The sequence below is a fragment of the Leptonotus elevatus genome, chromosome 3 (assembly GCF_054856555.1).
Source record: "Leptonotus elevatus isolate MCC_2025b chromosome 3, RoL_Lele_1.0, whole genome shotgun sequence".
NCBI lineage: Eukaryota > Metazoa > Chordata > Actinopteri > Syngnathiformes > Syngnathidae > Leptonotus > Leptonotus elevatus.
Window position 1 is genome coordinate 6112837 of NC_141241.1, and position 144179 is coordinate 6257015.

The 144179-nt window shown below is 39.0% G+C and overlaps 1 protein-coding gene across 3 annotated transcripts; it reads left to right on the plus strand.

The window, feature by feature from the left end:
- The first annotated feature begins 60444 nt into the window (after positions 1-60444).
- On the plus strand, positions 60445-115776 carry pcdh17 (protocadherin 17). 3 transcript variants are annotated; one of them, XM_086071895.1, is made up of 5 exons: positions 60445-61051; positions 61770-64568; positions 82407-82465; positions 82675-82847; positions 111321-115776. In XM_086071895.1, exons 2-5 carry the CDS (start codon positions 62073-62075, stop codon positions 112004-112006), a joined length of 3414 nt encoding a protein of 1137 aa, XP_085928021.1. In that variant the 5' UTR covers positions 60445-61051; positions 61770-62072; the 3' UTR covers positions 112007-115776. The 3 variants fall into 3 exon arrangements, with proteins under 3 accessions (XP_085928021.1, XP_085928022.1, XP_085928023.1); XM_086071896.1 differs by having other exon boundaries at positions 82678-82847; XM_086071897.1 differs by having other exon boundaries at positions 61770-64358.
- The last annotated feature ends 28403 nt before the right edge of the window (positions 115777-144179 follow it).

Consider the following 144179-nt stretch of genomic DNA (forward strand, 5'->3'; position numbering starts at 1 on the left):
GGTGGATCGCGGGTGAGCTGGAGCCTACCTCAGCTGACATTGCGTAAGAGGCCGGGTACACCCTAGACTGTTTGCCAGCCAAATGCCAGCATTCTAGTCTTTGCAGTATCTGTGTTTACTATATAATCGGTTGCCTCTTTTATTGACCCGAGTCATAGTTATGCCCCCCCCCCCCCCAAAAAAAAACAACCCTCCCATTTTAATGTAGTCACCTGAAAGCCTCCTTAAGCCGCTCTTCCCTTTCTCTTAGTATTCATCACCATGTGACATCACTGACCTTCACTGGATGCTGTTTCCATTAGTTTGACAAATTTGGTGTGTCAAAGCAGCTTTGTTGACATGCAGGTGTAGAATCACCACTGAATGGATTCCACGTAATGAAAATGCCAGAAGAAGTGATGGTGTCTGTTCAGGTTGGCAATTAGGTTCAGCCAAGGGTCACTGCAGTTTTGAGGACTGCATATTCAGGTACCAGACAATACTTGTACATTACCTGCCTTTGCCAACATCCCTGTAGTGGTCCTTGTAAAGTGAAAAGGAATAGGCCTATGTCTTGTAACACACCACAAAGAGGAGGGGTTACCAATTCTGCCAAATTTGAATGATTAAAAAAATATCAATAAAAAAGAGGTTTAAAAACCGGGAAAAATCAAGCTACAGTCTCAAGAAACCTCTTGAATGCTATGGGCAAGTCCGCAAAATGGGGGTGGAGTAACTCATGTCAGAAAGACCAAGTGTGTCACTAAGCATGGTTTTAGCCTCTCAAACAAAAGAAAAAAACATCAGGAAAACTGAAATGGTGGTGAGCAGTTTCCACAATTCAATATGTAATACACTTATCATTCTTTTCATAATATGATTTCAGCAAATTTCTTGAAAAACATGTATAACATATGTTTTGTGATTGGAGTTACTGTGCTATGATTCAATTCAGTTCTACAGAAAAATTCAACTTCATTTGCCTTTGATCAATGTGTGGTGATGGCATTTACTTGAGGCAAGGCCCTCTTCTATATGCTGGTGTCGCCCTCGTGAAGAAGAAATCTTCTAAATCTAGATAAAAGAAAAACACACTTTACATTTCAAACTACACTCTTCTGACCCTGCCCTCATTACAGTATAAGGGAACAGAAAGACTAAGCTGTTAATATAGAAAAGTGTGGTTGATAAGTGAGAAAAAAAAAAAAGTTATTTATTAACTGCAAGGTCATTGAAGTGGCAACATTTAATTTATATACTAGCTACCCATGCAATAGCAAATAAAAGAGAATGGAAAATATAGCATTTGAGCCTGGATAGCCTTTAAATACATTTGGAGTGAGTGAAAAAAAACTTGGGTCTCTTTAGCGCAAGCATGTTAGACTCTATTAGCCAAAGGCAAAGTGGAAATCCAATAGTGGCCATAAAGACGACATTAAATGTAATCATTATTTTTTTCTACCCAAGAGTTGGCTACTGATTTGAGATATTTTAATAAAGTAAAATGTTCACTTGTTCATTCCATTTAACTGTGCTGTAACGTTATTTTGTTTCACATCAAACCAAATATAATTTCTGCTGGAAAGATAAATTTGTGTCTTGAAGTAGACAGCATTAATAAATTATGAGTGAAAATATCCAGCAGGATTTTTATTTTTAAAATTTTTGTCATTAGATTGCTGACAAGTGTTTTCCAATATGTCCATCAATGATGTCCATCTGTCTCAAAGTTACTAGTGAAGACATTCCCCACAGTCAGTCGATAGACAGCAAAGGGCAAGGTCGCGTCTTCAATATTCCAGTGCCTCTTCTTCCTCCAAGCACACTCTTGATCTAAACTCAGAAAGACAGTGCAAACAGCTTCCTCAGATTTTAGCCTGAATGTGCAAGTAAGCTTGCCCTTTCTCCGTTGTTTCCAAATATGTAATTTGATATTTTTGTGAAGTCTGCTCAGCCCAGAGCCAGCAAAATAAATTCTGTATTCTTGAAGGACAAGGCCCATTTTGTATATCAAAACAGCAGTCAGCGGAACAACAGTGAAAAATGCCCTTTTCATGACAGAAAACTCATCCATCATGAAGACATGCCTCCCCAGTTTATTTCCACCTTGGTTCTTTATGAGAGAAGATTGCACCTTCAAGTACCCCCTATAAACATTCGCAAAATCTATGTAGTTTTTATTCTGTCACGCTTACAGCCTGTAGCTGCCAAAAAGTAAATCTTTATTGACACAAATGTACATTTCCAAAGAAACATGCCAAGTGTTTTCTAAAAGCTTTTTTGCAGCTACAACAGCTATAAACACATCAAACAGCACATTATATTTTTTCAGTTTTAACTAGTTGTTTGACAAGATACAGCCAACGTTTGCGAACGTCTTTCTGCATCAGCTTGTAGTCTCCCAGGTTAGAATTCTACACAGCCTCCTTTATGGCTAAATACATTGGAAAGTGGTCTTAAATCTCATAATGTTTGAAGTCGAGAAGCAATACATCAGCCCACTTCACCAGACCTCATTTCACCCAGCATCAAATCCATTCCTATGTCTTATTGCAACAATTTTAAACACACACTATTAGATAGATGCTATATAAATACTTTATTTAAGACCCTATAAAGGTGAAAATCAAACTGTACTATGAATTTGGCAAACCACAAAGAACAAGAGTGTTATGAACATCAAATATATGAAATCAGGCTTCAAGCTTGTGACAAATTGAGATTCTCCCTAGTGTTCAAGTGCTGTAGACGTGTCACCTGAAAATGTTGGAAACATGCCCTGTCACTCTAACCTGTTACTCAAAAGCCCCTTTTGTATTGTACCGGTTCTACCCCAAAACAGTCTGGTTCTACCCTGTGTGGTCACATTACACATTTTCGGGTCCGTGTGGTTGCAATGAAACCTCTTCCAACCTGTTTTTAGAACGCAGACTAAGAAGGACCATGACGTCACTTACATCTGATTGACTGACAGATGCAACTGTTTCTTTAAACCATAGGTGTCAGGTTTTGGATGTTTCCCTTCTCCAACACAGCTGATATATTATCAGCTCATCAGCAAGCTCCGCATAAGCCTGATGACGATCCTGCCGATTGGAATCAGCTTGTGTTGGAAGAGGGAAACCTCTTGGGGTTGGTGAAGGACTCTGGTTGGTGGCCCGGTGGGTGGCGTCTGGTCGGTGCTGGATTTCACTTTCCTTTCTTTTCTCTGGTCCTTCCTCGGGTCTCCTGACGGCCTCACGGCTCTGGCTGGATTCTGAAGTGTTCGGTTTAGGTGAACGGTATGGGATTTTTTAATAGGTTTTAGGTGAACTAATGAATACACACTCACACACACGCACACACACACACGCACATGCACATACACACCCACATAAAAAAAAAGAAAAGAAAAAGAGAGCAATGATTATGACATGTCAAATCGGTAAAATTACCGAATGAACTGAGCTCTCCAGAAAAAAAATAAATATATATATATATTTTTTTAAAAGTTAGAGGGAAACCTCCAAAACATGCAGGACTACGGCTCTCGAGGACCGGAGTTTGACATCTATGCTTTAAACGAAGCAGCCAAAAATACCACTGCACATACCATTTCTTGGTTTTAAGTGAAAAAGATAGGGCTGCCTCTCACCAAGTCAAAATTAATGATAATGGAACTAGCAACGTACGCACGATTCGCAAAAATGTTTACCACGAGGCTAGCTTTTTCTGGCTTTAACCGGACTGTTGCAGATTTACGTCCGTCGATCCAGGTCAGTTCATATTTTTACGAGGCTTCATATAGCACTCGCCAAAAATGTGGACGCACTTGCCGAAAGGTAACGACGGTTTAGCACAGCTCCGCTTAATACCCCGCGAGCTAGCCACCGGATAGTGTTGCCTTGTCTTGCCTTGCCATGTCCTTGCTTATTATCTCGTACCTTGTACCAATGTCCCCTCGTGCATATATGATAAAAGCAAAACTTTCCAAATAAAAGCCTGCATAATTTACATTTTACGTTGACGTCATGGTCCAGTTATTGATTGTGGGTGGGCCAGATGTGGCCCCTGGGCTGTCCTTTGCCAAGGTCTGCCCTAGGATCGTCGGGACTCACAGACCTCTCCACCATCATGAGCTGGCGGCACACAGAGGAGGTTTTGAACCTAAATTCATATAATATAATAATTGCTTGTGATCCCAACCACTGAATTATATCCAATGACATTTGATTTAGTTTGAAGTTTTACACTGTTTTTCATCTAAACTGTTCATAATGAGTCATTTGCGAAAAAAATCCTACTGTATTTTACCAAGGTCTAATGTTCATCCTCGGTTGGTGGAAAATGTGACGGATTCAAAGGTGTGCATACACACATGCCATTATCATCAACATCACATCCAATTGATGTAAGCTTTATAGGCTAGCAGCAACTGTTTACTGTCTCAGAGCGTGTGTAGCTGATAGATGACAACAAGCGGAAAATGGTGATTGTTCATGGCATATTGCAGAGCCAGGTATCAGCAAACGCGCGGGTGCTGTTATTATCTAAAACAACAGATTTTGCTCTGACGTAAGATTCCCATTTAGATGTAATTTCACCCGTCTCGCTCATGCATGCACACGCATGTGCCTCCGCGCCTGCACACGGTCTTATTCCACAAACAAAAAAATCCTTTTGGTGAAACACTGATGCATTATTTGTTAAGCTATGTGTGTTCTCTACTCAATGAACAGTGTGTTTCACAAACCTTGGGGACCTTGTTTATCTGTGTAGAGGTAAGGTTATTATAAACTCAAAGGCCAGGGTATGTGTTCTTGTGTAACAATGCACAGTTGTGTGTGTCTAGATAAATGTGTCTACTGTTTTTCAGGTATTTGTTGGTCTTTTTGTAGATGCTTTTGACTAAAATGTGGACTTACGCGATAAAACAGCTGCCACTGAGTATTTAATAAAAGGTAATACGCCATATTGATAGCGGTGGTAAGTGCAGATATTTTCTGTTTGCAATATGCTTTTATTTAGGACGCTGTTCGTCTTTCCCCCTTGTATCCCTCTCTCATCTTTTCCTCCGTGATCCATATCATTGCTCCCCAGAGAAGGAGGAAAGGTGACAAACAAACCTATTCATCATCAGCAGGTTCTTCCGGCTAAACTGTTATCCAAGCTGAACTCTCTAAACTTTTCCCTGTGGCCCATTGTTTACGGCTGCATACTCTAAATTTACACCCGCTGTTTGTTTTATGAAGTGTCCACAGAGGGCAAGAAAAGGGAGGCAGAGGCCTGGTGTCAGCATATTTCCCTGCACTGCCTCTATAGTGTATTGTATAGCCAAACAGGGCCTCTATTTGGGCCTTCCATCTCTATTTTTCATGTGCTATTGTTTTATACTACCCAGTTTTAGAAATACAGCATGATCATATTACTTAGATCTCCGCGGGGGACTTATTGTAAATGATTGGATGTTATTTACAAAGGCCATGAGGGAGGGAGTGGAATTGGATGACTTGGAGAAGGGAGCAGCTTGAGTAAACTGTGGCATTACCAGAGAGCAGTGCCTCAAAGTTCTGCATTTAATGTAATGAACTCAAGCGGCTGTGTAATAGCTTCAATTTAAGGTGAGTTCATTATGTGTAATTGTTCCATTTATTTGCTGGGGTTCATTTTTTTAGGCGCACTAATAGCAAATGCAGATCATTTTGAATGGTTTGTATTCCACTAACATTCAACTCACAGCGCGACAGCAGCATAAGTGGCCATTGTTGTTTACTCAAAAGTCATGCACGGAATTTTCATCAGATTTGTCGAACTTAGTCAGTGAACTTGGGCAGATCCATTTTAAACTTGCAGCCAAACCATTACCCATGAGTCATTTTCAATTCATGTTCAGATTGTCCTTGTGACAAATTGAATGAAATTCAAATTTGACTCTCACTGAGTGACACGATTCTAATATGCTCGTATAATTATTTTCTGACCTGATGTCTCCATATGTTGAGGTATTGATGTTCTCATATTTCTAATTAGAAATTAAAAACCTCACTGAGGGAAGAACGTTTGTGACGCTAGCAAATATTCTTAATGGTCTTTCTTGTTTTGTTGAACAGGTTCACTTGTATTACCTCACATGTCATATTGTGCTGAAATTTGGTGTAATGTTTATAAAACAAATATAGACCCAATTGTTAAATTACAGAAAAAAGCAATTAGAATAATAAATAAGGTCAGTTATTTATAGGATCGGGTATCTTGAAATTTATGGATATTGTGTACTTAAAAACAATGGAAGTGTGTGTGTTTGAGAAATAAAATTAATTAATTAATTCATTCAAATGTCCTAGTGACCATTAAGAAAGACCATTAAGACTGTTAAGAGAACCATTTAGACTGTTTTTGCAGAATGTTTAGGAAAAACTTCGACCTTGAACAAACCCTGACATGAAATTAACATTTGTTAGCGTCGCAAATGTTCGGGAACCATTCTCTGGACTTTTTGATAAACAGTCATAATGTCAATACCTGCATTATTGTACAGAGCAGCATTACTGTATGTCGACTGGATTTTAATCTTGGGTGACATGAACGTTCATGTCCGTTGTCTTGACAAACCGCAGAGATATTTTAAAAGTCATTGATTCTTATAAGTTTGTGTAGTTTTTGTCTTGTCCAGCACATGAACGTGGACACTCTGTTGACCTTGTCTAATCTTATGGATGGTTTACCTGTCTGTAATGTCATAATGTGATGTAATCAGACCACATGCCTGTTTTTTGTTGTTTTGTTTTCACCCCCAAAGCAGTTTCTTCCAGTAAATGTCGAGAAACAATGTGTTCCCACAGGTATTGGTCATATGGTTAAACCGTCCACTGTTTCTCAGTCCTCAGCTGCTTTTAATATAATTATTGTGACTGACACAGCATCCGCCTTCTGTGTTGATGCAGAGGAGATAACCTCTCTTATTCCTCCCCTTTTTGTCAAAACATTCTGGAAACTGCCACTTAAAGGTGAAATTTGCAGTTTGGAAAAGCAAACAGGTTTTGCATGTATTAACAGTGTCTGTATAACCTGGCAGTAGAATATTAACATGTTCAATTCACAACAATTCATCCCTTTCTGCCATCATCTTATGCCTCTGTGTTAAATTCTTATTACTTTAAAACTTGTCACACAATGACAAGAATAGCCAATAAGAGGTTGTAGAGACAGAAGGTGTGACCTTTATATAGCACATTTTATACACAAGTTAACGCAATGTGCTTTAACAGGTACATTTAAAAACATTTGATAACAAAGTACATATATTTAAAAGACAGTTTACTAAAAGAACATACAGTGCAAGAATTCTTTTTTTTTTTTTTAAGATTTTAAAAATGCATTGAAAGAGCTACATCATAAGCATAAAAGAATAGTTTTTAACCTGGATTTAAAAACATTCTCTTCACTTAGGGCAGACTTTTCCACCTTACAAGGCCCTCAAAGTGCTTTACATTTGGACTACTCATTCATCTCTGCTACTCATTCAGCGGCTCAGTATACTTGGACGTGGTAACAATGGCATGGGATTGAACCCACAAACCCTGGGTTAAGGAAACGGTTGCCAAATGAACAATACTGAGCAATCTCTCTCTCAAAAAAAAAGGAAACGGCTGGGTTGAACTGGTTACTTACTGGTCACCGATCAGAACATAACACATAATTCCGCTTCAAGTTTTAGGGTGCTAGTCAGCTAGTCCTTCTCGCAAGTGTTATTGGGCGAGATGTTGGGCACACCCTGACTGGTCAATCGCAGGGCACAAAAAGACAAGCAACAATTTACACCTGTGGATAATTTGGAACGTGGATGGCAGCCTCAATTCCCGGTGATATTCCATGCAAATCAAAAACACACCCACACACACACAGGAGGGTGTGAGCTGACATTTGAACACAGCATCTCTCTTGACTGTGATTCATGATCACACAAGATATAAGCTAAAATTCTATCAAGTCAGTTTTGTTATGTTTGAGGTTGACTGTGCATGTATAATCTTCTTAATGCTTACCACAAACGTGTTACTTTCTAATCCCTTATTAAATGTGCTGAACCAATGGATGCCCTTACCTATCAAAACATGTCAAGCTGTGTTTTCATCCAAACTGTATTACGCTCTTCTTTTTTTAAACCAATTTACTTGTTTGTTCGAAACAGAGGAAGCAGATTTAAAATGACCCTTTACTCCAATTCGAGTATAGTAGACACCGTATAAAACTTATACTGTACAATATTTGCTATAAAAATGCTTTTCTGGATTATACCTAGTGGCAAGCTTCCAGCTTTTGTTGTTGTATTGCAGACAGATGCTGGGGTAATGATTCTCAAACAGGGTCAACGTCTCCCTTGTGGTGCTTTAGTGCTCAGCTACCTACTAGACAAAAGGGGAAGAATACAATAGATTACAAGGGTCTTTCTGTATGCACACCATATTAGTGAAATACAATATACAATTTGTATACTGTATTTTTGTGTTCCATGATGACTGTATTAAAATCATTATTCACCTCACCACATTGTACTTACTGTAAGAAACAAAGTGCAAATGTCCCTTATGTGAGCGTGCTCTGGTTAGTGTTGTGGAACCCTCCTGACCTTTTGCTGACAGGGTAGGAGAAAAACATGTGTAGTTCCCAGCTGCCACGACACACTGATGTCCACAGGCGAGGGCAATTCGGCCTGTGGGAACCAGCGGGGGGCAGGGCGAAGGGGTCCAGATGTGTGAACACCTCGGAGCCATGCGTCAACTGTGGCCTTGGTTGACGTGACCTTCCCCTGGGGCAGGACACTGGTTCAGTGCAGTACATTGTTGCATGGAGCACACTGGTGGCTTGAAATACTGAATGTGTGCGATCCAAAACAAAACTTAGTTCATCACTAAGGCCGGGGAGTAGATTTTGAGTCTACTGTACCTCCTGAACTCCGGGATGCCATTAGAAAAAGAGATTGCTTTTTAAGTGCCATCAGCACAGAGTACACTATTTAATCTGAGGAGATTTATGGAAAGCAATCACCCAAGTAAAAATTGTAGATGCCATTTATCAGGCAGAATGGAAATCACAACCGTAATTGTCACAACCGTACGCAGATGAGACCTTATAACCATATAAAACCCTCACAAGGTCCCACGGATCGTATTTAATGTCCCTTCTTTGTTAGTGTGACCTGGAGGACTGACTGGATGACTGGCTCTCCACATTCCCCTTGGGTCGCCTCATTACTCGGACTTCGCTTCAGGGTGTCACAACATAAGAGGGACTAGTTTATGACCAACGTAGTGAGGCCGAGGCTGGCTTGCCCATAATTGAATCAACATTTTCCCTGGCTTTTGATTCTTGAATTTTGTCTAAATTGTTATCTTCTTGGCAAACTCATCTACTTCCACTTTGAGCCATCTGCAAGGTCAAGAATGGAGAATGCCAGGTGCAAGTTTTGAGATTTGGAACATATTGAGGGGGATAAACAACAATGAAACCAGGGAGAGGACGATGTATTAGGACTACAATTTCCTGGAAGCCCATGTGTCTTTCAGCCACCTCGCTGATGAATAACTAAGTCGCAAAAAACGTATGGTTCACGTAAAAGCGCCCTAAAAATACAGTTTAGAAGAGCACTGCAGATGAAATGGGCTGTAAAATGGACCATCTATCATAGAGTCTTAGAGAAAGTGAAGGTATGGGGGAAAGGGTTTAGAGCACTTTTCATTAAGGCTTCTGCAGCTACAGGGATCATGAGTCTAAACAATAGCCTCTGCACCAAAAGTGTTTTCATGAGGAATAGGAAGACACACTCTACTCCATGTTTGTTCTCTCTTGGATACTTTCATTTGCCATGCAAGATATAAAATGTCATTTACTTTATCTGTTTACCTGCTTGTCATTCAAGCCCTTGCTCTCGGGCCAAAGACATTGAATGAAATAGAATGTTCTTGAAAATGTAGAGTGCTGCTACACGGTGTGTGCCCTCAACTTTGAATCTTTTGGAAAGTTTCAGGAAATTATTGTCTCAGTTCCCATGGAATAACACTTTGTCAGATAAATTATGAAGCTATCTTGATGTATGCATGAGGATAAGAGGTTCAAATAATGGATAGATGTCTTCCTTTAAAATGATCTGTCTTTTTTTATGTATCAAAAGTACTAAGTGAGATCAGTACTGAACAGTTGAGTACTCGTACTGGTATCTGTTTAAAAATGTGGTAATGAACATCCCTAATTCTAATGTGTGTAGGTAATGTACTATACAAACCACAATATGCAAGTTTTAAAAGATACTGCAAATGATTTACACTTTAACGAGCCTTATGCAAAGCAACATATGCAAAGTTTTTCTGGTGCAGAGGTCAGATGGCATAACAAGATTCCGCTGTCAGTATATTACAAGCTACTTGGATTCTATCTGACTGAAAAATTAACCTCTGTGTGATTACCCGGAGTTGTGTAATAGGTATATTCAATAGTTAAGTGTCTATATTTTTTCAGGTCATCGCAATGGCATCGCAAGTTTTTACTCTTCAAAGGCGCGGATGAGAAAGCACCAAAAGTCAACACTGCAGTGTTACCACTATGTTCAACGTCAATTTGGTTTGAACACATTACCCGTGTTGCCACGCTGTTTACATGTCAACCGGGAGCCAACGTGCTACTTGGAGTGTTAAATATTCTTTGGGTGTTATTTGGTGTTAAAAGTTTGACAACCACTGTTGTTTCCCAAATCAGAACATGACAAAAATATAAATGGTTATTGTTTTACAGAAACTAAAATGTCTGTAATTTCTTCAACAAACTCAACCACAGATCAGGTTTGAATGACTTTTTACTTCCAATACGTTTAGAGCAGTGGCTCTCGATCTTGTTGATGGTACTGAACCCCACCAGTTTTCTATGTGCATTCACCAAAACCTTTTTTTATTGAAATATATAAGATTTTTTTTTCCAAACTCAAGAGATAGGTATAGGGAGAGTAGCCTTTTCATCCCCATCTCCATGCGGCTTCAGGAAATGTTCCTTAAGGTTTTGCTAGATAGCTAGTTGTACTGGACTAGAATTGCTCCACTTGGCATTACAAATCATGCACTTAGGACGCCCTAACTCCAATCAGTCAACTCAACTATACATTTATAGTACTTAAGACAACCACTGCTTATTTTTTTAAGAAGGAACCCAGGGGCAGCAGACACAATGAAAACAACAGAGGCACCAGAATTGAACCCTGTGGAATGCCATACGTTCTGTTATATATGTTAATTTCATTACTACTACTACTGAGCACGCCGAATTTCCTACAGCACAGATATGTATGTAGCGTGATCACCTGCAGCCAATGATGGCTAATTGGGACGTATCATCACAAATCATTTAAGTCGGGTGTGTGTCTTCACCTCCATCGAACCCCTAAGGCTGACTCACCAAAACCTTGAGGTTCGATCTGACCCAGGTTAAGAACCACTGGTTTAGAGTATTACAAATTGGTGCTTGGTAAAACTTTTGATGTTAAACAAAATGCGATTTGAATCCAGGAAATATTTTAACGTAATGATTTTAAATGTCATAAAGCTTTTGTTTCTGTGACATAATGAGTTGATTACGCCAAAGAGCAGCTGAAGATATTTTCCTCAATGAATCATGAAACAAACGTTGACTAATAACATCCATACTGGAGAAATGAACCGTGGAAGAACGATAACATTTGCATTTCGTATTTTGTGTGTGTCACTGCACGAAAATGTGCATGCTACTTGTGTCCTCTGCGTCTCACCCTGATCCATTTCAGGTCCATTGTATTGTCAGTTTGATTTATGTGGCGCCACACTCGCATCTCCCTACAATGTCAAGCCAATGAAAAATATATGCAGCTGCTCATATAATGTGTGATGATATCGCTGCTCTGCTGAATGCTTTAAGTTTGATCTGCCTAAATAAGATGACTTCCATCCAATCCATAGAAGCAGCCATTAGTGAGACACTTTGCATGCTTGGACTGTTAATAGAATTAGTATTAGCATTTTATAGCAGCCTGTGTAGCACTAAAGAGGGGGCAACCACATTTCTTGGCTTATGCAGAGGACAATGTTAAAATGTAACAGTTACATTTATGTGGAAAAAAAAGAAGACTCTTGATGAGTGGGTGAATAAAGGTTGAAAGTGTACATCAGGTATTCGTTTCTTCAGGCAAACGAGACGCACATGCACACGCACATGCACGCACCTCCGCATTATCTCGTTTTCTTTACAGTGGATAAAAGCTATTATGGCAAGGAGACGTTTGCTTTGAAGTTACACTAAGAGGCAAAACACACACAGAAGTACCATCAACTCCTGAAAAGCCCGACGGTCCTTTCATGTCATCTAAATCCGATTTTGATGTTCTGAATATAATAACTACAATTTGCATGTACATTTTGGAGAAAAAAAGCAAATGCTGTTTTAATGGAGATATTTTATCCATCCCGTAAGAGATATGAATATATACTCCATAACTGCCACTACATTTAAGTCACTGTGCTTTTCAAATATTAGTTGAGCCGGATCACCGAATGTCCTCTTTTGCCCGGTCATGTCCACTTTTTTACATCCTGTCTGGGTGCGGATTTCTAAATTCATTAATATGTACGGTTTTCATTTTTTTTCACTCGCCCAATTAGCATGTGTTGAATTTGATTGATGCTTTGCGTGACAAATGGGGGGCGGAGTGCAGTGTTGTTGACTGGTAGACCGCAGACTGATCTCAAAATGATTGCGAGGGTGTAGGGGGGGAAATAGGCGGGGTGTTGTGTGTGAGTGTTATTATTGTTAAAAATAAATTTGGTAAATTTTTTAAAAAGAAAAAGGTAGGCCTGCTTTTGATGTAACTCCCAACTTGAGCTGTATCGTTGGCTCTGTGCTCTTTTAAACTGGAGGTCGTGGGCTAAATCCCCCCTTCCCCGCCCCATCTTGGGGCAAAAAAGGTGGGAATTAGAACAATATGTCATAAAGTAATTTATAAGAGTTTTATTTTGTACCCATTCAGAGGAGGCATACATCGTTGAGTACCGGTAAGATGAGTATTATTTTAGTATTTCAAGATGCCCTCTTTTTTTGGAAAAAAAAAAAAAAAAAAAGTCAAGCTATTGGACTGGAAATGCTATATGTCTTTACCCGCGTCAAAAACATACAAAAACTATTTGACATTGTAGAAATTAATTCATCATTTGTACAACCAGTCAAGAATTGCCAGTGACTCCTCGACAAGACTTGAAATCTTGCATGATTCTGAAGTGACTCAGCTGACTCGGAATATGGTTTGAAACTTGTTTAATTCACAGTTGATGCCCAAGTACTTTGATCTTGCTCTGACAAACTGTAATGGCTTTTCAGTCTGTGATCTTGCCTTCAATCTTCTTGCAGAAAAACTCCTATAGTTCCGATTTTTTGGAAATGATGTGTTTGGACTGAGAAAAATAACTGCTTTCCCATATCAGAGAAATGCATTTTCAGTCTTTGATTGAATTTGAATCCTTTGATGAATGACAATGGATGTTGTTTTTTCCAGCGTATAAGTACATTGTGTGAAAGCTTAATTTTCTCGGCTGTCATACAACAAAGACACATTTAACATAAAAGCATTAATGTGAATTATTTTATCTCTGAATTCACACTATAATCATAAAAAGTAGGACCTGCCATTCCCTCAAATGGTTTGTGAGCGAGAACCTGCCACTAAACTGAAATACCAGAAAAAGAAATAAATAAAAGGCTATTGTTACTACGATATGTATTTATTTGAATTACAGCATATAATATAATCCCTTTGAAATCAGGCATTTATGCTTTTTTAACAAGCAGAAGAAGAATGTAATTGGAGGTTTACAAAGTGTTTCGACGTTTGGAGGCAATCAAAACACTCCCAATATTTGACAAGTATTAAGTGTTGGGAAAGAGAATAGTAAAAGCCCAGTTGGATTTACGTCGGTCTGCATGTTAATGCTTTCTTCTAGAAGCTATGTGGGGACTTCAGTCATTAAATGCCTTCCTCTGCCAATCCACTTAGCTGAAGAGAAATTCAGTCTGCCCAAGTGGTTCCCAAGGGTTGTTAAGACAAACAGCTTGAGGCTCTTGAAACTTGTGTACAGTATTTCTTGTCAGGGATTCTTCAGTAGCCTGATTGGATCCCCTATCCGTGTTTAAACAGGGAAAGGTGAGCAGACAAAAGGTGACTTTTGTCAAATGGAAAGAATGTAAAAATAGATTAGGATTATTGACTTATTGACGGAGGGTAACTTGTGTTAAATGACAATGAGCTAAAAACTCAGCTTGTGCCAGTGTTCACAAACTACAGAGTGCAAATAAATTCAAATAAATGTAAACAATGAGAACTGATCCAATATGATTGGTATGTGACTGATTTGTAATTTAGTACACACTCTGGTTTTATACCGTGTGTATGCATGGGCATTTTTTTATGCAACAAATGACACCTAACCGCTGACACGTCTGCAATTTGCCCTTCTGGCTTTAAGTGTTAATTTCACGACCAATGAATGAGTTTTAGTTGAGAAAAACCGGTATGCTAACGAAGCCTTTCTTTTCTAATGGGATGCAGATGGGTGACGAGTGAAAGAACAACCCTGAATAAATGGATGATTAGGAAAACATTTTTGAAAGCTGGTATTGCCGCACAGGTGCACTGCATGCTAACATTTTGGAGTTAATGTCTTATAACTCTACTCATATCACAGCTGCTAAAAGAGGACATACTGTATATAACATTTAACACAAATTTGAGCTTCAGTCATAAAATCTGCTCAATTTGCAAATGTTTCAATGCTAGCTTGGTTTTGTTCCATCTTGGTCCAGCAGAGGGTTGGCTCACTGCTAAGCAATATAAAGTAGTTGTGAGAGCCCCCTTCATCTTTGAGTGTGTTGACAGTGGCTCTTATGGTCAAGATTTGCTATGCAATGCATCTTAAATGTTAAAAGACTGCACATCCGAAGCATGTGATTGTAATGCAGCTCTGACTCCCTATCATTACAAAGTAAAGAAGAGCTATAATTCTATTCATACATTTTATGTCATGTGTAAATAATGGCAAAATATGCAGTGCATTGAGAGTATTTGGAACCTTTTTACACCCACTATACTATAATGGAGAGAAAAAAAGTTTTCAGGAATATGTCGGGTGTGTGATGCTGTCCTTTAATTTCTCTTGACCATCTTTAAAATCTTTATCCACTATGATTCGAGTTCACCTGTGTTCAATACAAATGATTACCCATGACTTGCTCTGTCTATAGATGGTATTCACATGACGTTATGTGCCCCACATTGTGTGCCGTTCACGAGCCCATGGAATGTCGAATGGGAACGGACAAAGAAGGGCCCGGAATTGAAAAGATGAAATGGAAAGGATTTCCAACCGACAAAGTCTACCAAAGTGTGTTCTGACCATTTTGATTAAGGTAAATGTCATTGGAAGATGGTAAAAATGTTTTTACCATAATGCGATCATGATATATGTGAGCCTGCTAGCCATGGCTAGATCTGGCTAAAAACAGATCTGGTGGTCAAGATGTTCGATTTTGAGATCTCTCCAAATACCCTCCATTAAGGTAAGGTCACTTATTTTCCTTTACCAGTAGCCCAAATGTTGAAATTATTGTTAGTGTACAAAAATAAGTGATGAATCAACAATGTTGCTGCTGTTTTTGCTGTAACATGCTAGCGCTACTAGCTAGCGCAGTCGGGAAATTAGTTAACTTGGTTTAAAAATAACCCGAGATTCTTCACCTCGAATTCACAAATGATAAATGCACATAGCAACCAACAAAAGCCGAAAGTGCAGAAGACGCAAAAATGTCCGTGCTTTGGGATCGAGCCAACCTACCATACGTGGTGTTGCCATTTAGTCCGGTCCGGGCAGTTACATCGGCCAATTTTTGTAATCCAATCGATTCCACAAATCAAACGATTCAACGTGTACCATTGCAAAGACTAACTAAATTTTTTGCATATATCTTGCTTACAACAAGTAACGTTAGAGGAAGCTCGGAGTGACATTCACCAATAACAAAAGAACATTTGGTGTAAACACAATAGAAACACAGCTGAGTCCGTTGGAAAGTTGACCCACCATGAGAGGTCGACTCGCAATCTCGTGATGTCAATGAGTACTATCTATAGAAGTCCTCATAAAAGGCAAAGTTATCAGAGCAAAAATCAATCACTGTGGTTGTTTTTGTACATAACATTTAATATTGTAAGCTTAATCCCTTTCGTTAGATGTGGCCACAAATGGACAGCATTTTGCATAACTGTGAAGGTTGTTTTCCCCAATAATAACTACTATAAATCTCCATGAAAACACAGAGGTTAAGCTGTGTGACAACCTCAATTATTCTGCTGTTGCCTCTGAAATCAGGCCCTCTAACGCCTCCTCTACCTCCATTCACACACACTCGTCTAGTCTCAGCCCAGTCTCATTCCATTTTCTCACTTTTAATGCCTGCTGATGAGGGTTAGGGAGGACCATGGGAGGGTTGGGGCGTTAGGTTGATTTGACCTGCAGGGGTTTCCCCGTGAGCACAAAGACCTCTCCACAGGTCGATAATGCACACACTAATGGCTGTGGAGCGACTGGCCGGGAATGAGAAATAGCCCTCATCAGTTAGGGTAATGGTGTCCCTGGGCCCTCGGCCCGTTCAAGGGGAATACTGTCAGATCCGCAGGTTTTCTGTATGTACCCTTTTGTGTTAATTACAAATGGTGACAGACAATATCGTCATATCATCTGACCAACTGCACAATGGTAGTCTACTGTAGGAAAAAAGTTTCTGTAGCCACACAACAAAATACCGTTTCCGATTAAAAACACGAATTCCACAGCTGTGAAGTCAAATCTAGTGAACCGTGTACATGAAATGAAAAATGTCTTATGATCTTTAATCTTCTAATATTGCAGTTTTTTATTAAACATGCTCATTACCATATTTGCTGAGTTTACACCACAATTTTTGGTTTGCTCCATATGACCCAATTCTGGTATCATACATGCATATGGAAAAAAAGAACACTGTAGAATTGGATATCATCATAATGGAATCAGGTCTCTCCAATGTGGATAATAATCAGATATGTGCTAATCAGGGATCGCAGCAGGCAGTTTAAAAAAAAAAGAAAAAGAAAAAAAGGTTGGAGAGCATTTCTCTTGGTAGAGATGGAAAAAAAGAAAAAAAAGAATGTTGATATAATAATAATAATATTTTTTTCAATTAAGTTGCAGGTCACAATAATGGAAAAAGTTTTGAAATTATTTATCTTGGTCTCATTTTTGAAGTCACAACAACCTTCAATTTGAACTGAGGTATGTACTTTTTATATCCACCGTATGTAGCAAGTTAAAACATAAGAAATGAATTTGAGACAGATTACCCAATAACACATCTTCTGCTATCATTAAATATCTCATTTGTATTGCAATCTCCTAACTGTGTGCAGTGATGAAGTACGGATGGGTGTGCGAGCCATTTTAGCCTCAATGTGTCAGTTTATCAATTTGATGAGAATTTTTCCAAGATGGGAAGAAAACAGAGTAGACTCACATACGCTAGAAAATAATTCCTCCCAAATCCAGAAACTTTTAGCTTGTGAGACAGATGTGCATTCATTGGTTTTATTGTTTGGTCCTCACATTTATTTTGTGACCAAGCTCAGAGAATGGCCAAAAAATAAAAAAGGAGGAATGCATAAATGATTAAACACTTATTTTACTTTGAAGCAAACATTAATACAATCAGTACCTTTAAACATATTAGAAGGGAAAGAACATTTTGTACACCAGAGTGCAAATTGGTGGAAACAATGTCCCCGACCACCAATTCTTTTTTTCCTGAGTAATAAGATTAAAATTAAGGTCAGTGCATTAAATTATTTGGATTGATGGCACTTATTTAACTTGCATTCATTTTATTAGAGTTTGTGCCTTTAATTACTCCCCCAGCGTTCAATACACATTTAAATGCAATTAGTAAATAGTCTTATGTTAAATACATGGGCATTCTATTGCAAAACAAAAACATTACAACAAAATAAAATGGGCTTTTGGAGTAACGAATGACCATCAGCGTAGTGCAAAGAAAAACAAAGGTCAACTGACAAAAGAATAAAACAACTTGATTAGAAGACTGGTTTTAAGCAACGTGGATACTTTGAGAGAAACATTTATCAGAGTGGTTTTCCCTTAACAGCATCTATCATGCGTTTCTAATGAGTATGCTGGGGTAGCAGAGCCATTTTCAGAAAAAAAAAGTGAGCAGCAACCAAAACTTGCATGTCGGCAACAGTGCAAATTAATGTATCTGTATTGGAATGTGTGGGAGAGAGGTCAGTTTCATATCAAACAAATAAAATATTAACCAAGCTTATCCTAGAATTGGGAAAATGCTTTTGGCACTCTTTGATGCCCACTGAGTCAGAGCTGCTGATATGTTTTTCAGTGTTTTAAAACCCAGTTTGTGAATTTAAGGAAGAGTACACATCTGTGCGATAGTTGTTTTAGTGTGCGTTCTATAATGCGTTCTATAATGTATAATAGTTTTTAAATACTTTTGTTGTCTTTGCACCGAATGGCCTACACTTGACTGTTTCGTTGCACTTGTTGACAATAAATAAATATATATGAAAAATTGTGTGGCTACTATCATGGTAATTTTAATTTTAACAAGTCCATCTAAAAACTGGCGACAAGAACCACAAATGAAGCAACTGACAAAATGTTTTTTTGTTTTTAAATCTGCATCAGGTTTACAAATTATTATTATTATTTTTTTACTGCCAGCTGATCCTTTGTATACTTTAAGCTAGGTTCCTCTGCCTAGCATTTAGTAGTAAAAAATAGATTTATTTTTGGCTTGGTGTCAGCCAAAACAACTAGAAATGTCACTTGGTATTCTAAAATAAAACATTAATTAAACAGATAAGCAGTCCAGTTCTTAGTCTCTGATGCAGCCCATATGCAGTACCATAGAGATCTAAACCCCCCAACCGGGCGAGGAAAAAGTCAAAACCCCATTTGGTGGAAAAAGAACCCTTGAGAAGGGACCACAGATGGAGGGATCCTCTTCCAGACTAACCAGGCTCCAATGGAAGAGGAGTGGGCAACATTTAACACATAATGTGACGCTATACAATGTTAACTAGGACAACGTGGGAGTCCATTCAATAAGATGAAGCGCCGCAGAGAGACGGCACCAGGCAAGTGGTTCCTCCTCAGGACCTGCCCCAGTCGGTCGATGCAAAATCCTCCATAAACAACGCCTCGGGGAAGTGGTCCGCCTCAGATCTTGTCCTGGTCAGTCGATGCAAAATCCATGCAGCAAAAGCGTCAGATTCAGTCACTCCCACCTTGCCTCCTCTTCAAGCAGTAGAGGGGATGGGTCTTAAATCAAGGTTTGAACAATTTCGTCATGGGTATTCTAGAGTGCTGGAGCCGAATAGAGAGTGCTCTAGGACCTGCATCCTTCATTTTAGCTCTAGTGACCAAAAGATCAAACAAAGGTTTCAGAAGGGAACCACTAAATCGGCAAGGTAGGTAGATGTAATATTTTATAAGTAACAAAGCTTTAAAATTGCCTTAAAATTTTTAACTTAAAATAGCCTTAAAATTGTAACGCAAGAGGACAGACCAATGTAAGTTACATCAACTGTTTTGAACCAGAGAATGTGGACTGCAGTACAGATTGTATAGATGTGGAAGCAATCCAAATTCAAAAGCTCAAATAATCTTTACTTTCTACTCAACATCTGCCCTTGAAAAGTCAAAAACCAAAACGCACGAAAACAATGAATGAATAAAATCTGCTTGCCGTCACTGTGGTACTGTAAACAAACTGATGCAGTGAGTAATCAAGTTTTTGTGTAAAACTGAATGAAGCCATCCAGTTAAAGTGCATCTACCTTGAAAAGATTACGAATGTTCTCGGATCTCAATGGCTATACCAAAATGGTGGGAATGTTGTCATTTAAAGGGGAAAACCACATACATGGTGCCTTTCAAAGTGTCCTAATTATTTGGTACCACAAAGTGCTCGAACCACTGCGCAGAGCATTCACGAGCAAAACAATGATTGACTTTGGACTTGGTGTCAACCAAAGCAACTATGCGAATATGACTTGGCATTCTAAAGTAGAGCAATAATTAAACAAAGAATCTATTCGACCTTAGTCTGCCACAGCCGGCATACGAGCACGAGTTGATGGGCTTTGTATGGAGCTCCTTTGCATTCCGTGATGCAGCTTGTTGCGCGGTAGCACAAAAACATTAGCAAGAGAAGTGACAACTGGCAGGAGGAAGCGAGGCGTTATTGATAAGCTCCCACCATACATTTAATAGTGTGTAAGAGGACACCAGAAGCAGAACAAAACTTGGCTTATTATATCTGAGATAGCAAATACTTTTCATTCCTCATATGTGCCCAGACGGAGAGAATATTTTCTTCCAGTGTTACATTTGTTGGCATTCACAGACCACTCACACAGTAATACACATTTCAAGCATCCATAGAAATACTTATTCAATGCACCAAAAAGCAACGATTTGTATGTGAGCACATTGCATGGGGTACGTGGAAACATTTTATAATTGATTTGATGCACCAGATATTAAAAATGGATTCCAGCAATTCAGGGTACCATATTAGACACGGGTACAGAGAAAAAAAAAAACTTTTAAAGGTTGATATTGGGGTGTGGGGGCGTATTATACACGGAGGTGTATTATACACAGGATTTTACAGTAATAATTTTCTTGGGTCACAATTCCTTTTACAGTACAATTATAAAAAATCATATTTTACATAGTTTGGAATAATGAATACGTTCAGGGCACACAGTATCTTACAATAAAGTCAATCATGGAGCTCAATTAGACAGAGTAAATTATTCCCGTGGGCTTTTGAATGATTTGGTAATATAAATCTTTTAATCCATGAAACACTCTGATGGCGAAGTGGGTCCATTCGCCTGACTTCACTTTAGGTGGGTGGGTTCAGTTTCCATTAAGTGAAATTGCAAATGTGGGAGTGAATGGTTATCTGTAGGTTCTTTCGAATTCATAATCCACAGAAATATACAAATGAATTAATGAATTCTGTATTTCAAATGTGTGAAACTGACTTTAGGAACTACTTATAACCTTCCAATTATGTCCCAAACACTGCATTTATAACTTAATTCAATCAATTACAATAAAATATACCTACATCTGCTAAGCATGATCAAATGTTATTGTTATTATCTTCTCAAAAATATTTTTTAAGCTTAATTTGAAATTCAAGTCCATCTCACGAACAAATGCCAAAGCACTTCACGTACTTGGCAGTGACAGCAGATTTCCCATGGCAGATAGATGCTCATTATAAACATCTGGAGTCTCGTCACACAAGAAACTTCAATAAAATGGTGTCTTCTCGTATTTGCATTATTTATCCATGGTCTGTCTGCTCGGAGGTCCTGATTGTTTTTCAGGTCCTGAGGCTGAAGTAAAGCTATTCCGTTCGTTTTATCCCAAGGTGCAGCAGAGATCAAATTCCTTTTCTCACCAGTATTTCCAACACGTATCACTACTGCAATGCTTAACCAACGTTAAGAATCATCAATATAAAAGCAACAAAACACTTCATCTTTGACAATGGCCTATGTGTTGACAGTAGAGTCTTACTGTTACAGTAAGAATACTGCTTTTATTTTTAAGCTGGGCCAGGCTCCAATTTACCCTTGAACCGTTGCCTTGTCAGATTTGATCAAAAGTTAGAATAGGCTACCTCGAGAACACATTACTAAGATATATGTACATTAAAATGCTAATATATATATACATATATATATATAAAATTAATAATTGTATTATCATATAAGTATTCATTATTTTACATGTATTAGAGTTTTATTGTACATATATATTGGGAATGTGTTTTAGAGGTAGCCTATTGTAACTTTTGACCAAATCTGACAATGCAGCAGGTCAAGGGTAATTTGGAGCCTGGCCCAGCTGGGGGGAAAAAAAAGAAGAAAAAACCCCCCCCCGCTAATGCCCAAAGCCAGATGGGATAGGCTCCAGCACACCCGCGACGACCCTTGTGAGGAATAAGCGGTTAAGAGAATGAATGGGTGGATATATGCTAATAATGATGTTGTATGTAACTTTTCTATGAAAGTTCTTTTTCTTCAAAAGATTTGGTGTAACTCAGTGGTGTTTGACTTTAGAGGTGAAATACATTTACAAAAGTGGTTTCAAGATTCCTGCAAAAGGGCACCTATTTAATCCCATTGTAAATGATGTGCTCCCTTTTACAGTATGCTGCTCGTTCTGAATACCACAGCTACCTGAATGTATTGTCAAGTAGGGTCATGTCAAATTGGTGTGTTTCAATGTGTGTTTGTTTGTGTGAAGAAAATAGCTTCACCTAAGACGCATAAGATGCAGTTCGCACCATGGACAGTATTGTACAATACTGTAAACACTCAGTTCCAGCTTGAAGTTGGAAAAGGATCAGTCATGCTTTTTTTGATGCAATAAAACTGCCCTGAGGATCAACTGTATGTTTTTCTTCCAAAAACATATTTCTGTCACAATATACTTAAAGTGATTTCAACTAGGCATCCTACTGTGTGCACAGAATGTGTGTGTATTTGAGCATACTTGTATTGTGTGCTCTATTTCTTTCTTTCAAATGCTGCCAGCCTAAAAACATGAGCAAGAAGTCAAACAAAGTAATCAGGTTACACACACTGGAGAGGAGTGATATAAGAGCAGCTTGAAGTACAAACTCCCTCACTCGCAAGGTTATGGAAAGAAACACACTATTTCCAAAACACTAGCAGTAAGACTGAGTTCCCCAATTCATTTTTTTTTTCTTGTTAAAGAAAACAACATTGGAGAAGTTTCAGTACAAGTCTTGAGAATGGAGGCCATATTGCATTTCTGCTACAAAGCCAATGGCGTCTCCATAGACACCATCGATGACCCTTCTTTTTTTTTTTCAAACCAAGCTATTAAAAATGATCTGCTTTCATTATCATCTAATTGACGTGACAGGATCTGCAATAAAAATCAAAATTTATTGAAGCACTTGGGTGTCATCATACGCAAAATAAAATGCTGAACTAATACAACCCCTTTGTTTAATGTAACCGTATTTCTGTCTACTAAATAAACTGATGTTTGATCTACTCAATTTGCTTGATTCCTCGTCTTCTTGTCATTTTTACTGTGGTGATTGACTTGGGGGGGGGGGACATGTTATACAAACACTCGGCTTAAATAGCTGCTCTTCCATCTTTAAAGTGCAGCACTAGCACACGCTTCAGATTGCTTTCCTGGTCGGCTATCGTTTCATTTCAAGTCACAATGAGAAAGTCTGCGGACTGACTCTCCTTATCTTTACTGCATGTTCCATGTACAGCACTTTGTATACAGCAATGCTAGTTTTAAAATGCTTTATAAAAAAAAGTTGAGTTGAGTAAGCCCTCCCCAGTCTCATTAACACATTCGCCAATTCAAACATTATAGATTCCTTGGTAAATTTTATTTCAACCTATTTCGTTTTTTTATAAGACTGATCAATTTCTCAGTGCTCCGTTTATCTATTGCCAGCATTGGTTCTATTCCAATCAATTTTTTTGTGACATTGGCTTCATTTGCATTGTTTTCTGCTTTTCCAAGCAGAGTCACAGTGATTTTTTTTTATTTTTTTTATTGGGTTCCGATTGCTGCCAAGATTGAGATTAGTCACAGTATGCGTAGTGCTGAACGAAACAGGTGCTTTCTGGTGCTGCTTTGTGAAGATTGTTTTTACCCAAACACAAACTGTCCCTGTAAACCTGACATATTGTTATTGCAGACTTTTTTTTCTTTCTTTCTCGTATTTCATTGAGTGTTCATTAATCGATAGTACTGAATTAAAAATGTTTGATTTTGCCAGCAGCGGGCGATGAGCTTCAGACCCGGCCTTCAGTGGGTATTTGAGTGACATTAGATATAACACAGGGTGTTCGGTTTAGGTGAACGGTATGAGATTTTTTCTAATAGATTTTTTGGTGAGCTAACAAATACACGCACGCACGCACGCACGCACGCACATACACATTCTCACCCACACACACACACACAAAAAAAAAAAAAATATATATATATATATATATAAAATAAAGAGCAATGATGATGACATTTCCGAATGAACAATACTGAGCTCTTAATAAGAAGAAGAAAAAAAAAAAAAGATATAACACAGGGAGAGAAAAAAAACAATCACGCTGCTAAATAATATACGAAAATGCTATATGATACTATAGAAGAACATTTGGAAATAGCATACCTGCTCGTAATATGTTCCAATTACATAATCTCAAATTAAATGTGTAGGTTAAAAATATCCATTTTCATTTCGATATAGTTACATGGTAAATGTCCTTGGGATCATAGTACAAAAATGTTCCATTCCTTGAAACAGCACAATGTGCTCCGGCCCTTGCAGAGGTGAGGAGGCAGCAATCCTTTAGCTTCATTATGGGACACATGCGATGATGAAGTGTTTGTCTTGGAGGCAAGTCATTAAATGTCCTCTGACCCAGTCGTGCCATGGCAACACCAGAGAGGACGCTTTGAAGGATGAATGGCACATGACAATGGATGGAAAGGAATTAAGATGGCAGGTTGAGACAAATTCTCTACTGTAGAGACTGCGATTAGAAAGCATTATGAAACCGCATGGCCGCAGGGGACTTAATCACATGAAAGGAAATGATGATAAAGCTCCTCGGGAGTGAAAAGAAAGAAAAATTACACATGGGTTTACAAATATTATTCCTCGCTCATAGTGACACAGAATATACATCGCTTCAGGGTGGATTCAGCAATCCAAAATAGGAATTAAGTAATCCAAAAGGATTTTTTTGTGCAAACACTTTCCCACAATCATTATTACAGCATCTTAACTCTGATGTAAAATGGGGGATTAAAAAAAAAAATTCTTTATACAGAGGTACATAAAATTTAATAGCACTTTTAGGACTCCACATAGTGTGTGCTCCGATGTCGTTGCGTCCTCTCAAAAAAAATGTGCAGTGATGACAATTATAATCTGTTGCTAACCTCTCATTAAAACTTAAATTAGACAAAACCGGCCAAGACCCATAACGGCGCAAGTCAGTGGCTTAATGTGCCGTCGCACATTTCACACTGCGCTTGGATCACGGCGGCCAGCACAAGCGTGTCCATTTTTGGCACTGGTTGCTAAGCTACCGGACAAGGGAGTGGCCTCATGCCCTTTCCCCCTGGTTTGGCAATAAAATAGTTGTAACGGAAAGCCTTGGTTTTGCTTAAAATGAGGAAAAGGAGATCTGGTTCAAGTGGATAATGTGTGGTTATGACTTTTTTTTTTTTTTTTTTTTTTTTTTTTAACCTAACATTTGTATTGTTAAAATGCTACAATCACTCACCCAGCCTGGTATATTCAACTATCCATCGCTGGGCCTTCTTTTCCACATTAGAATATCGTGTAATTTACCTTATGTTCCAAAGCATAGGCACTGCATTTATTATTTCCTCCATTTTCTTCATATCATGTTCTCTACGACTCCACCTTAATCTCCTGTTCTGGCCACTGTTGGACAACAAGAAGAAGAAACCGTTGTATAATGCACATGGTCAAAGTTGAGTCCAAATTCCAAAAGTCTAATCAGACAAAACCCGTTCAAGTGATGCGGTTTAGCTTCCTTCAGGAACACCTGCCCAGAGGGCAGTCGAAGGAGAACGGAAACTTTTTGAACAACTATGAGGAACCATCCAGAGACGAGCCCAAGGCAGACATGGCAAATGACAATTGAACCTCATTTTCTGTCAATTTCCACGTTGGGGAATTGTAACATGGGTGCGAGCTTTTGTCTTAGCGCTTTTACAGTATGTTAGCAGCACAAGAAAGTCTATACGAGCTATTAGCGGGCAGTTTCCCTCCCACAAGCCCATCAATTTGAGTAAGACTTAAGACACGTGTTCAAATCACCTGTTGAAATATGACATGGCGTCGGGTCAAAGGCGTAATTGCCTCCTTAAACTATGCACATCGTTATGCGGTATTGTACATATGCAATAAGAAATGCGACTGTGTCGTCAACTTGTAAGAAGTCAAGGGTGATCACGTTGATTAGATTTGATGAAAAATTGTTGGATTGCCGGTCCTAATGCTGCAAACAAGGTCAACTGTTTGATTAGGAGATTGAGCCCCCCCCAATCTTCTACCTGAGAGAACCCAACTGTGTCTAATAATGAAGTGAATGATGAGCCTTGGCTATCATTTTAAACGTCTAAATTAATGTTAAAATCACCCGCTGTATTTTATCGTTACCAATTACCAAGCTTGATGAGAATTATGAGAATTGAATAAAAAGGACCAGGAGGCCTGTACACAATAACAAGATTTATTTTTGCGTCCTTTGGGCAGGATGTGAGATTTAATCAATCTCACATTCACACATATGGACAATTTGGAGTCTTCAACTAACCTAATGCATGTTTTGGGGATATGGGAGGAAGAGAGTGTTGCTGGAGGAAATCAAAATCAAAATCACAGGATGAACAGGAAATCTCAAATCTGGAACCGATGACTATAGATATGGATATCATTTCTATACATACTGTATTTGCAATTGTGATGAAACTAGCAACTCTTTGCATTGGAGTGGCAACTATAGATGAATAAATAATGCACATGCATATTTTTATAATATGAAAAGGTTCATACGTACAAGTACACTCAGAAGCATAAACACATTCATCTTTACTCACTTAGTATTAATTCCCTGCAACATGTAGGCATCATTAGTATGAGTGGGAGGGAGTATTCTCAAAAGATGACAGGTTCTACTATAATTGACCACTGAGGAGATTTTGTAAATGGTTAAGCTTTTGTCAAATTGTTTATTATTTATTTATTTTTTTAAATCAAGCGATGTGAAAGAAAAAGTGACCTATGTAGAGTTTTGAATTATTCACTACGGTAATAATGATGCTAGAGAATTCCCCGTTTGAAGAAAACTATCATGCCAGAAATGAAATGGAACGTGTAAATAAGGCAAAGGGAAAGCAAAGCTATGATTAATTCTAAATATTCTTTAACTTGCAGAGTGGTTATAAGGTCTAGGTACTCGGAGCACTTCATTCATAATGATGCAGTATCAGAAGCAACGAGGGGTTCACATTTCTTGCTCAAGGACACTTCGTCAGAGTCACAAGGGCGCAGGGTTGAACGCACAATCTTCAGATTGGGAGACGACCACACCTCCACATGAGCCATGCCATTCACAAATTTACACAGTGAAATTATATTTAAATGTGGGAAGTAACTGTCTAAGTAGCACATTTTCTTTCATCCTAAATTGAACTTTAAAGTAATATTTAATTGAGTGTGTGATACACTGGGCATATTTTTTTTAGCTTTGCATTTGTGCACGACTTGTTTGTGTTTTTCACATTCATGTAACCGAGGGCTGGAAGCAGCATTTTAACATTATTAAAATATTCTGCTGTTATGCTACAGTTAAAACAAAGTTTAAAGCATGAGGCTCTCATATGAAATTAAATGACTAAAATAAAATAAAATAATAATTCCTGCTATTTCTTTTCAGGCTTGGGTCATTAATTAATTTCTTAATTTAATTAGTATTTTAACAGCCTTTGTGAAACAATTCTATCAACATCATTTATGACTAATTATCATGATAACACTACGCACAATGGAATGTTAGTAGCAACTCTCAATGTTCATTTTCTTATGAATGAATAATGACGATCAATGGAGTTAGCGCTTCCGCCTCACAGCTCCGGGGTTGGATTTGGGCTGTTGTGCTTTTCTATGTGGCGTTTGCATGTTCTCCCCATGTTTGGTAATCCCAGCTACCTTCCACATTCCTGATTACAATCTGCTTTGTTTGGTATTTAGGTGCAGCTTCAGTAGAAGGAAGGTTTTTTATTATGAAAGTCTCCTGGGTTTGGCTCAACCGCGACCCTAATGAGGTTTGAATGGTCTGGAAAATGAATGGATGGCGGGTCAACAGTTTTTTTTTTTAAAACCAATAGAGCAATGATGTGGTCTCTTGTAGTGATTTGTATTGAAAAAGATACCATGTAGCTCACTAGTGTAAGTGGTATAGACTATATAAAAGCTTTTAATTAGAAAATCAGTTTTGATTTGAAAGATTTGAGCGCATCAAATAGAATCGTCCCACTTTTAAATATATTACAGTACGTATCGAGTCGTCTTTTATTGGAGAGATATATCTTTGAAAGGAATTCCGCATTTACAGTGCTGACAAGAAGTTTCATATGCATGTAAAATGGCAACAACAAAAAAAAGAACTCATCCCATCATACTCCTGAAAAGAACTTTACCATATGGAATCAAATCTTAACCTCACAGAATAAAACCGAATGAAATCGTTCCACTTTAAAATTGAACCCGTCCTTAAGTCGTTCACACCCCATGTATCGATGTGTATGTATATATATATATATATATATATATAGATATAGATATATATAGATATAGATATAGATATAGAGAGAGAGAGAGAGCCCGGTAGCCCGGTAGCAAATGTCAAACAGTTCATGGACTGCTGGTTGTGGATCCCCGCTATAATTTACCTTTTTATCATAAACTCCTGACACCCTCCTTGCGCTCACATTTTTTTCCCCCTGTTGGTGAAAGAGCGCATGTAGGTTTAGCCGGATTTTTGGATGTGCCATGGTTTATCTAGTCAGCAACTCAAACGGAGAAAAAGACTGCCCTTAATCGATCTCAAGCTGAGTTTTATGCCTTCCTCCCGGCATTTCAGTCGTAGAAAGTATAAGTCTAGGAGGAGCTCCATTGAAAAAATCTCAGGATGAATAGTTGAATGAAAAATTGTTTACATCATAAATAAATAAATAAATAAAAATAAAATAAAAATAAATAAATAAAAGACTGTTAATGAAATATTCTAGTGAAATATGTGTTATACTGTAGTAGTATAGTAGCCACTATAATTCACTCTGCCAGAGCTCTCCCAGCAAAGCTCACCGTGGCCCCAGGATACCATTTCAACATTTATTGTGTCATTAAAATTTATTTGCTGGGGGAAGGTCACATTTTTTTCCTTTCTTTTTTTTACTATTCTTGAGGAAGTGTTCATTAAAACACTGTAGAGTTATTTAAATTTAATCATGGCTCAATTACAACAGGTATCACAGCCAGTGGCAGGATGCAGTGTTTATATATATATATATATATGCTTGAAATAAGCAGTTTCACATCACAATTTGCAGGGCAGCATTTGCATTTTGTGCATTAGTAAAACACATTGAATACCAAAACCGAATATCCATCCTCAAGACGTCCCAAAAAGCTACGCTGAGCTTTGTTGCTCACGTCACCCACCGCAGGTGGTCGGAGGTTGAGGCACAATCCGCTCTATTAACGTTGCACCAGCTAGCTAGCAACGAACTTCGGCTGGCGACTGCTGTGGCTAAACATGTTGTGGAGTCACTCTGAAGTCAGTAATCATCGCATGGCGGCGAATACGCTTCTTTTCTGACATGTATCGTTCTGACAATACGAATTGCTAAGCTAACCTAAGACTGAGAAACTGATTTGCTTAACTGCTCTGCAAAGCAAAAAATAACAATTCGAGCGTCTCCTGCCAGGATGGGCACTGACCATCGTACGGCCACAGCTCCAGTCAACCACCTCAACAAGGAGGCGCCAAACATTGTCCATTTCAGACTTCCTTGTGTATAAAGGCAAAGTTCTGCCAGATTTGGTGCTTGGAACTCCTTCTAACTGATGACGTTCCCATGTTTGTGTGTTTGAGTTTCATTCATTCCATGACCTCACTCCTAACCTAAAACACTCGTATCTTAAATCATTTCTCAGTGTTGAAACGAGTGGAAACACAAACGAAGAACAGTTTCACAACCAAGTCGCTCATGAAGCTGCAGTAATATTATTTGACAGTCGTTTTTCACAGAGAATAAAGAATCGATGCCGAATATCTAATGCTAAAAGGGTAATAGCACCGTTCTAAGTAATTAGTTTGTTTGTTTTGCATTTTGTAGCATTAAGCTAGCGGACTTTTTTTTAAAGCAGTTACTGTATGTGGTTGTTTTAAATTCACGTGAACTTTTCACGCCTTTGTTTTTTGTTTAGTTTGACAGTACACATCTAAGTTAGCTTGGCAGTTAAAAGCTAAAAGCCACTTATTTTTTTAAAGAATTGTGATATATCTGCCAAACTGCTGCACATTGTTAAATAAGTGGAGCTGATTTCTTTGCCACATCAAGCCTTAATGTCAATTTTTGTTGCTTGTCAAAGTCAAAGCTAAATCAGCCAAACTGAGTTATTAAGACCCACAACACTGCTAAAAATTATAATTATACAGGACTCTACACAAGTTGCCATGCTTAGGGGGGGGGGGGGGGGGTGGAGGATATTATTTATAAGCATGGAGCTTAGCCTTGCGGATTTACTATTGATCCCCTCCACCCTGCCGAATGGGGACGAGATGAAAGACGGTCATCAAGCAAAAGAACTGAGACCGCAACAGAAGGGGTAGGATGTGATGAGTTTGGGAGGGTAATGCCATGGGAGAAAAAAAAGCAACAGCTGTGTGCTGTCTGTGAAAGACCGAAACGTAAAATTGAACAATCTTCGCCTATAGTAAAAAAAAAAAATAATAATAATAATAATAAAAATGTGATAAAGTATCATTTGTTTTAGAATCTAACAGAGCCAAATGAATGAAAAAACATGTCTTCAATGGGATTTCCATGATAAACATTTCCATTATGAAATAAGCAATAGGCGAAAAGGGTGTTTGTATACTTGTACACTCACCCCATCATCCGCCTTTGTCAACAAAACTGCATTTATTGATGGTAAACGCTCCTCCCCGCACTCAAGTGTCAGGCCATCAATGAAAATCCATCCCACCAAGGTAGCAGTCTTCAGCCTCACGACTGACAATAAATCTGAGGGAGCGAGAGCCTTAAAACGCATGTGAGGAGGAAAAGCGTCGCTGATGAGAAAGCGACGTGACGCAAAAGGGACACTCCATTTTGAATGGGCTTTCTAGCAGCACAGAAATTGAAGACTTGAGCTTCAGTCAGTTGCAAGGACAATGAGTTGTGGATATGACAAGGGCAGAATCGAATTTTCTTTACCTATCAAGAAGATACTTAGAAAATGCAATTTTATAACATCTGAGGTATTAAAATAGTAGCTAAGGGGACAACTGAGAAACGCAAAAGCGGGGCAAAAATGCTGTGGGGGAAAAAAAGGTGTTGCGGGAGAAACACAGTAACTGCTGCAAGTCATGACTCAGAGCAAATTGGAGCTCTGATAGTGGTCAAGAGGAGGAATTTATGTTAGCCTTGAGTTCTGAAGCAATCACACATTCCCTGACCTTTGCGTATCACAGGATGTTGCTACTTTTCATGTTTGTGGAAGTTTAAAGGTGTTTTTTTTTTTCTTTCGCCCCCATTTGGGCAGATTCAACTGCTCCACATTGAAATAAATTTAAAAAAATAATGCCTTTAGGGAAAACGGACAGCTCTTCAGTTCTCTTGGAACTGCATGATTAAAATTCCAATCATTGCAGTAAAAATGCATAAAAGGAGGTGACAGACTAAAAAGAGGAGTCTTTTCGGTTTTACGCTGAACCACTGAGTTCCCTGGTCTTAATTAAGAAATGGACTTAATTACTTTTCTTTAAGGTCTCTTTTGTAAGGAGATATTGTAAATAATTGTATATATAATTGTTAACTGTATTTAATTTTTAGTAGTGACTTTTACAAAACTGCTGATTGCATGTTTTGTACCAGCTGAGTGTGTTTGTCTAGCCCATATGGAGCATTTGACCTACCTATATAAAAAGACTCCTGACTGTCCACTTGACAAAGACCTAAAATGGCCGAAACGTGTAGGATTTTTTTATTTTTAATCAACTGGCCATGTTAAAATAAAGATATTTTATTCACAACTACTTTGAGAGCCTCAGCCAGGCTCCAGTTTTTTATTTTTTTTTTTTATTTTTATTTTTTATAATCACTTTGACCTTTATTGAACTCTTGCAAAACGAAAGAACCACTGAAGAAGATTATTCATTGTTTAAAATTTAAATCTGCCATTTTCTTACTTGCTACTAATTATTTCTTGAATTTTTTTTCCGTTTCTTCTTTACAAGGCTGCTTGGCTTCGTGGTAACTTATCTGAGTGACTGTCACATTCGATAAGTAAGCTCAAAATAAATCTTCTGAAATGCTTCCGATGAACGCGTGGGATGAGGCACGGTGTCGCTCACCCAATGAGGAGGGTTCTGCACCTGTAACATAGCGACATCTCCAAAAACACTGTAATTTATCTGACAAAATATGATGTTAACAGACAATACAGAGTAAACAACATGACAGAAAGTCTGACTGGTAAACATGATTGCTACTAAAAACAAAAACAAAAAAAACATTCAATCAAGTTAAGTAACTGCATTCATTGCTATGTTTGAGTGCTAGATTCCAGGAAATAAGTGACCAAGACACGGGAGGACGGGCAGAGGCAGGTGGATGAATTTGTTATGGACAATTTTTGACTGGCCAAAACCCAAGTGGACGTATGAAAGACTAGTTTTGGTCATAACAATCAAAGAAAAATCCATTGTATGAAAACTAAAAGTTAGAGTAAAAAAAAGGGTGTGTTACAAATTCAAAACTCTAATATGAAATACGACCCCACTCAGAAATGTCTGTATTGGGGGACCTTGAAACTGAAATGGACTAACTATGTCACCGACTTGCCTTGAAACACGGCGGTTTGTAATTCGTAGTTACAAGGATTGATTAAAATGACCTTTCTGAGATGCACTTTACTGGAAAGAGAATCCAGTTATGAGGCCATTAAGCTTTTGGGCTTGACAGACTTTGGTGCAAATTTGAAAAGACACGCAGCCATCGCTTTTCTGGGTCGCAGGTTATGACAATGCTGTCAGATATCAGTAAGATAATTGTCGTCTTCATCTGTTGTACATTTGTGTGTGTGAGTCATGTTGTGGTGGCCCTGGCAGAACTGGTATCATCATCATCATCATTATTATTATTATTATTATGGATTCGATTTTTTTCTTTAAAAAAAATTAAATACCCAAAGCTTATTTAAGATGAGAGAATATTCAACATTCGTGCCACAGCAAAAGCTCTGTGGACACATACCAGGTCACTGCAAGAGATAATGACTGAAAGTAATATTTAAAGAAAAGAATCAAGTCAAAAGGGCAAAGCTAAGAGATAAAGATGTTGTTTGAAGCAGAGAAAAGAGCAAGCATTTAATATCGAGGACCAATGATCTAATCTCCTTAGAAGATAAAGAAGAATGGGGATTGGACTACTTCTGTTAGCCAAGCTTTGGGTTTTGTGAAAGTTATGCAAGACATCTCCGTTTCACAGTTGGCTGCCAAAACAATCTATCTTCCAGCATTGGACAATCCATCTTGACTTCTCATTAAGTTCTGTACACATAAGAAGAAAGTGTTTGGCGTGTGCGTGCTTATCAATGTCATCCGTGCCAGTGCGTGAATGTGCACGCAACTCGGTTTGGGGGGTGGAGGGGGGCACATGAGGAGATTAAAAAGTTGTTATCATCACTTGTGCTATCCAACTATTAATCAATGATTCATTCTCCCCCTTCATCATCAAGCTTGCTAATTCCTTTAGGAGACGAGAGCATTACTACTCCTTAAGCATTCATTTGTGCAGATTTAGGAGCATCGCGTTAGGGCTCGCAACAGACCGCCAGCTCCACTTTTATGCTTAAAAGCATTAGTTTTTTAATCTCTTCATTTCTTTTTCTTTTTTCTGTTGTTGTTGGCAACGGGAGTGGTGCAACTAAGCCACATGTACTTGCATAGCGAAGATGGCAAATACATCAATTCTGTTCAAGTTCTTTTTCTGCTTGTTTATCAAGTCTGCGTCTCGCCGGGGGTTTTTGTTTTATTGATATTGTATTTGTTTTGTTAAACTATTGCTAACTCTTGTCGGTGTTGACGAATACATACCCTTCTTGCGAGATGGTTTCAATATGTAAAAATAAATAATGAAATAAATATTAATATTTATGGATCTTGTATATTTGAAGACACTGTAAATGTTTTTTTTATGTAATGAATAATAGCCTACCTAGGTTTATTTATGTTTGAAACATGTACAGTGAGGAGATCTGTTTCAGTTTTGGGTGTAAAATTGTCTAATGGGGTGATGATGCATTGAAACTGTGTACTTCTCTGTTGGAGTTTAAGATTTTTTTTTAATGTAAAATAGTTCATGCTCATAGTCCCATTAATAAAATGTAAAATAATTATAATGTGAGTGTTAGTTATTTATTTATTTTTATCTGTTGCAATTAGTGATGCACCGAATATTCGGCCTCCGAAAATTAAACATGAAAGAATATGGCCGAAATAAAAAAAAACACTGCAAGCAAGCCTCTGTTTGAATTAAAAGGCGAACACGGGGATGAGTGTCCGCCTTTTCTTCTCGCTGTTTTTTTTGAGTTTGAGTGAGTTTGCACCGGTCGGTCGCAGCACTCCCCGGGGTCATTGCGCACACCGGAGGAGAGGGGCGTGGCTTGGTGTACAACATTTAAGTGGGTCAAAAAAAAGACAGTACTGCCGTGTACTGCAGTACAGGTGAACCACTCTTTTTCCTGCAGCGCCTTCCCTTTTTTAAATTTATTATTATTATTTTTTTATTTTTATAATCGAACGCTTCTACTTTTTCACCGGCATCCCGGTGGCCGTGCTAAATACTTTAGCTAATGTTAGCACTATTGCTATCAAGAGTTTTAAACACGGAAACACCTAGCGCTATCTCCGGGTGGCGGCAGACCTGTACAGGACGCTGTGTGCGACTTTGCAGTCCGTTCCCAAAGCAGATCAGCTGGTGCGAACAAAAGTATTCATTTATTTTTAAGCGTTGGTGAATATGTGAATCTTCTAGAGGAAGACCAAAGAGGAGGTTAACGGATGTAGTTAAGGAGGACATGAAGGTCGTCGGTATGAGAGCAGGGGATGCAGAGGTCAGGGTGAGATGGAGGCAACTGATTCGCTGTGGCGACCCCTGGAGGGAAAAGCCAAAAGGAAAAGAAGAAATGCAATGATAGTAAAAATTGGCCTAATTTTCGGTTTTGGTTTACGGCCAAGCATTTTTCATTTTCAGTTTTCGGCCAAACATTTTCATTTCGGTGCATCCCTAGTTGCAATTTTAGGTGATTCATTGGGCAGTGTTGGATAGGCAATATTAAACATGGTGGTTCAGCCTATTCCTTTTCGATTATTCATTGATTTGTTCAAAATGATGTTTGTGTTTATTTTCTGTACTTTTCTATAGAATTGAAATAAACCATTCATTTACAAATTCATTCATTCAAGATAAACCCATTGCAGATGCAAAACAACAGGTGACACTTTTTAAGTAAAAATAAAATAAAAAATGTTCTATTGATATGTTGATGGTTTAATCTTTTTGAGTTGTTTATGAATCACTACGTTAATATGTGCACAATTTTCTGTGCTCAAAAGTTGTGGGGAAATTGTAGCTCAATACGCCATAGAATTGATTGTTTTGAAACAATGTGTGATTTGACTGTTAACATGTCATTGGTGTACACAAATGAGGACAAGGACAATTATTTCTATTGGCTACGGGCATATGGGGTAGTTAGCCAACCAATTACAAGCAGGTGCCTCTGTCCTAGATCTTGAAGGATAATAGAGGCAGTAATTATTATGTGTTCATTTTAATGGGGTTTTATTGACAAGCATCATTGCAGCTTGCAGCCTTGCAACTGCTTGTGCAAACAGCTTTGCAACTCAATTAGGTTTGACATTGCGTTGACTTCATCGCTACGTAAAAAGCAAACTGAGTTATGCTGCAATTATTCCGCAATTCGACTATTTAAACTAGATAAGAGCAGAACAATGCTTGTTAATTGCAAGATTTATATACAATGAATTAATTGGTTTCACAGTCCATTTTCGAATGGAAAAAATATCAGGAAAGATAAGAACAAGTTCTGAACTCCTTTTAGCGCTAACTCACTTAACATTTTTATTTCAAGGCAAACTAGTAACAACGTAAACATTGTGTGAATTATTTACAGTTAAAACTAGAAGTTCTAGAGCTTTATAACGAGGCATATTGAAGATATTTATGGCATTTATGATAAAAAAATTAACTTGTGGGTGAGGAATAAAAAGCTTTAAAACTGAAGCTACTTATTATTGCCATTCCTTCCACACGCCTTGAAGTTTTACAAACCAGTATGACCCTTTATATCGTTTCTATGATAAAACAAGAAAAAACTTTTGTTATTATTGTAATAAACATATCCATTACATGACCCTCTCACTGACCTTTATTCCCTTTGAGACTTTTAGGTCAAGGATGATGGCAGATGGTATGAAGCGTATGTACTTGACCCTTCGTGTTGCAGCTACAGTACACAATGCACAATAGAGCTCAACGGGTGGTACAATTCAATTCACATCTCAAAAAACAGATGGCAAATCTGAATTTTTGGATTCCAGTGGGAATGAAATATAGCATATTGTCGTATGTACTGTACCAGTGTAACAGGAATGTTAATGTATGTGGGTGGTGTGGTTGTGTGGAGCACACGCTTTGAGAGCGACATCCGCTAGTGTTTGCGCGTGTATGGGAATGTCGAGCCGAGCAATGAGAATTAAAGTAAACTGTTAAGCAATCAGTCAATAAAGCTCATCTAGGCAGCTTTTGTCGTTTGCTTCACCCGTCTCGGAGAGACAAACCCTCCCAGGTTAGCTTAGCGCTTGCTAGTTGGTGCGACGAACACGGATGGATTTGAAACCTCTACGAAAAAGCGGGGGGGGGGGGGGACACACTTCTGGGTTCTGCCGTTGGCGAGTGCACGACGAGGAATCTTGGAAGTAAATTATATTAAACTAAAAAGAAAAACCATTCCGTAGGTTTGCGCGACTGCATTAGCGCATCAATGTGCACTCCGATATATTTTCATTAAAGTGAATATAAGGCTTGGTAAAGCACTTGCGATAACATATAGTGTAAATAAAGCGCTTTAAAGTTGCACTTCATTTACCGTTATAATCAAATAACTTATTAATTTTTTCGGTACTATGACGTGTTTTTCGGCAAAAGAATCATGACTACCCCATTCGAGTTGATTCGGGACACAGATTGTGAGTCCAAGTTCGAATAGACAATATTATTCTTGTCTATATAGCTCTTTCAATTTGATCATCTCTGTTTTCGACAGTGTACCGTCAGGTACACTACAGGAGAACGCTGACTAATTGAGACAGCAGCGGCTGCTCACATGATTCAGTTAGCGGCGCAAATCTTGTGTGCCGCCTGTCCAAGGACACTGACGTAATGGGCGGAAGCAGAACTTGAGCGATGACTGTGTCAATGTCACCTTAGGTTCTGCTTAGCTGTTAGCAATGTGTGCTGAGTGTCCCGGCCTGCCATCCTTGAGTGTAACGTAGGGCAGGCGGCAGCCCAGTGAATGACAGTGCCACTTTAAAACCTGCTGTGGCTAACGATGTGTACCTAAAGGTTGCAAGAGCCTGCAAGTCCAGTGCATCTGGGGGTGTTGTTTTTCATTGTATTCATTTAGTTTAGCAATAAAGACATCGTCCATTAACTTCCTAATATGATTTTAATCTATTTCAACCCCTCTGGAAAAAGGTTAAAATAAGAATAGCAAGCATTCACAATAACTGAATGTTTGCGCCTCTGACACATTTTGATAAATGACATTTGATTGTAAAAAACAAAACAAATGTAATGGTCGAATGGTTCATTTGCATTCCCTGGTGTATGTTAGGAATGCCAACTTGGCAGCCTGTGGGCAGCATGTAGCCGGCATTCTCACTCAGTGTGGCTCACGAGTTAAGTGGATGCCATGTGACTCGGGTCCAACTTGTAATGATTCAAATCACCGATAGCCAGAGATCCAAAAGCTGGACATGCTCAGCAGCTGACTCAACCGTTTGATGGTCGGTAGGTCAGCCAGGCCGCTGTTATGTGGATCACGTGCCTTCTCGTAGACCTCTCTGGAGTCGGTGTCTGTCAGATTTAGCTGATCTGCACCAGCTGGTACTGTTAATGTGCGGTGGCTGATCGACCATGGATGGCGCAGGGGGAACAGCAAAAACGGGCGAGCCACTGGAAGTCCACAGGTTCACGTTTATTAAAAAGAAACACACAAAAAACAGTAGGCTAGGCGCCACCGCGCGTTATACTAATCGTGCCTCCCCGGCGTCACAAATATTCACAGCCAAAAATGAAAAAGCGTTGGACAAGCCCACAAAAACAAAGAGGCGCCACCCCACGGCGCAGTGCCACACTGCGGATTGTTACAGTACACATATTTTGATTGATTGCTTTTCAGATAATCTCCACATACATAAGATTCTCCACCGGTCGAGAAAGAGACCGAAATATTGCGTTATCACACGTGATCTCACAAAAATCAAGAACAAGAATATACGGCAATGTTACCCGAGTGTTTCCAAAATAGCCGTCTTGCCATCTGGGAAACCTACTTTTATACCAAAAAGGACATAATTTATTTACTGACGCTTTTGTTCATCAGTCAGACCTTTCTTTAATTGGCTACACTCCATTCACATCACAGTTCACTGACACATTGACTAGCGGAGACGTCAGCCTTCCACACACACCTAAAGATTTTTGGTTGTAAATATTGAATACCTTTAATGATTAAGATTGTCAGCGTGACCCGTTTTGGATTCTCTAGTATTGGGACTTTTAATTCACCCCTGAAAGAAAGATAATTTTCTAGGACAACTTTACAATACAGAAGGTAGTCGAGTGTTGAGCGTCCTTGATTGGGAAGGTGCAAAATTGGAACAGAAACATTCCGATTGTCTTGATATAACTAATGTAGCAACTGGCTGGAGTCATGAAAAGGACGTTGCTGCTTTCAACAAAACTCTTAGTCCCTATAAAGTGAAAATGAATTTGATGCCACACAGGGAAGAGCGTTTAGAACAAACTTGCCAAATTTGAAAAATCTGCAAGTAAATAAAATGAGGCTTTAAAACTGTGAAAAATTAAGTCTCCCTCTCTCTGACCGGAAATGAAAAATTTTACCATCGCTGAGCTGCCAGTATCCGGAGGCAGCCTTGGTGGCCGCGTGCAGTGAGGATAGCGATGAAGTCCGTAAGCCCTCCGCCAAAACCAGGAGCAAAAAGAATGGAAGACAGTTGTGCAAGATCCAGCTGTGTGTGACCAGTGAGGATTTATGGCACAAAGTCCAACCCGGGTTCTACTTTTAGCCACAGTGCAGTGGTGAATCCTGGTTAAAGCAAGCTATTTAAAAATATAAAAAGTTATACACGAATGCTTCTTTAACCTCAGCAGAAAGCATCTCGTTGTAGCCTGCTTGTCAATGACTCCATTTGAAAACAAGAAACATTTCCTCCAGGAGTCCGTGCATTCGTGTGTGTATTCGGAAAAGAGAAACCAACAAAAAATAACTACAAGCCGGACATAAGCATGCATGTGTATGAGTTGGGCATACAAAACACGCTAAGTGTAGTGAAAAGCCCTGCGGCCACTGTCAAAATGATCTCCCCGTAGCACCGGGGTGAGATGGACCCACCATAGCGGCTCTGCTCGCAATATGGGCCAACCACCAATCTGCAAACAACTTAGCATTCATTCAGCTCATTATAAAGCAAACAACTAGAATTAAATAAATACTTTTAACAGCCAACAACATCAAATCGTGGATAAACTTCCACGGTTTGCCAATTTGTGGGATCCCGAAACTTCCCTCCTTGACAATTCAGCGTTGCCATATCCAGTTGCCAGGATACCACTTCTCTAACGCCGAGTCCTAATTGTTTTGACTGAGTTACAAGCTGTTTAATAAAAGGCACCTTGTACAGTGTTGTGATTCAAGTCATGCACAAGCTCAGCCAACCAATTTGACTTGGGCGGGGTGGGGGGGTTGGGGGGTATTGGCTGTGCAAATGCTGCCAGATTAATCTCTTAAATCCAAACAGTTGCACATACAGTTAAGAGGGTATTTCAAGTATTATAAACACATTTCTAATAAAATCCAGTTTCGTCCGGATCGGTTTCTGTAACTAAATGCTGTGGTACCTCCTTTGTATTGTCAGCAGAGCATATAAAGCTGCACACCGAGGACTCTGAATACTCTCACAATCTGTGACTGAACCGAACAATTGCAAATCAATTACATTCCGCAACTCACCACTAACTGTTTCTGAAATGTTAAAACAGTGAGCCCCAGTGTTCTTATCGGTATATTTGATAAGTATCTTGATTCACGGGTATGATACGATACAAGAATTTTGGTGGACTACGATTCAGTATGTAAAATATCTCCAAAGCCCAAACTATTTAAGTTGATTAATTAAATTGGAGCGATTTATAACTGACGTGTCTCTCTAATACAAGAGGATTCGATACGTAGCGACTCAGTTTGATTAAACCACAACTGGTTTTACAATTAGAATCAGTTTAAAGGACAACAAAGGCAGACAGAAAATATTGTATTTTTTTTAATTGCAAAGTGGATAGATTGGTTTGAGAGTGTTTTTTTTCTTGTCAGACAATTTATAAACATACGTGACAACCAAGATGGTTGGTCTTATCCTTGGCAAATGGAAATAATTGCATTCAGTTTCCTGGATGGATTTTGTACTATGCCAGAACCGCAGTAGCGTGATTTCTCTCATATGAATAAGAAGCTGAAACAAAAAAAAAAATCAATATTAAGTGATGGTGGTTAGTGTTATATTGATTCATGAAATCGTGGTCTATCAGTTATAAAAACATTTTAATCTCAAATATTGATGTGTCCACTGCCCACCAACAATTTGAATAGTTATTGATGATGATTATGTTGATGGCACGATAATGTCCACTTGCTCAACCACTTGTCTGGCGATTCATTCTTGAAGTCAAAGCACACTAGTATGTTGTCGCCTCGTGTCGACAGAGCAGGTTCCATTTCCAGGCAACTGCCATTAAAGAATGGGTGGATTGTGTCGGAAAAGGCTTTTGGCATAAAACTGTCCCAAACAAATAATGCGAGTGAATTGTTGTGGTGTTCCCTTTTGTGACAAGTCGAAAGTCGCATACAGTTTGTCCATGTCAAAACAAGAACTCTACCAATTCTGACTGATATCCAACATAACGAGAATGGTCGCTGAGATACAGCTCGCCCGGAACTTATTTACAGCGCTTCACTTTCTGCGATTATGCAGCGCTCATTCATTTAATTTTTGAAATGAGGCTGTACGTAAAATGTGGAAATATTGAAGAGCCGTGAAATACTTAAAAAAAAAAAATTATGTCTGACTAACGTGCACGTTATAGAAATGACAGTTTCTATAACCTATAGAATAGACAGTCTCACTAATGGCAGCAAGGACTCATTGCAGATATTCATTGCATGGATTTAAAATAAAACAATATATTTTTTCACCAGTAAAATTTTGCTTTTAATTAAAATGTTAGTAATCAGTTAAGCATTGGGATGCAAGAATGTGTGCTGCATGCAAATCAACAGGATGCCCAAGATCAAGAAAATGGTTATGTGTATGTTATTTCGAATGCAATTCCGATTTGGGTGAATCCCACACAAACATGAACTCACATCTGGTGAGGTGAGGGCTGTCATTCAGATGCGGCGACAGCAAACCGATCTGCATGTGGCATGATACCGAGCTTTGACCTTGCTAAGTCAGGCTTCCGTGTCTCGCAGGTAGATTTGACAACGTGTTCTATAATGCCCTGAGAGACAGCTCATCGGGCAGATCATTTTAATAATTGCTCATAGTTTTCCTTCAAACCATCCATAAATGATACCATATTGAACCTGCCATATGTAAATTAAACATATATTTTCAAACGCTTCCATCTCGAGGTTTGAGAGGCAGTGTACACCCTTAACACCCTTGGCAAGGTTCCGTCCGTAATGCAAAATATTCAATATGATGTTGAATATACTTTTATGTTTATTAAATGGCTGGGTTGTTATATATATATATATATATATATATATATAATTATTTAATTATTAAAATGGAGTAAACACAATAAAAAAAAAACCTCATCTGCTGTACAAATTATCTGACCATTTTAACAACAAAATGTGGTCCTTCAGCACTAAAATTTGGCAACCCCTTCCTGAGTGATCACCAACTCAATTATGAGTTCAAAAATTAGCTGATTTTAGGTTTTACTATTAAAAGCAGTTCCATTTGTTAAAAACTGTGAATACAGCACAGGTGAACAAAACCAAACCAAATACACAGACTGGGCATCAACTGAAGCAGGTTTACGTCCGTCGATTCGAGTCAGTACAGACGGTCCTTCTTAGTCCGTGTATTTTTACGAGGTTTTGCATCATAAAGCACTGCCGAAAATGCGGAAGCACTCACCGAAAGGTGGGCATCCGTCAACAACGGGCCTGTTTAATGACGGTTTTGCCCAGCTCAGGAATACAGTGTGCCCCAGGCCACTTGACGGTTTGGTTATTGCAGAGTCGTTGTGGCAATTGTAGCCCAGTTTCTGGTTAAGTTAAGCCATTTAATATTAAAAACAAAACATGAATGTAGTTTATAAGATGACATTTCATCATTATTGTCCTCATGTGCTGCTAGGATGCGGAGTGTGCATCCACTAACAATTTTTGATCGCAGCCTATAATCAGCAGCTCGGTATTTTTCATACATTTTAAAAATTACATTTATTAAGTGTAACAAGTTTTAGAAGGGTATAGGCTGTTTGGGAGGGTTCATAGAGACGTAAATGCCCCCCCCCCCCTCAATAAAATAAATACATAAATAGATACATAAGGCCTAGACGCAGTTGTACCACGTGCAGAATGTGGCTTGGTATTATCGTCCAGAAATAAGCAGCGACGTCCCTGAAAAAGTTGTTGCTTAGATGCCAGCATACATTTTTCCAAAACCTGATTTGTATCTTCAGCATTATTGTTGTCTTCACAGATGTGCAAGTTACACATGCATATATGGGCACTAACACACCATCATACCGCCACAGATGCTGGATTTTCAACTTTCCACTGATAACAGCCTGGATGGTCCTTTTCCTTCATAAACAATTTGAAAGGTGGCCTCATCAGACCACAGCACACTTTTCCGGAATGCGTCAGTCCATCTCAGATGCGGTTGTGCCCAAAGAAGTCGGCGATGTTTCTGGGTGTTGTTGATATACGGCTCTCGCTTTGCATAGTCGTGTTTCAACTTGCTTTTGTAGATGTAGTTACAAACTTTAAGTGTTCATGAGCCCACAAGGCACTATAATTTCCACAAATCCCAATTTTTAATGCAGTTTAGGGTTAGGGTATTCAGCCATGCCACTTACTAGATTCCTCCAGATTCTCTGAATCATTTGATGATATAATTGACTGTAGCTGATGAAATCCCAAAATTTCTTTCAGTTACATGCTGTGTTGGACTATTTGTTCACAAAGTGGTGAACCTCGCTCCATCCTTGCGTGTGAGCCGAGCTTTTTGGGGATGCTCCTTTTACGCTCAATCATGACACTCACCTTTCTTCCATTTAACCCGTTCACCTGTGAAATATTCCAAACAGGAGATACTGAGGCCACATTTTATGAGGCAGTTCTGAGGAGCATTTCAATTTGGCCTGCCTGACCATCACCGTCACTTGCGATGTAGTGCCGAAACACTTAACAGTACTGTGACATGAAGTATTTTTACATGCCAGGATGTAAAGTGCTACAGTGCCCCGCAACTATTCAAACTATTAAAAGGTTGTACAGTTGACATTGACTTTTTTTGCTCACCAGCCCTGTGGCAAGTGGAGTTAATAGCCACTCTTATTCTGCATCAAATTTTGTGTTCACTTAAATAGGTCAGATATAAAGACAAAAGAGAATACAAATTAAAAAAAACAGTGTTGATGGTTTGCATGCAGTCACATTACTTCCTGTCAAAGTACTGTACATGCCTTTTCTGACTGCTTATAAATTAAGCCTACACAGCCTTATGCGATAATTCATATTCATGGATTCATGGATTAAACATGTTGACTTCACATAAACACACGCTTTGTTTTTCCCCCCTCCTACCAATCTATAGACTACATGCATGCCAATCCCGTGCATAGAGCGTAGATCAAAGATGATCAGAACATGACTCCCCCATTTTTCTTCATTAATCTAAAGGCAGCGTTCAAAGAGTGTTATGTTTTAACATTTTGATAGTCACTTTGGTTATTTTATTTATCTATTTATTTTGTTATTTTGTACACATTATGACAGTTAAGAATGTTACAATAGAAAGCGGAACTGGTTTGAGCAAGTACCTTTGATATGCTGGGGAAAAAAAACACGTATTAAATGTAAGATACCTGAATAAAAGCATCATCTCTCATATTTTTTTTTTTTTTTTTTTTGCTGTTGGCTTCTAAACACGGGATGTTTTACTTGTTGCCATGCTTGCTACATAAATGGGAAATGCGCGGTATGGCCGGGATATACACGAGGATTTCAGCTGCTGCGGGCGGACTGGATTTCAAGGAGTGGTAAGAGGAAAAGAGTGGGGGTTGGCTGTGTTTGTGAATGATAAGTGGTATGACTCCAGGCACATCATCCTCGAAGAAAAGCTTTGCTGGAGGGACATTTGAGCTTCTGGCTCTAAGGGGCTGTACTATCCAACAGAAAGCTATTCAAATGTTGACCCTCGTATTTTTTTCCCCTCTGCAAATGGCGAAACAGCAAGTGATGTTCTGAACTTCACCATTAGCAGGATACAAGCACAGAACACAAACATCTTCTTCCTCATCTCTGGGGATTGAAATCATGTTTCTCTTTTATCTACTCTTTGAAATATTCACTTAGTATGCAAGCTGCCACAAAACACTTTTTTTATATGCCGACATTGAGGGAGTATACAGCTCAGTCACCATTTGTAAAAAAAAAATGGATCTTAGACCAGCTCACAGACTGTCCACAGCTGGCACGAGCGATGTTTCAGACATGGTGCTCCAGTCTCTGGGAACCATGCTAGGGACGGTCCTGGCACCATTCGTCTTCACACTGACTGTACATGGCAGACTCTATGTGGCCTTGTAGAATAGTGGTTCTTCTCAACCGCGTTCCTCAAGTACCCCTATCCAGCCTGTTTTCCATGTCTCCCACAGCCAACACAGGTGTTTCAAATGATTAGCTAATCAGCCAGCTCTGCATGAAGCCTAATGACGATCCTCGGGTGTGTTGGTTGAGAGAGACATGGAAAACAGGCTGGATAGGGGTACTCGAGGACCGGGGTAGAGAACCAGTGTTGTAGAGCAGTGGTCCTCAACCTTGGTCCTCGGGGACCGGTATCCAGCCTGTTTTCCATGTCTCCCGCAGCCAACACAGGTGATTCATATCATCAACTAATTAGCAAGCTCTGGAGAAGCCTGATAACGATTCCCACCTGTGTTGGCTGTAGGAGACATGGAAAACAGGCTGGATACCGGTCCCCGAAGACCAGGATTGAGGACCACTGTTGTAGAGGATAGTAACGGCAGGGAGTACACAGAACAAACTGAAGACTTTGTGGACTGGTGCCAGTTGAACAACATCTGTTGCCTCTTTTTTTTTTATTGTTGCACTTTGGATATTGTTGGGTAAGGAAAGTAGTGAAACTGAAGTGTCATTGACTACTGGAAGGTAAGAGAAAATAATCAAGGTTGCCAATTAGACGCTATGAACCTGAATAGTCTGCCATTTAGAGAAATTATTGTGTTACTAGTGGCGAATTTAAAATCCCATTTTTTTCCTCTCTCATGTAACAGTTAGTATAGAATTCCCTTTCTTCTGGCTTTTATTTCAATAATGCATGCAAATGACTACCAGAGAGACATTTATCGTCTTTGCATGTTGACTTGCAACCCTGCAAGACGATTGCAGCATTTAGAGCAACCCTCAGGAGAAACCTTTATGCACTGTCTGCTTGTTATTTAAGTCTTTTACTCATCCTAGTGGAAGAGTAGACGAGGACAGAATAATAAAGAACAACAACAAATGTTCAAGATCATGTCAGTTTTGCTGTGACTGTATATGTACCATACATCGTCAAGTCATTTTGGTAAAGCTCAAATCCTAAAGATTTGTTATGGTTGTGCTTTCATTGCGTTTTTTGTTTTTGTCTTTTTTCAGTCTCTGATGGAGTAGAGGGGCGTGTCCTCCTGCGCCGCACCTGTTTCTCATTCACAAATCAACGCTTTATAAGGACTGGAACTGCCGACACACCTCGTCAGAGTATTGACCTTGCTACGTCCTCGCCCAAGAGCTTTATTCTGACTTTGTCTTCCAAATTCCTATCTCTAGCTTTGTTTCTTGTTTCCAGTTTCTCACGTGAGTCTTTTGACACGTAGTTTTATGTTGTTGTTTTCTCGGCTTATTGCCTGAGTGCTTGTTAACCACGCGTTTTCTTTTTTGCTCCGTAGTTTTGTGTTTCCTCAGCTTTACGCTTGAGTGATTGGTATCCACGTGTTGTTTTTCCCACGTCGCGTTTAGTTTATCAGCTTTGTATAGCTCGTTTTGTATTTAGTTTTTTCTTATATATATATATATATATATATATATATCTATTGTTGCCAGCTGCGTAGTTAATGAGACTGTAAACTCATTAGTAACACATTTTAAACACAGCAATCTATTGCACCACTCTGGGTTCACTTCCTGAGTCCCTGACTCCTACTTTGATGGTCACCTGAAATAATATAATCTACGATGTTGTTAAAATGACTCGAAAGGACTTGAAACTCAAAGTGTAGGACTTGTGACTGACGCTTGAGACTTGTCAGTCTTGACTTTGGACTTGACTCGAGACTTTAGGGCAAAGAATTGAAACTTACTTGTTACTTGCAAAACAAGGACTTACTCCTTCCTACCTCTGGTATATGCTAGTATTTGCTCAAGCATCCCTAATACGGGTCTAAGAAGATCCATGTTCCTGACAGTTACTTAGCAACAGAAAACACGCATTATAACGAAACATCTTCGCATTTTACCACCTGTGCCACACCAACTTGCTCATGCATCACCTTAGTAGCTTTGTTTCCTCACATCTCCAGCAAAAGAGAATGAAAAGAATCCATCCCTTTTTGCTCAAGGTATGTGAAAGCTGCACTGAACACTGCACCAATATGGAAATTGAGAACAAAGCCTGCTGGTGTGCCCTTTGACTTGTCAGCGCTGATTCTCTTTCTTAATAGTGCCACCTACAACCACCAGGACTTATTAAAAGCAACATGTGAAAAGCTCTTTTCGAAACTCTTGATAAAAGACACATTTCTCACATAATACTCAGGTGAGCCTGTAGATGAACCAAAATCAAATCTTAGTGTTTTGACAGCTCTGTGTAAAATGTGTCACTCTGTTATGATGTTTTATTACGGAGATCATTCTAATTTGACACACAGAATGGATTGACTCTTTGTAATTTTAATCTGGGAAAAAAAAGCAACAGAAACTGTTTGGGAAAGAGGATTTAAAAAAAAAAAAGAAACTGGGTGGTCAGGGGACATGATCTGTCTGTTACATCTTGAGCAAGTCAAGAAGCGAATTCAGTTAATGTGAGTGGTACACAGAATAGGCACAAGAGAATTTGATGATAGATCTCATATTTTACCACTCTTTTTAGTACAGTATTTATGACATATTTTTTAATATTTCTGTTCACAATTCCAGACTCAGAACACTGGTGCTTGTGCTTACCGTATCATCTGACAAAACTCACCACTCTGGTACTTCTTATATTGACAGTTGGCAAGCATAGCCTTTGATCATATTCAAACACTAAAAGCATCTTTCCCAGTGCCAATCATCTTTCTCTTTAAGGCATTAACACTGTGTTTTTTGTTTTATCCCAGCTCTAGCTATGCTCTTGTTAGCTTAGTGAGAGCATGTAATGGATATACACGACAAAAACTGAACACACGCGCACACACAAAAGTCTCAATATGAACGTATTAGATCCAAAAGAGGAATAAACCCAAGGTGCCAATTTTTGAAGGGGGGAAGCAACAAATTCCTTAATTTTTGTTGTAGCTATGGACTATATGCCACGGAGGAGGCGGGACTTCCGGGGTTTCACCCATCAACTTTGTTTACGTTTCCGGTTTGCGACGCGTGCCCCTCGGATGCGCGTTCCCGTCAACGGGTGCGAGGCTGCGAGTGTGTAGTGTCTGTCTGAATGTCCGAAGCATTTCAGATAGCCGAGACGCCCCGCCTGCCCATGAGCGGGGGAGGTGGGGGTGCGAGTGTTGGAACGCGGCCAGCAGTGGCCAGAAACGGCGCTGATGTGTAAAACCCGTAAATCCGTGGCATCTATCCCATACTGAAGACATTTGGATTTCAGCTCAAAAGATGACAACAGTCCAGAATTCCAGATTTTTGTTTTATGGTAGGCCTATTTACTTTTAGATGTGTTAATGTGTAGTGAGCGAAAGTATTAGAACTTTAAGCGAATAACATTTAATATTTGGTAACGTAAAATACATCAAACTGTGACTAACCAACTTCACCAGACTCTTGCTTGCTTCATTTGAAATGCTTTTCTAGGCTTTTACTGCAGACTCTCAGTTTTTGATTGTTTCTGAGCAGTTCTTCTATCACTGCCAGCAGTCTCCTCTTCAGCAGGTAAAATGCATGCTCTATTGGGTTAAGGTCTGGTGATTGAGTTGGCCAGTCTACGACCTTCCACTTTTTCTCCCTGATGAAGTACTAGCGTTGCGTTTTGGGTCACTATCGTTGTACGATGTAGCTTCTCCGGATTAGTTTGGATGCATTTTTCTTGTAAATTGTCAAACAAAATAGTTTTGTAGACTTCAGAATTCATTCTTCTGCAACCATCTCCATAGCCTAATAGAGTAAAAGATGTTCAGAGCGAATTTCCTTTCACAAAATACTTCATACTTTACATTAATTCCAGATCTGCCCCAACCCAATGTAGCACCTTGTACACGTATAAAAGTTGGGAAGTATACACTTGAACAATGGACTGTATTGGACCACCAACATGGACGCTGATTTCAAGAAAGCTTGGAGCAGACTGTGTTCCCTGAGGAAGCTCAGATCCTTCAGTGTGTGCAGCGAGATGTTGGAGATGTTCTACCATTCTGTGGCAGCAAGTGCCATGCACTTAGCAGCTGTCTTCTGGGGGAGCAGCATCAGTGCCAGGGACGCAAAAAAAAATCAATGAACTCATCAAGAATGCTGGTGACATCATTGGACGAGATGGGAGACGTTTGCAATTGAATGAGTGAGGGACAAAAGATCACTGAGCAAACTTTTCTCTATCTTGGACAATCATTCACATTCTCTCCACGGCATTCTGCAGCAGCAAAAGAACTCTTTCTCAAATAGATGCACTCAGCTACGCTGCCGGAATAAAACGGTTCAAATAATCTACCGTTCTGTATTTACTTATTGAACAATTCCCCGCTGTTGTGAGGGGAATACTCTTGGACAATAATCAATATTATTCAATCATGCATAAAACCAATGCATATTAACAGTTTATTTGCATACTGAATACAGTACATACCATGTGTATCAACATGAATATATATTCACTGTCATTACAATAATTTCCTTCCTGATCCTGATCACCATCAAGTGTGTTGGAGAAGGGAAACATCTAAAACAGGCAGAGCAGCGGCTCGAGGACCAGATTTGCCTACGCTTGCCTTAAAATCTCGGTCACCTTTTTTTCCGGCTTACGTTTGATGTTAATTTTCCTTTGTGCTGCTTTTGTATTTCGCTGGTGACATGCGGAATCCTCACATCTCCAAAAACAATGGCAACTTGCGGAGTTCTGTCTGTTTTTCCATTTTAAAGGGGAAGTCAACGTTAAACATTTCTTGACAATAATATGTTATATGTGACCTCACTTCTCTAAACATGATATTCTGATTAATATTACATTTGTGGAATATTAGTTATGCAGCAAAATCCAGCCGTTTTTATCCATCTCAGAGGGCGGCCATTTTGCCACTTGCTGTCTACTGAATATGACATTAAAGTTGCTTCGGGTTCAGGCAACGACAAATCACAGCTCACCTGTTTTCTGAAACTGAGCTATGATTGGTGGTTACTCGACACCTGTGCAACTGTGATGTCATTTTCACTCTACAGCAAGTGGCAAAATAGCCCCCTTCTGATATTGATTAAAAACTGCTGGATTTTGCTGCTTAACTCTTTGACCGCCAAAAACGTTTAATAACGTTTAGTAAAATCCAAATGAGGGCCGCCAAAGACGTTAAAAGACGTTCACTATGTTTGTTTTTGTTTTTTTGAAAACGGGTGGAGGAAAGCCTTGGCAAGCTGTGCTGAAAGTATCAAGCAGGTCGAGTTAGTATAATGACTATTTTTGGGCACTAGATGGCAGCGATGACTCTCTTTGGACAAGATCGGGTAGGAATAAGGTAGAAAATAAGGTAGAAACAAACTTTTTTTTCTGATGAAAAATGAGAGTTCAATCTTTCATTTGGTAGTATCTGTGTTTCCATAGTCCAAACACAAATTTTTCTGTGGACCTTGAAAGATCAGTCAAAATGCTTAAATCAGCTGGCACCCACACATCCTCTTTTCTGAAAATGCTTGGCAGTCAAAGAGTTAACTCGTATTTCACTAACACAACATTAACCAAAATACCGTATTTAGACTAATGGGACTGCATAAAACATATTATTGTCAAGATTTTTTTTGTTGGAGTTGACTTCCCCCTTAAGATAACTACTTTGAATATATGTATATCATTGATTTTGTTCCGTATTTCAGATTTTGTGGCACCGCTAGAAGGTTGCCCATATCGCTTAATGCAAGACAGCCATTTTACATATAAAAAAAAAACTCACTGTACCCCACCAAACAAAAATAACGAAACAATGAAGTATTTTCAGTTTGCTCACAAGTTGATCCGCTCAGTGTGAAATCTGGGCCGGTTTAATTAAAGCACAAAGCTGATAAACCAACAGGAGGGCCAGGACAAATTCTGCTGTGTGAATGGCAACATACATTTGGTGTATCTTCTGCCCTCTAACGGATGAGTGTTTAACTGCCTGTCGTTTACTATATGTCACTGGCATAGATAGATGAAAAAACATATTTTGTAACTAATTATTAGATAATTTTCAGACAAACTCATTCAAATTAGGTGGGTTGGAATGTTGACGACACACTAAGGTGCCACGGCGGCAAATCACTGGCCTGTTCCAATCTGTTACTCTCTGGCGATGATTTGTCTCCCCCTCTTCACAATCCAAGCTGATAGAGAGCATTCAAATATTTGTATTATAACTTTCAATTCATAGTTTAATTATCACATATTTGTAACGACCCCCAACCAAAAAAAAAAAAAAAAACTATGTGCACATATGCACACACATACAGATTGAACACCACTAGATGGTGTTCATGTTTTATCCCCTCAGCTGTATTAAAATTCTGTATCCATCTAAGATCATTAGAGAATGCAACAGATTTATTGTAAAAGACAAAAACAGCTCCATTTGATCTCATATCAACATGCTCTCTATATATAAAAATGTGATACATTTCTGAGTTCTTGTCTCACATACAGTGACTTTAGACACCTCAGACGCTATGTGTCATGTACAACCAAATGTTGCGATATAGGCGACCACATTAGATCAAGAGTAGGCTTTTTTTAGGCAATGATTGTCCCTGTGGAGATGCACCAACACTGTGTAGATAAATGCAACATGTCATTTACATATTCCTTAAAATAACCAACTACATCTCAGCTGCTCGTAATAATGATACCAATAAGATAGAAATACAAATATGAGTCTGGGAAATGCGTGGAATAAAAGAAGCATGAATGTTGTTTGTCATGTGAAAAACATTGCAACACCATCATGCACATCGATACCGTTGTTGTGCACACCTGCAAGTCATACAGTATGCATACTCGCCTCTGACAACCTACAAACATGATTGCAGCTGTGATGGATTCAATGTCCATCTCCGCTGATTCTGATTCGCCACAGAGGGAGGGCATGGCACCATTCTTGTGAAATAGAAAAAAAAAAGATGGTTGCAGTGTTTATTTTGCTTTCAGCTGCTTTGATATCATCTGGAGGTATTGTTTGTTTGTAGGCTTGGGGCATAATTTTCAAGTGGAAGACTGAAAATAAATTCTGCAAGGGCAAAAAAAAAAGAGAGTAAATAAGACACGGTGAATTGAGGGTAAGTTCATTTCTTGTTTGATGGGAAGCAAAAATTGACCTTCCATTTGCATCGTCTCTGAAATCCTTTGGTGATGGATGTGTGCTAGTGGTCCACATGGGGGATACACTTTATTTCATGACAGCATCACAAATTGAATTAATCCATCAACGTACACATATTTTAAAAACAATTCTAGAGGGCGCTATTGAGCCATATATTGAAAATTGCACAGAAAATCTCAAGCTTATTGATGTTCATGACAAGTCTGACGTGTGTGCAAAGTTTCATTAGTTTTTACCCATGTTTAGACCCTCAAAAAACAGCATAATTTTTTTCTTTACAAACAGTGCATCGCCATGGTAACAGCGTGCGACAAAATAGAAAGCTTTTGTTACACATCTTAAGATGAAAACGCGGCAAGATTGATGACGATTGGCTAAATTCTTTAGGAGAAGTTCTTTAAAATATGACCTCTACAATAGGACCAAGAAATGGCAACAAATTCCAAAGGAAATCAAATTAGGGGACTTCCCGTATACGGCTGCAAAAATACTTTTTTCGTAAATAAATAAATAAAATTGCAATTGCCCAGTTATCCATCTCTATTCTAACAGTACTCTTATTGGAGTACATTTTTGGCTACTCTACCCACTTCTTGCAAATTGCCAGTCATCTATTTAAAAGGTTAATGACAAGGATATAATTGGTATGGATGCCGGTTTTGGTGTGCATTGTTTTCATAGTACCAACCGGGGTGAAAGGAGCCAGAAAAGATGCCAATGTTCCGTTCTGCAGTTCTAACTGTCCGTCAATCCCACTGTGTTTGGAAAAAAACAACTGTGGTTAATAAAGCAAGTTCATGTCAAGCACACGCGGAAAAGAGTTGCCAGGTCTGAAAATCCAGTGCCAGAACACCGTCCTTTGCCTCACCTTTTAGTCGGCGCGTGTGAGTGCAGCAGTGGAGGACATGAGAGGTTCATTCCAAGATCTTTCCGTCGCCATGACATCCAGGCAGGCCAGAGTGAGTACTGACCAGATGTGGATGGTTTGATCAAGTGGTGCGCGCTGTCAGACCACCCACTTGGGCTGACATAAGCTGTAAGGCCTAAGCGTATTAGGAGGCGGGGGGTCCACTGGGGCCATGGAGACACTTCAGAGTAATAAACTCATCAGGGGAGAGACAGATACACCTGTTCTCTGTAGGGGTGACTGTGATGGAGGGCGCAGAGAAGGATGGGTGGAAGAAATAGGCAGGGGAGGACTGGTTGCGATATGAGAAGTAAGATAAGAATCAAAATGAGGAAACGACTGAATTACTACCTACACGTATAGAAAATAGAAAGAGCTCAAGTCAATTATAGACACTTTACTAGGTCACCTATATAAACTGGTTGATCATTCTCAGCAATCCTGTAACTCTTGTTCTTTCTGAATTACCATTAATAATGCAGTGGCCTATATGATTTAATCGTTTTGGTCTATTTCTATGCAAAGTAGTTCACGTTCTTATTTTTTCTTTTTATCCTAAATGCACAAAGAACAGAAAGTAAGTCAGCATGCATGGCTGGACGGACGATCAGTGGGAAACAATGTAGTGTAGTAACCAAACTGGAAGTATGTAGCTGGCCAACAGAAGCACCACTGACATATGACATGTTTAAAATGGTATGCTGAATGTGAGGTTATGAGCTCAAAAAAAAAAATAGATACACTCATTTGAAGTATTTTTTGTCCAGTGTGCTTGTTCCAGTACAGTACGCAACCTTTCATTTTGACAGCATGTGTAAAGTAGCACTGCACTAAGACCTTGTGCCATTTGCAGTCCACTTTTATTGTTGCTACTTTTAGCGGTTAAATCACTTCCTTCAACATAATTAACATGAGAAAATGGCAATTTAATAGACCAGATAGTTTTATATTGTGATATTAGTATGGGTGAAGACCCGTCGCCAGATCTCAACCTTAAGGGGGTGGATTAAATGCATCTCTTATTTCATGCCTCCCCACAACAAAATACATTAATATAAAAATAATATTCCCAGGACATTATTTCGCTCTACATGGAACAATCAACATAGTGAGTTGAAGAGTTTGTTAACAATGATCATAAACCAACCTATTAAGAGAACAGTAGTGAAAAATGTCATCTCAATCATTGGCAGAGATATCCATCCATCTTGTGCAAGGTTGCAGAGAACCTCTGCCAGCTGAGCTTGGACTTGAAGTTATTGCCCTGAATACAAGTTTTAACTTGCCACAAACATCAACACTGTTGACAGTGTTGTGATAACATTTCAATAAGGAGATAACTGTGTATTTTCTCGGAGCCATATTTTTTTCTTGCAGCTCTCCAAGTAAAAAGTGTCACAAAACGTGTTTTTGAGGAATTTCTAAAATTGCCGTTGGCCAACTTTTAGGAGAAAATACAAAATGGCTCTGGGATTTCCTATTATCAGCTCTTTTTTTTTTTATATCCCTTGCAGAATCCTTTCTTTCTTGTTTTTGCATGTGTACAGACAGTCATTGCTATAAATGACTTTCTGTTAGGTACTGTCTTAAAATATACATAATTTCCACATCTTTAGTTTGTGTCTACAGTCTCTGTTACAGGCACTAATAATTTTTCCTGCTATTTTGAACTAATGTTTTTTAATTTATATATATATATATATATATTTATTTATTTATATATATATATTTATATATATATATATATATATATATTTATTTATATTTATATATATATATATTTATTTATATATATATATATATATATATATATTTATTTATATATATATATATATATATATTTATTTATATATATATATATATATATATATATATATATATATATATATATTTATATATATATATATATATATATATATATATATATATATATATATATATAGCCTGATGCACGTGTACATGGGTGGGCATGCATTTCTGGATTCATAATTTCGTATGCCCGTATTTATTTGTACAAAAACTGACCGAGAAAAGTACCCAGACAGGCATAATGCACCAAAAAATAGGACACAAGTGAGAACGATCAATTCTTCCTTCATGAGCTGTATATCAATGCTCAAACAAAATTGAGGGTTTAAGATGCAAGAGTGTTTTACCTCATCCGACTTATTACTTTTTATTGAACTTTTCTAATCCTCACTGACACAGGAAAATACATCAAGCATGTGTGGAAATGTTATTATTGAGGTTGAAATTTCAATGAACCTCGGAGGCATGTACCTCAAACAAACGCACGTACTTGTCTTTCAAGCTCTATTTATATTCTACATGCAACTACTTTTCGTCCCTATTCCTGTCAATGGTGCAACACAAAAAGTGACTGCGAGTCATAAAGGGAGCACAAAATATTCACACCTCAAGACTTTTATAGCATTTCGAGAACTGAAATTATTTGGTGCCATATTTTACGTGGGTTTTTACCCTTTTTGAAAATGAGCATCACTTTTATCATTAGATGTGTTTTTTTTGCAAGACTATGTTTGGATTTCTCTCAAAGGAGTCTAAAAATGTTACGGCAAGACAGGTGGAGAGCAGATAAAATGGCGAAAATTGCTGTTTTATTCATGCTTCCTCTGCCAATAATTCACACATCCAAAGTATAAGTGTATTTTTCATTTTGCTGCTGTAAATGTCAAATACATGTGATATCACCCTGCCATCCAAACGTTTATCCAAGGAGTCGCTTGTGTTGACACACCGCAAAGAGCAACCGCTTTAAATATCCTCTGTGCCAAACTTTTATCATAACACAGGCAAATAAACACATGTACACTCAAAATATCTTGCAGCTCTAAACACTGCAAAGAGAGAAACAGATTCAGATTGCAACATGGAAAAAAATTAGTGCGAGACAATTGGTGAGTTTATGTCAAACAGGTGACATTTTGCTGCTGAAAAAAACATCCCAATGGAAATGTCAGTTGTGCTGTTTTCTTGTCTGAGGTGGTAAATAAATGAAAAGTTCATAGACAGACTAAACACTGAGCATCTTCACGACTAAAAAGTATCTTAATTATCATATCATATAAAACAGACGGAATGGTGTTAGTGTGGTTATCACAACTGCATCTCAGTTCAGCTTGCCTCTGAACCTAACAATGTTTTGCAGCAGCATAGCAAGGAAGGCTATTTTCCCAGGACTCTACTTGCCAACTAACTCCTACTCAGGGAGGTCATTTGGTGCCCTAGGCGAAAGTGACGGACGGGAAACTTCAAAAAATGGATGAACTTGACGCATGACAGAGGCTGGTTTTCATCCGTCGATGTAATCGTCAATCCATCGATAAATTCGGCAATCCGTCAATGACGGACGTCTCGTTTTGGTGACGGATTGATGATGACGTAACATTGATGGATGCCCAGAAACATTTATGGACGCTCATTTTGATGAGCAATCAACGAATGACGGATTGACGGTTCATCTTGAAATATTGACGATGACGGAAGGGCGTCCTGACTGTTGACGATTGCCGAATGGCGGATGCTCAAAATGTATTGACGCGCCCATCTCTGTATGAATATACAAATTTAGATAAAGTAACACTTTGGTGCAAAAAACTTCAGTATGCCTTTATAATGTATTCATTTACATTAAACCAGCTCAAAATTCTTATCTTGCATAAATTAACGTGGTTATGTAAAACAATGATTCATGCAAATTTATTTGCAGTTATCTGGACTGGACTGACTGCTTTATTTTAAAGCCAGCAAGCTTTGCCCCGCTCTGATGCGCAAAGTAGCAGAGTAAACAAGTTACAAGCAAGCTAAGAAGCTAACGCTATTTTCATGTTTATTTTTATAGACCCTGGGCCTGTTTTTCCCTCCTCTTCCTTTCGCCACTTTCTTAATGCAGCACCTGAGGGACTTGGACCTTTTCATTGTAAAAGTTTTTTGTAAAAGCGTGCCATCCATACATCAATACCGCGAACACGCTGAGATGATGCCCGACCCCTCCACCTACCTTTCACTGTAAACAGCAGCAGCGGGTCAGGTTCAGGGTGCCAGGTCATGATCTCATGGTCATTTATTAGAAGTTATGCTGTATGTGCTTATCTATGTACAACAATTCATTTTTGGAAATGTATCATATTGTGATTAGTTGATTGTATATGTAGGGCTTTATTTTATTGTTTACTTGTTTTAGTGTAAGCAATGCATTTATTTTCCACTATTCGTTTTTTTTTCTTCATTTGCTTTCTTTTCTATTTTAATGATTTATTATTAAATATAATAACTTATTGTACATGATATAAATTAGTGGGGGTAGGATTAGATAAGTTCTTGTACTTCTTCCTACGTTTATATGTTTAATAAACCACACCAAAACAAACCGAAAAACCAATTATTATATAAAATATATATGCTGTAAAACATATTTTATTTTTGAATACCTGAGGGGAAACCTTCACTAGATGGAGCCCTCGACGACTGCCTAGTTCTCCTATGCCCACGGCCGGCCCTGCTCCTACTAACAGAATAATGCATTTGTTATCAAATGCTAAAATTAATACCAACCTCAATTTTCTTGTCAATTTGGTCTGTCCAAACTGGACTAAAGTAAGCTGTGATTGGAATAGAAATATAGTATCTCATAGAATTTTCTGTTATAAGCTAAATATAACCTTAAATAAAATGGCAACAAGAAGCATTGACATTGTACAGAACCCCTAAGGTGAGATGGGGGCGGGGTGTAATATGTTCTCATTAGGACGAGAAAGTTTCTTGTGCATGCAATGGACTACTTTCTCATCCTAACGAGAAACTTTTTTGTTCAAACGAGAATGTTTCTCGTCCTTATTAGAACATTTTTCATGAGAACAAGAAAAGTTTCTCCTTAGAAAGAGATATATATATATATATATAAATATATATATATATATGCATATAATATATATATATATGCATATAATATATATGCATATATATATATATATATATATATATATGCATATAATATATATATATGCATATAATATATATGCATATATATATATATATATATGCATATATATATATATATATGCATATATATATATGCATATATATATATATATGCATATAATATATATATATGCATATATATATATGCATATATATATATATGCATATAATATATATGCATATATATATATATATATGCATATAATATATATGCATATAATATATATATATGCATATAATATATATATATATATATGCATATAATATATATATATGCATATAATATATATGCATATATATATATATATACATGCATATATATATATATGCATATAATATATATATATATATATGCATATAATATATATATATATATGCATATAATATATGCATATATATATGCATATAATATATATATATATGCATATAATATATGCATATATATATGCATATATATATATATGCATATATATATATATATATATATGCATATATATATATATATATGCATATATATATATATGCATATATATATATATATATATATATATATATATGCATATATATATATATATATATATATATATATGCATATATATATATATGCATATATATATATATATATATATATATATATATGCATATATATATATATATATATATATATATATATATATTAGGGGGGTGAATTGCATAGTACCTGGCGATTAGATTCGTTTATTTCTGAGAAAATTGCCAGGACTTTTTCCAGTCATTGTTGAAACTTTCTGCAAAGCATTATATTGAAAAAACACAAAAAAAACTGGAGCACTCCAGCAACGCGATTTAAAGGAAATAGGATTGCTCAAATTAATTCAAGGTTAAATTGACTGATTGCTCCGACAAGATGCGAATCATATTGTAAAACCATGTTGAAGCTTTGCGTCTCATCTCTGCTTATGCTATTCTAGAAATTCCCAAATGACTCTCAGAGGGCATCAGGTACAAACAGTGAACATATCATTATGCATCATGCTTCAACAGACAAGACAGCACGCGCAACTTTATATGCAGATAGGGACACCGTGATGTGACATTTACTTTCATCACTTATCAACAATGTGGCATTTGTACATCAAACACGCTGTTTCATAATGAGTGTTAGTCCCCATCAGACTAATGAATGATTCCGACACTTGTCACTGGCTCATGTCAGACTGAGAGGTCAAAAAGGTTGACATGCATGTATGTGCTCGTAGACTACAAGATTAATGCTGAACATACTTTAGCAATAACAAATGAAGGTTGTTGTTAAACAAAATAAATATATATAGAGTGCTGGGGGGGGGGGTGAAGGGGGGTGAAGCCCCCCTAAAGTAGCTCTAACCATGCTACTGGTCCTTCATATCAATGTATATCACATATTCAGTTGAGTGCATATTTTCCATTACCACAGAAAACGATTGCAAGAGCAGTCTTCTTGAGAGTGTTGCTTTGAAATCTGTTTTTTTTCTTCTTTTTTTTCTTGTGACTGGATGTTTTATGCTCATTTCCAGGGGAGTGATGGATTGATGAATGCTGGCATAATAGTGAGATGAAAATCTCAAGACCCTGTACCATTTCATTGCTTTAAAGAGCTGGTGAAAGTAATTAGATTTCGCGAAGATAAACTGGCTACTGAAGAATTACCAAGACACTCTTTCCATCTCACATCAACATTCAAGTACTGTGTATAGTAAACACACTCATGACTAAAAATGTGTATAACTGAGTTGCTCCTGTGCTATGAATCCATTGATATGTTTAGTTTTTTTTTTTTAAATAAAAGGTTGTGTTTACAAATCTATTCATAGTGAAATAATTGCCTAACGGTTTAACGGACGTTTCTTTTTCGTCCGCACGTAGCATCTGCTGGCTTATTGGATCGTGTCAACAATGACGTTAAATGAGCAGTGAGGTGTTTTTCTTTCTTTCCCTTTTTTGAAAAATAACATGAAGTGCGGGTGGCCAACGAGCAGCCCATCATTTGTAGTCCGGGCTGGTGCTTGCGTTTGAATCCCTCCTTCTTGCCCCGCCCCCTCGACGCGATTGGCTGCCTCATGAGCGCAGGCAACGTTTTAATGCAGCGTGTTCGTGCACGGAGTTCATTCTATGCTCGGAAGCTCTCTTTGTAACTCAGGACCCGTCCAAACGTGCACAACACACTTTGTAACAGCTTGCTTTTGCACAGCCGAGAACTCACCGGTTCTGTTGGAACGGCCCATTGAGTTGATCCAGAATGCGGGCGAACTGTTGCCTCTCCCCTCCTCCGCACTTTGGATGAGGACGCCGGGCAAGGACACCACACCGCCGCTGCTGCTGCCGCCGCTGCTTCTTGCTTGCTGCCGATTCGAACCGGGCACAACCCATTGACCGGTCGCCCTTTTCACTTTGGATCTTACCTTGCCGCGCATCTGGATGCCCGTCGTTTCTTGAACAAAGGTGACTCACTGTTCGCAGAAGGAAGAGCCTCTGCATCCTAATCACACAGCAAGAGAGGACTTGAGCTCATTGACATCACAGTCAGACTTTTCTGAAGCCGTTTTAATTTATTTATTTATTTATTTACACTGCGGTGCATTGTAGCCTGCAACCAAACGGGATACACACTCATTTTAAAGGGGTCAAACTCACCCAAACCCATTTAGGAATTGACTTTTGGATCTTTACTTTTTTTAATTAATTTTTTTTGGTGCTGTTTTGGGGATTATTCTATCAATTTATATGGGTAAGTTACCTTTTGTTTGTGTACATGTGTGTATGTGTCCTTAAATCGTGCTTGTGTGTTCTCTAGCTTTATCCTCATTTTTTTAAGGGAGTATGAGGAGCAACAGCTTTTACAGTTGAGTCTTGCAGAGAAAGACACAGAGCACCAGAGGAGAGAATTACACGGTTCTGCTGATGGCTGGCAGCTCGTTTTTTGAATTTTTATGAGGCTCATTTTAAATATCCGGATTATGCGGATTTGTTAATGCGTGTAAGAGGCTCATTTTATACTCACTTATTCAAATAGCCGTCACAATAGGCCAATCTCCTGTTGTGTTCCCGCATAGTCACCACATCATTAAAGTTAGACTGCATTCATCCAGTGCCCCCCCACACACATATACTGTAGGTGAATGGCCAGGTAGGGCTTAAAGGTTTAGCGATTGACTTCAAAATGCATTCTAAATGTTACGTTTGATGTGATCTAAGTACTAAGTGACATTCAAGGGGGGGATCATTATTTATCAGAGTATCAGAAATGTGCAGTGCCTTTCCAAGGTTAACTAATTGGCACGCTCCCCCCATAATTGTGGAGATGAATTACATATGAGCCTTGTTTCCATTTTGGCTCAATGGTGGATCTTATTTCCCCCGGATAAAATTTCCAATGTTTTCTGTCTACCTTCCACTAACTAACCGACATAAACATAACATCTATTTTTTTTTGTGCTTCCTTCTAGGTGGTATCAAATTTTGTTTACAATGAGTATTAAATTTGGAGAGTGGCTCATGATCATTGCTCAGATGAGTCTGAGTGCTCCGTGGAATATGAATTAGGCGTTCAGCACCACAGATTGCCGGGAGAGGCAGCGGAGGAGCGCAACAGATCACACACAATCTACCAAGACAAATGCCAAGACCTCACATGATGAACTGGACTCTTCATTTGATCCTAAATAATAATACACAGATTTAACAAGATATCGACAGGTCAAAGGCGGAACATAGACAACACAGATTTTTGCCGCGACTACGGAGTGGGGATGTATCTTTCTATTTTCTTTTTCCTCCTCTTATGGGCTCAAGCCCTGACATTGAAAAACTTGAATTACTCTGTCCCAGAGGAACAAGGTCCGGGAACAGTAATTGGAAACATTGCCAAAGATGCCAGACTTGGACTGGAACAGATTGGGCAGGGAGGGCAGGGAAAGAAAGCCAACTTCAGGGTGTTGGAAAATTCAGCACCCCATCTCATGGATGTTGACCCACAGAGTGGACTACTCTATACAAAGCAACGCATTGACAGGGAAATATTGTGCAAGAGAAACCCAAAGTGCCAGCTCTCAATGGAAGTGTTCGCCAATGACAAGGAGATCTGCATGATCAAAATAGACATCCAAGACATTAATGACAACTCGCCCATTTTCCCTTCGGATCAGATTGATATTGACATATCTGAAAATGCAGTTCCAGGGACGCGCTTTCCTTTGACCAGTGCACATGATCCAGATGCAGGCGAAAATGGTCTGAAAACCTATCAGATAACACGCGATGACTACAATCTATTTTCTTTGGAGGTAAAATCCCGCGGGGATGGAACTAAGTTCCCAGAACTGGTTATTCAAAGACCATTGGACCGGGAAGAAAGAAGCCATCACACTCTTATATTGTCAGCCACTGATGGCGGGGAATATCCAAGGTCAGGTACCATGCAGATAAATGTTAAAGTTATTGATTCAAATGACAACAGCCCCGTGTTTGATCAGCCCTCCTATGTTGTTGAAATTCCCGAAAATTCACCTCCTGGTAAAGTCTTGATCAATTTAAACGCCACAGATCCCGATGAAGGCAACAATGGACAAGTAGTCTATTCTTTTAGTGGCTATGCCCCGGAGAGAATCCGGGAGCTGTTCTCAATAGATCCCAGAACAGGGGTCATAAAGATTCAGGGTGAAATAGACTATGAGGAGAGCCCAGTTATTGAGATTGACGTACAGGCAAAGGACCTCGGACCCAATCCGATCCCAGGCCATTGTAAAGTCACTGTTAAAGTGCTGGACAGGAATGATAACTGGCCCTCTATTGGCTTTGTGTCCGTAAGACAGGGAGCTATCAGCGAAGCGGCACCTCCAGGCACTGTCATTGCATTGGTTCGTGTCACAGACAAGGACTCTGGCAGGAATGGGCAGCTTCAATGCAGAGTGCTGGGTAATGTCCCTTTTAAACTAGAGGAGAACTACGATAACTTCTACACAGTTGTGACAGACAGGCCATTGGACAGAGAGACACAAGATGAGTATAATGTCACCATCGTGGCTAAAGACAATGGTATTCCTCCCCTAAACTCCACAAAATCCTTCACTGTAAAGATTCTGGATGAGAATGACAACGTCCCCCGCTTTACCAAGACAGTTTATCTTCTCCAGATACCAGAGAACAACATTCCGGGAGAGTTCTTGGGTAATGTCCTTGCACATGACCCAGATCTAGGCCAGAATGGCACTGTGTACTACAGCATTGTTAACTCCAATGTGAGCGGAGGTGATGTCAATACGTATGTCAATGTGAACGCTGCCAACGGAGCCATATATGCGGTGAGGTCGTTCAACTATGAGCAAATCAAATATTTTGATTTCAAGGTTCTTGCCCGAGATTCTGGATCGCCACACCTAGAGAGCAACGCTACAGTGCGCATCAGCGTTTTGGATGTCAATGACAACATACCTGTCATCGTTCTACCCCTTCTACAAAATGACACCGCTGAAATCCACGTGCCGCGGAATGTTGGTGTTGGCTACATTGTCACCACAGTGAGAGCAGTGGACAATGACTACGGTGAGAGCGGGAGGCTCACCTATGAGATCACGGATGGGAATGAAGAGCACCTTTTTGATATAGATCCAGTGACCGGCGAAGTGCGAACGGCCCAACCATTCTGGGATAATGTAACTCCCATTGTCGAGCTTATTATCCGTGTAGCAGACCACGGCAAGCCAACCCTGACCGCGGCTGCTCGGCTTATCATCAAGGCATCCAATGGACAGCCTGCTGATGGACTCCTGCATGTTGACGACAATCAGAACTGGGACATGTCGCTGCCCCTCATTGTAACCCTCAGTATAATATCAATCATGCTTCTGGCTGCCATGGTCACCATCGCGGTCAAATGCAAGCGGGAAAACAAGGAGATACGAACCTATAACTGTCGCATCGCAGAATATTCCCATCCACAACTGGGGAAAAGCAAGAAAAAGAAAATTAACAAGAACGACATCATGCTGGTGCAAAGCGAGGTGGAGGAGCGGGATGCCATGAATGTGATGAATGTGGTAAGCAGTCCTTCCTTGGCCACCTCTCCCATGTACTTTGACTACCAGACACGCCTGCCACTCAGCTCACCAAGGTCAGAGGTCATGTACCTTAAGCCCACTTCCAATAACCTCAGCGTGCCCCAAGGCCACGTGGGATGCCACACCAGCTTCACAGGCCCAGTCACCAGCACCACAGACACACCTACTAACCGCATGTCCATCATACAGGTAAGGGGAATTGCCCTACTCTCCTACACTGTTATTCCCACTTCCACGTGGCCAACTTCACGAAGCGTCCAGGTCTTGTCAACGTGACTTGTCTTGTACAATGAAAGATAAAGAAACCAAAGGCAGAGAGGAACTAGAGAGAGGGGTAAAATCAAAGCGCATTAGAAGGATTAAATATTGCCGTCCCCTCTCACAGCTGATCTAGTGACATCCGCACAAATTATTTGCGTTTGAAATATGTCACGGCCGGCTTTTCAAATCAGGTTTTTCAACAATCATCAATTTGACTAAGCTGCATTCTCACAAAATCTAACACAATAGCAACATTTTCAACCGTTGCATAATAACCACCTTCCAATGTAAGCGTATTTATTAAATTTTAACGTAACTAGGTCGGTCCCAGCTGACTTGAGCTCGGCACCCTGGTCTTATCGCAGCCCACTTGGGGACTGTTAACCTTTCATGTTATCCATGTTCACATCGATGGGCAATTTAGAGTTTTCAACTAATTTAAGGGGATGTGGAAGGTAAATGAAATACTGTACCGTACACAGAAAAAAGTAATATGTAGGCTACATGGTGTTCTATATTAAAAGTCATCCTGAATGGCGGTCAGAAACTAGTATTTACTACTTGTATTGTAATTTCCATTCATCACAGTTGTTAAGATTTAGAATTAATTCTGTTCGAATTAACTACGAAGAGATTAGCTGATTGAAGATATTTTTACAGCTACTTTAAGCATCTTTGTGTGGCGTATGTAGGTATATAAGTCTCTAATGTGTGAAATTCTCTGAGGCTTTTGGCCTTAAGCTCATTAGAAGTCTGTTGTGTCAGACGGGGATTAAGGCCTGCAGCGCTACGTAATGCTAGGACAATGGTCAGTTTTTAACAGATCAAGTCTTTCGTCGTCGTGTTTTTCTTTTTCTTGTCTAGTATCATTGTTTTGTGTCGTTCACTTGAGGTGTAGTTATCTTAGTATAATGTGAGATTAATTCTAAAGTATTTCATCACAACATTTTCTAACTTTGATTTTTGTTAGCTTAAGTTTCTTGTTGTATTAATTAATGTTTGTAGTGTCCAGTTCGCCAATGTCGTTTGCCTCTTAGTTAAGCTGTCCGTTGTGGTTTGTACCCCCTGTAAGAGCTGGACATTTCTGTGATGTTGACCGCGATCAATTGTGACGTGTTCCCACCAGGGAAGAAAGCCAATGTCTGTTGTTCTCACTCTCAACCATGCTTCTATTGTGAGCCAGCTGCAAAGGGCAAAGGCCAGCGCAAAGAGCGTTAGTCGGACTTCCTCATCAGAGGAAACGGGGTCATTTGTGACTATTTTTATTTTTTTATTTTGTGATGATGAATTATGCTGCATTAGATTTCTGCACACTCACTGCGTGCACTCTTTTCTCATCCTTCTTCCGAATCGTAGTAGAAAAAAACTAGCAGGAGCAGCAACAAAGGCACTCCGTGGTATCTTGTTTTAAGTGGGTCCCCTGAAAGTGTGAACTATGTAGGGTGCTCTATTGTATTATTCAAGAGAAACCAATGTAGAGGGAGTTGCCTTGAGGCATTAAGTTTCTTCAGAGGCTTTACAGAAGCATATCATTTTCATCTCCACCCTGCCACCGTTCTCCCTTTATGTGGACAGTAAGTAACCCGAGTCAGAGCAAAGTGGCAATGGAGAAAGATGTCAGGAAACAAAGACAAAATTCCTTCTTCATCGATCCCCGGGCCTCACAGCCCATCTGTCACTACAGTTGCTCGTGAAGGAAAAAAATAAATGTATGAAGTGGAAGAGCATATCGCCTGCTCATTCAGTTTCACAAGGGCAACTTGGTGTAGCTGGGTTCACATCCACCTGCATGCCTACCGCCGCCATCACCCTGCAAACCTGCAAAGCACTCGCAACACTGCTCCTGGTCTCTCATGATGTTTTAAAGCCGCATACCGGCTTAGAGGCACTGCTTGGCCTATTGCTAGGAGAGAGGAATAACACGAGCATATCGGCAGAGCTTGACATGCCTTATCGTTGTCACAATTGGGCCGGCAACCAGCCCAGTGGAGAGCTTCATTTTATTTGCAAGGAGAATTCCAGGGATAAGTAGATGAATGATACGCACCGTAATGATGCTTAATGCTGCTTAAGGCGTTGAAGGGAATTACTTAGTCCAGGATGAAGGTTAAAACCAATCTGTTGCGAAATTCCTCAAAGCTCTGAAGGTTGGCTGTGACTCAAGAAAGAGCATGCTCTATGTCATGTGATGGGCCTTATGAACAGTACAGGTGGGGATGTTATTTCTCATTACATGGGGAAAAAAAATTGTCATTCCGATTGCTATCATTCCAAATGAAGATCTGTTGTCACCTGTTCACATGTGACATGGATCCATTCCGATCTGACGTTTACATGCTCGACTACGTTAAGCAGATCAGCTGTGTTGCTACATCCGTGGGACACACGGAGATCGATGTGAACGTCACGTTCATTCATCTATTAAAGACAGTAGTTGTGATAGTTAAATATTAAGATATTAAAGCAATATCTTGATAATGAAAAGTTCTAAGTACTTGGTAAGACGCCACCATTTTAAAGTGTTTAAGCGACGACATCACGACGCATTTACGTCAAAACAGAGCACGCATAGACCGGACGCAGTTTAGCTATTCCGATGCTCGTTCAGATTGGCAAAAGAAAAACCTTACATAAAAGACACCCTTGTGAATCCGAATCAAATTCCATTTGGATTCAGCCTTTTCCGATTGAGGTGTTTATACGGAGCGTTTTCATTTCGTGTAGTCATTCGGATTTATTCTAATCATGATACAAGGCCCCATTGTTGAGGTTCAGCACTTCAGCACAGCAGATTCTTTGGGGAAGTTGCACTCATTTTCTCCAAGCTTGTAGAGATGTTTAGCCGTCCATAAATGATCACATCAGCTGTTTGAATAAATTGTAATTTTAATTGAACAGACATTTGCCGCGATGAAAGAGGGGAATTTTATGGTAATAAGGTGCAGGTGGTAGGAAGGCCAAGTGGGAGATTGTGACAGATGCCACATGGAGGAAGTAAACGCTGCCTTTGGGTGGCAGCGTTCTGCTGTGAGTTTAAGTACGTTTTTTCAAGGGGTAAAATAGATTCTCATCCCTCTTTTGGTAAATGTATACCATCAGGAATGTGATTGCATGATTTTTTAAACAATGTTTAAAAGTCACTCCATTTAATTTGAATCATAAACATCCTATAATGAATGATTCAACCTTTTTTCAAATGTATGGTAGCCATAAAATACATTAAACTGTGAGTATATAATAATTTGAACTGCGTGAATTTGTGGTATTGTTTAGCCCCCTTTGAGTTCTTATGGTTGTGTTTATGCATATCAACAATGTTGCTAGAGTGGATCTTTAAAATGAATTCTTCCAGGGATGGTCTGAGTCTGCATAATTCAGGCAGATTTATGTGTGTGGGTGGGTGGGTGTAATTTCATTGTGTATTCCAGGCATAGGATTTAGTCCATTCGAGCCAGAGCCTCTTCTCTTTTGTGAGCGTGACAATCTTGCATTTGTCCAAACCTTGAAACACCCTTCCTCTGAGAAAGACACACACACACACTCAAGCACGCAAACACACTGATGTGCATAACAGGCCCGTGTCTTATCACATCCTCTGCCATATATTATATTGAAATTGCTCCCACACTTGAGAGACCACTGAGGCAATGGATTAGAAAAACACTCTTTATTTAATTTTTCTTTTCCCCTTCATCTTAAGATAGCCGCTCTCTTCTGGAGTCTCCGGTGGGATGGGATAAAATATCATGTGGAGGGGTGTGGGTAGGTTTACCTCGGAAAACTAAGTGTACTTTTAGAACAGACCTGGCAGTTGTTTTAAAGTCACTTGTGTACTCCCACAGTTGAGAAGCACGGGTCTAGTGCGGTTAATTTTGCTTTTCCTCGGTATTCCAAAATCCCTTACAAAAGATGTGAGGCTGCAAAGTGTTTATTTGGGGACACGCGCTAAATTATATCATTGTTAAATAAACAAAAAACAGACTTTTTGTTTTGTTTATTCTATTCCTATCATTGTATTATTATTTTTTTCTGTCACACTACCAGACAAGCTTGTTTTCAATGTAAATTAGGTGGCTACTCTTGACTGTGGGGAAAAAAGTACGAGATATTATTAGTATTTACATTAGCTCGCTGCTCTGTTTTGCTGTCTTTTTTTTTTCATGCGCCCACAACATTTACTGAGCTGATTTATATTCACACATTCCACATTCCCTTGCAACTCAGTGTCTATATCAATGTCTGCCAGGTAACTGATTTTGAAAAGGCATATCCCAAGCTCACAGAAATGCAATCACTGTGAATAAAGTAATCAGATGTAAAAGTGAGGTTTGTTTTGTTAGTAATGTAAATGTAGTATTGACTCAAAAATTCATTGTCACTTATAGGTAACTACAGTCAGATTTGTTTAATATCCTATAATAGAAGATATTTGCTGTCAGATTGCAATTCTTTGAGTAAAATGTGTTTCAAATATTTGCAGAAACCCAAAGGCTCATGATTTTAATGAAACATGATCATTGGCTCTTTGGCGTGTATGTGAGTTTCTTATCTATCAAGAGGTTGGACTTGCCATGCGTTCATTTTGTAATTTCATTAAAATGAAAGACTTCCTGATCTGGCAAAGGTTGAAAACAAAGACTCTTTGTGTTTTACAAGTGTCAAGAAACAGACCGGATATAAGAACACAAGTTGGCCTGTGTGATACTCAAATGGGCCGGACACATTAAAGCAATTAGCTTCGTTCAAAAGGAAGCAGCCCCATTGGAGATGTCATGGCCATGATAATAACTGCAATGGCAGTGTATCCATGGAGGAGGGAAAGCAAATTTTCAGGGGCTCCCTGTCTAATTTATTGACGCCAGAGTTTCAAGTCAATGTCGTTTGCCGTTTTTGGTGTCAGCATGATTTGAATTTCTTTTAACTACTACCTACGAAGACTGCATGACTTTGTTTTACGTCCCGTTATTTTCCTATTTTTGCTGCTTAGTGTGTACTCTCAGACCAGATGTGCCCTACATTTTACCTGCTGATTTTTCACTTTGTCTTCTTATTTAATACAAACACCCCTCAGCCACTGCTGTTTCTGCAATCTCATACAAAAAAATGAATGATTGTGACCAAATGAAATGTTGATATCCCCAGGAGACCTGAGGCATTTACCCTCGCACAGCTGGCATTTTGCTCGAACAAGTCAGCCAAGAAGTCAATAGCGCCAACAAAGGTCACATGAATCACGAGAACAAAACATTCACTGTGCAGGAATCTTGAATTGCGCTGCCAGGTGTGTTGACATGCAACATATGCAATCACACAGGTGATATCGCTAGCAGTGCTAGGTTGAAGGACTAAATCTTGTTGGTTTGTTTAATTGGAATAGCCTTTCCCGGGAATCCTTTGCCCCTTGAGAAATGTTCACTCCTTCTGTAGCCAGATGGTGGAGCTGCATGATTTTACATGGGTATAGACGGTGCTTATTAGGGCTAAATGATATCGGCAAAATTTCGTATTTCCAAATGGCAACAAATTATGAACGATGATGTATTATTTTCAATTAAATCCTTTTAATGTGTAGATTCTCAATCTATAATTTCTCCTGTCTGTATGGCGTGCGTGTTTCCTTCATTCATTACTTTACTTACTCCCTCCCTTGGATATTTGTCATTGGTTTAGCTAACTCTGACCCTGTTTTTCCATGGCAAACATGTAATTTCATTTCCTTTATTCAATGAGGTAAAAAACTCATTGAGATTAAAAATCTCTTTTTCAAGAGTGACCTGGTAATGAGGTTTATGGTTGTCTGGCCTTACCTGTACATTTAAGTATAAAAATGATCTTTGCGACTACAAGAGCTGGACACTAACACAGTGTCCACTTCCATCAGTACTGACGGAAGGTCAGTCTGTCACTAACTGACTCCTGTTTTGCTGGCCGGCTGCCAATTGACGGAATGAGCGCCGATGAAGCGATTTTCGGCAGTCACCTGAGCCGTCACTAACCCGAAAATCAAAGATGAGGAGCAGTTTGGGAAGAAAAAGCAGGATGAGGAACAGTAATAGTATAATTAATTATACTTTTTTTGTGTGCTGTTACCTTTGTAATAATTTTTTTTTTTTTTTTTTTTTACTGGTGGTCCTAAAATAGCGATGACAAGCAAATTAACGATGACAGAAGGGCGGTTAAAATAACAATGATGACGGACTGGGCTAAGCTGAAATAATGACGGACTGGTGAATGGCGAATGCTTACTGTCGTGTGGGAAAAATCTATATTGTAGAAACGGCTGATTTTGCGATATCAAGATCATGAATGCTCCTATCTAGATATTTATACAATAACGATGGGCAATTGAACAAAATTTTGCTGGTCCAACATTTGTCAGCGAATCTAGGCACCCTTGTCGTTATCAGCCCGTCATTTTTTCATACCGAACCAAACTTTAATCGTCAGTCCGTCATTTTATTTGTCACTACTATTTTAGCATCAACAGACAGAGGTGGACTTTCCGTCAGTACGTCATTTGTCAACAGAACGGGCGTCAGCCAGTGACGGACTGGGGGGTCCGACGGTACTCGACTCGGCTTGTGACGATTACACAGTCAGCAAAATGGCGTTTGTCTGTAATGAACTGACAGACAATCCGTCAGTACTGACGGAATGCCCACCTCTGACAGTAACCTTGCATCATTTAGCCCAAATGCTAAACATATAATTGTGCAAAAAAAAAAAGGTGTCCGTCGCACAGAAGGCCAAATATGCAATGCAGACAATGTATTCTTTGAACTGGCAGTAGCGGGGTCTGCGAGCTGTAAATCAAACACTTTCAAAGTCAAACAAAGTGGATCTCACTCCGCAGTGCTTTGGCATGGGTCCAACGTAAGAGAGCTACACTCTGCCCTCTAGACATGTGCTACTGAAACACCATGCAGCTCGACGAAGGAATTATGTGGATCTGTTCTCACCTTCTCTCTCATTAGTTGAAGGGAAATGATTTATCCCTCTCCCCGTCCTTGTCCTTGTCTTTTATTGCTAAGCACTTCTCCCGCTACATCGGTAATGTGATTAATTGATTGAATGGATATCCGGTACCATGAAAACCATCTCATTTGCTCTCATTTTAGCAAAGTACATATCAAAACAAATGGCTGTAAAACAGATGTTTTAACCCACGTAGAACCAGAGGTCTCCATCACGTTTGCCCGATGTTGCCATTAGCAGTGCCATTTGAAGAGTATTTAAATACGGCCGATGTATTTTTTGCACGATTGTTCGTCTGAGGTGTCTCAGAGGGTATGGCTGTAACCGTTTCCACTGTCTGCTGCTTACATGTGGAAGGGAGTCCAATTTGAAATGTGACTCCCACGCCTAAAGCCCTGTGTGTGTCTGAAGGGAAATGACAGCGACTGCGCTTTGTGGTGACTGTCATGTGTTCGCAGCAACAAAGCGGCCTGAGTCGGCAGGCCTGATGCGATATTGCCATAACAAAACTATGGTGGCTAGGCAGAAAATGACAAACTGTTTTTTTCTGCTCTTTAGGGTTGACGCAATGATGGCGAATGCTAATGGAGTATGAAAATGCAATATATGTCTTCTCGTTTTCTGTCGCATTACACTGATTCACTCAATTGGTCCCAAACCGGTGTTATTTCTTACAGAGAATTCTCTTACGGGGCTTTTAACTTTCCGATCAATTCCTAGTATGTTCTTTTTTTTTATTGACTATGCTATATTTTGTAGTGAAATACAACATTTTATCGTCTGAGCTTTAATAAAAAGAAAATAAAGAAACAAGCTCTCTCGTTTCCGAGCTCTTGTTTCAACCTTTCTTTCTCCCAGCACTTGTCATCGCTGATAACCGTTGCAATTGCTCATGTTACTGACGACCCGAGCCAAATTCATAATGATGAGATTATCTTGTCAACAGTACAGTGTATATGTCTGCCATATTGATCTCTGCGCGCAGTCTTAATGAATAAAGTACCACGGAAGAAATACTGGCTCAATGTTAACTCTGAGTAGATCTTACTATTTATACGCTCTCAAGGCTGCAAAGATGATGAATGGAATTGTGGAGTGCTGCGCCTTTCTTTTCTTTCTTCCTTTCCGCGACTCTCCTTCCTTTCCTGTCCAGATTAGTAAACGAAACGGCTCGCTCGCACACTGGCGGAAATGTGTCACACTGACATCTTGAGTCCATGTACTCCCAGGTGGAGAGGCGTGAGTGGTGGTGTGGGTGTGCGGGGTGGGAGACGAATACGAGAGAGCAGCCCGTCGCATGAGTGTCTTTAAATGTCAGTGTTTTGGGCGTATTTGTATGGTTATATAAAGTAATTTCTTGTGGTTACTGGGGCTTTAGAGGCAGAGATTATACTTGATTGTGTCTTTTATGGGCTTGCTGGTTATTTCTAAAGATGGTTTGACAGATTATTAATGCACCATGGACACACTTAAAAGAGTCAGAGGGGAAGAGGCCAACACTAAAGCATTGGCCCCTTGTACCTTCTTTGAGGGAACAGAAGTGTAACCCTGTCTTTCCTGCGTTTCCTATTAGCTGAGAAATCTCATCACCGCTGACCCAATACAAATAGCGAATAGGTCACCTTGAAATGAAACAGGACATGCTGTTAGTACGTGTGTCTTTATAGAGTAGGAAGAAAAGGAATTTGTGTGGATGGTACTTGTAAATATGTGAATTAGTTCATGTATTGATAGAATTTGTGCTCATAGATCTGGCCTTGGTTCTGGGCTTTAGGGAGATATTCTTTTATCCCAGAATGGATCCTTCACAGTCAATTCAAAAGGAATGTTTTTCTTTCTTTCTTGTTAACTTGTCTGCTGTTATGCATTTTGTTAATGATGGGGTTTACCAACTTGTTTATCATTTTATTTCAGTTGTAATATAAAGTCTAGATCGTGGATAGAGGGTGGACAGGTTTGTAGTTAATGAATTCAGCCTGAAAGCGCTGTAAACAGATGCAAATGGCAGTGTTTCATTTTCAAATAACAAAGCCTCAAACAGAATATTTTCATGACAGATTGTTCAAATTCATTATTGAATGCAACGTTTAAAAAGTTTTAGTTTACTGAAATTATTATGTATACTGTATTTGCAAAATTATTCTGTCAAGTAACATCTCATTTCAAAGCTCAATATAACTTTTTTTTTTCTTTAAGAAGCCATTTTGATCATCTGTCAGCATGCCGTCAATATTTGGGTTAAGGTCAAAATTCCGGTTTCTAATAGATTCGTAAATATCCATTTACTACATGCGTGCGTAGACGAGTTTCACATTCAGACAGATGCAAGACAGCGTCATGATGCAAATAAATGTCATTTCCGCTTCTTATTTCTTACCGTCACTCACCACACTAATAAAGTAGTCTGTTTCCCCCTCGCTTCAAAATGGTGTTCTGGCGCTGCGTCCAAGTTTTGCCATTTTTGTTTATCTCTGCTTCTGCATTTCCGGTGGTTAGCATGTGAGACAGCTGTGCATGTAAGTACTTCCTTTATTCAAAAGACCAAGATTCTTTGCGGATAGAGCATGCGCAGAACACAAAACAAAAGCGATAACCCAATCTGCAATTTGAGTGAGGACATTTCATGACTGGACTTCATGCGCAGGTGGCACCTGCTCCTAAGAGCGACCCACTTTTTACACAAATGTTTTGTAGAAACAGTCATCATACCTGGATGCTTGATTTTATACACCTGTGGCCATGGAAGTAATTAAAACACCTGATTCCGATTATTTCGATGGGTGAGCGTGAGTGGATAATTTTGGCAGTATAGCATATAATGTATGTTCAGTATTTAAATTTATACCAAACAAAACACTTAAAATTAGACTCTGTACGTTCATTTGAACGTGTTTCATGAATAGTTATTGATGCATGTGGAACGTGAACTCTTTGTAAAGCAGCTTTTTTTTTTTGGGCTGAGTTAGCAATGGTTTAAATGAGGGTAAAGCAAGGTCGCTGCTGACTCAAGACTTAAGTTAACGGCAAAGACGCACTAAGTATTGATGAGGACGCGCAGAATGATTAGTAGCGTCTACACCAGGATTGCATGCTGTGCCCCTTACTACTTTCTTCACAAGGGCAGTTGAACAATTAAGCATCAAGCAGCATTTTTATTTCCCTCCACAGTATTAATCTTGCACTGTTCTCATTTTTTCAGCAGCCATGAGGCTTGTCCCCGCTATCTATAAACTCCATGGTTGAACATGTCATATGTCAATATGTTTACTTGAACTGTTTGACTGCTATGTTTGATACTTTGATTGTGTTTTAAGTAAATATCTACACAACCAGAAGCAACAATTTTCATTCACTCCTGGGGCTAAACTGCCACAGATGTGGATATTGTTGATAAATATACAGTACACACACACTCACACACTCACGATGTGTTGAGTTGCTGCTCCTGTTTGAAGCAGAATGTTTCCTCTGAGCTAAAATGACTGCTGCGTTCTTGTCATGTCGCGTTGAGACACAATCATGCTTAAATTTGTGCAGAAATTGAATACGGGATCACAGCTTGCCCTACATTTTAGTCAAACAGACTTGTATATGGGTTTAATGAGAATGAAAGTTGTCTATTTGATATGCTTTTTGTCCACATGGAAACTGTTAAACTGGTACTAATCTGAACCTTGTTGGAGGTACTACTTCCTATGCGCATTGACCAAACCCCTCTTTATTGAAAAATAAAATTGGCAGTTTTTTCCCCCTTCCAAATTCAGGACATAGGTATAGGGTTTATGGATTAACAAAATGAACAGGGAGAGAAGCCTATTCATCAAATCTGGCTCTCTTCTCCTTGAGTTCAGAGAGAGCATTGTGTTCTTGGATTCCCCATCTCCATGCAGTTTAAGTGTTCCTTTAGTTTTGCTGGATAGCTAGTTGTGCTGAACTAGAATTGTTCAACCCGTCATTGCAACTAATGCAGGTAGGACACTGACTCTCATCACTTAAATCTATATTTTTAGAGCACTTTAAAACAACCACCGCTGCTTGCTTAAGATGGAACTCAAGGGCAGCAGATAAAATGAAAACAGCATAGGCCCCAGAATTGAACCCTGTGGAACACCATATCATGAATTCATATTGCACATATTTGTCTGGCCACTTTCTTTTTTTGCTCAACATACATAATATGTATGTATGTATGAAGGGAGTAAAATGACAAAGAAATCACACGACGTACCATCACATCAGTCAATTTTGGTCAACCATCTTATTTGCTGGAATGTCACCATACTGAAATACGCCAAAAGACACATGTTGATATATGTTACTGCAACTGTTAAAATGATTGTAGGATAAATTAACTATTGCCGATACTAAAAGCAAATCAAGCATTATTTTCCCTTTTCTTCTGAAAACAGTTTGAAATTAGAAGATCTTGTGACTATAAAAACTTTTATTTAAAAAACACATTATTTACCCCAAAATTGTTTTGGAATACAATCTTTAGTTGAAGATGTGTTGATCAAGCCACTTTTTTGTCTGGCAGATTTGTGTGATTCATTATTTATCCCGTGAATAAATGCAATAGAGTTAAAACTGATTATGCAAATGTATTTTGGCATGTCTGCTAAACAGAATGTTATTAAAAGATTCCTTATTAAACTGAGAATTTTGAGCCACTTTGTTACATGCAAAACTCAGTTTAGCCTCTCATCTGATTTTCATGGAACATAAAATAGCCTCTCTAATATGTTGTTTATGTATGTGTTTATACCACATAAGTGGGAGAGAGACGTATAGAGAAAAAAATGAGTTCAAGGGTATTCACTCTCAAGGGGTTTGCATTTCATTATTTCTACGTGAGTTGATTCTCGAGATAATAATGACAGGCTTTGTTGACCAACTCGAAGGCTCAGTTCTGTTTATCCCTTAAGTGTTTTCTTTTCATATACTTGAAAGGTAATTTAGTTTCCAAAATTAAATGACAAACATTATTACAAAGGATAGACACACTCACACAAAAGCAGTTCAATAATGGTGCCTTTCCTAGCACAAATATACTGGAGCTGTTACTGCCTATTTTGCTTCAAGACGCGGTACCTTAAATGTGACCAAAGTAGTAATTTATCATCACAGAAAAACATTGTCAGATTTTTCGCCATGAGTATTCCTCAAAAGGACGATTTACTCGATGTAGCAGTAAATGGGCTTTGAAGGAAGTCAGCTATAAATTATGTTTTGTCATGTACTTATTAATATTGGTACACACACACAAATTCCATGTGTGGACTTGTGGATAACCTTCAGATTTATAACATAGATGATTTGCGTTGCCAAGTCATTGTGGCAAAGTTTGTCAACTTTAATTTGCATGCAATTTAGAAAGCTTCACAGCCACAGCCTGAAGCCAATTTGTCTGCTATGTTGTATTATGTTAATTAATGCCACATTCAAATAATTCATTTTTGATAGTTTTATAATGCAACATTATGCTTTTATATAATTCAAGGATTCCTACAGGTAATGTGTTTACGTACATAGGATGTTATAAAAAAGAAATAATCATATCTGCAAGGCCATGAATGCTCAAAAGGGTTTCAAAGTTTATACCTTTTTTTGGTCCTTTAAATTACTAAATAAAACAGGAGAAACCACTCACAAAATAAATTTTTGGGCCCGTATCTGTTTTGTGGTCACATTTTTTTGTTTTGTTCGGAAAAACAGACTGTTAGGATAATCAATTAGGTTTGTATAGTTAGCTTGAAAGTGAAAGAATGAACACAAAAAGTATGTTTACAGTATTATCATCATTAATTATTAAACTTTACACAGATCTGATCAGCTGGATTTGGGATTGGACTTTAGTTAGCATTTTATGCAAAGTCGTGATCGGCTGAAATGTCCAAATTTGCCCAGCTGATCAATGACGTCATTGACTAGCTCGACAAAATAAGATATTGCATGTTAGTTTCAACGTTTATCACCTTTAAAAAAAGAAATATATATTTTTTTTTTAATCACTGATTGATTATTGTTGTTTGTTGTTGACACATGTACCGAACAGAAGAATGGTTTTGGTGGTTTTCATAAACTTCTAAATATACTGTATGTGTGCATTATATTAAGACAATAAGTAGAGTAATAGAGTAATTTCATATTGATGGCTATCATTGTTTAATTAACCTGACAGCCTATGATGCACATATTTTCCTTAGATGTGTATAGTATATATTATTTGGCTTGTATAATGAAATATTCATAAGAACAATCAAGGTTTCATCTGGGCTAATAAACTGTTTTCCATTTACCTTTATCAGCAACGTTGGTTAAATCGGTGTGAACTCATTTGGGCCGGACTTCTCTGCGGATATTTGGAAGATAGGCAGACGGTAGACCCTGGCGGCTTTCGGTTCACTTAAGCCCATCGAATAATTTGTCTTTTATCTCCTCGATGTGTACGACCCACTAATTACATTTGATCACTTACAATTGCTCTGAAGTCACCAAGCAATCAATGTAGTCTAATTATTGTCTAGTGTCCCTACCCCCCTTCTTTTTGTATATCCTTTATCATCCTTTAACTTTTTGTTTTCTCTCTGCTCATTTATTCATTTATTTATTTGTTTGTTTGTATATACTGCTTTCCCACCCAACACTGTAGTGATGGTTTCTCTCTGCTGACCTCAATTTCTTTGTGTTTTATCCTTTACCAAGTCTTCCCGTTTTGGCCTGCTTGCTTACTTTGACAGTTTTCCAAAAGGAATAAACAAGGGCTCCCTTGGTAAAAATCTCTCTCTCTCTCTCTCTCTCTCTCTCTCTCTCTCTCTCTCTCTCTCTTGGCTAGCTGACAGTCTTGCGGTTTGACATGAATCCATTTTCAAATGTGCTCATGCAGACAATAAAGAACAAACAAGTGTATCATACCCTATAGAGTAGGTGATGGTCTACCTTTTTTTTTTTCCTTTAAAATGAAGTCCAATCATGTGCAAAAGAGAAGCTACCATTTTCCTCTGTTCACTGACCATTCCTCTGACAGCTTAAACTCACACCACACACCACACACACACTTCTTTATACACTTACTCCGTGAAAACGAACAAAATGCAGCAACATGGCCTGGGAGTGAAATAACACTTTGATGTGCTTGTCCCATTTGTCTCAATCGTTCCTCTGTCTGCTTGGTCAGTCTTAGGGCCTCAATGGGAATAGAGAATGGAGTGCAGCTTTTTACACTTAGTCAGCCTCACTGTATTCGGTATCCTTCTGACCCCCGTGCCCTTGCTGCATACACTAGAAACCACACATCATTCAGGGCAACATGTTTTTGCAATTCACAACCATCGCCGCAAACAAACTAAAACTCCAATCCCATGTGAAGTGCAATGAACGAGAACCACTATTTCTTCAAGGCAGTGGTTCTTAACCTGGGTTCAACTCCAGGGGTTCGGTGAGTCAGTCTCAGGAATTTGGCGGAGGTCAAAACAGCTGACTCGTATGATTTGTGATGACGTGTCCTACTTGGCCATCATTGGCTGCAGGTGATTGTGTGATTTATTTATTATTTTAATACTTTCCTACTAACTATGTCGAGCGAAAAAAATAAAGTGGTCGGACTATTATGTGCAATATGAATTCACGTGTATAACGATATATGTATGTATAACCTATGGTGTTCCACAGGGGTCCATTCTGGGGCCTCTGCTGGTTTTATTGTATCTCCTGCCCCTGCGTTCGCTCTTACGCCCAATTCACACTGACAGCGAAACGGACGCCGCGAGGAGCAGAAAGCATTTGAGTCTGCGTGTCAATTCAGTGCGGTGCGGATCGGGTGCGGTTCGGATGCGGAGCTGCGGAAAGTTTCAGCAAGCTTTCTCTTTTTTCTGGATTCCGCATGCAGATTTTCATGAAGCTGAAGAAATGACACGAGCCGGACAGGAAGTCAGGCGTCGGCATCAAGGTAGATTTGGTATATTTCAAAATAAAACTTAATAAAACGTCTTTCTTTGGGGGGGGACGGAAGCTAGCTAACGAGCTCAGAATAAATTAAACATTACAAAATAACACTATTTAAACACAAAACGTACTCATGGTAGGAGTCTCAGAAATAGTGTCCAAAAAGCATATCGATGTCCGTGAGGATGCCGAACAGAAACTGCTCCGCGTTCACTCCGCAGACAGTGTGAATTGGGCGTTAACAAAACAGTGGCGGTTGTTTTAAAGTTGAGTGATGGGAGTCAGTGTCCTAACTGCATGATTTGCAATGCCAAGTTGAGCAATTCTAGTCCAGCACAACTAGCTATCTAGAAAAACTAAAATAACAGTTCCTTAACGTGCATGGGGACGGTGACTACAAGAACACGACACTTTCTGAATTCAAGGTGAAGAGAGCCAGATTCGATGAAAAGGCGACTCTCTCTGTTCATTTTGTTCATCAGTCATGCCAACACCCAAGTCTTGATTTTGAAAGAAAAAAAATCCATATTACATTTTTTCAATAAATAAGGGTTTGGTGAATGCGCATGGGAAACTGGTGGGCTTCAGTGCCTCCAACAAGGTTAAGAACAACTGCTTTAAGGTATATTGTTTGTGGCAGGTATTCATTATTTGCATGCCATTTATTGTGTAATCATGGCCGTCTTGATCCGTTAATTCAAAAATTTCTCTAGCAGTGAAAGGGTTGGACAGTTTCACATACAGGAAGATGGAGGAATAACATTTACCCAGACTCTTAATTTGCAAGAACAATGTTTCTAAGCACTGTCAGTATGTGCTTTTTATTTGCTCTTGCTACAGTCACAGACGGAAAGCACCCAATTTCTGTAAGCGTCCTTCCATGCTGATCAGATTCAGGTTAAGCCGTGTCACGCTGATTGAAAACCGTGTCCAAGGATGAGTCCCTGGATGACTACGAAAATAATTTCATCTCAATTTTTTCTCTCTCAAAACTTCACACTGTTATCATTTCAATGCCAAACGATGTCAAACAGCCATTCTTCCTTATGTGTCCAACCTTTTGATATATTGTATGGGCGTTTTCTTTGAATCATGCCCGTGGAGGAATGGAGTGTTCAGCGTAGTGCTAAAGGCCTGACAGAAAGCGCGAAAAGTTCAAAGTATTGAGGTTTCCTCTCTGACCTTCAAACGCTCTTTTTCATAGCGAGCTACCACAGAGCACAGACTGAAATAATCTTATCGACTGTGAGCCAAGCTGTGCATATGAAAAACCTTAGCGAGGGAGACGATGCTCACTGATCGTTTCGCTGCTATCAGTTCAAGACAGAGTTGCAGTTATTTGTGTTACTCTGATGAATATCCATTACTGCACTTGGATAATTACACAATTTTTATAAACCCTGGAATCTAATTCTCCCTCTAAGTCTATACCGTGCTTTTAAATCGCTTTTAAACTTTTGTCATTTTCATGCTTTATTTGGGTGACAGGAATTTCTCTAAAGGCCAGTCAGTGCTGCAGGATAACAGTGACCTTTTATATCAATTGCCATCATTAAAAACACTCACATCGCACACTTTGCTGTAATTAATGGTTAAGAGCCGAAGCTGTTCCAAGTACCGCTGAGATGAAGTCCATAGTGCCGGCGAGAAGTCCGTTTAGAGTTAATGTCAGTCACTCACTGGTTTCTAAAAGTGAATTTATCCAGTGCAGTTAGGGTTTCTTTTATGTGTTTTTGGATGTGTTATTTCTATTGGGAATGTGAAAAGTGGCTGCTTTTTTTGTGTAATTTTTACACAAAAAAAAACAACAACATGGAATGAGCATATCAAATGCCTCTAAAATCGACTGCACACACACAAAAAATTGAACAATTGTGTACATGCCCTATTCTACTGCCCACACTGCTTTTCTTACTAATAATCTTCCATCTGCATTAGTTAACTCGAGTTTTTAGAGTAAATGTCGGTGTATGAAACATGACGCTAATTTTTACCCGTTGACGTCTCGGAATTGTGGCCTGCCCAAATAATTTGGGGTTACTTTGAACTGAAACTTGTTAGCCAGTCGGACAACTGGGTTCCCCGAGTAGAAGACAAAACAAAAGTTTACTCTACGTTGGCAGTTCCATGCTTTCGTAAGAAATAATGAAGGTACACAGTTTTTTCCACGCAAGCTCAGGACGCTTCATCCGACTTTGACAATTCTTGCTGCCTCGAAGCGGCATTTCCAACCAGACTTTTCATTTGAACAGATTTTCACTTTTTTTGGGATATCCTTTTACATTGCTATTCTATTGATTCCAGTTGCATTTGCCCGCCCACCCACCACACCTAATGTGCATGATCATATTGCCTTGCACCCCGGCAATTTAAACACTGCATGTATCAATATCTCCACATACGTCACATCTATATAGTGGCAGGCCGTGCATTTGGTACCCAAATCCACCTCTTAATGCAACTAATATCAAATCACATATGGTGTACAGTTTGTCGCTGAGATGGTATAAAAAAATATTGTGTAAATTAGGATTACTGTGTTGCAATATGGTTATTACTGGCGATGACAAAGCTAAATATCCTACCATTTTTTTCACATCATTCTTTCTGCCACATTTGATGTTCCGCACAGTGATGTAGCTTATTGCTAATTTGCCCAATTTACCTGGGTAATAAAAATGTTCGAACCAGAATAAAGAGGAGCTTAAATTCTCATTATTCAATTCAAGCCTTTTACACAGTTTTCCTGTATAATTAATCACCTGGAGATCGTGTTTCACCGTAGGAGTGCTTTCTGTTGTGTCCAGTACAAAGCCTACCTTTTTTTTTTCTCTCTTTCCTCCTCAGACGGACAGCTTCCCCACTGAGCCTAATTACATGGGAAGCAGACAACAGTTTGTTCAAAGGTAGGTTTTGGGATTTGCTACTATTACTGCATCTCAGACCTTATTATTCTTCCTCTGGTCATCCCACCACAGTCCTGCATCAACATAATTTATTGTTAATGAGGCAGAAATGTATTCCATCAATTCTCATTTCTAGCAGACAAGGATGAACATGTCTTATTAATAGATGATTTTGTTCTAAGCATTCATTGTTGTTTGTCTCTCTGTAGTAGTTCCACATTCAAAGACCCCGAGCGAGCGAGTCTCAGAGACAGCGGCCATGGTGACAGCGACCAGGCCGACAGCGACCAAGACACCAACAAAGGCTCTTGCTGTGACATGTCTGCAAAGGAAGCACTTAAATTAAAGGCTACAGGAGTTAGACCGCCTCCGTTGGAGCAAGGTGAGCCAACAAGGTTCCAATTTTTCCGATGCATAAACCACAAGGTTTCCGGAAAACAACGACAAATGACTACCAACCCATCATCTCTGCCTGCCATTGTTATCTGTAATAACTGTTGTGCAACCAGGCTTTCTGATTGTACACGCGACATTATCTGCTTCCTAATTTGACTTTCCCTTTTCTGCACCTTTCCCATTCAATGTGCTCTATACCCATTTTTATTTTATCAAAGGCGACAAGCCCATTACGTTTTTATAAGCCCAACTACTTCAGCCTCTCCATTTAGTCCCTCAACCCTAAACGCACGTCTCTGAAATTTTGATAATGGAACATGGAAAATAACTTAGTGAGCAGCGAGTGATGTGACGCCGTGATGTGGTGATGAAATATGAATAATTATTCTAAGCGCTGCGGGTCGGGCAGATTACACATGACATGTGTTGAACAATAACTCCCTAGATGTGAGTTGTTGCAGCCCTCCTCACTGCAGCCAGCTTTCATGGTTACTGCACGTTTAGAAGCGCCAGAAAAGCTGGCGTAAAAAGGCATAAAGAGCCTTGATAGCACGAGTGGTGTGCTAAAGTCTCAGTATGGCTCCAAACAGCCTTGTACCTCCGTGTAAGTCATTACCTGTTTAGAAAAAATATATGTTCCCAGAGAAGTCCACCCATGTCATTATAGCAAGTAGTAATCTTACTAACGGGATTCTGAAGTACAGTACAGTATATTGAACGTGGATTCTTTGTAATGGCGCAATTAATCCAAGGAACAGAAGGGCCATTTTACTCCTTGTGGAAGGACAATGGCAATTTGTGCAACATTGTATTGCAATATGCATGTCTGACTCGATAGTTATTCTTTGGTTTTACCATTAAAATACAAATATACACATCGGCAGCAGAAATCGGTCAATTTAAAAGCTCTATAAAGTATGTTCAGTATTTTTTTTAATGTGTTAGTGTGTTTAATTGTCTGTGATGAACCAAAAGAATGCGAGCACATATGACAAAAGGAGCGTCTTGGGAAGTACTAGAGTAGCCAATAAAATCCTCCCCAGTGTGCTTGTGTGATATTTCTGCATGCAAGAGCCAACCCCAGCCTGTTCATCCAACTTTCTTTGGATTGTACTGAATACTCTTGGGGTGCTTTAATAAGACATTGCTGCCCCCATGCACCAATCAAACACACGGGTGCTACAAGTCTATAACCTGCCTTCTATATAACCTGCTTTTCACTCTTCACTGCGCTTCCATTTATTCTCCTCTCCTGCTGTGCCTTCACCCCCTCCGCTCTATGACTTTCATTCCTTGTTTAGGGAAATTGCTTGATGTGAGATTAGACAGTTAACTTGCTGCAGCTGTCTCTGTTTAGCCAATAACAAGATCTTATCCAAGAGATGTGTGTGCGCGTGTGCGTATGCTGGGAGGTGCAACCAGGAGTCTTAAGGTGAAGGAGCAGTTTTGAGCAGCAAGGTGTGGAAAATTGAGCACATTGACAACGTTTACATGCAGTCACTAACTTGTTTTAAACCCTATGTAAACACGCAAAAATACGAATATCTCTAAGACCCCTGTGGTACTCCTTTTGTAACCCGAATTCTTGTTTATATAAACATATTCAGACTACCTCAAGTGAAACTTGAATACATTGATGTATTTGTATTTTTGTTTTTATATATATATATATTTTTTTAGTTTATAGTATATATTGGTATATATATATATATATATATATATATATATATATATATATTAGAGCTGTCAAATAATTACATTTACAAATATATATATTTATATATATATATATATGTGTGCGGAATGACGTCCGAGCTTCACATTTTAGTAGCTCTGTCCACTCACACATGTAAACTGGTTGTCCCGACTGTTTCAGAAACTGGAATTTTGACATTAAGCTAAATGTTGACTGCATGTAAACGTTGACATTGTTTCAGTGTAAGCCTACCTTATTTCAGGATTTACCTTCTTCCTAATGAATGTAAATATAATCATCAGAGAGAGCTCCGTCTTCATATTTTACTTCCTGCTGTCAAGGATAAATATCAAAATGATCACCTTGGGCCTGTTCAAGTAAGCTATTTTTTCAAGGAAGCACACTTATGTACAGGGAATATATTATCACACTTGAATAGCAAATTAATGAGGCTTAGTAAAAGAAAAATGACTTGAAGAAATAGTAACATGATCTACCAAAGCAAACATGGTATTGCACGTTCTGCATTCAGCTTCCATAATCATGTGTGCACACGAGCATGCATACCAGCAAACACATGTACATCTACTTTCAGATGGGGAAAACAGAAAGGAGGGCTTTGAATTGGCAATTCCAATAAAAGCTTGTTTGCCATACGTCTTAACATTTTTTACACTTTGTGGAGCAAAATTTGTTGGTCACAAGCACAGTCTGTCAAAATTTTACTTCCAAAAAGAAGCATAAGAAAAATAATATTATATATTATATGTAATTATAATTAGTTATCATATAGTAATTAGGTTTCATATTAATATCCATTTCCAGACAAACAAGCATTTACACTCTCCCTCCCATTTATGGGCAATTTAAAGACTTCAGTTGACCCAAAATTCATGTTATAGGGATTTGGGAGTCTGAGCTGAGATTCAAACCAAGAATCTCTCAACTGTGGGGCAGATATGCTAACCCCTATTCCCCCAGCGTTGCCTCGTGAACATTTCCCCTCTGCGATTTTCCTCCAGCAACCTGGAGATCTTCACATCATGGCTCATTTTCCAAATTGATTAATTAGCCCTGCAAAATTGCAAGCAACTTATTAATTAAGCTTAAGTTTATCAGATGTGTTTTTTTTGCCAGTTATAATTAGTGAATAATTGATGCTCCAACATGATTTCAGCAGACATGGATACGGGCTTGTCTGGCTCCAGCAGTGTTGTGCTTGCCTCTGTAGAAATGACTGGCCGAGACGCTATCGCAAACAGACAGGCAGCAGTGGTTTAGCGAGATGTTACTCACTGATAGCACTCTTCAAGGAAATAATGAGAGCGAGGAGGAGTTAGGAGGGACAGAGGCGGTGTGACTGTACCAGAAGACCTCTCCTAATTAGCCGTGATCCGAGGACGATAATCAAACTGCCTCCGGCTTTGTTTTAAAAGCATGTTTGAGTAGGAGAGAACGGAAGCGGTGAGGTGACAAAACAGGGACTTCCTGGATGCAGTAAAGGGAGATAGTGTGATATGTGTGCCTGTAATAGCTCAGTGGAAGTGCAATGAAATCGACTTTGAAATGTCATGCTTTGCCATTGGCTCTCGCTTGCGTCAATATGCAATCTACGATGTAAAGACAAACGCAGATATTGAATATACCATGTACACAGACGTCTCATTTTAGTCACCTCATATTTATTACGTTATTTGCTGCAAGGGTTTTGTTGACGTGTAATTTGCGATGTGACGTTTTCAAAGGCTTGATGCATGTGTGAAATATTGTGTGTAAAGTATTTGGAATATGTGAATATCATTAGCAGGGGTTCTTAGCCTTGATGGAGATACTGAACCCTTATTTGTTTTCTTAACTCTTTTACTGCCAAACATTATCCCAAAATCAACTTACAATATTGTGACTACATAAACATGATGGATACCATATGAAAGATTGGATTCCATTGTTTTATTAGAAAAAAGTATGTTTCTACCTTATTACGTTCTTTAGTAATCACCCTTTGGAAATAGGTAATTTGAAAATGGAAAAAATAAGGAGAAAACAAGCTTTTTGTGAAAAGATAAATTTTCTGCACAACAGTGACTTCGACACTAATATTAATTGTTTAGTGACGCTCTGTGAATTAGATTTAATGTGACAGACACTTTGATCATTTACGTCACCCTTGAAAACGTTCTATTTCCTAAGATCCGCCACACTCCTGGTAGCCCGCCATTCATTTAAATGGGGGATTTTGACCCCTGGTCACCCGCCATTCATTCCTGTGGGGGAATTTTGACCCCTGGTCGCCCGCCATTCATTTCAATGAGGCTCCCTCTCCGGAATCGAACCCTGATTCCCCGTTACCCGTGGTCACCATGGTAGGCGCAGAAAGTACCATCGAAAGTTGATAGGGCAGACATTCGAATGAGACGTCGCCGCCGCGGAGGGCTGTTCATATGCTACTGGCAGGATCAACCAGGTAACCTCTGCCGCAGCCGGGGCGGCGAGACCTTTTTTTGCGGGTGGGTGGGTTAGCCAGGTCACGGACGCCGCCGGCCAGGTCACGGACGCCGCCGTCCGGGTCGCGCCGCCCAGGGCGGGGAATCAGGCTCACGTACAAAGGGCGTCAGGGGTCTGCGGTGATGTCGGCAGCCCACCCGACCCGTCTTGAAACACGGACCAAAGAGTCTAACGCCCGCGCGAGTCAATTCCCCATAGGAATGAATGGCGGGCGACCAGGGGTCGAAATCCCCCATTGAAATGAGTGCCGGGCTCAAAGATTAAGCCATGCAAGTCTAAGTACACACAGCCCGTACAGTGAAACTGCGAATGGCTCATTAAATCAGTTATGGTTCCTTTGATCGCTCAGCCTGGTTCTCAAATTTTTTCTTAGTCAGACAATCTTCAAAATATTTTCAGAGTGCCACCTCGGGAGCCTCAGCAGGGGGGGTGGGGGGGATGGGGGGCTCTCGCCTGTCATATCTGACATAGGGGCGCTATGGGGCGGCCTCCCTGACCACATTTGCCCCCTCCCTGGCTGGTTCTCAAATTTTTTTTTAGTCAACCAATCTGTAATTTCACACCTCGGAGCCCATTGAAAAGAGATACAATGCTGCCATCTGCTGTTCATAGTTAGTGGGTGTTTTGGGATTTTCACAAAGCAGCCCCGCACAAGACGCGCTGCGCATTGAAAAAAAAAAAAACCGTAGTTGACGTCAATTGACGTTATTGGCGGTATACAGTGGGCATGTCCTAATGTCAATTGACGTTTTTGGCCGTAAAAGGGTTAAGATGGTGTCCCATCTTCTTCCATCAGGGGCAACAGATACAAAGAAAACAGCAGAGGGCCCAGAATTGATCCCTGTGGACCACCATATGTTCCGTTATGCAAGTGAATTCATATTGCACATATTCATCGGACCACTTTCATTTTTTTGTTCGACATAGATAGTATGAAGGGATTACAATAATAAATCACAACGTACCATCACAACAGCCACCTACTGAGTGCACCAAGTTCCCTGCAGTTCTGGCCAAGCAGGTCGTATCATTACAAATCATTTGACTCGGGTGTGACCTCTGCCGAACCCCTGAGACTGACTCACAAACCCGTGGGGTTCAAGAAAACCCAGGTTAAGAACCACCGTCTTAAAGCATGTTGTAGGAAGACGAGTGAGCCTGTGGCGACCATCGTAAACAAATGTATGGTACGGTGTGAGGTTCCAGGTCTAAACATAAAGCAAAGGTGAGGCTCATGGGGAACATCATTAGCATTACAAGAGATGAATGTATTGATTAGCTACATTTAAATTTTGACCTTATGCTGGCACAAGATGAATATTTGCTCAAAATGTCATAGTAATTTATCCAAGAGCTGCTGGGATGCAGCAGACTCCAGACGAGGGGTGCCAAACTCATTTTGTTTGTGAGCCACGTTGGAGTTATGGTTGCCCATAGACGGCCAGTTAAAAATGTGAAATCATATACAGGCATAAACACTTCATCATATTATTATGGTCCTGGCATTATATTATTAGTTTTCACCAACAACTTGATGGATAACTAGTTTCGAAATCTCAAGTCAAGTAAACAGTTATTGTACATTTGGCATTTCAAGAGGGATTCACAGGAGATTGACTTGGAAGGCTCCAGTACTGTAAACGGAAAAATATGTATATAATGTGTGCTCCTCTGATAATCTCATATGAACCAATTCGGGGGTGGGGGTTCAGCTATCAGTGTCTTTTACTGTACATTACCTTATCTTGTATGTCTTGCCTGTCTAACGGCCTTCAAGCATACTTTGACATCATGAATGATGCAGGATGTGTGATGAGCTGAGGGGGATTTTTTTTTACTCGATTGCACAATCTGCTTTCACGATGTTTTGTTTTTACTTTATAGTTTTTGTTGACGAAAAACCCCCAACTCAGGCTTTAGTTAGAATTTCCCGATTTCAAATGTTTTGAGCACGATCAATTGAGCAGAAAGCACATTCAGTAATTGAGTGAGAGACGTAACATGTAAGCTGGAATTGGCATGCGATGAATTTCGCGTGCAATGTTTCAGCAAGTTATTTCCAGCCGACTTATTTTTTGCTTTTTAATCCTATCTGCTCTCCCTGGCACCATTTTCTAGAGAACTCTGATTTGATGTCCATAAAAAATGTGTTGAACGTGCACATCGGTGATTGTTTAAAATAAGGTAAACAAATTATGACATACAGGTTCTGCAGTTACTATTAGCTCTAAAGACCACACTGTCTAGACTATACAGTAATCCTCTCACTCTGTGTGTTTGCCATTGGGACAGCCAGGTAGTGTTTACACAACTTGGCCAAATGAAGGAACCTCCTCGTCCTCGTTCTGGGTGCACCTCAGCAGCAGGTTTCGGCATTGTGGGAATTTGCTGTGTTTGCAAATAATCACAAACCACTTTGTGCTCAGTGGAATAATTCCCTGCTCTCCTTCGACTTTGATTGCACTTGTATTGTGTCTCAAGGGGTTCAAATAGGTGGCCAGGTTTTTTCCACAATGCTTTTATTCACAACCGCAGGCAACATCGGCGTAAACCAGTGATTACCAACCAGTGTGCCGTGGCACATGTCAATCCTATTTTGCAGTAATCTTAAAAAAAAAAAAAATACAATTCAAGTAGATAGACATCGTAAACAAACCAATCTGCCAATAAATGTAACAGCTAGAATCTTGTAGCCGCCAACTCACAGCACCTCTTTAATCAACTCCGTACTGTCTGTGCTGCTATGTATGGTGGTTGGGGACCCTGCTTTCCAGTAGATTATTCAAATCAATTTGATTGTTAACTTTACAGTCAGGCATGGAAGTGATTGGTCTGCCTGGAGAGCTGAGCCACAATGTCATTATACTGCAAGGTGTATGCCAACGATGGCAAATTCATGAAACTGTGATTAAAGGGAAAAAAAAGATGAAAATAAACACAAATAAAATTCTTGCAGCGACAGTTTGAATAAATATGGTGGCTTTTTGGAAAGTGCAATAATAGATTGTTTAACTTGTTTCCGCGGTGCTTCGACCGGAGAATGTGCAAGGCCAAATTTGACAGGGTATGCAATGCTAATACAGTAACTGTCTTTAAGCTCTAGAATGAAGGCACTTATATTGAGTTACAATAATAAATGCAAACAATCATTTTCGTATGGATTCACATGTGTGACAAATGCATATTTTCCCCGCCATTAATCACAGTTTTTTTCCCCTCCCATCTGAAATATCAGCACTTTCGGATTTAGAATGGGACATTGTTAATGCGTGATTCTTGCTGAAGTCATTGTTCTCCATGTTAATGGGTAAACACCTGCTGAGAGAGCATCATAATTAGTCTGTGTACAAACATTGCTTTAAACAGGTAGCATATGGAGGAGTCGAGGTTTTATGAGATTGTATTGCATCTGTCAGGTTAAAATATGATTAATTGAGGGGAGCGTTAACTCTCGCTTTTCAGGCGTACAGATGTTATTGCTGTCATTTAGCACACTGCTGCACCGTCTGCTTCTTTCTTTCTTTCTTAATGGTTCCTTGGCATTTTTTTTTGGGGGGGGGGGTCATTCATGTTTAAATCTCTGCTTGAACAATCAATCGAAAACAGTGCGGAATTGCCAAGTGGAGTAGATAAGAAAAGAAAATCAACTTGTAAAAAACAGCATCCAGCTGCTCATGTTTCTTCCATTGGACAGAGGATTTGTCTGTGAGCCCTTCATCTGTCCCTGTTCTTCATCTTCTCAGCTGTCTGTGGCCTGTCCCTGGCTAGGCCGATAGCTTGATTCATGGCGGCGTCGCCAGCTTCTTCCCTGGTGGTGTGGAAATGGGAGTCATCGGCAATCCTGAATTTTGCCACAATGCATCCCTCATGGTCAAATAGTGCGCCCACACACTTGCCGGATTGTGTGGTCACCCCTCTCTTAGAGGATATGCTGCTATCACACAGCAGTGAGGAGATTTGTGGCTAAGCTAGTCGAATCCCGTGGAAAGCCTAAAATCTTGTGGGGTGAAGGGATGGAAGATATCACAGTCTTAGGATTCCTCCTCTCTCATTATGGAAGATTTAGACGGATTAGTCTACTTTCCTGAAACACACAAAGATGTTTTAAATGCTATTGTTGTGATTGCGGGGCCATGAAGGTTAATGTCCAGTCTTGAGCGTTTTCTTCATGCGCACGTGTTTGGACTTGGCTGGCTGTGGGGGCTGTTTTAACCTTTGAGCCTCAGCCAGCCTGCTCGGAGGCTCACCCCTATGATTCGTATTCGGCCAGCGGAGCCACTCGCAAATACTGTGGCACTGTAGTGTTGGGAACAATTGATGGATCTCTCAGACTCCTTCGACTTGCGCTATAAATCTCTGGCATTATCCTTTCTCTTAGGTCACTGCAGTGAATAATTATAGGGTGTTTATGGAAGCAATGAGTCAAAAATGCATCTTATTTTACTGTGTGGACCATTACAGCTTTATCATTGCATGATTGTAACTATCATCTAAATTATATCGGTGATAAAGCTTAGTGGTGCTGCTTTTTTTCCCTGCACTTTAGACCCTGGTTGTTAATATCTTGTTCCTCACGTACCTTTTTCGCAGTTTTTTGGCCCCCGATAACGATTCCGAAACCCAGCTTTGCCGCATCGGCTGATGCAGATACCTAAAAAAAAAAATCTCAACATGAAAAAGCTGTCCTGCCATTGGTTCAGAGCATTCAAGGGACAATAGGATATCTTAGCTCGGCATGCAGTGAACATGTCACACGTCAGTGAATGTCGTGCGCGTGAGCAAGACACAAAATGCTGCATCCAAAGTCCTCTATTAGCGTCAGAATTAATGGTATTCTCATGTTACTTGTTAATACTCACTGATACTGATACCACTGTTTTAACGCAGTATCGGGGCCTCTGTATCGGAACAACACTAGTAGTAACATTATTGACTATTGTAAATCATAATTTTTTTTGTCTTTCTGTTGACAGTGTTTAGTTACAGTGATTAAAAAAAAAGTGTTTTTAATTGTATATCATTTTAATAGTGTAGTGCCATGCCCAAGGAAAGTGGCAGTATGGAGATGTTAATGTAGTCTGGCAATTGCCAGCATACATAATCAATGTTGTCCATCTTGCGGTTTTTGATAAATTCTTAATCTTAACAGAAAATTCCACCTTACAATCTCTGTAAATAAGTAAAGCCTATTGTGATTTGTCCTTCCCTGTGGAGGTGTGTGTTTTGTACTGTTTGTGAGTGATTGACAGCTGCAGCAGAATATTGTTGGAAATGTTACATTAGTGAATAAGTGTCAGCAAAATACAGCTTTTTTAGCCCAATAAATGTAATATTTTCTGCTCAAGTTCTGTCCTCTTAACATACCTACAACCTGTAAACATTAATGGATCATAGTTTGGTTATTTGGGGGGGGGGGGGGGGTGGTTCAGAAAGCACAAAATACGGAACCAATATCTGATTATATTGTATTTATTAATAATTTCATTTCAGGTAGAATTTAATTATATTTTTAAATAACGTTGTAGCCAATTTTAGGAGAGGTGGCCCACATCCTAAGTATATTTAGGGCAAAAATATATATATATGTGGTCAATTTTTTTAAGAGTAATCATAAAAATCATAAACCTTACAGAGTGGTGTATGAACAATTAATCAGGCTCTTTTTCGTCACTGAACGTCACAGGTTTAAATTTAAGCACAAGCTTTAAAGTAACACTCCCACTTTTTTCATCTGCCATCCACTTAAAAACTGACAGAAGCAGCAATTGTAAGCACGCCAGGATTGATTAGCAAAAGGCTGAGTAGATGGGATTTTAAAACGCATTACTTCTGTGCATTTGCAGTCCTTGTGCATGTTTCTGTCCCACATTATGGAAATTATTGTTGCATTATTCTCTTTGAAATGACCTTTTATTTTCAGCTTTAAAAGGGTTGAATGCCGAAGCATTTATAGAGCTATTTAGCTTGTTGCCGCAGCCCTACGCAAGAGATTGTGTGAGAGAGCAACAGAAGCGCTGCTCTAGTTTCTGCTCTCAGTCGGTGAAACATGTTGTCCAGCACAGCAGTAGGGAGGATACTATGGGGTAGATTATAATGATACACAACGTCGTCACTTCCTGGACCCGGGCCACTCCATTGCCATCTGTCCTCAATCCAAAGACAGCAGGGCATTTTTTGCATGTGCATGTTTGTGTGTGGAATTATTCTCGACATTTACGTCACTCTCTTACATTTCTCTAATAGGCTTTATACAGTGGACTTCCGCATATTCACTCATTCACCAATTGTAACAAAGAAAAATACTGTCTATTTTATGTATGATTATTTCATTTTTTTGCATCTCTTTGACAAAACAAACAGTTACTATTGGCTGTAACGATGCAAAAAAAAAAAATAAAACTAGTTGTCCACTAGAGCTGGGACTCGCACCCTAAATTACCAATCTTTATTCGTGTGCAGCGCATGACTTTGTTTGAATGTTACTCATTGCACTTTTTTGAAAAACATCATAGTCCAACAAATGAAAAATCCAGTTAGATCAAAATGGTAAATGGAGTGAAAGGATATTACACTTTAGCTACATCATACGGTGTCCAAAGCAATTTACAAAGCCTCATAGTCAATTATTTTAAAACTGTGTTGAACTGGAGAATACGCTAGCACATTTTAGCTGTCGCTTCTAACTCGAGAAAAGTGGCTTACTTTGACCAATATCCCTAATGACCGTACCGTGGGCAAAAGTATAACCCGGGTTGGTTATTGCATCTGTTGGTGCTGCAGGCGGATCCTCATTCCGTGGCCCAGCTGCGTGGTTGCTAGCTAGCTGGCTAGCTTAATGTCTCCTTTCAGTTCCGTTGACAATGCTGCGTCTGATTTGTAATTAATATAAGTTAATTGAAATGTGTGAAGTCATGTTTTTTGTACATAGATTGGTTTGGTCGGGTTGTGAGCTCAATTAAACTACAATAAATGGGATAACATGCTTAATTACAAAGACTGATTATTCAATCAATTCGGCGAAGACATTTACAAACTGGCAGGATTGGTCAGCTTGATTATGCAGACGCTGAAAAACAACCTCTAAACTGAATTCAACACTACTTCCACGGAATCATTAAGTTCCGGGTGAAGGGCCCTTTGTCTAGGCTATTTCATTCCAACGGGAATGAATACTTGCGGGTACCCTGGGGCATTTTTTTCCCTTTTTGTTACACTGCAAAGAGATCAATGGCCCTGGTCTGTTAAAATAATCCGTTTTTTTTTTTCTTTTCTTCCTCAACCATAACTAGGAATCTACATTTTGCACTGGTATGGATAATAAAGGAAGCGGCCTTCTAAAGCAGCAAAAAAAACAGTATAACTGGGGTCAGATAATAAACACATGGATACACTGGTGGATGGATGGACACCGGGGCAGGCTTCATGGGGCGATGGTTTAAGAAGCATGGTGCAAGGCTCCCTGCTGTCAGTACCAATTTAAAACAAAAGCCTTCTAACAATAAACACACAGCCTGCTAAGGCACTCTAATGCTCGCACTCTGTTAACTGGTGTTGTTATACATACTGAGGTGGCATAAAAAGACATCAGTTAGCTGCCCCCTGTAGCTAACATTTTAGTGTCTTGTGTGGATTATACATGTCAGATGTTGTCATTTGAATGTTATTAAATATCAGTCGCAAACTCTGTACTACGCATTAGCCCCCGTTCATCAAGGTGATATTACAGTAGGAGAAAAATGTGTGTCGTGTTATGGAGGATGCAGAGATATTAACAGGGAATGTTTTTCTCAGATAACCTCAGTTGGTTACTTTTTGATCCTGCTAAATTAAGATAAGGGGCTTGGTTAATTAAACTGTCACAAGGCAATCCCTTGAGGAATTGCAAGGCCAACACAACTTTAATTGGGTGATTCACATTGTCCCTGTGTTGCCTCCTCTCTCAGGGTCGCAGCCCCCGAGAGAGAAAACGACACCCTCGTTGCTCCTGGCAAATGTTGAAGGGAATGTCAAGTGTGAATATTTGAATATGGAGGGCTCTTGACACCATAGAATTGTTAATGTACTAAAAATAAATAAATAGATATATTTCATCTAAACCCAATCAATAAATTATATTCAAACATGCTGCATGATGTGTGTGGTTCAAATTTATGAGTAGTTTTAATTGGTGTTTCTGTATTCATGAATGAGAGGTTTTTTTTTTCTTCTTTTTTATTTTGTACATTTGACTAATCTCAGTGGTTGCAAGATAGGTCGCCAAAACCCCTTGGACATGTTAGCTAGTTTAAGATGCATCTGTAATTACCAGCAGCCAATTAATACATGACCTCTCTTCCAAGCTCAAACCGCAACTTAGATCTGTTATGAGGATTTGGGATGCTGGCTCCACATGTACGAGCCAGTCTTGGGAAAGCTTCTTTTTTTTTTTTTGCTTCTTTTTTTTTCACGCACACTTGGACAATCATCACAAATGTGCACCTCTGTATTAATAATTTTCAAGTGCATTTAAGTAAAGAAGGTACACAGTAAATGTAGAGTAAATTTGACTCTATTTAGAGCAGGACCTAATAGACTCAGTTTTAGAGTAGGCTAATATTTACACTTGGAATGAAGTAAAAAAAAGAATAAATAAAATAAAATAAAACTTACTCAAGGGTTAAGTAACAAACTCACGTCCTTCAGCTTGGGAGACTGCCTGACTACCTGAGCTATTTATTCCCCTCTTACTGTTTGCTTAAATCCAAGAGGAGACCGATGTTTTTGGTCTCTTGGAATTAACGAAGATTTCAGCTGACACAAGCAGGAGCTGTGTGGCTCATAGATTGGCTGTCCCACACCATGAAGGTCATGAGTTTGTTCCTCAACCTTGAGTGACTTTTATTTAATTTATTTATTTTCAATTCTTTATTTTACTCTCTTCCAAGTGTAAATATTACTCTAAAACTGAGTCTATTTAGTCCCACTATACATAAAGTCAAATTTACTCAACTAAATTTACTGTTTACTTACTTTCAGATGTAAATATTGTAGAAACATTGTATGTTTTGTATTGTGACTCCTCTATTTTTGCTGCACGAGAATGAAGTGTAATTGCACATCCACTATAGTAGGTGGCAGTGGTGCTGTCATTGTCAGAGAGCGTGTGCAGGGATTATTCACAATTGAAGATTATATAACACTGATGAAAAGGAAGGCATAAAGAGACTAAATAATGTTAAGAAAGTTGGTGTTTGTCGTAAAATTTGCTTTCTTTCTTTTTTATCTTCTGTTCTGCAATGTTTGTGTGTTTATAACAATTTTATAAACAAATAAACGGGAAGTTGGTGCAGAGTAATTTATTCTTCCTGTTGGGGGGGGGGGCGTAACAGAAAATAATTGAGAAGTACTATGTAAAAATGATTTATTTTCTTTACTGGTGACACCGTGCATTTTGTTGACTTTCTCCGATATACTTCTCATCATAGCATTCCTGATATGAGAATGTTTCTTAAAAACACAGCGGTGGTGTTGTTGCTGGAGCATGCCTCCTCGAAAGCATCGTCTGTGGTGATGTTTTGAAAACAGCTGTCCATCTGGCACTGAAGGTGATCGAAATCTGTCTTGATTAACAAGTAGGAAATCCGGGTGATGGTGCCCCTGCCTCTTATCAGCTTCCAAAAGGGGATCAACCGGGATGAAGTTTTCATCTGAGGGATAATCTAGTTCCCTGGATTGTGATAATGCTGCTCAGGGTGATCAGGAGGATGAGGTCGGGTTTGGGCGCTGTGGCTGAGACGGTCGCAAATGCCTGTGAAAACATTACCTTCCGTGCCTGTATTTTGGTGAAAAAAACAAATATTAGTATACATGTTGATGGAGAACATTTTCACTGTTGCGGTTGTTGTATCCAGGGAACCACATCAGAATTCAGAATGTATCTAGCAGCAGGTAATTACCACTATCTTCCTACTCACTTTGCACTGCAAAACCTTAACCACTTAGGCCAAAATGTGAATTAATATACATATATCAGTTTAAAGTAGATTTTGAAAAAAAAACCTTGGCTACTCATCAGGTACAACAGTTCAATCATAACATACATTTGCATAATAAAATGTGTATTTATCTTTTTTTCTGATTTTTGGTTTCTGAAATGTTGAATGTCATTCTATAATTGTAAGATCCCTGCTGTTCCGCATGGTCCAGCCACACCCTGATCCCTTTCTGATGTCGGTGTCCAGCTTGTTTCATCAACACGACAAGCGCTTCAGGAAACTCCCTCATTGCTCAGTGACCAATTGCAAACAAACTAGAACGCTGTCAACGGGCGTTTTCCGCCCACTGGCTTGCATTTCTCCACACCCGTGGTTTGGTGAAGGGTATGTAGGGCGCGGTAAGGGTGGCCATTGGGGTGGAAAGGCACTCACTACTTGGGTTTCGGTTGTCTCTCTGTGTTGCGATTTAGTGGAAAATAATTACTGTGACGTTTTAGAATGGCTGAATTTTAAAGGGATAACATTTGCGGTTACCTCAGTCCTTAGCAAATAAAGGGGAGGCGGGGGTGATGCCAGGGGAGGCGCGTGTGACCTCATAGGGAAAAAATTGTATGTGCATATATATATATATATATATAATTATTTTTTATAATAATTATTTATTATCTATTATTATACACGTATCAGTGGTGTAATGAAAGAGAAAAACATCAACAATACTGTTGTTTACCATGACAGACCAGATTGTTGCGGTCGTGTAGTGATTCAAAGAGCTGATTTCCGTGCAGCTGCCACAGTCTTATTACGCCATTTGGGAGAGGTTCCAGCCATCCCACAACCTTATGGAAAGATGACGGAGGCTGCGCTGCGTTTGAGCCAGTCTTAGCGTTTGCCTTGTTTCGAATAAAACACAGCCTCGCTGTATGTGCATTATTATGACAAGTTACATGACATTTAATCTTTGCCAGCCTTGGTTGGGAAATTTATCAGAATTGTGATAGGGCTCCGTGTATGTGCATGCGCGTTTGTTTTCTAGGCCTCTCTGGAATCCATTAATCCCAAATCTAACAGATTTACTGCATAGGCAGTCTTTGATGTGTGCCGAATCCCCTCCCTGGAATACTGGATGCAGTTTCTAGAATATTCACTACCCTTTCTCTTGACAGGAATAGATTGTTTCATATATTTCTTTCTATCCATGATGCTGTGACTGTCCAGGAGAACAACAGCTGCCATGTTATGATTCAAAATCAAGGTGTGCTTTCGCCACTGCGACTGTGATCTGTAATTTTACATCACTGATCTCTTTTAATCCCATTCTTATTTTATGTAAGCCTTATAATCTTTGACCCTAATCTTAAACCATCACATAGAATTGGGCAGCATGAAAAGAAGTCAGTTGTTTTTCTCACCTTCAAATACCATGCATTTATTTGTCGGAGAAAATGACCGTCTTCAAGCCTTTGGGCTTTTTTTTTTTTTTTTTTCACAAGTTCAATCTAAGTTTATTACTGTGTATTTCAATTTATTGGTGTTTTTATAGCAGCAGCCAGGACTTGAACCCTGCTTATTTTAAAGCCATTATTCTCACGCAGCGAGAGATGGAGATGCAAAGAAACTATAGAATAGATAGTGAGATGGAAAATACATTTGTGTTTGAAATGATTATCGCTCTCTCGTGGGAAGACTAATAGACCATTATTGCATTCCTGTGCATTTCTTTTAATCTAATCACACTTCTAAGCAGACGTGTGAGTGTTTTATGTTTATCCATCCAGGGATGCAAGCAACCAGTGTCTAGACAACAAACACCAATTTGGCTGTGGCACAGGGAAATATCAATGCTAAAGCAATGTTGCTAAAACACTAGGCACGATTCTCAGTCTTTTAGAGAGTGGAGAGTGCAATGACAGACAGATGGCGATAGGCGGAGGAGGAGGAGGAGCAGAAAAAGGCAGGTTGGCAGAACTCACTGTGGCTAATACATCCAAAGTGTGTCAGTTAGCTCTCTAAATGTGTTAGGCCCCAGGGTTGAGAAAGCCAACACCATCGACTCAACCTTCCTCCCGCCACCTTTTCACTTAACCTCTCTTGTAATTCAGCCAATATCCTTAAGGGACCTTCAGGTCCTGTTCTTTGGCAAAAATAATCAAATGCCGACATACTAGCCTACTGTTGTCTTATTACTGGTAGTCTCACGAGGATGTGTGCAGAATGTTTGTTATCAGGAATGCCAGTAATGTGATGCAGTTGCTTTAATATAGTAGTAAAGTCACCTAACCCGCCACTATTTCCAGGTTAGATTTGCATTTTTTTTGTATTTAAATGTAAGTTTGAAAAAATTTCAGATAAAACAAATTATTCCGTGAAACTTAATTCATATATATTGTCGTCATTGCTTTCAGTCAATGTTCTGTTAAATGGGGGAATGCTACCATTATGCTCTGTTTTTAAAAGCTATTTGTCACACGGAGACAGTGAACGAGGTGACAGCTACGTTACGTAAGTAGTTACGTTTACTAGCTAATTTAGTAAGTAGTTACTCTACTCATTACTTTATTTTCAAAGTATTTTTTTAACTTTGCGGATTACTTAATTTTTTCAAGTAGTTACTTTTACCAATTACTTTTAAAATCAAGTAATCATCAGTAAAATAACTAGTTAATGATTTAAGTATTGATTAGAAGTAGTTGCTGATTACTGTATTTAAAAAGTAATTTTTACTGTACTGATTATTTTGTTTTAAAAGTAGTTACTTTATCTAGTATTATTTTTTTTAATGATCACAAAAATAATTAGTTACTTAACTGATTATTTTAAAAGTGTCTAAGTTACTATTTTAAGGTAACTGTGCTAACACAGTTTGTGATAGATTGTGTGTTTCTTGTGGCAGGCCATTTTTTGTGTTATGTAAAATGTGATTGATCGTAGATATATCATTTAGATTCACAGCCTGTTCACTGCACTGTTGTACATTAATTCTTAAAATATTACACAATGGAACACATGGTACAATATCATGCCACCATACACCTTTACAAATAAATAAAGCGGTATCTCTCAGGAAGTAGAGTGACCTTCTGGAAATTGAAAGGTTACCAGCTCAAAAATTGGTTGCCCTAATGTTCTTGCGGCTATATTACAATGCATTCTTGTTTTGTTATGGCCTTGTGTGAGGAATGGTGATTGAATGTTGTACCTTATCTTATTCTGTGATTGCGGAGTAAAAAAAAATAAAATAAATCACATTGAATCAGGCTTGCTTTACTGTTTGTGCTTAAATTGGCAGCAATCGCAGCATTTTTATCCTTCTATGCTATCCTAGCTTTATGTATATATTATGCATTTTTTTTTTTTTTTGTAGTTTGACTTCATGTTATGCTTGAATATTGGTTAATTAATTGTTTATGCTCTTAATAAATTGTTCTTCATTCACTTGATGGTTCTAAAAATTTGACACCATAATGCAGAAAACTGTGCATTATATATCTAGTATTATGTTCACTCCTTGTTAAAGGTCATGTATTATACAGAGCAATATTGATAGTTGCCCACTCCATAGTGTACTGCATGCATGTGGTGTTGCATTACAGTGATGATTCTGAGACTGAGAATATGAAGCACTCCTCCTAATCCTGCTAAAGCAGTACACATGGGGATGATTACTTGCACAAAGCCATGGCACCCGGAGATGTTCCAATCCTTTTGTTCAGAAGAGAGCGACAAACAGAGAGGCAGACAGGGAACAAGTATAAAAGAAAATGATTTAATTCACTCAGTGTGACAGGATTGAATGTCGTCTGGTAGAGCTCCGTTTTGTATGGGTTGGCTGAATGAAACCCCATGCGGGGATTGTAAGACAGGCAGATGTGCTGTATAGTTTTCTATTTCATGCTTGGTCCATACTTATCGTGCTCTCTCTCTCTCTCTCTCTCTCTCTCTCTCTCTCTCTCTCTAGTATCTTTTGTCATAGACTAAAATAGTTTTGTGTCTGTGTGGTGTAAAAGGTGGTGACATGACTGACAGCATATTTGATTTTGCTAAATATACCGATATACACTGGGAGGTGTCATGCGGTGACCAAAGCCGATAAAGAAAGTGCTCATCATCTCATTTATGTCTGTAAACAGTAGTAGTGAGGAATAAGTCATGATGCAGGCAAGCTGTGCTGTTTATGTTGCTGATGACTGATCATGCTGAGCTGCACACAATGCAGCCAAGGCACATGGACACGTGCTATATTAAGATGGCAATCTTCAATAAACTTGGACTAAAGGGATGAAAATACACAGAAAAAAAGGGAAAAAAGAGCAAGGCGGTCCAGAAGCATCCCCTGTCACGGTGCAATCCCCCATGTCCTAATTACACAGGCTTACAGGAAGCGACGGATTAACTACTGATTCACCACGCTTCTCGCCTCATATTTTAATAAGTCGCCTTCTTGTCCCCTTGTTGCCGTCCTTAAAGCCACCCTCATGTCTCTCCTCAGGTAAACGTCACGGGTTACAATTAACCGGTGGCTTCACCCTGTTCTGGTGGCTTTGTGTGTTCAATGTTTACACATATCCAGGTCAACAACATACAATGTGGACCTTTGGAGAAAACACAGAAATGGCTTGAAAAAGCTCAAACAAGCAACCACTGTTACTGATCAACTATTTAAGCATTTCATGCAGTCAAAATTTAATTGACAAAGCTGTATATGATTTATATTCCAGCAACAGATACTGTACATACAGTATGACTATGAATGAATGTCGACACCGGATATCGCATCAAGCCGATGCCCGGCCTTATTTCAATGGGGTTATTTCATGGTGCATTTATTTTCAAACGTATAAAAAGAAAGAGCAAAAATAGCAAGAAAAAAAATCTTAACATATCAACAACACATGTTTGGTATAAGTATGAACTTACCTAAAACATACATATACTATAAACTTTAATTTTATGTATCAAAAGTAATAGTCGTATTGGTACTTGTAATCAGTGACTACTCGAGTTGAGTACTTGTACTGGTATCGGTCTGAAAAAAAAATGTATCAAATTTAAATGTGACTGGATTACTTTAAAGGTTAATTACGATGCACCATAAAAAGAATAAAAAGTTTAATTTTGGCTAAAAGCAGTGCTTCTCAATAATTTTTTGTTACACCCCTATTTTGCACCCTCCAATTCTCCGTTCCGACTATAATAATTACTATAATTTATCATAAAATTGCTGCAAGTACAATTTGCAGAGGAGCTAATACTAATAGCGCACTCTCTCACAATGAGAGCTCCATCGCCACCTAATGTAATGGATGAGCAATTACACTTTACTCTAGTAGGGCAATTTAAACAAACTTGTTTTATTGCCAAATGTGTGGATTATTTGAATTTCTGGATTAGTGCACTTTGAGATCACCAATGTATTTGCACTCTGAATCAAAGTTAAACCAAATATAGTTTGATCATGTTTGATGGCAGCAACATGACGCCAGGAGAAACCTTTTGGTCCTCTCTGACATCTACAGCTAATAGCTTGCCTGTGGCTGCTCCTGTGAAATTTCTCCATCATTAAAACACTCAAGGAGTGACAGCAAGAGGAGTTGAAAAGTGAGCCACGGCCCGAGGAAATGCGAATGCAGCAGCCTCTTTTTTTTTTTAATCTAGTGACTTAAAACCTTCTATTGGATTGGCCGAAGAAACAACCTCGCTTGACCCTGCAACTTTCCTTAACTTCGCTTCTGAGAGGAGGTCGATAAAAATCTATCCACCGCAAATTGTGAACACTGCAAAATGCTGGAAGTGCATGAATAGTTCATACTCCTTTTAACAAATGTAATGTGTTATGTTCGTGTTGTGGATGCCACTGCTGCACACAAACTAAAACCAATCAGGTCTTGACATGAACTTTTTTGTTCACCAGCCACTGTCAAAAGTGCTTTCATAGAGTTAATAACTGCTCGGCATCTTTGTCAGCATAACCCTTTTTTTTGACTGTGAGTCACACGCCATTGTTTCCTTCACTGTTTCTGACGTCACGTAAATTAGTCACTTTGAAAACCTTTCCTTTGCGTGGGGCCGCGGTGACTTCATGTGCGGTCAGCTGACTGGCTTCCTCGCTTGAATTGGTGAAATGGAGTTAAATGTCGCTAGGGGTTGGATTGGTAAAATAGTCATTGACAGCAGCTGAGAAAGAAGTCTCTCGAACAAACTAAAACAAATAGGAAGAGCAACATAGACAAAAAAAAAGTCGTAGGTTGAATGTAGTAAAAATAAAAAGTATGTTGCAGTAAAGCTACTCTGAGATATGATCACAATTTATCGAAATAATTCCTTAAGTAAATGTAACAGAGTAAATGTACTCTGGAACGGACTTGATGAGTAAGCCAAAATATGTGCTGTTAGGTAAACAAGTCTCATGCAGAAAAAAAAAAATTGTGGAATATTAAGTCAAGCATACTCTTATGTTTGACTACTTTCAGTTGTGTTTGTTTGTTTGTTTTTAATTCTGTTGGATCACAAAAAAAGCAGTGCATTATTTTAATATTGAACTAGTTTTAATACACAGTATTTAAAAAATGTAATATTAATTTTTCCAGTTTCTAGTTATTTCAGTGACCATGTTCAGGATTTCCTTGTAATGTTCAAAAAGTAGTGTGAATTTTCTGTGTGTTGTCAACACATGACTGATGTCGTTTTCAGATAGTGGGGTAGTTTTCCCTTTCCCAGGCCCTTCAGCCATGGACGCTTTCCCATGGCTAGCAAACCAGTCTGTTAAGATTTTTGTTTTGTTTTTTCCACCTTGGATTGTTAACTGTTAAGAAAATAAACTGACATGACACTAAACGGACAATAGTCAGGATGTGGAGTTGTGAACATGATTTATACTACAGTTTAAAATATATGGATGCTTCTTTTTTTTTTTTCTTCTTCTTAAGCTTATTTTTGTTTTTAACCAGTGTGCAGCAGGATCTGTGCAGCAATTTGTTATATGTATGTCATTATTGTTTTTTTTTTGTTTTTTTCCAGGTTCATACTGTTCCCCCCCTTTAAACCGTACAGATGCGCCTCATTTTCCTCCCTTCCCCCTCATGTTTTTCCTTTTTCCTATACAAGAAACTTGTGGTAGTAGCAAACCACCAGTCTCCCCATTCTGTCTCTCTCTGTGTTTTTACATACTTGGCCAATAAGTCTGTTTCTGATTCTGATTTTAACGTCATATTAACATATGAATATAATCATTCGGTATGGTTTTCTTGAATCGCAACACGGAAACAGAGCGGCTCACTTAACATTCATTCCCTCTTAATTCAGACAGGATTACACAATGTTGGTAACAGAAACCGAATTTGATTTTCATGGACCGCATTGTGCTTTTAATGTTGTCATTTCTGGCTGGTGCAAAACCGAATGGGCTGTTGTGTGGCAATAAGCCCGCCCCCGGCAACTCCCCGCTCCCATCTCCACAACCAACAGACCTTTCCCGCCACCCGCAGCAGACAGCACCGCTTGCTCATCATTGATTAGGCTTTGTGTGTTTGTTTTTGTTTGAATATGAGCTCACGCTCCCTGTCCCGCGCCTCTTGAGTTTGTATCCCTTGCTTTGCTCTGCATAAATGCTTTCTCCTCAGGGTGTTCTTTGAACAACTTAGCCGGGCATTAGCTGATGGAGGGCCCTGTGGTTTGTGAAGGAATGCCTGATGAGAGGACATGTTTGATCCTGAGATATATGTCCTTGGTTGAGTCTCACTATCACCAACTGCCAGGCTCCCCTACTGCTGCTGCCAAGCATTTCCTGCTATGCATTGCCATTCTCTTGCCTCCCACTGTGATAAAAGCTATTATCCCGAAAAAAAAAAGTGCACCTTTCTTCTTAATTCTCCGCTAAACCGCCCACAGTCTCATTCTCTCCATACTTGACCACATTTTCTAGGATTTGAGAATCGGCAATTATAGGTTGTTAACCGGCAATATATAGTAATACATTTCACAACTAGTTTGATCCCAAAAAATAAAAATAAATTAAATCAGAATCTATTAATATGATTTATTATTCCTTTGTCATCGGTCTAACTAGCAAAAGACGGGTCCCAGATGGGACTGTTATGCAAACAAAACTGCAGCTCAGTGTAAATATACTTGTATGACCTCAAACAAAAGAGGAGCACAACCCTTATTTATACTTATGCGGTGAAAAATAAAGCCATTAGCAAAGTGGTAGTACTTAAATACTACTGTAGTAATAGCAAAACGTTCACCTCCATAAAGAACATCAACATAAATTTGAACATTACATCCATCCATTACACACTCATTATTTCAGTTTTGTGTCAGAAGTATAGTTTTTCCTCGTAAAATATATTCCGTCCTGTCTTTGATTTAGTTAAAAAATAAATAAATAAATGCATTACAAATTGAATGTTTTCAAGCTGTGTGATTCATTGGACTCGTAGTCTACTCAGTATGTTAGTGACCATGATCTAATCATTTTATGCAAATTGCTCTCCAAAACGTAATTTGTGATGCACTTTACAATCCCCCTTATTTCATCGACTGGTGAACTGAGACCCGTTATCTATTAAACATTTGCTTTAGACTTTTTTCCGTCTGTGCAGTTAAAATATTTACCGGTAGTTATCTGATTGGTGTGAGTACAAGAAGAGAGGCTTGCATGCATCAGATGGGCTAAACAGCAGTAGGCGAGGAGATTAAAAAGACAATAACACGTATAAACAGATACACACACACACGCACACACACACACTCAATGGGCTCCCTCAGGTGAGCAGGTGCATCTGTGGTCTGTCACAGATGCTCTCTGCAACTTGTCAGCTGCCATTCCTCCTGTCGACCCCGGTTGATGTGTGTGGGGGCGTGTTCAGCACATATCCTCCAGTTTCATGACGTCTATATCTCGGTGTTTTGGGATTAGGATTGCAGCACTCATATGTCAGCCTGGCAACTAGATTTTTTTTGGGGGGGGGGGGGGTATATTATGTTAGGGCTGATTCTGCTCTAAATTTTTGATGAAACTTTATAAGTAAAAAGTTAGAAACATTTTTGAAAAGGTAAGGCAGCTTTATATAGCACACTTTATACACAAGCAGGGGTGGACGGGGAAATTGTGAATTTTGGGAGATTCCTCAACGGCCGGTCCATTTTCGACCGGGTGCCCCCACCCCGTCGATAAATATCAATCGGCGTGGGTCACCGGCAGTTTATTACCCCAGCGACGAACAACGAATAATATGCTAGTCGCTGGATGTGAGTCGCCGTCCTCCCGCTGTCGCCGAAAAGGATTCGGCACATATCGTCTGTTTTTGTCCCCCAGCCCATCAACTAATAGAATTCAGTGCATGTCCGTCAACCGAACCCAACACCTCCAGCCCCTCCGTTGAAAACAATCAAAGGCAAAGTAAATTACTTAAAGAGCGTACATTGACAATAGTTAAACACATTTACAAACAAAATATATTTAAAAGCAAAGGAAATAAATAAACTAAAAGACCGTATAGTGAAATTGATTTAAAAAAAGTTTAAACGACTTTAATCGAAAGAATCATAAAATAGTACTTTGTATTTAAGAACATTCATACTTCGCTGCTGTTGCCATCTTATTCTATTTCCAGGCATCATAACAGCTAAAAGCCGCTTCGCCATGTTTGCTTTGAAACCAAGGCTTCAGTAATTGACCCAAGTCTGTAGACCTTAGCATTCTACTGGGTTAAATTAGTACTTCCCTAATATATTCAGGACCCAAATCATTCGATTATTTACAGAGGTGGGCAGTTCGGTGGTTACTTCAGCTGCTCTTTGACTGATGGCCACCTTTTGGTCTGTCCTTCCTTCCTTCCCTCAGTCTCTCCTTCGGTCTCTTGAGGTCTCCCTGATTATTATTTTTTTTTTGGATTTGTTGGAATTTAGATGTTTCTTGGGTTGGGGAAGAATTCTGGTGGGTGGCCCGGTGGGTGGTGTCTGGTCGGTGCTGGATTTCACCTTCCTTGGTTTTCTTTGGTCGCCTCGGGTCTCCTGACGGCGGTGTTCGGTTTAGGTGAACGGTATGGGATTTTTTCTAATAGGTTTTTGGTGAGCTAACAAATACACGCACGCACGCACATACACACCCACATACAAAAAAAAAAATAATAATGTATATGTATATATATATATATATATATATTTATATGTGTATATATATATATATATATATATATATATATATATATATATTTATATGTGTATATATATATATATATATATATATATATATATATTTATATGTGTATATATATATATATTTATATATATGTATATATGTATGTATATAAATATATATATATATATATATATATATATATTTATATATATGTATATATATGTATATATGTATGTATATAAATATATATATATATATATATATATATATATATATATATATATATATATATATTAAAAATAAATAAATAAATAAAATAAAAATAAAGAGCAATGATGATGACATTTCCGAATGAACAATACTGAGCTCTTTATAAAAAGGAAAGGAAAGAAAAGAAAAGAAAAAAAAGAAGCTATTGTTTCCAATGTAGGATGTTCATAACTTTCCGTGTTTTATCTCTCTTTCTGTCTTTTTTTATGCTTCACTGGGGATCGTGCTCACACGGGCATGACAACGGACATGTTGGTAGAAAATAGTCAGTTTGCATATATTATAATGTCGAACCTTTCATTCAATTTCCTACTCAATAATTGTGACAAGACCATCCGTTTGTCCCATGCTCACCTTGTTGTAACGCAGTTTAAATAGTTTCCTCCCACCCTCCCTGCACAAGGAGCACAGCGTGTGACAGAGGGACATTAATCACATGGATGGGTAATAACGCGAAGAGGTTTAGGGAGGAAGGGCCATGGTGGCAAAAAGCGTGCTTAGGGAAATCACACATTGCTTTATGACGCACAATGATACACAAACACGTTGATACATTTACCGGTTGATGTGCACAACCTCCCTGTATTAGGCTTGACCTAGAAATTGGAAATATTGAATCAAGGAGGAAAAATTGTCATGAGATTATGGGAATGATGACTAGGTTTTTCAGAACTGTGTGCATTGAGGAAACTCTCATGATATGTGGCCCTTCTTAATTAAGCTTTGATTACCCGCGCTAGCTTTTTTTTTTCTGTAAGGGAAACAGTGGGGAATTTTGTATAATTTGGAGAGGGATAAGAGACATAAGACTCAGTAGAATAATAGGCTGTTTTTCCCACTCAGATACTGACAAATATATTACAATGTAAATCTCATTTTACTTTAAGGCAATCATAAATTTCATTGTACACTGTGCAATGACAATTAAGATTCTAATTCTAAATTGTGGATATTTCTTTTTATCAATATCATTTGTTTTTAACGTGGGGAGAAGTTGAGAAATAAAATAAACAGTTCTTCAATAGACTTGGGTATAGTAATGGGTAAATGAATCTTCATAAACCACTTGTGAGCCTTTATCTAAACCAAGAGCACCAACTAGAGGAGTAAAAAAAAAAAAAAATGCAAGTTGTTCATGAAGCTTCATTTTCCATCACTGCTTGGGAATTATGCAAGACGACATAACATAGTTTCATTTTGAATTGTATAGGTTCAGTGGTACATCCAGGAGCAAAGATAATTTCTGAAAATGTTCTATTTTGACTACAAGGTCATATTATTTTAATGAAACAAAAAAAATCTTATTTTGAATTCCATTGTTTTGTTTTGTTTTCTTCATATATAGGACGGTTGTGATTTGGTCTTGTTTTAGTTGTAATTGTTAAAATAACTTAACATTTTTTGCAAAATTGATGGTATTGAATTTCAATTAGAGACTTTCTGTGTGGAGTTGGTTGACATGTTCTCACTTTGCTTGCTTGGGTCATCTCTTTGTACTCCAGCTTCTTTTCACATTCCAAAGGAAAACAAAATAGCATGCATGCTTAATTGGAGACTCTAAATTGCCCATAGGTGTGAATGTGATTGTTGTTTGAGAGTTTGTTTATCTGGGCCCCAGTTGATTGTACTCCACCTGTCTGCCAACATCTCTAATGAGGACAAGCCGTATCGATAGTGGTTGATGTTTTTCTTTTCTGAACACTGAGTAAACAATTTTAGCTTCTCGCGCTGGCTAGTTAGCCATCAACTGGTTAATCGTCTTGTATTTGGCATTTTGGCATTTTTTGTTACAATAGCGGTCTATCTAAAAAAAAAAAAGAAAAAAAAAAGATAGTTTTTTCACAGATCATTAGAGATTAATATGTTGGTGTGTACTGAAATGTGGTTGATGGGAAATTGTGTTTTGAAAGTTGACTAAAACCAAATTTGACCAGTGTCACAATCCAATCGAACGTAAGAACGTAAGAACTTTGCGCTACCACTGTATGTGAAATTTCTCAAGGTCGAACATGCTGCAGAGACATGAATAATCTATCAGTCTTTTTTGCTCTAACTAAATAGAGTGAAATATGCCTGCATAGATTATTTATGGTTTAATATAGATTTAGTGAAAGGCAAGACACCCCCTAGCACACATTGGCTTTATGTTCATAATGCGTGACTACAATGTGAGTGATTCTGCTGACTTATTGTGTTGCAGCTTCTGGTTTGAGTTATATTTTCTGGCTTGCTGATGGATTGACAATAATAGTATATTCTTGTCGGAACTTATGAACAGGTTTGGATCAGCTTCATAGAAAACACTTTCTTATTTGATATAGAACACATTATGTGTAATGGTTTTCTTGGTGCAATTATGTGCTACTAAACGCAGGTGCACACACAAACGTGGGAGACATTTGCAGTATATTTGCAGATGCATGCATTTACCCCAGCCCATAGCATTTAAATGTAGCCATCTCAAACTACCCTGACCTTTACTTTTCAGCCCACCTTGTTTCCTCCTCCGATGGCTGCTTCAACATGGGAAATGTCAGGCTCCCTTTGCCAGAGCTGTTTGGCTTCTTCAATCATTTGCAAAATGTTGAGCTCATCTCTATAGCTTAGGTGGCAAGTCTCTCAGGATTGCAGGCTGCTGACCCGCTGCATGGCAAAGACAAGCCGGACTTGTGCTCTCAAGCAGATTCCCTCGGCATCACGCATATAAAATAATTTTTGGGGGAAGGGTGGGCTACTCTTATGGTCTGTACATTGCTACACAACAATACCCGTACATTTGTTCCAAAATAAGAGGTAATGCTCTGTATAAATAACAGTATTCGTATTAGTTTACACTTTCTGAAATAAACCCTTGTGATCCTCTCGAATTCAGAGCAAAATTATTATAATTGTAGTTATTCAAACGTGGATTTTTGTTGTTGTTGTAATCATTATACACCAATGAAAAAGTTACTGGCTTCAAACTCAAACAATGCAAATGTGGATCAGTAGCAATTTGCACTTATTCATTGATGGATACAAACATTCCTGTGTGATCCATATATATATATATATATACGACAGTGTTGAATAGGCCTCATCTCATAGTCTTGCAAGTGAAGAAAAATCCCAGTTCCACATGTTTATCCGGATCACCCCACCACTATATGGATGTTTATCCACCTTGGTAGAAGATGGGAATGAACAATTACAAAAAACAATTGTAATCTGATCTTTTTACAACCATACAAATATTCATTCATTTATTTACCACTATTGCATTCCTTCTCTCATATCTTTCATATCATATCCCAAAAATAATTGTGGGACACCATCTGTTTTTTTTCTTCTATTTTTCACTTTAAGCCCAAGAGTAAAAAAAATACATAACAAATATTTTTTTTCATTATTGGATTCATTTGACACAGGCATGAACACTCCCATAATCATCCAAAGTGTGCATCTTTGTGATAGAGATGAAAGAAAAGAATACACACTTGTGTAGACACGCACACACACATGCGCACCAAACAGGGGGGGAAATGCAAGCCATTTGGCACTGTGTTTTTTGTCAAGGGAGGCCTTCAAAGCCCACTGACATGAATTTATGATAACGGTACGATGCCTTTGCCAAACCTCAACTGTTGTTGTTTTTCTCTCACTCCATCCCATCACGCTGTATACGCTGCCATCTTCTTGATCAGAGCTTGGAAAATGGTAGCTGGTGCCCCCTTCCATGTGTGTTGGAAAGGTGTGCGAGTGTGTGGTGACATCCTTAGCTGGAACTTTTGGACTTTTATCAATTTGGCCTCCAATTGTAGAGAACACAGTCACAATATTAAGGTTTTACTTTTCCATTCATTTAACTCTTCTCCACCTTTTCTTTTGCAGATGAGGACTGTTTGAATTGTACCGAGGAGTGCCGAGTACTGGGTCATTCGGACCGCTGCTGGATGCCGCAGTTCCCTGCCAGTGGAAACCAAGCCGAGGGTGTTGATTACCGCAACAACATGTTTGTGCCAGCAGGGATGGAGAGCGTGCCTGAGACAGAGACTTACGAGACTGTCAACCCCAACGGCAAAAAAACATTCTGTACATTTGGCAAAGAGCGCCGTGATCACACCATCCTCATAGCAAACGTCAAACCCTACTTAAAGGCAAAACGAGCCCTCAGCCCCTTGCTCCAAGAGGTTCCCTCGGCATCGAGCAGCCCAGTCAAAGGATGTTCCACCTCAGTGAAGAGTCCGGCGGACGGGGCTGAAGGCAAGCCTCCCCTTGCCACCTGCTCCGGCTATTACGGACCTCCCGATGGCCAGTACTTGTCACCCACCAAACAAAACAGCAGGGAGCAGGGGGTTTACCCGCCATTGCCCCCTTCAGACCCGGTGGCCAAGGTGCTGGCCGAGGCCCGCTCCAGAATCAGTCAAGAGAGCAGGGGAGAAATGGTGCGTGTGCTGGAGCAGGTGGAGCCTGATGTGAGCCGTGAGGGGATGGATGCTGACCAGGTGGTGAGAGACATTGACAAGCTTTTGCAGGACTGCAGAGGAAGCGAGGCTACTGGCACACTGAGGAAGTGATACAAGAGACAAAATGGAAGCAAGGACGTTGAGTGTGAAATAAGAATTTCAAAAACTCTCATGCCAATACTGTCACCAAAAGTAATACAAACATTTACATTTCTGTTTCGAAGGAGCTTTTCTCAACACTTAACTAATTATGAGGACGTTTATTATGAGTCATTTGGCAGCAGCCCAAATGACAAAATCCCTACCAAGAAAAAAAGACACAGCGACACGTGAAACCTGCTGAATTTATGGGTTCCTTGTGTTTTGGATTTTGAAGAAAACAGCAGAGGATTGAGCCTCTAGCACCTCGCAAGATATTATCTAAGTGCCCACCAGCTCATGAGTTTGTTATTCAAAGTCTCTCGTGAAATCCTGCACATGTGTTTGTAGGTGAATTTATTTTATGTGGGACGGCCATAGACAATGGGAAAAAGGAAGGACTTTCTAAGGTCAGACATGACAATCGCAAGGGATGACAGACAAATGGATTCTATTGGCCAAAATACACGAAACAACCATACGTTTGGTGACTTTAATGTGGGTGTTTACCGTGATGGATTATGTGTGTAAACCCGAAAGGATTGGTAATCAGGGTTTTGATCGAAAGATTGCGATCTTTTCAGACTGGTCAGGATTAGAGGGCGCTTAATGCTCTGCTGAAGAAGAATTCTGAAGGAGCCATGTTTTTCACCTGCCGTTTGTAGCCACGTGTAAGCTGTGTCTGTCTCACGCTTCTATTCAAACATTCATGATGATCGTCACGCGTGTCACTTCCACATGTGCACAACACGTCAACACACTCACAAGCACTGATGCCTTTGCACTACACCAGTGGTTCTTAACCTGGGTTCGATCCAACCCCAGGGGTTCGCTGAAGGTCAAGACACCTACCCGACTCAATTGATTTGTTAGGATATGCCCGTCGTTGGATGCGAGCATGTCGAAAGGAAGTGGTCAGATGAATATGTGCAATATGAATTTATATATATATCGATGGTGTTCCACAGAGGTCAATTCTGGGGCCTCTGCTGTTTTCATTGTATCTGCTGCCCCTGGGTTCCATCATAAGAAAACTGCAGTGGTCAAGTGCTCTATAAATATAGAGTTGAGTGATGGCAGTTTCCGCCCTAATTGCATGATTTGCTATGCTAAGCTAGCTAACGAGCAACACTAAAGGAACACTTCCTTAAGATGCAGCATGCAGATGGAAAATATAAGAACACAGCACTTTGTGAATTCAAGGTGAAGAGAGTCAGATTTGATGAAAAGTCTCCTTTCCATGTTCATTTTATTTACCAGGAAACCCTATTCCTATGTCTTTCATTTAAAAATAAAATCTTTTTCAATTAAGAAGGGTTCGGTGAATGCACATAGAAAACTGATGGGGTTCAGTATCTCCAACAAGGTTAAGAACCACTGCACTACACACTACTGCATACACCACTGGCCACCTGTGTAATTGTCGTATACATGTGCATCATCAGCTTTCGGTCCCTTGTGTACAGTGAATTTCCGTGTGTGTGGCAATGCCTTAAGGCAATCACAATTGTTGTATAAAAAGGGACATTTTTCCTCAACTGTGAAAAAAATGATCTATATGATGATATAGATGCCTATATGTAAGATTCCATGTATAATGTCCTAATAATAACAAAATATTTATACTTTTTTTTTTATATTTAAGAAAAAGAAAGAAATGTGGAATCTCAGCAAAGTGTCCTTGAGTGGCTTAAGAACTCAACAACAAAGGACACTGCTTCTGTTTTGATGACAAATATTCCAAAATAATAAAGAAAATGTCCCTTCACACTATCATGATCATTATATGTGTAAATGTATTCAAGTTAGATGTGTCAACATAAAAAAAAAGGACATATTTTTATTGATTCCATTACGATTCCTGTGCATTTGAGCCAAATTGTTATGTGTACAAAAGCTATATTGTGTATTTTATTAAATTAATATATAGTTGTGTTGCAATATACAGTACATGGGCTTATATTGTATTTGGCAAAAGTTGCCTTAGTAGCTGTCGAACTCTGTGAGTTTGCTTTAGTTTGGGTTTTTGTTGGTGTTTTGTTCTCCTCCCTTTCCTGCATCTTTGCCGAGCGGCTTCAGTGCTTTTGAGATGTTTTCCCTGAGATTCAGCTGGATCCAACACAATAACTTTTGAAAGCTTAATGAGCCAGCCAGCCAGCTGATTTACAACACAACTCAAAAACCAACAACAACAATAACACAAGAAAGCAAAGACCACAAAATAACTATTGGGGTATTTTTACAGTGCCGATTTTTACCGGGCAGCTATTTTCTTTAACAAGAGCTCGTATGCATATTTTTGTGTTCATTATGTTTTCACTTTCAATTCCAAAAAGAAAAAAAGAAACCTGCCATATGGAAAATGGAGTGATTTTCTTGATGATCATCGAACTGCCTTACTGTCTCTGCGGAGAGCTTACATTATCTTTGGAGCTTATGACTGCTTATGAGACCCCGGTCCACCAGAATGTGCATTTTCTATAATGGACCAAAGGAGGTCCCCCTTCAGCAGTCCCTGTTATTTATGTATGTACTCCTCTCAACACATGCTAGAATTCTCCTAGGAACTGGACATCTGAAATTCTATCAGCTTTGAACTCGATGTCTAGCTATTTAGGTACACCATCCAGTAGTAGAATCACATTGAAGCTTTCTTAAAATATTGACACAGACATTTATTTTTTCAAATCTTGGCAAATTTTGGCCACGCTGTGAAATAATAACGAGAGGTGCTTTTTCTAATGTTCTACGATGGTCAAATCAGCCCAACAAGAAGGCATGTGTTGTAACCACAAGTCCATGTACAGTATGATGCATCCATGAGAGGGAACGGTGACTTACTGTGTACTCGGTTAGCTGCTGATGAACGCGTAATGTGAGTTTTGACAGCAAGATTAATACATTCCAACCTGCATGACATCAGAGTCACCATATCAGAGGATATTTCTGTTCATGTGTCACGTTCTTCATAAAGTTAGTGCATTGTAAAATAAATAAAGTTGGGTGAACTAAAAATTTCATGGCGATAACATTTTAGATTCAAATATTTTAATGCGGCAGTGTGTAGAATTATTCAAATTTTCAATGTTCTTTTAAAAAACACTTAATTTCAGTAATATACAAAAAATATCACATCAACAAACACTTTTTTTTTATATAATGGTAGGTCTAGTAATCGATAATTATATTACATTAGTCGTGCCGCACCCACGAGCTTATATATAAATGGACTAACAATGCCGCTTTCTCGGCGTTGGGAGAAGTAAAGCTACTGGCGGCCATCTTACATTGCCGCTCACAGACTATCTATCTTGAATACTTTGATTTCTCTCTGACGTTTTCAAGTTATTTTCTTTCTCCACGGCGAAAATGCCACCGTGTATGCCGTACATTTGTACCATTAAATCTGGGAGAAGCGCTACATTTCATTGCTTAGAAAAATACTTTTAATGTTCTCTTCTAAGGTATATCTCCGAGTGCTGCATCATGTTGTCAAAACCAACAACACTCAAGTGAAAGTAAAGTCCATTCATATATAAATCCGTGGCCGTACCTTACAGGAGGCTGATATGTTTCACCACCATCTTTCAGCTACGGATACCTGAAGGAGACAAACTTCCAGCTAATGTAGTAATTGGTAGCAGTAGCGAAGTGTGGTCTCTCTGAGGCACCGTAGTGCACGTGCTTCAAAATGCACGTGCTTCAAATTTAGGTCGTTGCATTCTATTAGTTCACCACTAGAATTTTTTTTTTTTTTTACAGTGTCTTTTTTTTTTGTAAAATTTGCTATTGTGAAAATTTCATACCTAAAAATTTACACTATAAATTTTCCCTTGTATTGCGCCCAACTTAAAGATTTAAGTCAAAACAACTCAGTGAATTGTTTTGCAGCAAACAACTTTCTTGCTTTGTTGTTATTCTAACTAAAATAACTGTTTTAGCACAAAAAAAATACAAGTTTTCTTCCGATAGCAGCGGCTGTTCCAGACAAGGCTTGGAATGTTTGTTTTAGGATGAAAGTATTAATGGTAATTTAAAATGGGAGTTTTTGTTGCCTCTCTTGATAAGTCAAGTAATCCTGACACTTGCACCATAGAAACAGTTCAAATGTGCTGTTCAAAATACCCCCACGCACAGAAGCCACCACTTCAGCAACACACTGCCTTTCATTTAAATGCAAAAGCCTTTTAAAGGTAAACTAAAAGATGAAAAGGAGGACTACCTAGGCAACTGTGACACTTCTTATGAACTTGTCTTTGTGTTATTTTCGTCACTTTTTATCTCATTTTGCCCCCTCTTAATGCAGGATCAAGAATTGTTTTCACCATATTCATCTGCTTTAGTTATTACCATGTCAAGTTCAACAAAATATTGCTTTTCTTGCTGTTAAACCTACTAACCCGACATCAAGTTGATTTTTCCTGCCATTTTTTTGTTTGTTGGAAATATTGCAGGATTTAATCATTTTTATGCGAGCTTTACAGCCACAGATGAGTGCTGTCCCCTCTAATGGTGTTTTCCCTTCTCCGGCAACTGTCTGTTCATGTGAAAACTACAGGCCGGAAGGGAGGCTGGTTCTTGTGTATGGATGGTACTCTTTAAAGCCATGGCCCCTCTCCTGGGCTATTTGCTGTCTAATAGCGCAAGGCCTGATGCTGAGGTCAGCAAATAATAGGAGATGGAGCATAATGCAAGGCCTCTCCCGTCATGCTATCATTCACAGCTGGCAGTGTATTTCTCAAATCCAAAATGGGCTACTTTAGCGCACTGTCTGCTGTTATCAAGTTTTTAGGGCAAGGCCTTGTTGAATGTGGCTCACCGCCATAGTCTCACTCACACCGTTGCAGGTACAAACACACCCACGACAGGCCGCTTTGGTCAGTGACAAGCATCCAGTATTTGTCAGTGTCATGTTTAACCCCCTCCCCAAAAACCTGCACTGCACAGCATATTGCTCCACGCTACGACAGGCAACTGGTGAAGACCAGAGAAATCCTTGTGGATTATTTCAAATGCTATTGTCTAAAGGCTTTGTTCATTGTGAAAAAAAAGATGAAATAAAAAAAATAAAATAATTACTAATAATGATGCTCTCTTGTCTTTATCAGTTTTGCAAAAATTGTAGGATTTATCTTACATATATATATATATATATATATATATATATATATATTAACCTTGTCCATCATTGGACAAAGGCTGTTTTTCTTTCTTCATAATAAAATACATGTGTAAAATACATAGCAGAAAAGTTCTCTTGAAACACAACCTCATGTTCATAGCAAGAATATCACAATACAATATTTGCATTATAATTGTGCTAAATATCTAGAGTAAATTGCAGGTATAGTAATCCAATTGTCTTTTAATATGGGAAATGGTGAAAGCTACTCAATCCAGAGGACAAGGATTGTTTGTAATCAAAATGTAATAATTTCCTGAAAATTTAATAAGATTTGGACTTAACTGATCAAAAATGTAATAAAACCTAATAATGTAATTATTCCACCAATTATGCAATTAAAAATAAATCCTGGCTGATATTGTAATACCATTCTTAATGTTTGGGGATTTATTAAATTTTTAGGTGGGTCTTTTTTTTCTTCTCAAAATTGATCATGTAAAATATGAAAGTATATGTTCATTTTAATTCCAAAGTTCTACATTTTGTGTTTTGAGAATCTACGACTGTTATATACATTCATAGCAAAAATTGGACCGCTAAAATGTTGCTGTTAAATGTTTCAGGGTTGTTTATTTAGTGTTAAACCAACTCTGAAGAGAGTTAAAGTAAGCTCCGCCTGCTTGATTAGAACTGCTCTGCCACAAAGACTTCTGGGATACGATTATTGGTTAAATTATGACATTATTGGATTTTATTAAATTTTTTATTGTCTTATGCCATTATCAGGAAATGATTCCATTATAGCGTGCTACAATGATTGATCCTTTCATTTGTGGTAGTGCTATAGACACTACATAAACTATGTATGGTCTTATGTAAATGGCCGTGTGTGTGTGAGAGTGTGAGATGAAGGTTCACACGGGAAGAATATGAGTGGAAACATTGATTGAGTAAACAAAACTGCCCATGGTGTGGGTATGTGTGGGTGTTTGCGTGAAACATAGAAGAAATGGTGACGCAAGCAACTGTGACGACCTTCATCAGGTGTCCATGTGCTTTATTTCTCACCAAATACAGACTAAAGAAGCAGCAAAATAATGTCTCTCGAACACCGCTTCTGTGAAAGGCCTGCTCACATCATCAGTGAAGGAAAATGCGAGATGAAAAGGTCAATAAGCAAGACAGGGGATTTAATATGAAGTAGATGTATGAATTCCATCGTATGGATTAGCGCCGCAGGCAAATACGAGAATGACTTGTGCTACTAAATCAATTAATAGCCAATGTCTGAGTGGTTGGACACATAAAAGCTAAAATGGCATTTCACTAAATGCCACCACGATTTTAAAACCAATTCTACTACTATGTCCTGTTACAAGTGAACTTCTGAATTAATACCATACGTCACCTTGAGTTACGAATGTTGACATGCTTCATAAATTAGATTTCTTTGAAATTGTGACTTTATTGGAAGTTATATTTTGCATATACATAACGATAACTAATGATAAAAGGGAGCTAAACCAAACTGTTACAACTTTCTGTTTGCCATGATCTGTGTTTTGTTGATTTGGTTTTAGTTCGATTTTGGTTATCGTCTTTTTCCTTGTCTCCCTATTGTCAATGTCTGTCTCTTTACGTTTTATTTTGTTCACCTGTGCTTGTCTAATCCAATCATCACCCTCAGCCACGTTTCTCTTGTCCAGGGGTCTCTTGTTGGCTCATCAGTTTGTTTGTATTTAGGCCCCGTCCAGACGGAAGCAAAGCCGACTTCGTTCCTCAAACAAATCTCGTACACACAGAAGCGTTTCAAAACTTGCGTGTGTCCAAAAGAAGACGCTAAGGACATTTAGCGGCTGTAATGTATACGCCAAGTCTCGAGTGGCGCTATAGCGCAGCCACAGGAAGTTATAGTAAAGCGTAGAAGAAGAATCTATGACACGGCTATCCGCCATTGTTGTTGACAGACTGACAGTTACCGCGCAGTCGCGCGAGAATTGGCGCATACGTCATCAAGCTGCGACAATGCGTCGTCATCAAGCTGCGACCATTACGTCATTGCTGGGGGAGTATCCTGTATATGGTGTCCAGACGGAAGCGTTTTGAAATCTTTCAACTCTGGAGCCCGGTTTCAAAAGTGATCGGTTTCAAGCTCCGAAACCGCGCCATCGTGTGTACGAACGGCCTAAACGGTAAGAAGCTTGTGAGGATACATTGAAACTAGCTTTCGTGTGGACGGGGCCTTAATGCTTTGTTTCAGTCCTTGTCGGTCCAATTGTCCTTGTCACGTCTGGATTCATTGTTATTTGCTGCTTCGGGCCAGTTTATGTCTTTTTCTTTTCAGTTTTGAGTTACATCATCCTGTTATTTTGAACTTTTTTTTATTTGTGTATTGCCTTTTTATTTTGAAATTCAATTGTTTTGGGAGTGGAAACATGCATCACCTACCTTCTTCCTTGCATTTGGGTGCTCTAAAACAATCCATTTTCTTTACAAAATGTTCAAGCAGCCCCAAAACTCGAAACACGGTGCTGTGATTAATACAGAAACGTAACAATAATATTGTTGCTGTCGAGTGGAACCCTCTCACCTACAAAATCGGCACCGGGCCAGTTGGTATTATCATTTTTTTTTTGCCACGTGATGTATTTTAGTCTTGTTAGTAAAATAACTCAATGGTTGGCTGTTATGTTTTTGACAAACTACAGTTTAAAATACTAATGTTAAAAGCTTACATGATAAAGACCATCACAGGAGAAATAAATTAGCGCAGAAAATAATTAAATGTACCAGTACTGTTATCTGCCACACTTTTTTCCCCTTAAGGAACAGTTTTGCACATGACATTTCCAAGCAATTGCTGGTTTCATGAGTATGACATTCTATAATCACATGGAGTTAATTAATTATGCTCTATACTGACTGACAATGACGGAAATATTCATTTTACAACATGCATGTGATTGCAGTTGTAGTTTTCAGTGGCATCCAACTGAGTTATTGACTTCTGATAATGAGCAATTACTGGAAAATGACTTTTATGACTCACGTTGGTCAATTTAGCTTTTCTCCTGCATTGGTACTCCTACTGGTGTTGGCTGTTTTTTTTTTTGTCAGCTGTATTGATGGGTAGTACACTGAGAGGCTTCTTGCTTGGAGAATTCCTCCACAAGGATAAGTCACTTTAATGTCTGATGAACACACAGAAAATGTGTGAGCTATTTGTCCTTTGGCACCAGTTTAAAGACTTCGCCTCGGTCAAGCCTTTATGAAATGTTGAAAGTACATCAGTGGCAACTGCTAACTTTCAGTCTGATCAAAGTATGGTGGTGTATTCACCTCCCACCCTTTGCGTTCATAGTTTATGTATCTCCACTAGACACTCGGCACTCTGTAGCATGCAGAGACGCCGGCCTTGCTCTGAACTCAGACATGGCTGGCAAAAACGATTAAACCCTCTGATACGCTGCCTGTTTACGATTAGGCCGTCCATTACAGCTTTGAACGCCTTCATCCAAACACTGAAATGCTAAGAAAAAAAATGAATACACTGAAACAGGAATCCGTAAGGGAAAGTCAAACGAGCTGCTAAACAAACGGAAGAAAAACTTTCTGTAGATAATGGCGGGAGCAATTGGACCTTGAGGAACTTAAAAAGATGGCTCTGAAAGTTTCATGCATTCCGGGCCTGATCAACAATGCTCAAATTTCATGATCCACAAAGACGGTTTCAATAACAAACTCCAGGGAGATGCTCTAACAATGAACATTTCTCCGTTTTTGGTCTTTGATTTTAATGCTACACTATTTGTTTAAAATTGTTCTTTTGGTATGTTCTTCTGTCATGACATTCTCCTTCCCAAATCAGTGAATGGCACCAGCACATTATATGAATATAAACTGTAGAGGATACCTTCTTTTTCGACTCCAACCTTGTATAAGCGGAATGCATTAACATGGACGCCGCAGATGAGCTTTTGGAGTCACTGTGAAATCATGTTAGCCTTGGGTTATACAACAAAAAAAATGGTGTTCCATTTCCATTTACGTCTCTTTCTGTCTCTCTTTTCATGTTTCTGCCCTTCAGACATCTTGCTCTCGTTCTGCCTCTCCTCCCCTTTCTTCCGAACCACCCAGCCTATCAGCACAAACGGGCGCGTGAGTGAGCGAGCGTGTCGGCGTGCATGTGCTGTGCATCTCGGCCTGTGTCATAGCGCATATCACAGCCCAGTGCACATGTGAACACCCTTTTTTCAAGTGTCAGTTCCGTGGCAGAGGGACAGTGACAGCGCTGCGTCGGATCATGTGCCTGACGCCATTTGACAATCGGTTTTCACTTTGAACACATGAAGGAATGTGAAGTCGGGTTCAGTCACGGAGTCTTTGTCTGGCTAATGATGTGTGGTCTGACTGATTTATTTACCAATCAATTGATTGATCTTTTGCTTACTCAACAGATCAAGCAATTGAATAAATAAGGGGTGTCAACATTAGTTAATTTTGAGTTAATTTAAAGTTCCCTTAACGCCACTAATTTCTATTAAACTCACAATTAATGGCCGCCCCTTACTTGGAAAGCCTGTGCTCGGGGAATTCCAGTCACAACAATGGGAGGACATTTGTAGATAAAGGTTGTATTTTCTCATGTCTTTAAGTCTCTTCAAATCCATTCTTAAAACTCATCTGTTTAGACAAGCCTACTCTCTTTGACCAGAACTGCTTTGTCTTTTCTTAATTTTTTATTTCATTTTATTTTATTTTACCTTATGTTGTTCTTACCATTGTATTTGTTTTAACTTGTTGTTGTAAGGTGACCTTGAGTGTCCAAAAAGGCGCCCTTTAAATAAAATGTATTACTATTATTATCATTATTATTATAGGTGGTCCTATTTCCACAGAAGGAAGGAATTACTATCAGGTATTCCATAAAATATTGTTAGAAAATGTATTGCACTACTAAACTATTTTGCAATCCAGTTCAATGAAAAACTGCACCAGATGGTTCAGCACCATCTTTATGTGAACCGTGAAATTTCAAGCAGTTGTGAGGCATGTGCGATATGTAGACCATATCCATCCCTGATGGCATCATTACAGGCGAAAAGGATACACAGCATATATCAATACAAGAAGTAACAGATTCCAACAAAAGCACACATAGAGAAAATGGGACAAATTTACTGAATTCAATGTAAAAAATAAATGACAGCAAAAATGTTATCCCTCAGCCTTCCTCTCTTTTATTACATATCGCTATATTTAACAGACACCATCTTAAGATCGTCATTGTTCATGAGCCCTGAGACAAGTTTTGTTTACTCATTTGCAATAAGGGCCAACATCCAGCGGGACTCTTAATTTCCATTGTTAATTGCATTTAATATTGAGGGATTACTGACGTGGCCTTACGTAAAAAACAGTTGTATTCAAATTCCCACAATTTAAATGAAATGTTTGGTCATTGTAACAAAGCATAGACGAATAGAACAATATGTTTACTCATTTATAAATTGTACTTATGCAAATGCATTGACCTACATTCAGTGGAGATCTTAAGGGCTTCTGTCACCCAGTGGATCGTCATCACCCGCTCTGTGGTGTTCGGTTGCAGGGATGACTTCTCTGTTTTCATTTTAAGTTATAATGGTCACATACAAATAAGTGGCAGCACATGATTGAAAATAATAATAATAATAATAATAATAACAAGTACTGATCAATTCTGATGTAAATGCCTATATGATAAACAGTCAATTCTCAGTCTTGTTGTCCTTGGCCAAGACCATAAACCTTGGTAGATACGATAAAACCATTGACCATCAGCATAATGACAGAAACAGTTGATGTAATTAGGAGGACTAGACCTTGGTTTCTTTATTGTGTGTGTGTGTGTGTGAGAGCATGTGTAAGGCATATTTAACATGTGGGAAAGTGTTGTGGCAGGAAAACAGGACTTCCGCTTGGAGAGCAGAAAGCGCTCAACAGACAACTGCTTGTTGTTGTCACACATAAGTTATGTAGGCCAGGATATGCAGACTGGCAAATACAAAGGAGAGCACTCAGTGCCACCACTCTAAAAAATGTTCATAAATACTGCAAAGTGATGCTTTGTCTTTCTGCTGCACTGAAGCGACTCGCGCTTACAAGACAGCTGTGCTTTTTGTGATGCGTTCCCAAGACCAACTTTGACAATGCACTATGACAGCTCCCATATATTCGAATGTATTGTTGTTAATGTTTAAATGCTTTTACTGCTAATAAAAACATAATCGTGTACTTCTCCACGAGTAATATAAATAAATGAAGAAATAAAGCATAAGCGCCATTGACCAGACTGCAAAAATTAACAAACATGTCATCTTTGTGTTAAGTTTTAAGATGTTGCTGCTTTAAAATAATGTTAAATGTCCAAAGATTTTAAAAACATTGTAGCTTATATGGTAAACTATAGAGGCGTGGAAGGGAAGTGATGACTGTGTGCTAACTGCTTTAAGGTCACAGCAGCTACAAGTACAGCAGGTGACTCGTTCACCCGACACATTTTTATTAACAACTTAAACTCCTTTGCAGAAGGCGAGGAGTCATGAGAAAAGGTGCTAGTTCAAAAGAAAAAGTCTTCTTAATGACAGGCGAATGTCGGTGGGGTCTCAGGAAAACGGCACGCAGCCTTGACACTTGTTTACATTGTACGCTCAAAGCTGCCCAGCTTACTACCTGATGTGACTTCACATTTGGATGACTGTAAGACCCCAGAAAGACGTTTATTTGCATAAAACCTTTGATTTTGGGCACCAGTCACCTTGCTGAGATTAGAGGAGTTTATTTATCCCATTAGTCAGATTTAGCTTTGTTGGTGTCAGTTGCGAGCGGTATGATCAGAGTCTGAGACAGGCGGCAAAAAACAAACAAAAAAAAACCGGATAGTACATGACAAAACAAGAATGTAAGGCCATGCATGCATATGGAACCTCACAGCCTCAAAAGTTAATGACATGCAGCATGAAAGCGGGCATCTGCTTAGCACCAGACACTACACGGGAGAGAAAAAAAGTTATTTCTTCATCCTTCATGGGAGGGCTTAACACATCAAGTTATGCCCAAACAGTCGTTAGACTGAACACTTTCTTCCTTCACATCACTAGCTGGAAGGCTCTAATGACAGCGTTGTTACTTAGTATAGGGCTACCAATGGATGACTTCTTTTGCCAGATCTGTGATTTAGAAATTAGAGCTGTCAAAAATAATCGATTAATTGCCACATAATCCATGATCAAATTAATTGACAACTATTTTAATAATCCTGCAATTAAATTAAATTTCAGCCTCAGTAATTATTCTCTGATATATGTAGATATGTTGATTGTTAAAAAAAAAAGTGATGGAAGAAAAATATTTTATTCATAGTAATTTTTTTTAAGTTACATCCTGTAGATGACATCCTCCTGTACGAATCTATTGAAACCTGCTGTTGAGATTACTCATTGACAGCTCAAACATCTCAGATGGGATAACTGGGATTCCATCATTGTTTGATTGTAAATGGCAAGTTTGAATGTTTTAATTACTATGAATGAAATATTTCTCTTGGTTTTATTGCATTGTTAAGAAGTTCCCCAAAAAATGATGTCACCCTGTATTTAATTAAAATAAGACATTTGTAAATATTTGCTTTTACTTTGGAAAAGAACGACTCAACCAGTGACAGAATCAGTTTAAAAAAAGTGAGTACAACATCATGTCCTATCATTGATATTGCTGAATTAAGGTTTAATTTTTTCGATGTTTTTTTTTTTTAAATCACTTAACACAACTAAATAAACAACCATAATTGGTTAATAAACAGTCATTGGAGGGGATTTTTTTTATTTTTTTTAAATCTAATTAATCAATTGAATAATCTATTCTAAAAATATTCAATAGTGACAGGCCTAGTAAATAATAATAATAATAATAATGGATCATATTTATATAGCGCTTTTTTGGACACTCAAAGACACTTCACACTGGATACATTATTATCATTAGTAGAAATTATTACTTGAAAAGCCTAAAGAAAGAGACAAGGAACATGGTGGACATTTCAACACTTTCTCTAAGCCTGGTAGCGTAACCTTGGTGATTTGCTGCTCACACTCCAACGTGAACAAAATCGTAATCAGCCAGTGGAATCACACCATTTTGCTAAACATGTTTTGAGCAAAACTGTATGTATAATTGTGTTCCACGAAAATAATTGTCACCCACTAGTCATAAATGTATCCCGAAATAAAATGTAAGTTTTGTTGACCAACTTAGCTAGAAAATTGGTGTTGTATAAGTGTATTGTTCTGTGGTTGTGTAGTGTTCAGGTAAGGAAATCATAGGTTCATGGTGGTCTTGCAGAAACATATGTAGCTAAAAGGCTAGGCTGTACATTAGCCATTGTCAGTAGTAAGCAACTTCAATCATCTTCAAAGCGCTTCATCATTATCTTTTCTCTCTTTCATATACACACGCTCATGCTAGCAGAGTGCAAGTCCTTTCACTGGCTGTCAATTATCTGCATTACCGAATTATAAAGCAACCTACATCCATCACGCATCCCTCTGCACCCGGCAGACCCGAATGTACTGCATAATGCATTAGGCTGAGCCATAATTCATTGTCTTTTTCTTTGCTGCAGTGGTTGATTTAAAAAAAAAAAAAAGTGTCAACATTTGTTTAAAAAAAAAAAATTCTGACATGCACTAGTATTCGATAGGGGGGCACGTTGCATATTTGTTTTTACACAATAGTCAGGTGGGTGCAGGTATTCTAATTGTTCCTTCCTCCTCGTTTTAACTTTTCCTTTTCATTACTTCCAACTCTGCTCCTCTTGATTTTACATTCTTCCCTGCTCTCGTCACATACACATTGCCCTTCCATACCTTCGATATTTCCTCTCCCTCCCCTCGCCCAGCAACCCAGTAAGCTTAAACTCCCGTGCTTGATGGATTTCTGTTTTCTGAGCCGAATCCCGTCACCTCTCTTCCAAACATATGTCAGGCCTCAACGTTTTGTTGTCAGTCAAAGCAGCTAGCACCCACTCACCCCAGGTGTTGATGAGAAAAAGGCTCTTACCTCTATTCACACACACGTATCCAGGAAACCCATCAACACCCCCCCCCCCCCCCCTTTCTCCCATCAGCCTCACAGAGCTGTTATAACACCAAATGTTCTGACTTTCAAATGAAAAATGAAGGTACATCAGCAGTCTGCTCACATGGTACTCCATCCGCACAATGATACAAAAAGAGGCAAGGTGATGTTATGAATAATAAATCATGCTTCCATGGTTACTATATATTTTTCTTGAGCAGAGCCACATGTAGTGCTGTAGTTTTTTTTGTTACCCCAATACGCTAACACACCCATTTGCGTAGCATTACAACATTTGTGTTCTTATGCCAGTTTATTGTTTTCTCGCTGAAAGCTATCACCCACACAAGGTTTTCTGTTCACATGTGCCCAGTACCACGACTTGTTCTTGTTGGCATCAGTGCCGCTCAACCTGGATCAAAATTGGAGTTCAGCACTTTGCACAACTGCTCTCAAGATCATAGCCATTGAGGATCAGATTGTTATTCACCCACCATTTTTGTTGTCTTTCCAGGACTGGCAAATCTTCACACAGATTATTTCTTTCTTTCCATGATCCACGCTGCTTTTCAAGTCAAGAGTGCAACTCCAAAAAAAACTATCAAAGCTTGTTTTGAAAAGCAATTTGAAACAAGGTGCCAAGAAATAAGCAAATTGGGTTACTAACTTGGCTGATGGCTGGAGCCCAGCCAATGCAGGCATACCGTATTTGTTAGCATGTTAGCTAACATGTTCGTCTTGGTTTATATGGACAATTTTGACTCATTTGATTGGCTTAGGGTCTTTATCACGACTATTGCACCATTCAATTGGTGCCAAATTTGTGTGTGTGCCATCCACTGAAACCAGCTGAGTGGTAGTCAAGAGCAGATCAACTAATAACACAACAGAATGCAATGTGCACTACGCCTAATGGAACTGGCAGTGTTTTTCGTTACTCTTGTCTACCAGTGAGATTGTTTGAGTTGGCATTTTCATTTTATCCCAAAAATAATGGCCAGTAGAATAGCCTATAATTAGGAGGAAAAAAACAGACACAAAACAATTCTAAAGTATCGTAATTTCAGGACTGTTTGGCTCATTTGAATAAAAGCCACACCCACAAATTTTTTAAAAAGAACAAAACATGTTACATAAATAGGCCACAGTTGTCGTTGAGCTGTGAGTGTTCGGATTGTAACATCAACACAGAAATATAATTGTTTTTAATACACAGTACACACACAAAATAAGCCTTCAAAAGCATTATTTTTTTCTTCATTTGTCGATTTGCTGGTATCTACACTCAAAGGTGAAGTATTATCCGTATAGTAGACAGGGATTTCTTGTGTTCAGACATGTATTTGTGTCTTTGTACACATTCTTTGACCTTGCTAACTGTTTCAGCTGTCAAAATTTTCGCTGCTCACCAGGAGCGGAGCCAGGAAATTTCAGTGGGGTGGTCCTGGTCTCACATCAGTTCTCACTTCGCTCGCTCGGATCTGTCACCGCTTACTGATCCAAGACCGAGTCGTCTGAGAATTGGGACACCCCTTCGGTGTCAAGAACCAAGGCCTAAGGGGTGAAACGAGGGGCAAGATTGGGATTGACCTTAAATACATTGGGGGGCATGAAGCTCTTTATTTTATGACATTTTCATTTATCTAGTTTAGTTTCAATGGCTACATGTAGACTACTTTTTTTTTTTCATTAAACCAATGATATTTGCCATGTTGAGATGTAATTGAGAAAGTCAAAGTGTTTTTGCTCAACTTTTTAAAAATAGGATTTAATATTTTTTTTATCTATTCTATGTCTGTGAAATTTGTTTTTGCGTATGAACATAAATGGAAATCCTATATTTATGCATTTGTTTTAGAGCTGACGTAGGACATGACTCACGTCGAAGTACATGCATGCAGGGCACACCGCAATAGCTGACTGGCTTCTGCATTTCTTATCTGCAGTGATGAATCCATCTCTCATTTTTATAACATGAGGACGTCACAACATTGCAAGGCTATATATGCTGGATTCAACATGCTTTGCCGTAACTGTCAACACATCAATTTACATAAGCAGCAGGTTGGTGTACTTGGAGGGGACTGCATGAGTCAGGATTGTTTGACAGCAAGCATACAGTTTATGGAAAGTGTCTATGAAAAAAACACAGCACTGACTAGCCTAGTAGTTAAAATCCTTCAGATTTCTGTTCAGATGGAAATGAAAGACCTCTTTGAGATTTGTTAAGTATTTTGAATATATCATGTGTAGGCTAATAGAATTGGAAGAACATTTTTACTCTAAACATCAAAAAGCCATCAAGGTTGTTTGGTGGGGTTGTACTGTATGCGCCAAATACTAATAATAATATTATATTAAAATTATTGTACGTAATAAATTGGGGGATTTTTCAAATTCCAAACGTCTTCCTCCGAAAACGTATACAGCTGCATTGAAAAAAAAAAATCTAAATTTGCAACCGCCTCTTTGACATTCTCTGACTTCTTTGTCATTTTTAGCTTTCTATTAAAGGTGATAAATTGTTTTCGATTTTTCATGATTTTCCAGCGGTCCGCTGGCCTGTATCCCACTAGGATAGATCCACCCCTTGCCGTGTGCAGATCTCCACATTCAGAACCAAAACGAGAGCACTCTGCAATAATATGACAATTTTTAAAGCAGTTTTTATTTGAAGGTCTTCGTTAATCATTAATGTGATATGTTCACAAATCAGACCTTAACACAGACAGCAAAGAGTGGAGGATATCAGCTTTGCTTCTGAAATTTAATTATTTTTAGTTATGATGAATTAATGTATTAAGAGAAATGTTATTATTTTGGTTGTAAATTCTCTCTTCGCATATCCAGAAAAGGCAAATGTATTAATGATAGTAGTTGTCAGGTGCATTGCATCCATGGGAGATACTGAGTGTAACAACCCCCCACCCAAAAAAGGTTACAGGCCGTGTCAAAAGTTCTTCAAAAGGTCACAAAAAAACATATGGCGGGCCACAAATAGTCCCCAGGCCGTAGTTTGGACACCACTGCTCTAGCCAGAGACAGATGTTCATATTTAATGAGTAGCTGGTTCAGTTTTATTTCAACATCCACCCTCAAGTGAAGCACCAGCTTCCTCTCGTTTTGCCTTTTATTTTACTACCGCTCACATCGGTATGTTTCAGATGAGTAAAATTCATCAGGCTCATCGAGCTTGGGTTGTGCAGGCGGCACATGTAACACAACACAACATGTTTAATCTATAGTAAAACACACTGTTTATTTTGGCAACTTTAATCAATACAATTAAAGTAATTTATTGGCACACAGATGTAGCGAACAAGAGATGGACTTCGGTTGGCTGTTTTCAGACCCGACTGACAAAGCATACATTTCAGCCCTGTGTCCCATTTTGGAGACTCCCGTTTCCTTTATGGCTTTGCAATGTTTAACAACATTAATCCTGCTCGCTAACTATCAAACAGGAACCATACTTGCCTCTTGATTTGAACATTATAGTTAGCCTTATGTTATAAAAGTATATCATAACATAATGGAACACTGGCATCTCTCACAATCACAGCTGTCCCATTACTTTCAAAGCATCTGTTCGTAAATCCATCCAATCCATTTGTGTCACTCCCTGGTGCCTGTTGGATGTCTGTCATTAGTTTCACCTGGTTTCATTTGCTTAACCTTCCCTTTTTGTGTCACATACAATCAGCTCCTTTCTTCCCTTGTGTCCTGCTCAGCTGTCTGGTCCAGTAATTAGCCAGCATGTAGTTACTCGCCCCTTTTTCTGTGCAGTATGTTGGACCTTTTGTCATGACGTTTGTTCTGTCATGGTTCCTTGCCTTTTGTCCTCTTGGTTGCTTTTGCTGTCACTTCAAGTGTGCTGTTGCCACAAGGGATCAAATGTGTTTCCCCCTGTACCACCACTAAGGCAAATAATTATATATATATATAAATATATATGCCCGGCACAGTGCATGACTGGTTAGCTGTTAGTTGGTGGGTTTTCTCCGGGTACTCCGGTTTCCTCCCACATTCCAAAGACATGCTTGGCAGGTTAATTGAACACTCCAAATTGTTCACAACGGCAAATTGTTCATAGGTGTGATTGTGAGTGTGGATGGTTGTTTGTCTCCGTGTGCCCTATGATTGGCTGGCAACCAGTTCAGGGTGTAACCCGCCTACTGCCCGAAGGCAGCTGGGATTGGCTCCAGCGCCCCCCGCTACCTTTTGTGAGCGGTATATACATATATTAGGGGTGTGACAAAAAATAGATTCTCATAAGAATCGCGATTGTCATTTAGTACGATTCAGAATCGATTTTAAATGTCCTAAAATCGATTTTATTTAAATTATTTCATACTGTCTTCCATTTGTTTGTGTGTGCCTTTATTGGGAGCGCTGTTCATGTTGTACCCGATTTGGCCACTTAGGGGCAGTGTGGTTCCACGCGGTCTGACAGTTAAGTTGTAGCCACATTAGAGAGTAGAAGGAAAAAGTCCCGATTAAGTTATTGCAATAAAAGTTGTTTTTTTTTGCAGCGTGGAGCCATTCTTTTGAGTGATAAAAGTGCCGCGAGTAGCGCACTAATTAGCATTAGCGAGTCAGACTGGAGCAGATCATTACAATTCCTTGAACATCTATAAATTGAAGCAAAAATCATTGTCATTTTGAATCAAAAAAGCGTTCTTAGTCGAAAATTGATTCTGAATTTAATTGCACACCCAAAAATCGGAATCAAATCGAATTGTGAGACATTCAAAGATTCCCACCCCTAATAAATAAATAAATAAATAAATATATATATATATATATATATATATATATATATAGCCACCCGCCACCTCTTCCATTTTCACCATACACTAGTGGGCTTAAAATCAACAGGCCATCTGTGGTTCGATGAAAAGCAGCAATAATTCTTAGTCGAAAATTGATTCTGAATTTAATTGCACACCCAAAAATCGGAATCAAATCGAATTGTGAGACATTCAAAGATTCCCACCCCTAATAAATAAATATATATATATATATATATATATATATATATATATAGCCACCCGCCACCTCTTCCATTTTCACCATACACTAGTGGGCTTAAAATCAACAGGCCATCTGTGGTTCGATGAAAAGCAGCAATAATTCTTAGTCGAAAATTGATTCTGAATTTAATTGCACACCCAAAAATCGGAATCAAATCGAATTGTGAGACATTCAAAGATTCCCACCCCTAATAAATAAATATATATATATATATATATATATATATATATATATATATATATATATATATATATATAGCCACCCGCCACCTCTTCCATTTTCACCATACACTAGTGGGCTTAAAATCAACAGGCCATCTGTGGTTCGATGAAAAGCAGCAATAATTCTCCACTCCAGATGTGACCCTACAGCAGGCTTGGCAGGACAAGGGCAGTTATCCATGGGGGAGGGATCAAGGGGAAGGTTATGGGCTGAGAAGATGACTGGGCTTGTTCACAAAATAAAGAGCTGTGCATGGAATGACTAAACTCCTGGCTTTCGATGAGATGCGGCAACATGATGAGCACTCGGAGGCGGCCCAATTCGGTTTGGAACAGCAAACGACGGGACCAAGATGGGAAGGCACATGGAGTGAATGCCGGAGCCGAGCTGTAAGTGCCATATGTGAGAGGCAGCTGATGTGTGAAGCGCATAATACCGAGCAATCACCCTGTCTCCACTCACTGCAGTGCGCGAGGGCACCTTGGCCCCCTCGGAGCCACATAGATAAACACTATCCATACCTCCTCGTTTATTGCCTCTCATTAGTTAGAGTGGGATGAGGGGAAGTGTGTGGGCCTGCATGTACTGCTGGCACTCCCACCAGAATAAATTAAGACTGTTTTGTGCAAGGTTGAGTTTAAAGGTGATATTTAATTTTATACATACCCCAACCCCTGTATATCATGGCGTAGGACAATATTTCCCCCTTGTTCATGTCACCCTTATTATAACGTGTACATTCAATTGTCCTAAAATCAGGCCAGTGTGTGTGTTCTTGTACGTGTTATCTTGTTTGGACCATATTCCGGGTTTTTACTATCATTGTGGAGACCACTAGTGGTTTGTGGGGACATTTTGGCTGGTCCTCACAACTCAAGACCTCTTTTTGAGGGTCAAGATTTGGTTTTATAGTTTAGGTTTGAAATGGATTTTGGTTGGGGTTAGGCCGGGAAAGGGTTGGTTAAGGTTAGGGTTAAGGGGCTAGGAAATGCATTATGTCAATATGATGTTCCCACAAGGACCGGACTTGGGCATCTTTGCTCTAGTACATTCTTTGTCTTTTGTTACATTCAATGACTTATTTGAGCCCATATCTGTTTCGCCACATTGCGTCCCTGCATTTGGGTTCACCACCTTACACCTTACTTGACGCTAACAACATTAACAATTCGATTGACCGGTCCACCTACAAAATCTAATTAAACCCAAGAAACAATGCTAAGATCAAGCATTCTGCAAAGATAATTATTTATTAAGTTTTGATTGACACAATGATTTAATAATCTAACACAAACACACTCATTACTTTCACCATTCCAGTAGTGTAAACATCTCATTCGGATTCAGCGCTTGCCCTTGTTTTGAATTTTCCTTCAGAATACTAATGTACCATTTTGCTTGGAATGTTTATTGTTTCACTCCTGCAGTAGAGAAAAAAAGGACACCATAATCATTTGTGTGGTTTGCAACTGAGGACATTTTGTTTACTTCCCCAAAAAAATGTTAACATAAAAGTCAGATGATAATATTCAATGCCAGAACTCTACTGAATGGAAAGCAGTAGTGCATATCCACAGTAACTGTTCCACAACAACTTTTAATCGTGTCTAAACCCATTTCAACTTCCATGTCGTGGTCGACGTCATCCTCACGCTCCCTGTCCTCTGCATCATTATCGTTGCTGACCTCGGTCGTCGAAGCCTCCAAAGCACACCGTAGGGCTCCCATGTTGAAGCTGCCTGATAATCAAACCCTCCCTCTGGTCGGGCAATGCCACATAAACCCTTCCGGCTGTGGCACATGCTACGGAGATCTTTCACTTCCTCATCCCAAGGTCCATGCACGATGTCGTGACAGAACCGTAAAGCATGGCTATAGTTTTGCCTGGCATTTTCAATGTCCTTTTTTCAGCCACCGACCTTGAACCGCTTATAGCCGTTGAGCATCGGCTCCGGCAGAGGGAGAAAGACAAAGGATTGGCGCGACCTCAACGACGTGAGCGGAAGCATATGCGAGTGTGAGGGAGGGACGCCACTTATCCTAACAATTCCCGACAGGGCCCCGCCGCATTTGCTCACCCCTTTTGCGGTGACAAGGATGACTGTTGCTCGGGATCCCACTTGGTGTGACAGACAACCTTGACACCTGCTGCTTGAGGGCGTGTACTTCCAACTCTACCTTCTTCAGGGGTCTCCATCGATGTCCTAACCACTTTGAGTGACTTCAACCGGGAGAGACAGAGAGAGAGAGAGAGAGACAGACAGAGAGAAGCTCCGCCGCCATGTTTCTACATGGATGGCTTAGAAAGTGGACAAGAAGCTATTGAGCTCATTGTAGCAAACACGGGCAGCTCCAGTCGTTTACTCGTGAACTCTTGTTGAAGCAATCATCTGTAAGTGACTTTTAAGACGCTCTTACATCTGTAATGTAGATATAATGCGAACTAAAGGATAGTGTTTGTTTTCCTTAACCTTGTACGGTAATCGCTAGTGGACTATTGCTAATCAGAATTGCTAACCTTTTAGCAAAGGCAAAGTTTGTTTGTGTTTAATAATGCTCATACACAGAAGATGATAAATAATTTTTGCAGTTAGATTTACTTAATTCATCGCACGTAGATATATGCTGGCTGAAAAGTGATGACCACAGTAGTGTGTTTTTCCATCCATCAATTTTCTTGTTCAAGGTCGAAGGGAGCTGTTGCTAACATAACCGACTGAGCGAAAGGTGGACTAGACCTTTATTTACAGTCAACCAAAAGACACCTCGATACAGGTAATTCACACTTTCGCATAGTCACTGAGTGTGAACTAAACGGGTCAGATGAGTTAACCACAACACTAACACTGAGAAAATAATATTTTTTATTTTTTTTATTTTGCGTCATTGAACATATTGGCATGAACTAAACTGTGGCTCTGCTTTGAATGCTTGGAAAATGTGTCAACGCTCCCCCATTGTTTTGTATACAGCTGTTCATTGGACTAGTGCCAACAGCAAGGGCCTTTTATTGCAGTAAGCGCGTATGACAGAGCAAGGGTTCACCTTGGAAGAGCAACAGTGAAAACAAATGTGTTGTCCTACTCCTCCACCAAGCTCATTAATTAAGGTGCTGTACATTTACCCCGAGTCTGCGTGAATGAGCAGAGAAGTACTCTCTGCGGGGTGCTCACCTTTTTATTAATAAATTAGGCGAGTGTATAGTTCATGAGTCATGTCAGACTGTCGTGCAAGTTACCAAAAGGACAATTATTTTTCTGTATCGGCCCCTTCTGGCTTTCAACATAGAGTTATTTTTTAATTTAAAGCACAAGAATACATTGCATGTGCTAGCACAAGTCAAAACATGGCACTCTGAAAAATACAGAATGTTGCGCCATGATAGGTGAAATCATTATTAGTAGCTGTAAATCGGAAATGATACTGACGCTACAGTAGTGCATTGCCTACTAATAATACAGCTCATCGTTAAACTGTGTTGGCTGATTTCATTATTTGATCATGTGTACACACACCACGGCTGAGATGAAAAACATGCAGCGACCGTCAGAAAAAGTGCAGCAAAGAGTAAAAGCGTTGTTCTTCAACTACACGCTGTGAGAACGCGTTTGAGTGAAGTCATGTCAGAAATGACTCCATTTAAATGGGTTTAGCTTGAATTAATTATCACTAGCTTTAAATAAAACTCAATTCATGTTGTTTGATAACTGACACGCTTTGTCCAATCAAAACTGCCAAAGAAAATGATTGTTCTAAGGAGAACAAAACACATGCTGAGCTATAAATCACAGCACACACACACACACAAAAAAACTACAAACGTGCAGACTGCTTTACGGCACGTCTACAAGTCGAGTCAAACGTCTACGCGCGATTACTATTATCATGCAGAAGCTACAAAACACCCCAAGAAATTAAGATTTTTGTCTGAGTTGACAATAATAATGATAAAATCATGCCTACCTGGATGCGGATAACAGTACAGGATTTCACTCGCTGGCGAAAGACGAGGGGGATTTACAACCGACGCTGCTTGTGCGGGAACTTGGCTCCTTTTTTTTACTAGGTAGCTTTCCATGCTCAAATCAAATTTATGATGCTAATCTTAGCTATCGGAAAAAATGCGTGCTAGCAATAAATAGCCATCAGCTTGATAGTTCGCCCTTCCACACTGACTCGACCAGCCACGCAACACTCAAGCGTTCTGTGCTTTCTTGTTTACGAATGCATTGCGGGAATGGAAAAAGGGAGGGTCAGTCAGCCCCGTGCGGATTTACTTTGGTTTAGTGTACAATGTGCGAGCAGTGGTACAGAAATGCTCCATAATTGGATTTACTAAAATATGTCTTCTTTGTGCTGAGACTTACGGCAACTTTTCTGTGTTCCACCTTGCTAAATGTCCTGCGGGGAGCTCCTGGATGTTTCCCCCAGTTTGATGATAGCCATTTCTCACCTCCTGTCGTTCAAGCCTTGCTCCTCAATGATTCATCTCTCTCTCTCACCTGCAAATAATCACAGCCAACATCATTAACCTGGCTGACCTCCGTGTTCCTTGTCCAGCTCATTTTCCTCCACTGCTGAGCTTGTTCTCCAGCAATTCATCACTTCATCCTGACAAGATCCCCAAACGCAGTAAGAGGAGAAGCAAGCATGTCTTATTGATCTCCCGTCAAAGCCGGAAACTGACTGAAAAGAAAGTGACGTAATCCTTCTTGCGTGGTGCTTTTGTAAACAAGAAAACAGCGACTGACTCTGAGATGGATGTTTCAATTTCATTGAGCGCAAACAAGATGGTATGCTTGTTCTGCTTTTAACAATTTAGAAACATACTGTACTCAACTGTTTGTGTGTGTGTATGTTTGTTTTTAAGAAAAAAGCTGATGGCATTTACACCCTGCATCTCAATTTTACAAGATGCTCTCCCATGGAAAGGAAATAGCTAACGTCAATTTATGAACACTAACTGGTACGCACTTGCGCTCAAAGCTACTGAAACACAATTGTGTCGAATTAAAGCACTGCGTAAAACGGATCAATGAGCTGACTCGGCACTTGTCTAGCAAAGTATGGCAGCGAAAAGTTAGCGAGGCATTAGACATCACTTCTTGGTGAAGGTTTCTTCTCAGTGTTTGTTCTAAAACTGTTAATGCTTTAATTGGCATGGGCATACAATAGTGTGCAATTGTGACAAATTTTTAATCATCTTAATCACTGTTTTTGTTGTTTTGTTGTAGATTTTCTGTAAATAGAAGTACACAAAAAAATTCCAGCATTTGAATTAGGTTCCTAACCACTGCATCAAATTGCATCTTGCTGACCATTCTTAGTTTTCCTATCATGACATTACAGATATGAAGATGAAAAATCTGAATTGAAGTAAATACAAACAAGTGTTATTTGCTAACGGTACTTTGAGTGGCACTGTGCATTCTAAAAAATAAAAAAATAAATGAATAAGAAAACGCTACTCTGACAATTTGACAAATGGACATCACTTTTCATTTTATTCATGAGGGCTCGCTTGCTGTCACAACATTTCAGACAGAACTTGAGAGGTTGTGACTCCCAACAGAGCTCAAAACATCTCATCATCAGACAAAAAAAAAAAAAGGAAACCTGTGGAACACCATACATTCCCTTATACATGTGAATTCATGTTGCACATATTCATCTAACCACTTTCTTTTTTTTCCGCTCGACATGGTACGAAAGGATTAAAAGAATAAAGAAATCACGTTACGTACCATCACAACAGCCACAAGTCGACTACTAAGCACACCAAATTCCCCGCGGCACAGGTAGGCCGAGCAATGCAGTGCGATCACCTGCAGTAATCATGCAAGCGGGGCGTGTCATCACAAATCTTTTGAGTCAGGTGTGTGTCTTGACCTCCACCGAGCCCATGAGGTTTGATCGAACCCAGATTGAGTAACCACTGGACTATAGGCTAGCAGTGTTGCTGTTTGAGATCAGGATCTGATGTATGTATGTTACTTTGATGTGGGTGTTGAACTACGGTGCCATGTCTGCATGTATTTTCACATACTCGTAAGATTTCTTGCGCATGAAAATCAGCGGTGGGAAAACACAGGGTACCTGCAATATTATATTGCAATATATTTTTAGGTCTTTGTTTTAATGATTGTCACTTCTAGTGATTTGAGCAAAAAGGTAGCATTATGTAAAAAACTAACCCCAAATTTGTATTTATTTTTTTATCTCATTGGTGCCGCTGTACCTAATTAAAGTGTCTAATGATGGCAGAAACCCATATTAAATATTGACAATATTTACTACATCCTTACCTGTACTGTGCTGTGATAGGCTCCAGCCACCAATTGAACATGCGTCGAGAAAATGAATGAATACTGCATATTCATATCCTTTCATTTTAATAATAATAATAATAATAACAATAAATTGTATTTGTAATGCGCTTTACATTTCCAATAAAATCTCAAAGTGCTACAGTGTCAAGTAAAAAAAAAACCCAAAACAAGTTAAAAAGTGCAGGTTTGTAATAGGTAAAAAGGTCTTTTTAGCTGTTTACAGATGAGCTTTTGTCTCAGAAGGGGTTGACTGCTGCAATGCTGGGCCAACTATTTTCCCTCTCTGTTGGTCTGTGTCGTCTTTTTTTGGCCCAACATCGTGAATGTCAGTGCCAGCTGCTGCCTGATCACTGGTCTTTGCTCAGCAAGCACAAAATAAATAAATATATAAAACAGCACGCACGCGCGCGCACTCTGGTACGACATTTTACACCAAACAACCTATCTTTGCCCTTTTAAAATCTGCTTTTTATGAAGTCTTTGTGAAACTATTTTATTTTCAAAGTTAGCACACAGTATTATCAGAAATATTTTAGCAAACCTATTATGGAAATGTAACTTTTTAATTTCAGGGGTCCACTAGCAGTTCCTGGAAACCGTAACAATTACTTTCACTTTTATGATCAACCTCAGCTAGGTAAGAAATGCAATAGAGTGCGATCATTTATTTAAAAATAAATAAATCAGGTTGTCCCTACCTTATCACAAACCTTTTATTTTTATTTTTAACCATTTGGGGATTTGTTTTCCTGATAAAAGCCATCACAGAAATCTGTATTCATAGTCTCTCATTATGTTGCTAAAATTAGATTTTTTCTGTACGACTAAAGATTATAAATGACAGACTTTGGGTGATTAGACACTGCACATTTTGTTTTACAGATTTTATTTTTTTAAACACAATATGTTGGAATGCCATTTAATTCATATATTTTCATATGTATTCGTTAGGAAATATAAGAGAATAATGAGCAACAAGTAATATTTATTTATGGGGAGGATCTACAGAGGAGCATAAATATATCCGCCGGTTTTTGTTTAGTTTAGTTTAGTTTTTTTAGAGGGAGGGGGGGGGGCAGTGATCCATGTAAGTTGGACAGAACAGGATTCCTCTGCTGCCTACTCTTAAGTGCCAACACAGCATTTGCTTTGCATTGATTTATTTGTGGCGGCGTGCCACCTGTCAGCTCAATGCCATACTACTTTGTTTATTCTATTCTGTCTCTTACTTACATAAATACTGTAGATTATTTGATCAATTATTTTATTGTTGCGCAATGTATTTGTTAACTCTAATTAAAAAAAAAAAATCCATGTTTTAAACCTATTTTACATAATTGCATTAAATTACATTCGTTTGATTACAAACAACTTATAGAGAAAAGTATCATTGTTAACCTTTCAGTTTAGTGATATTATTTTTTCCTTTTATTTTTATTGAAAATATGTTAATCATACTAGGCCATCATGAGACTTTTAATTTAGACTCCGTGAGAGGTGATCAAATGCTTAGCTACTTTTGCACTGAACATGCAACACTTACAATTACATGCATGGTTCAAGGGCATGGAAATGTGAGAATGAGGTGGCTTTAGTTTATTATGGTTCACAACAGGACTTGAAACCAGCCACTGTTGTTTTTTTGCAAAAGTCGCTTGCAGAATTTAAGCGAAAAGGATTATGAATGAATAACACTTAAAATTATAATGTAAAACCATTATAATGCAGTGTGTGTTAATCTATAAAACAGACTACAGCCATAATAATTTGATTGGTCACTTCGAGGATGAAACTTTTTACTGTGCTTAACCTTAACATTATTTGTTAAAGTGTTAATCTTCATTTAAATGCTTTATTGCTATGTAGGTTAAGCACACTTCAAGTCAGCATTCAAATGACTAATATTGAGTGCACAGGGTTCAGAGCAAATAATTATATTATAAAATTGATTTGCTTGTGTTTTTTTTATTTGCTGCAGGCCAACCTTGTCCTATTTCTGTAACTTTTTCTACACATCCTTGTCCTTTTCCTTCCAAGTGTAGTCGGAGCTGGCCACCATGGCAGTGTGGAGGAGGTTATTCAGTAACGCTGCACCCACTCAGACATAAGGGAATAAGAGGGGCGGAACACAAGCTATTTTAGTTGAGTTCTTCAGTATCTAGGTCTAAGTGATTAAAAGACTGTCTTACAGTGACATTTATCTCGAATATTGCATGTTTATTTTGTTGTTTGATACATATGCACGTCTCCCATGAACGAAGATAGCAAATATATGTATTTATTTTCCCATGTTGTCTCTATTTAGATTTAGCATTGTGTTTAAGTTTGTAGTTGTGAAAAAAAATCATTTATTTTTGTGGCGGCGCAATGTACAGTGCAAATGCCACATTGACTCTCATGGGCCTCTACGTCTAACCCAAATCCTTCTCTTTTCTTGAAAAATTGTTCTGTGTGCAAAGCACAAGGGACTTGGAAGAGAAATGCGTGTTCTGCCTACCCCTGCTGTATTAGGTTGCTTATTGACTGTAACATCTCTCTTTATTCCGATTTTTTTTTCCCTCGCACCCTTGTTGCCCTCCTCCACTCCAACCATTTTACAGCCCTTGAGGCTATTGTGCCATACAGCCCGCTCAACTTTCCGCCTCTGGCCCCCCACACTTCCCACAGTCACTAACACGAAGAGGTTTGTTATGGAGGCCCAGTTAAAGCAGTGAGCACTGGGGCAAAGTCTTGCGGGGCCGGCCTGAATGGATGAGCTGTCAGGCAGCCAGTTCTCTGATGAGAGAGCCAGATTTCATGCAGACCCAAATGGAATGGAAATATTGGATCCTGTCAGTCCCCACAGAAAACGAGGATCCCCATGTCAGGACTACCCAGAAATCAGCTGAAAAAGTAAGGGATGGCAGAGCCTGGGGAAGCAGTCATAAGCTATTTGGGGAATATGGACTTCATTGTAGCTTCATCAAGTGCATCTGTGGGCAATGCAATGCATGAACGTACGCACCGCATTTAGCAGGATTACACTTATAGACTGCGAGCTTTGAGTAAAACAGAAAATAATTGAACTATCAATACAACATAATAGAGCCTCCTGAGTTTTTATATTTAACTTTGTCTATTTTATTCAGACACCTCCAAGTTGTTTGTGCTAGGATAAACCACCGGGAGCACAGAAAGTGACAGGTGACTTCTGGAAGAGGAAGCGAAAGTATGAGGCCAGGGTAGAGGAGATTGACGCCGATGGAATAAGCAGACAAATTGGCTTCCCAAGAGGGCGTGAACAGATGAAACAGTGATTCTCTAATAGAAGGATGCAAAATAACTTCACACAGAGGCATTAACATACAGTGAAGAACAATGCAGAGGACACAAGCGAAAATTAGATGAGAAGTGTCAGTTTCCCTTTTCGCTCAAGTTCACATCATGATAGTTTTGCCATTCGACTTGTGGCAAACCTGATATATAAATATTATTTATAATTGCTTCTTGTATTCAAATATTAATATTCTTTGTGGAATTTTTACGCTTAGGCAGTTATGTCACGTTTATTTGGTTTCTATTGATCATGTGAAGTGCCGTGAATAAGTATTTGCCCTCTGATCAAATTCTTACTATTTTGCATAGTGGGTTTCCTCACTTTAATGTTCACAATCATCAAACAAATAAACTGAGTTCATTTTCACTGACCACACACGCCTGTTCAATCGAGAAATAACTCGACATAGTCAGCCCAATAAAATCCCAATAATTTTTTTTTTTTAAATCAATCAATCACAATCATTATTTATATAGCACTTTTCATACAAAAAATTGCAACTCAAAGTGCTTTACATAGTTTAAAAACAAATCCCCACCACAACCAATCCACAAAAAAAGAAGTGCATAAACAAACATTCAAAACAAAGCAAAACAGATTATCTGAGGCCCCTAAGGCTTAGCACCGGGCAACCTGGTGACGAAAATGTGATCTCTGCGCCAGGAGAGGTCCATGTTGATTAGTCTGGGCCTGCTTCGTTACTTCAGAACCTGGACAACTTGTTGTGATTAATGGAACCACAAATTCAGCTTTTTCCTGGAAAATCCTGAGGGAGAATTTCCGACTATCAATTTGCAATCTCAAGCTGAAGCACGCTTGGATTCTACAGCAAAACAGCAATCCAAAATATACCAACTTCTGAATGGCTTAATTATAACAAAACGATTTTTTGGATTTGTTGGAATTTAGATGTTTCTGAGGTTGGTGAAGAACTCTGGTTGGTGGCCCGGTGGGTGGTGTCTGGTCGGTGCTGGATTTCACTTTCCTTTGTTTTCTTTGGTCCTTCCTCGGGTCTCCTGACGGCGGTGTTCGGTTTAGGTGAACGGTATGGCATTATTTTTTTTTTTAACAGGTTTTTGGTGAACTAACGAATACACACACACTTGCACGCACACACACATACACATACTCACCCACATACAAAAAAAAAAAAAGCAATGATGATGACATTACCGAATGAACAATACTGAGCTCTTTAAAAAATAAAATACAATTATAACAAAACGAAGAAGACGAAAATGACGTGGCTTGAACAACCTTCTAGGTTTGCTGAATTGAATAAAAAAATAATAATCTGCAAGTAAGAGTGGACCAAAATTTCTCCACAGAGATTTGAAAGATTATTTGCCACTCATAGAAAACGCTTGGTTTCAGTTGTTGCTGCCAAGGGTGGGCCCACCAGTTATGAGGATTAGGGGGCAAAAACAATTTTCACACACGGCTAGGTAGCTTTCAATAGCTTTTTATCTATTTTATATACGGGTTCTATTTATTTTATTTTATTTTATATACAGGTATAAGGATTTGTGGACATAAGGATTTGAGATCCCAAATATTAAACAGGTTTGAGATTAATGATTGTCGATGCTAACTCTTCTCCAAGCAGACCGGGGTAAAAAATAAATAAAACTCGGAGCACACCCCACACCACAGAATAACACTCTCACAATCTCGTGGAGGCATCGGAGAATTGGGCCTGACTTGATCCAAAGGAAGGAAAAATGCTCAAATAATACCCGATTGCCAGTGTATGTACACTTTTCTGAATTATTCCGTCCTTCTTGCCTACACGACTCCCCAGCCATTAGAGAACGGTTTCTATTTAATTACGTCAGTGTGGTGTTTTTTTAAACTCACCTCTACTGTAACAGTAATAGCTAAACAACATGAAATTTGGATGTATGAGCAGAAGGTTTTTTTTTAAATGTTTTTGGAACATTATTTGATCATGCAGATTATTTTCTGTCTTACACACATACAGTATAGACTGTATAAGGGTTTTATTGTGTTACATTCTTAATTCAATGAAGGAATCTTTCAGAGAGCTCCGTTTGGGCACTTGTCGATGTAGTCATTGTTCATTATTTGACACATACCTTCCACTCAATCATAATAAAGGCACAAACACACCCCTGACTGATTCTTACTTTTGACGTGCATCAGTAGAACTTGCACCCTGTCACACAAACGTACACTAGGATGAGTATGAAAAAAGTACATATTGATAAAATGACTATTCTGTGGCCAAAGACAGGCAGGGGAATAAGTGGAACCAGCAGAGCTGGAGAAGCATGAGCAGAAAGACATGAGCAGGGACCTCATCACAATGCAGCACAGCAGTGCAGCTCTTGGCTTGCACCACAGGAATCCCATCTTCAGGGCTCAGAGCAGGTAATAGGAAAGATCCAGTCATTAATGCAGAGAGAGGACAATCGTGTTTTCTCTCTGGAAGTCTTATCCTTTCTATTGCTCGCCTTGGATTCAACACCACACATCACCTAATGCATTAAACACGGTTCATGGCATGAATGGCAGCCAACTTCCATGCAGAGAACTGAATCTTTATAAAAATAAGACTTGGAGGCCTTTTGTGCTTAGAACCCACATTTCCTATCATTATGCACCTGTTAAGAATTATTTTAGTGTTCATGGGAATACAAATTGAATGGCAAAATATTTTTTTTTTAAGTGTTAAATAAACAATCCATCCATCTTTGGTTAATCAGGCTTTGCAGGGCTAGTAACCAAAGCACAGAAGTCTCATCCAGCTGTTCCAGGCATTCCTAGGCCTAGATTTATAGTCTCTCCTGTGTGTTCTTGGTTTTCCCCGGGGCCTGCGAAACACTTCAACAGGTAAGCATCTATGAGGCATCTGAATCAAATGCCAGGACCACATCATCTGGTTCCTCTCTGTGCGGAGGAGCAGCAGATAGACTGAGACTCCCAAATGACCAAGCTTCTCTAAACCAGACACTTTTCGGCACTTGTATCCATGATCTCAGT

Bases quoted from the DNA above. Each gene is read 5' to 3' on its own strand.
- pcdh17 (XM_086071895.1), top strand. From the start codon at position 62,073: ATGTATCTTTCTATTTTCTTTTTCCTCCTCTTATGGGCTCAAGCCCTG. The intron at 82,466-82,674 runs GTAGGTTTTGGG...GTCTCTCTGTAG, and splicing joins AGACAACAGTTTGTTCAAAG to TAGTTCCACATTCAAAGACC. The intron at 82,848-111,320 runs GTGAGCCAACAA...TTTCTTTTGCAG, and splicing joins ACCGCCTCCGTTGGAGCAAG to ATGAGGACTGTTTGAATTGT.